The 110,866-nt window shown below is 42.4% G+C and overlaps 10 protein-coding genes and 1 gene segment (V, D, J or C); 7 read left to right on the top strand and 4 right to left on the bottom strand.

Annotated features, from left to right (window-relative positions):
- The first annotated feature begins 13,307 nt into the window (after window positions 1-13,307).
- Window positions 13,308-16,076, top strand: LOC139343551 (immunoglobulin lambda-1 light chain-like). Its single transcript, XM_070981273.1, has 4 exons — window positions 13,308-13,347; window positions 13,440-13,761; window positions 14,818-14,855; window positions 15,673-16,076. The coding sequence occupies exons 1-4, from the start codon at window positions 13,308-13,310 to the stop codon at window positions 15,996-15,998; spliced, it is 726 nt and encodes a 241-aa protein (XP_070837374.1). The 3' UTR covers window positions 15,999-16,076.
- A 2,274-nt stretch (window positions 16,077-18,350) lies between these two features.
- Window positions 18,351-19,634, top strand: LOC139343224 (immunoglobulin lambda variable 3-21-like). The segment is given in 2 exon segments: window positions 18,351-18,363; window positions 19,297-19,634. Coding segments are annotated over 2 exon segments (351 nt in total).
- Window positions 19,635-21,725: 2,091 nt separating this feature from the next.
- Window positions 21,726-31,164, top strand: LOC139343537 (immunoglobulin lambda-1 light chain-like). Its single transcript, XM_070981252.1, has 4 exons — window positions 21,726-21,765; window positions 21,858-22,180; window positions 29,894-29,930; window positions 30,761-31,164. The coding sequence occupies exons 1-4, from the start codon at window positions 21,726-21,728 to the stop codon at window positions 31,084-31,086; spliced, it is 726 nt and encodes a 241-aa protein (XP_070837353.1). The 3' UTR covers window positions 31,087-31,164.
- Window positions 31,165-40,498: 9,334 nt separating this feature from the next.
- Window positions 40,499-43,282, bottom strand: LOC139343984 (uncharacterized). Its single transcript, XM_070981851.1, has 4 exons — window positions 43,204-43,282; window positions 42,815-42,954; window positions 42,549-42,678; window positions 40,499-41,774 (listed from the first exon to the last, which is right to left on the bottom strand). Exons 2-4 carry the CDS (start codon window positions 42,906-42,908, stop codon window positions 41,495-41,497), a joined length of 504 nt encoding a protein of 167 aa, XP_070837952.1. The 5' UTR covers window positions 42,909-42,954; window positions 43,204-43,282; the 3' UTR covers window positions 40,499-41,494.
- Window positions 43,283-47,447: 4,165 nt separating this feature from the next.
- tspan10 (tetraspanin 10) lies at window positions 47,448-49,106 on the top strand. The gene is made up of 3 exons (XM_070981773.1): window positions 47,448-47,628; window positions 47,765-48,342; window positions 48,469-49,106. The coding sequence occupies exons 1-3, from the start codon at window positions 47,539-47,541 to the stop codon at window positions 48,779-48,781; spliced, it is 981 nt and encodes a 326-aa protein (XP_070837874.1). The 5' UTR covers window positions 47,448-47,538; the 3' UTR covers window positions 48,782-49,106.
- A 3,286-nt stretch (window positions 49,107-52,392) lies between these two features.
- ccdc137 (coiled-coil domain containing 137) lies at window positions 52,393-56,724 on the top strand. The gene is made up of 6 exons (XM_070981746.1): window positions 52,393-52,594; window positions 52,809-52,951; window positions 53,048-53,273; window positions 53,402-53,484; window positions 54,424-54,503; window positions 54,600-56,724. The coding sequence occupies exons 1-6, from the start codon at window positions 52,500-52,502 to the stop codon at window positions 54,798-54,800; spliced, it is 828 nt and encodes a 275-aa protein (XP_070837847.1). The 5' UTR covers window positions 52,393-52,499; the 3' UTR covers window positions 54,801-56,724.
- btbd17b (BTB (POZ) domain containing 17b) lies at window positions 54,892-71,004 on the top strand. Of its 2 annotated transcripts, none has more exons than XM_070981744.1 (3): window positions 54,892-54,979; window positions 68,562-68,847; window positions 69,167-71,004. In XM_070981744.1, the coding sequence occupies exons 2-3, from the start codon at window positions 68,567-68,569 to the stop codon at window positions 70,239-70,241; spliced, it is 1,356 nt and encodes a 451-aa protein (XP_070837845.1). In that variant the 5' UTR covers window positions 54,892-54,979; window positions 68,562-68,566; the 3' UTR covers window positions 70,242-71,004. The 2 variants fall into 2 exon arrangements, with proteins under 2 accessions (XP_070837845.1, XP_070837844.1); XM_070981743.1 differs by lacking the exon at window positions 54,892-54,979 and adding an exon at window positions 66,832-67,095.
- LOC139343473 (G-protein coupled receptor family C group 5 member C-like) lies at window positions 57,546-61,675 on the bottom strand. Its single transcript, XM_070981152.1, has 3 exons — window positions 60,661-61,675; window positions 58,456-58,559; window positions 57,546-58,373 (listed from the first exon to the last, which is right to left on the bottom strand). Exons 1-3 carry the CDS (start codon window positions 61,646-61,648, stop codon window positions 58,275-58,277), a joined length of 1,191 nt encoding a protein of 396 aa, XP_070837253.1. The 5' UTR covers window positions 61,649-61,675; the 3' UTR covers window positions 57,546-58,274.
- Window positions 71,005-71,152: 148 nt separating the features above from the next.
- LOC139343867 (dual specificity mitogen-activated protein kinase kinase 6) lies at window positions 71,153-79,295 on the top strand. Its single transcript, XM_070981700.1, has 12 exons — window positions 71,153-71,456; window positions 75,392-75,461; window positions 75,719-75,767; window positions 75,861-75,974; window positions 76,192-76,311; window positions 76,389-76,505; window positions 77,137-77,188; window positions 77,295-77,422; window positions 77,746-77,823; window positions 78,388-78,527; window positions 78,777-78,822; window positions 79,086-79,295. Exons 1-12 carry the CDS (start codon window positions 71,438-71,440, stop codon window positions 79,161-79,163), a joined length of 1,011 nt encoding a protein of 336 aa, XP_070837801.1. The 5' UTR covers window positions 71,153-71,437; the 3' UTR covers window positions 79,164-79,295.
- A 19,087-nt stretch (window positions 79,296-98,382) lies between these two features.
- On the bottom strand, window positions 98,383-104,399 carry LOC139344054 (inward rectifier potassium channel 2-like). Of its 2 annotated transcripts, XM_070981973.1 has the most exons (3): window positions 104,293-104,399; window positions 100,686-102,135; window positions 98,383-99,496 (listed from the first exon to the last, which is right to left on the bottom strand). In XM_070981973.1, exons 2-3 carry the CDS (start codon window positions 101,892-101,894, stop codon window positions 99,473-99,475), a joined length of 1,233 nt encoding a protein of 410 aa, XP_070838074.1. In that variant the 5' UTR covers window positions 101,895-102,135; window positions 104,293-104,399; the 3' UTR covers window positions 98,383-99,472. The 2 variants fall into 2 exon arrangements, with proteins under 2 accessions (XP_070838074.1, XP_070838072.1); XM_070981971.1 differs by lacking the exon at window positions 98,383-99,496 and having other exon boundaries at window positions 100,380-102,135.
- A 748-nt stretch (window positions 104,400-105,147) lies between these two features.
- On the bottom strand, window positions 105,148-106,296 carry LOC139343976 (inward rectifier potassium channel 16-like). The gene has a single exon (XM_070981842.1). It carries the CDS (start codon window positions 106,294-106,296, stop codon window positions 105,148-105,150), a length of 1,149 nt encoding a protein of 382 aa, XP_070837943.1.
- Window positions 106,297-110,866: the final 4,570 nt, after the last annotated feature.

The following is a 110,866-nucleotide window of genomic DNA, read 5'->3' as shown; positions in this document are numbered from 1 at the left end:
TGTCATCTTGTTGTTTCCAGGTGTGAGTGGTGTGACGGTGGTGACACAGAAGCCTCCTGTTGTGACGCTGAGGACAGGAGAGACAGCCACCATGGACTGTAACCTGGGCACTGTGACTAACAATGCTGCTAGTTGGTACAAACAGATTCCAGGAGGAGTTCCTCAGCATGTACTGAGGTTTCATCACAGCTGGAGCTCTCCCAGCTATGGCTCTGGTTTCTCGTCTCCAAAGTTCACATCTACTCATCAGTCACAATCAGATTATCGTTTGATCATCAGCAATGTGGAGGAGGGAGACTCAGCAGTCTATCACTGTGCTACATGGGACAACTCTGCTAAAGAGTGGGTATCACAGTGATTTAGACTGTGACAAAAACCTCCTCACTAAATACTTCTGCTTTCTGACTCTCTGACACATGTCCACTGATAATTGAGCCACCAAACAAGCTCAGTGTAACATCCAATCATGTACAATTTGTTATGTTTAGTAAATCAAAGTTATTTTAATTTGGACCCAAGAGGCAGAAACAAAACAGCACGAGAAACAAGGGAGCTGTTCAAAAACACAAACGGTTTATTACAACCAAACAATAACCACCAAATACAACTAAAAAGACCCTAAATCCAAGAAAAACATAAATTCAACCTTAAACATAATTTCTACGACTCCGTGGCGAGCGGGTAGGACAGCAGACGACTCTGCAGATGAACTAACTAATGAAACCACAATGTGGGAACACAACAGAGAAAACCAAAGCGAGATACGCACACAGGCGACTATGAACAAACTAAATCCAAGGTTACTATGAGCACAAAGACGAAATGGCTGGAAAGTCAAGGCGAGACACGAGATAATCTGGCAGCGGGATGATGCCGCTATGCTGCTTAAATACAGTGGAAATTAGTGGAGTCAGCCTCAGGTGCGTCGTCTGCCCACAGCACTGCCAGGCCACACCTCCACTGCAGACACAGAGGGAGAAAAAACACACACAGACAACTAAGAAAAGAAAAATCATAATCACACACCATAACACAATCATTTGTTTTAGAAAATTAGAATAATTTTATTGTTTTTTCCCCCAGAATTGACAAAGGTATATATTCAAGTATGTTGCATTTATTATTTTACAGTAATAATATTATTATTAATAAACTAATTGGAGAAGTGAACCAGTAAAAACACTCCACTTTCATGCAGAATAAATTAGTTTTTGTTTTGTTTTGTTTTGTTTTGTTTTGTTTTGTTTTGTTTTGTTTTGTTTTGTTTTGTTTTGTTTTGTTTTGTTTTGTTTTTCTTTACAGGTCAGGATTCACACCTGGTGCTCTGTTTAAATGTTCTTTATTCAACAAATGATCTGGAGGTCTGGTGGACTGCCAACATTGTGATTTGAAAAGATTGTTTTGTTTGTTCTATTTACACATAGTTAAATGTTTATGTTGACCGTTGTTCAGCTTTGTTCTGAGCTGTATGTCTATTTCTGTACGTACATTGAGGGCAACAGAAAACCAAATTCTTTGTGTGTCGAAACATACTTGGCCATTGAAGCCGATTCTGATTGTTACTCAACACTGTTTACTGCTCATACTGTAATAAAAAACTGTGAGAAACCCTCAATCTGAAATCCAGCAACACCATATTTATTATGTGATCATATTTTGATTCAAACAGCACCTTAAAAAGAACATTTGTACCACCCCTGAGAATATCAACACTGATGTAAACTCCTCCTCCTCCTCCTCCTCCTCCTCCTCCTCCTCCTCCTCCTCCTCTCCTCAGTGTCTTTATAAGCTTCAGTCTCTCTTCTCCTCACACTCCAACCCTGCTCACCTCTCAGCTGGACAGTAAGGGACGTTTACAGCACACACTGACAACATGCTGGGGACCCTCTGCACTCTCATCACTGCTCTAACATGTAAGATATTCTTCTCATTGCTTTTATAGCTCATATTTTCACACACAAACCTTTCACTCATGGATTTTTCTCTCTTTGTTGACAGATGTTGATGCAGTGATCGTGCTGACCCAGACGCCTGCTGTTCACACAGTTTCTCCAGGACAAGAGGTTGTTCTCAACTGCAACATTCAGAGAGATGATGGAAATTATGTCAGTTGGTATAAACAGGTTCCTGGTGAAGCTCCTCAGTATGTTCTGAAATTTTACCACAGTCACAGTTCACCCTACTTTGGAACAGGATTCTCCTCAGACAGATTCAACTCTAAAGCCTCATCAAACACAGATTACCAGTTCATCATTAAGAGGGCAGAGGCAGGAGACTCTGCTGTCTATTACTGTGAAACATGGGACGGCTCTGCTTCTGCAGCTGTATCACAGTGATTTACACTGTGACAAAAACCTCCTCACTAACTACTTCTGCTTTCTGACTCTCTGACACTTCAACTGATAATAGAGCCAGTAAGGAACTGAGTGAAACATCTCATCTGAAGTATATATTTCCATCCATCCATTTTCTATGCCACTTATCCCTTTCGGGGTCGCCGGGGGCCGGAGCCTATCTCGGCTGTCAACGGGCAGGAGGCGGGGTAAACCCTGGACCAGTCGCCAGCCAATCGCAGGGCAAAGTATATATTTGTTTTTTGTTTTTTTGTGTGTGTGTTTTATTGGTGCTGGTCACAGATTCTTCCATCCCTGTGCAGCACACATGTAGGACACCAGGGATTTGTCAGCTCTGAACCTAAAGGAATTGACAGCTTAGCTGAGGAGGGAGCACTGGCTTGTTTTTTTGTGTTCTTGCCATCGTCAGCTTCCTCTTGACGAGCTCCTGCTCCAGTTTGTGAGAAACAAAAATGTTATCACATGTGATTCTGTGACCACGGAGTCTCTTGCATCATTTCCAAGACAGCCCACATGAGCCCATTCCACTGCTGCTGACTTCTCACCTGATGAAGTCTCTGGAGAGGCTGGTCCTCATCACTGGACCATCACTGGACCCCCTTCAGTTTGCCCACCAGCCAAAGTACAGGTTGGGCTGCACAGTGAGAGCCATGTTCTTTGATTTCTCCAGTGTGTTCAACACTGTCCGGCCGGCCCTGCTGGTATGCAAGCAGACAGTGATGCAAGTACACACTCACCTGCAGATGTTTCGGGTTTGTGAATCTGCAGCTGTAACTAGCAGGCAGGTAACAGTGAGATGGTGAGGTGATGAGACTAATAAAGATTGCTGGCTAGCTCGCCTGCCCACGGGCCGTCAGTGAGTTTATTTGTGTTTATTTTTCTTCCCGTCTATTGACACAAATGCCACGTTCATGTTTAAAGTCATATTTTATGCCATTAGAAAGCAGAGATTCTGGTGAATCTATTGGTGCAAACCCTTTCAAGGTACAGTCACAACAGAAGGCACAATTAACGGCAACAGCAGACTGTCGTCATTCAGTGATCCACAGATCAATAACACTCCAACAAAAAACATCTGTTAACATCGACAAAGATCCACATGATCCACTGCTGTGAACATATTTAGTCAAAAACTTGAAAATAATCCACAGAAAGATGTTTTCTCCTTTCAAATTAGTGGGCCATGGGCTTGTCTTCCACTTGTCTTCTGTTTTCCCCCTTTACAACTTTTGGAAAGTCTCAGGTTTCAAATGACACCTCACTTGACCAATCACGATTCACTACATGGAGCCCAGCAACCAGAGAAGCCAATCACAGTCTGAGTTGAACAGGAAGGCCTCCTCTTCTTCTGTGTGAACACTGAGCCAGTCAGAGCCGATGTTGCAGATGACTGACGCACCCAATAGCCAATGAAATTCTGAATATGCTGAAATGCCACTTCAGTGAGTTATTTCCAACCCCAGTCACCTGAAATCAAGGATTTCAGTGCTAATAGTGAGATTACATACAATTTGGAGTGATACGTATAGAATAAATGGCACTCAATTCATCCAACTCAAATCCTTCACTTCCCAGCCCTCCCCCGTCTCTTCTGGTGTGCCCCAGGGCTCTGTCCTGGGGCCCCTTCTCTTCATCATTTATCTTCTACCTCTTGGTAATATCTTCCGTAAATTTCATATCCATTTCCACTGCTTCGTGGATGACACCGAGCTCTATCTTTCCAGTAAAACGACCTCCACTCTCCCACCCTCTTCCCTCACCCTCTGTCTCTCTGAGATCAAATCCTGGTTCACCTCCAACTTCCTTAAACTCAACAGTAACAAGACCGAACTTGTTCTCATTGGTACTAAATCAACCATATCCAAAACCAACAGTTTCTCCCTCAACATTGACAGCTCCACAGTGTCCCCCTCCCCTCAGGTTAAGAGTCTGGGTGTCATCCTCGACAGCTCACTATCTTTCCACTCTCACATCAATAGCATTACCCGGTCTGCCTATTTCCATCTACGTAACATTAATCGTCTCCGCCCCTCTCTCAACCCTCACACCACTGCCATCCTGGTTCACAGCCTTGTCACCTCCCGCCTTGAGTACTGTAATTCACTCCTTTTCAGTGTCCCTCACAAGTCCCTCCATAAACTTCAACTGGTTCAAAACTCTTCAGCCGGCATTATTACCAGAACTCTCTCCTCGCACCATATTACCCCCATCCTGCAGCAGCTTCACCGGCTCCCGGTCAAATTTTGAATCACTTTCAAAATCCTGCTGTATACATTTAAGGCCATCCACAACCTCTGCACCCATGGGGAGCAGAGCTTTCAGTCGCTCCGCTCCCCAACTTTGGAATTCACTGCCACCTGACATCAGAAACATCGATTCTCTCCCCATCTTCAAATCCAGACTCAAAACTCATCTGTTCCAGACTGCCTTCTCTCTTTAATTTCAGTTCTCCTTTTAGCCTGTTTTTAACTTGATGTGTTTTTAATCATTGTGCTCTTATTTATTCTGTGTATTTCGCTTGTGTTTTTGTGTAAAGTGTCCTTGAGTATTTTGAAAGGCGCTTCTAAATTCAATTCAATCTCAATTCAATTCAATTTTATTTGTATAGCGCCAAATCACAACAGAAGTTGTCTCAGGACACTTTCCATATAGAGCTGGTACAGACCAAGCTCTTTTATCTACAAAGAAACCAACAATTCCCCCATGAGCAAGCACTTGGCGACAGTGGCAAGGAAAAACTTCCTTTTAACAGGCAGAAACCTCGAGCAGAACCAGACTCTGGGTGGGCGGCCATCTGCCTCGACCGGTTGGGTGAGAGAGGAAGAGCAAGAGAGGGAGAGTGAGACAGACAGACAGACAGACACAGACAGACAGACAGACAGACAGACAGACAGACAGACAGACAGACAGACAGACAGACAGACAGACAGACAGACAGACAGACAGACAAAAAAGCAGTCAGAGAGAGAGAGAGAGAGAGAGAGAGAGAGACAGAGACAGAGAGACAGACATGCAGTCACAGTAACAGTGACAGTGGATGTAATAACAGCAGTAGCAGTTGCAGTGGATGTCAGGCAGGGCCAAGGAGCCTCCATGGGAACCTGCAAGACGACAAAGCACAGTCACTAAATAAAATGTATTATTATTATTATTCAATATAAAGATCTTCAAATATGAATATAAATGGCCAACATTTAGATTTCTTGAATATAAATCTGAACATTGATGTCCAGATTTTTATTGTCTCAAATGGCTAGAAAAATAGTTCATAGAGGAACCATAAATGAGAAAAAAAATCTCTGTGGGGGAGTATGGCTCTGGACCCCCCTCAGATGAGGCTGAGCTTTGAATGTTGACGACATCTGGGTCCACCTCTGACTTAGACAACAGGGCTGCGTGTCTGATACTGTGGTGAATGACATTCGGGCCCCACAGGGGACATGACTGTCACCATCTCTGTTCACCCTCTACACTTGAGACCTTTGTCATCGTGGACTCCTTTGTTGAGTGGTGAAGGCTGAACCACCTACAGCTGAACTCTAGTCAGACAAAGGACTGAGATCAGAGGTGAACACATATTCTGATTAAAAAAAAAAAGAATGTTCACTGATAACGATAAAGGATAAACATGAAGTGATGCACTGATGATGATCTGACTGGAGTTAAAAATACTCGTGCAAAGGACATCAACACACCTCCAAACACCATCTGTTCATAAACATTAAGGTTATGAAATATGAGATTGTGTGATTGAACCATTTCATGCCAACAATGTGAAACCACAAACACAATTTATTTTATCTGTGAATGAAACCAGTGTTGAGTGTTGAAGCTCCTCCTCCTCCTCCTCCTCCTCCTCCTCCTCCTCCTCCTCCTCCTCCTCCTCCTCTCCTCAGTGTCTTTATAAGCTTCAGTCTCTCTTCTCCTCACACTCCAACCCTGCTCACCTCTCAGCTGGACAGTAAGGGACGTTTACAGCACACACTGACAACATGCTGGGGACCCTCTGCACTCTCATCACTGCTCTAACATGTAAGATATTCTTCTCATTGCTTTTATAGCTCATATTTTCACACACAAACCTTTCACTCATGGATTTTTCTCTCTTTGTTGACAGATGTTGATGCAGCGAAAGTGCTGACCCAGACGCCTGCTGTTCACACAGTTTCTCCAGAACAAGAGGTTGTTCTCAACTGCAACATTCAGAGATATGATGAAAACAAATATGTCTTTTGGTACAAACAGGTTCCTGGTGAAGCTCCTCAGTTTGTTCTGTATTTTTACTACGGGGACAGTTCACTCAGCTTTGGAACAGGATTCTCCTCAGACAGATTCAACTCTAAAGCCTCATCAAACACAGATTACCAGTTCATCATTAAGAGGGCAGAGGCAGGAGACTCTGCTGTCTATTACTGTGCTACATGGGATGACTCTGCTAAAGAGTGGGTATCACAGTGATTTACACTGTGACAAAAACCTCCTCACTAACTACTTCTGCTTTCTGACTCTCTGATACATGAACTAATGTTCTCTGTAACTACCCCACAGAAAAAATAAGATAATTGTGTTGTCACTGAAAAGTAGTTCAAAAGTTTACTTATACTGTAAATAAGAAATGGAATGTAACAAGGTTATAAAATTTTAATTTAGAACACAATATTTTTAATTAACAATTTAAATCTAACACAGAATGTAATCAAACAGGAAAAAACAAACAAAAAAAAACATCAGCACCTGTCAATCATTTTTTGTCAATCCCATTTTCTGCAGGATTGTCCTAAACATGAGTGAAACATGACAAAAGGTAAACACACAAAATATTAAACATTCCGACTCAACGTGCTGTTTCCCCGCTGCTTCTCTGACGTCAGCCAGCTCTCTCGCTCCTCTCAACCATTCGGTGAATTGAAAATTTATTTCAACCAATCCAGAGTTAGTAATTGTTGCCGAAACATTAAAAAGGTGATCCAAGAAGGTTTTTGTCGAGTTTTATTTTGTTTTTGATGCATTTGAAGAAGTTTTTTTAAAAATGCTAAAATGACTGTTTTTTTTAATGGAGTCTGGTGGCGCAGAAACAGCGCTACAACAGCTGTTTCTGCTTAAGCAAAACAGATCTTACTCATCAACAAAGAAGTATCTCTGTATGGATTCTTTCCATAATAATGTCTGACACTTATTTGTAGGGTAGCACGGTTGCACAAGTGGTCACACTTGTCACCTCACAGCTAGAAGGCCCCCGGAATCCCGCTGTGGGCGCTGGTGGCGTGTCCTCCACCACGCCTTCGGTGCCTGCTGCTCGAGGAAAAAAGGGGGCCTTTCTGTGTGGAGTTTGCATGAACCTAAGGTTTCCTCCTTAAATAACTCCCACTAAAATCATACAAGAAGATCACCAAAGGAAGGAGAACCGAAGCACCGAAGGAGAACTGGTCCCCGGGCGCCGGCGCCGGCTGGCAGCTGGCAGCCCACCGCTCCTGGTCTGCCGCGGAGGATCGACAGACCGAGGATGGGATAAATGCGGAGAAAATAATTTCACGGGAAGCATGCACTGTAAAAAAAAAAAAAAAAAGCTTAGGTGACCCGACTTAACTATGTCAAGTCATCTTGTTGCTTTGACTGAGTTAATTTGAGTCAACTTATAGTGTCAAGTTTTTTACACTTCAAAACATGAGTTCATGCAACATACAGTCTGTTGACTCAACTTCCTGCATCAAGTAAGTTGAACTTAAAAATATTATTTGAGATAACTTTGAGATCTTGGTTGAATTTATTTGATCAAGTTCCTACAACTGTGAATCAAGTTGGCTCAACATGGAATACATAATTGCTATAACTTGCCATTTGTTGACTCAACTTTCTGTATCAAGTAATGTGGACTGGAAAACATTACTTAAGAGAACTAAAAAAGATGTTGGTTGAACTTATTTTATCAAGTTAGGGCAACATTATTATTTTTTCTCATGCTTTATTGCCAAGTTACTTGAGTTTACAGAAATTACTAGATTTCAAAATTTTAAGCAAAATAATATCTACAAAGAATCTCCATGAGAATTAGACAAACTAAATATTAACCCAAGAAAAAATAGCTGAACAGACAATTCAATAAGGACCTTTATTTAACCCCCAACAAGTCCAACTTCAAGCAGCCTTGCTTCAAAATAAGTGTCAATGGATGTCAAGACATCAAAAAAGACCTTCTTTGGGACATATTAAAAAAATAGCACTTACACCCTCTAACACACTTTTGCTCACAAACTGAAACTACACTGTCCCACACATACATAATAATAATAATAATAAAACACATAAAAAGAAGCGCACCCATCCTTTGGGGAAAAACAATAACTCTCCGAGTTCAACAGAGTCCTTTCTGAGTGAATGTTCAGAGTTGCTGCAGTAAATTCAGTTCAATTCAATTCAATATACCTTTATTTGTCCCGCAAGGGGAAATTCCAATGTACAGCAGCACCAGTAAAAGATAGAATTAGGTAAAAAACAGCAAGTATATACAAAGGGGTGTAATAAAAATAAGCATTATATAAAAATAAGCATTATCAAATTATAAATTGTATTTGCGGACTGTTAGGTACAGGATGAATTGTAGATTATTGCACCAGCTATCGCCCAGATTATTGTACAGATCATTTACAAATGATTTACAGATAAATGCACAGATTATTGCACCAGTTTTTGCCCAGATTATTGCACAGGTAATTTACAGATGATTTACAGATAAAATATCAAAAAATTACTTTCAGCAGTTCTTGTTGTGTAGTCTGACAGCTGCAGGAAGGAATGACCTGCGATACCGCTCCTTCACACACTTTGGATGTAGCATCCTATCACTGATGGAGCTCCTCAGTGCAGTGAGTGTGTGTTGGAGTGGGTGGGAGTCATTGTCTGTCATGGAGGACAGCTTGGCTGTCATCCTCCTCTCCCCCCCAAATTGCAAAGAGTCATAAAAACAAACAAAAAAACGTATCTGAGAAACTTGCTCAAAATGTTGAAAATGAAAACATTCAAACATTACTGAAATGTCCACTCTCTTGACAATTTCTCTATAACATCACATGGATTAGTGTTCCTCCAAACAGAGCAATAGAAATAAGTCAGAAAATGAAAACAAGGTGGACATATAATGGGCAATTAGTGTGCGTTGGTTCGGCGAGGAGAAACACTTGCAGGACCACCTCATTGAGGGGCAGTTGCCCCAAACAGCACATCCTACACTGAAGTGAAGTAACCCTGTACAGAAGAAAGAAAGAAAGAAAGAAAGAAAGAAAGAAAGAAAGAAAGAAAGAAAGAAAGAAAGAAAGAAAGAAAGAAAGAAATACAACCATTATCAGCACAAAACACACTAAGTTCAGTTTCCTTATTGTGTATGTGTATTTTTAGATGTGCAAAATACTGTGTATCGCCACAAATCTCTGAAAAATTGCACAGTTCACAATTTAAAGCTTCCAGATTTTAATGTATCCTAAGATGAAATAAACACGACTTTATTATAAAGTGGACACACTTGGCCATGTCACTCATCTGAATGGTAAGTGATTACATTGTAAAAACAGAAGCCACATGGCACAGCACTGACAAGACAGCGAGAAAAGAGCTTCTCATGAGTGATGTGTGTACCCTTACATTTTGTATCCATGGCAACACACAGCAGTGGCAGCCATAGACATAATATACGTAGACACCTCATTACGTGCTGGAGCGTAATCCAGCATCACCGACATATTGGGTGGGTCTCCGCTAGCACCAGAGCCAACCAAAGTCAACGTAAAGACAGCAACTATGCCCCTATTTTATTTATTTATTTTATTTTATTTAGCTTCCCAGCCCCAGTTGCAAGCTTAACAGGGTAGTGTAAGACGCTGGAATGACCTGGAATTTTAAAGCTTACTTTTCCAGGCCTTAAAAAAAAAATTAAAGAAGGAAAAAATTTACTGAGCAGGTATATATGGGAGCTTTGTATGTATGTATGTATGTATATGTGTTAAAATCAGTGTATATCACAAACATCAGCAGTTTCAGTTCAGGCTACTGTGGAATCTTTGTCATCCTAAAGCTGTGAACAGTTGTTTAAATTTAGACATGTCAGGCCAGAAGGTGTGTGTGTTTGTGTACATGTGTGTTTGAAAGCAGCAGTGGACTGTGGGCCGACACATGATGTGTTGGCTAAAAAGAAAAAACCTTCCTTGTTTTGACAGTTTGTTTTGGTGAAGTTTTATTCCAACACAACTGAGTAAAAAAACTTACTCAAAGTTTAATACGCATGTCAACATGTTATGTGAGATGTCTGGTTTTTGTGTGTGTGTGTGTGTTGTTTGTGCGCGTGCACGCGTGCATGTGCCTAACTTTACATTAAATATACTCAGCGCACAAAAACAAAGATAAAGAAATTCTTGTGTCATTGGTGTGTACAGAATGGTCATGATTTTGTGTGTGTGTGAGTGAGTGAGAGAGAGAAATAAATTCAAATGAACAAACTGTTTCTTTATTAAAATATAAAAATAATTAATTTATACATTTATTTATATGCCATACCATATGTCTGTATTATGCTCTTTAACAAAGTATTTCAGCATCAAGCACGTGTTTTTAATGTGTGACAGCGTCCTGTGTCATAACTACATCTCTGCCATTTGTAACAAACCAAACCGTGTGAAAATCAGGTAAAAAGTTATGATAATTGTAGTTGGACATACACCTTCCTCCGCAGAAATAAATGCACTGGGGGCGCATGGGAGACCCATCCAAGATGGCGGCCGCGCTGAACGTCAGTTCCAATAGGAAGCGTCAGTCAATGAGGCGTCGACGTATATTATGTCTTTGGTGGCAGCTTCCAGCTGAAGATCAGACCCGGGTTTTTTTGGTCACTAGGAAAGGAACTAAATTTAAACTCGGTCGACCCGCTTTCAAACGGCATAGGGCTCCTTTCCCACTGGCCAAAAAACGTTTACCGTTCACCCCCACTGCTGCGCGTTGCCATGGATACAGAGCGTACACCTGAAAACAATCACCTATCACTACGTGTTTATACAGCACCTAACTCTACATAAAAAAATATCCATACACTACGGCGGTGGTCAGTGTTTTTCAACTCCTCTTCCTCGTGGAACATAAGTTGCTCTGTTATTTCGCTGCCTTGTCAATCCTGTGCCAGGTTGTTTGAGTGCGAGCAAAGCCTCTTGTACAAGTCGCAACGTCACTATATTAGCGGGTTGATCCAGGTATAATCTCGCACTGTTTCACTCCTATAAGAGTACACTGTCGGTGCCGAATACTTGTTACAGTCGAATATGAGGCTCAACCCTACATTAACTTGCTGTTTCACTCTGGCGGCGCTAGCTAGCTAGCGCTACATGCTAAAGTATTTCCGAAAAAGAACGAACATGAAATATTCATCACAGGTTTAATATCTTGACGGATCATTTGAGGTGGAGAGACATTAGACGACCAATGCACATTACCAACAGATGAACTAACTAAGCTAAAATAATTTTAAATGTACTTACTGGACGGCTCGGCTCCGAGGTAAAAAGATGGCGGTCGGCTCGGATTTAAAGAGCAACACTGCGCATGACGTCACATTGCGGGCGCATGCGTGTTGGTTGAGAGGCCCACCTAATATAAATACCGATGTATTTGCTGAAGTTAACTGAATGGATTATCATGGGTTTTTAATGAGTTTCCGCGCTTTTTTCAAGTTGAAGTTGTTTGAACTCTTCTTACTTTGTTGTAATGCGTAGAGTTATCTCAGCTTGACAGCAATAGTCCTTCTGACTAAAAGCCCAAATCCCTTTTAACAGTGTAGTTCCACTGTGTCCCGCTCTAAGCTCACGCAGAAACCTGAAATTTGACCGAAAAGTGTTCCTCGATACCGGTCGATGAATCTTCTTTCACACATGCACACGGACAGTCAATCTGGTTGTATGTGAACGTGCAGGATAGCAGACCTCCACCTGCCCAGCAAGATCACGGGACTCTGCCGTTCACCTCAGGCGCACGAGGACATCGTTTGCATGAAACTGTGGCCAGGTAAGATTCATTATGGAAAAAGTACACATTTGAATAACATGCCTAAAACTCAGTGATAGTTTATGATCTATTTGTAAAATCTACGGAGAAATATAACTGTTTTTGACAGTGTGGCACTCGCTTTCGTCCCGAAGTGAGGACTCTAACGGGACGCTGCGGGGCTCGCCAAACCGCAGTCAAAAATCTACACATTTAAAGTTATCTCGCTTTTTCTCCAAAATCTGTGTCGGTCCGCGTGTTTTCGATCTGAGAAAGTAATCAGTATGCTCTGCTGAGTAATTCGGCTTAAAGAATTGACCATGAGAAGGTTTTTAAAGTGTTTTTTCAGTGCTTCATCAATTGCTTATTAGATCAGGCGAATTGAACTGCGTTCGTCTGTGGCTCATCGAAGCTATGGCTTGTTGGGTGCTTCCTGACATTAACGGATCATCAATGTCGCGTCTTAGCTGACATATTTCTGTTCTATATTTGTTTTATTTTGTATGGGGCAGCAATCTCTCCACATAATTGGCTGTTCAAGGTCAATTATAGGTAGGGTTGCCACCCGTCCCGTAAAATACGGAGTCGTCCTTTAATTGACAATTAAATGTTGGGACGCGATTTGTTCCGTATTTTCATAAATGTCCAATACACATGTCTGTCACACACACACACACACACACACACACACACACACACACACACACACACACACACACACACACACACACACACGCACGCACACACACACACACACACACACACACACACACACACACACACACACACACAGGAAATACTAAGGCCTCCTCCTCCTCCTCCTCCTCCTCCTCTCCTCAGTGTCTTTATAAGCTTCAGTCTCTCTTCTCCTCACACTCCAACCCTGCTCACCTCTCAACTGGACAGTAAGGGACGTTTACAGCACACACTGACAACATGCTGGGGACCCTCTGCACTCTCATCACTGCTCTAACATGTAAGGAGGCTGACTTACTGCAGCTTTCAGCTCATGTTGGATTCATCAGTCTGTGTGTTTCTCTTGACTTCATGTCATCTTGTTGTTTCCAGGTGTGAGTGGTGTGACGGTGGTGACACAGAAGCCTCCTGTTGTGACGCTGAGGACAGGAGAGACAGCCACCATGGACTGTAACCTGGGCACTGTGACTAATAATTATGCTTGGTGGTACAAACAGATTCCAGGAGGAGCTCCTCAGTTTGTTCTGAGGTTTTATCACAGCGAGAGCTCTCCCAGCTATGGCTCTGGTTTCTCGTCTCCAAAGTTCACATCTACTCATCAGTCACAATCAGATTATCGTTTGATCATCAACAATGTGGAGGAGGGAGACTCAGCAGTCTATCACTGTAACACATGGGACAACTCTGCTAAAGAGTACGTATCACAGTGATTTTCACTGTGACAAAAACCTCCTCACTAACTACTTCTGCTTTCTGACTCTCTGACACATGAACTAATGCTCTCTATAACTACCCTACATGAGACTGTCAAAAACTCAAACCAGCATCATCAATCTGATCTTGAAAAATCAGTGTAGAAAAGTTTCATCCAAATCTCTCTCAACACTGAAATTGATGAAATAATTAGATTTAGCATTTGTTGTTTTCTACTTTTCATTTAATTCTTTTCATTTGCACGACACAGTAAAAACACCAATGACTGATAAACAAAGATAAACAGAGAATTTCATTCTTACTGTTGGGGATAAATATATGTGGTCAATATCTGTATTGATCAGTCAGTGGAAATGATGAATCACTTCTGTTTGTGGTCTCAGAGACTCCGTCTGTGAAACCAGATTAAATACAATGGATTTGAATCAGCTCCATCTGTGTGATTGGTGCTGTCGGCACTTTTTATGCAGCATTTCACCTCCCAAACATCAAATCAGTCTCCAGAAGTTCATGTTATTGCAGTTTTATAACAGTCTGTTCATAAGAGGTCTAACAGGGAGTTTGACCTCTCTGACGTTTAATTGACCTCAAACATCAGAAATGTCGCCATGTGTCAAAACATCTTTCACTTTTCTACATATTGAGTTTTAACGAGGTCATAAGAAGGACATCCATCCATCCATTATCTATACCGCCTATCCCTTTTGGGGTTGCAGGGGGCTGGAGCCTATCCCAGCTACAATGGGCGAGAAGAAGAAGAACATATTGAGTATATTTGCATTTTCCTCATTAACATTGGACTGAATTGACTGATGATGTCTGGACTTTGAACATGTCCAGCATGAAAACAAAAGGATGCAGCAGAAGACTGAGAATCAGTCCTCAAGTCCAGCAGTGTCTGTGAGCAGAAGCAGACTGATGAAGTGAATGAGATGTTGACAGTGAAAGTTGGTCTCAACAGGATGTTTCAGTTCCACTCCCCTCATCAGTGAGAGTCAGGAGGTTTTTGTACGGCCATGTGTACAAACTGAATCACTGTGGTATTCGGACAAGGCACCAAGCTGATTGTGACAAGTAAGTACTTTTTAACTGATCACAAAACAAGACAGATTCTCTGTTTCTGAGTCAAATTCAGTCAAAATCATCAATTCATATCAGGCTGACTGTTTAGAAAGTCAAACATGTTGTTGAGTGAATTTCACTTTGACTTCTTTTCATCTGCTTTGATGCCAGACTGTGTCTTTGAGGACAAAGTAAAGATCTGCTAATGATCAAAATATGTTCAATGATATCTACAAATACTCTGAAGTGTTTTGATGGCTGAGCAATTTTAACATTTCGGCAAAATGTACAAAATTATTTTATATTTTCAAGACTGATGACACTTTTGTATCATTGTAAAACCAAATGCTAAATAATCTGTCAAATGTAATTTATTCTGTCATATCAACACTAAATTATTGAGTTTAATTCATTAATGTTTAGCGACTAGTCGTCTAAAGTTTAGAGTTTTTTCATATAAATGAATATTGTTTTTTCTCTCGATGATTAGACAAACAACAGCAAAACAGCTAAATGACCACTGATTTACTGTCGTGCCATTTGTGAGACACAGAAAGTGACTTCATGAAGTTTTTCAACATAAAAATGATCCTGAATGAATCCAAATATTTCTCAGTTTGTAACTGATAGACTTTGTTTGAAACAGGAAGAGTGCTCATATTTTCGGTGATGATTTCAAAATGTTTTCACTCATTTAAAACGCTTCTTCACTTCTTCACTGTGTTTGTTGTATTGTTGAAGAAAACAGGTCAATAATCTGCTGCTGTCATGCTTTGTATCAGTGATTCGATTTGGAGTTATTTGATGAATGTCCTTCATGTATTTTCAGGCTCCAGCCTCCCTCCTCCTGTCCTCACAGTCTTCCCTCCGTCCCGTGCTGAGCTCCAGTCCAACAAAGCCACTCTGGTCTGTCTGTCCAGTCAGTCTGTGCCTTTTGCAGATGTGAGCTGGTTGTCTGGTGGGAGTCCAGTGAGCAGCGGGATCTCCACCAGCACCGCTGTTCAGCAAGCAGACCAGACTTTCCGAATCAGCAGCTCTCTGGCCATCCAGACGTCAGACTGGGACATGGATAAGGTTTACACATGTAAAGTGTCTTTGGGCTCCCAGACTTCACAGAAAGACATCAACAAGTCCCACTGTCCCACTCAAGAATAGCAGAGGAGCAGAATGAGCATTTCAAAGCTGCTTCTTTACTCTTTGTGCTCTTTGCTCATGACAAGGTTGACATGTTAGAAAAGATGTGTCTGCATGCTTGTAATAAATGTTGTGACAGTGAGGTGGAGGTGTTGTATCAGCTTTGCGACTGCTGCGTTTGTCCAGACTCATTCAATAAAAAGTAAACAGACCAAAAACTGTGGACAAGAAAAGTGTTTGTATTTATTTGTTTTGATGAAAACATCATTTAAAACAATAACGTTCAAAAAAATGTTGTAACTGTCAGGAGATTTTATTTTACTCCTCGTGTTCATCTCACATCTCATGAATCCAGGACACAGAGATAACAGACATATTTGTGTCTGATTATTACTTCAGTGTGTTTTCTTCAGAAAGCTACATTGTTATTAGGTGTTAATTTGCAATAAAAGCTCAACAGAGAGATTAATATCACCTTTTTTTGGTTTAAGTTACTTGCAATTGTTAAGACGTTAGGCAAATTAGATGAATTGAGCAAATGAAACTGAACGTTTATCCTCCATCAGTGAAGCGTCACCTCTCTGCTCCTCCCTCTCTTCCCTCCCAGGATGCACCTGCAGGCCTCCTCTGCTTATTTATAGCTGCATGTAAATGAAGAGGTCAAGTGTCAGCTCTCTGTGAAATCAGAGGGAACTCAATTCAATCCCTTTTCTTAAGAAGTGAGCAAAGAAACAAATCTATGACAATAAAAGTGCAGGAAGTCTTTTTCAAATCATCATGTTGTCATATTTTGGGGTCGGGGGGAGACATTGTCCACAGAGACAATAATGGAGACAGACAAGACTTTTCCCTTCACAGAAGATAAGAGAGCAAGAAATGTGGCAAAGCATGCAGATTGAAGCAAAGCTCCTCCTCCTGTCAGTCACTCTCAGTTTCAGTGTTGTCTTAAATTGCTCCTCCAGCACCTCCTCTCCTCATCCTCCAAACCCTCGAATCTGTCAGCAGGAAGCTCACTTTCCAAGTTCCAAGGCCATTCTCAGCACACACTGACAACATGCTGGGGACCCTCTGCACTCTCATCACTGCTCTAACATGTAAGATATTCTTCTCGTTGCTTTTATAGCTCATATTTTCACACACAAACCTTTCACTCATGGATTTTTCTCTGTTTGTTGACAGATGTTGATGCAGCCAAAGTGCTGATCCAGACGCCTGCTGTCCACACAGTTTCTCCAGGACAAGAGGTTGTTCTCAGCTGCAACATTCAGAGAGATGACAGCAGTGCTGTCAATTGGTATAAACAGGTTCCTGGTGAAGCTCCTCAGTATGTTCTGAGTTTTCTCTATTCAGACAGTTCACTCTACTTTGGAACAGGATTCTCCTCAGACAGATTCAACTCTAAAGCCTCATCAAACACAGATTACCAGTTCATCATTAAGAGGGCAGAGGCAGGAGACTCTGCTGTCTATTACTGTCAAACATATGACGGCTCTGCTGATGAGTACGTATCACAGTGATTTACACTGTGACAAAAACCTCCTCACTAACTACTTCTGCTTTTTGACTCTCTGACATTAGTCCACTGACAATTGAGCCACCAAATCAGCTCTGTGAATAATTATAAGAATTTTGCATTTCTTCTTTTACAATGTGAAAATGATAAACAGAACTAACACAAAAATGTGAGAAATGCACCAGTTAAAACATCTCACTTTCATCCATTGTCAGTTGGATTTTTTTTTTTTTTTTTTTTTTTTTTTTTCACAAGTCATTAATTAAACCTTCTGTCTTTTATCTCTGGTACAACAAAGGAGTTTGTGGGGAAGTTTAGCAGGTGAAAAACACCACCTACAACTATTTAAATCCACAAGAAGGACATGAAAAATGTGAAGGGTTCGAAGTACGCAGGAGGACACTTGGACACCAAGCTGGACTGGACTGAGAACACAGAGGCTGTGCACAAGAAGGTCCAGAGCTGACGCTTCTGTGGAGGCTCTGGTCATTCAGTGTCTGCAGTCCTGTGCTGAGGATGTTCTAGCACAGTGTTTCCCAACCACTGTCCCAACCACTGTGCTGAGGTACATAAGTGTGCCAAGAGAAATCATCAGGTGTGCTGTGGAAAATTATCCAATTTCACCTGATTGGTGCTCTAAGGCTCAGAGCACCAATCAGGTGAAATCATCCTGTGTGTTTTTCTTCAATTCCTGCAAGAATATCAGCTTTGTGTTCAAATAAACAGGCCTGTTTCATGCTGAGTAAGTAAATTGAGTAAATTGAGACTGGATTTGCATTATATTTCAATAAATGTACTTTCTGTGACATTTTGTTTGGTGGTGGTGTACCTTGTGATTTTTCTAATGTAAAATATGCGCCATGGCTCAAAAAGGTTGGAAAACACTGTTCTAGCAGGCTGTGGTCACCAGAGCTGTTTCCTTCACTGTTGTTTGCTGGGGCAGCAGGGTGAGGGCAGTCGACACCAACAGAATCAACCTCATGTTGAAAGATGGATTTCAGCTCTGATCTACTCTGCTGGTTTAATTAAATTATCACCTGGTATAGTGAAGTAGTGATGATTGTTACACTTCCAGCTGCAGTAACTATAACAGAAATCTGAATACATGAACCCTGTTTCATGAGACAAACCCCAACATCAAGTGATGAACAGTTTGAATAAAATACTTCTGTTCATCTGTTTGGATTATTAGGAAACATGTTTGTGTGGTGGAAAGAAAATTTCAACAAGTGAAGATACTGAGATTAGAGGTGAACACTTTACCTCCACATGTTTTTATTATGAAGAACGTTTACATCACACAGAACGATGAAAGATCAACATGAACTGATACACTGATGATGATCTGACTGGAGTTAAAAATACTCATACAAAGGCCTTCAACACACCTCCAAACACCATCAGTTCATAAACATTAAGGTTATGAAATATGAGATTATTGGCATGAAATGATTCAATGACACAAACACAATTAATTTGATCTGTGAATGAAACCAGTGTTGAGTGTTGAAACTCCTCCTCCTCCTCTTCTCCTCATCCTCCTCCTCCTTCTCCTCCTCCTCCTCCTCCTCTCCTCAGTGTCTTTATAAGCTTCAGTCTCTCTTCTCCTCACACTCCAACCCTGCTCACCTCTCAGCTGGACAGTAAGGGACGTTTACAGCACACACTGACAACATGCTGGGGACCCTCTGCACTCTCATCACTGCTCTAACATGTAAGGAGGCTGACTTACTGCAGCTTTCAGCTCATGTTGGATTCATCAGTCTGTGTGTTTCTCGCGACTTCATGTCATCTTGTTGTTTCCAGGTGTGAGTGGTGTGACGGTGGTGACACAGAAGCCTCCTGTTGTGGCGCTGAGGACAGGAGAGACAGCCACCATGGACTGTAACCTGGGCACTGTGACTGATCAGTCAGCTCGATGGTACAAACAGATTCCAGGAGGAGTTCCTCAGTTTGTACTGAGGTTTCATCACAGCCACAGCTCTCCCAGCTATGGCTCTGGTTTCTCATCTCCAAAGTTCACATCTACTCATCAGTCACAATCAGATTATCGTTTGATCATCAGCAATGTGGAGGAGGGAGTCTCAGCAGTCTATTACTGTAAAACATGGGACAACTCTGCTAAGGAGTGGGTATCACAGTGATTTACACTGTGACAAAAACCTCCTCACTAACTACTTCTGCTTTCTGACTCTCTGACACATGTCCACTGATAATAGAGCCACCAAACAAGCTCACTGTAACATCCCACCATGTCCAATCATTTGTTTTCAAAAAGAATGTGGTTTTCATTGCCCAAAAATTCACGAAAATACATATTGACAAGTATGTTGCATTAATTCTTTTATAATGATATTATTATTCAGAAAAAAACTTATTGAAGAAGTGAACCAGCAAAACATTCCACCTTCATCCAGAATAAATTAGTTTTTTTTTTTTTGTTTTTGTTTTTTTAAATTCAGGTCTTGTGTGGGTCAGGGGTCAGGTGGACATTGTGTTTTTAAAGAAATAAAGCCATAATACTGAATGTAAAATAAAAGCGTTGACTTAATTTCGATTAGAAGCAATAGAGGCAACATGTGGCTCATATTTGCCATTTGCCACTGCTACATCAGACCTATCAATAAAAAGGTAATCCTTTTGTTATGTCCAGTTAACTCTGTACTCAAAAGCAACACTCAGACAAAGGCTGATGATGATTGAACACAGTTTACGTCTTAATTGGTCAAGGCGAGATGGATTGATGGTGAGCTAAACTGGAGTTCTCATGAGCTGCAGGTGAGCTGCTTGGAGCAGGTGTGTCTGCTGAACAGCAATCAGGAAGTGAGGAGCAGAGGAGAGCTACGACCACAACACATCCACAGACAAACACACAGAGAAACAAAGAGGGGAGCACAGGAGACACGAGGTCAGGGAGAAAACACAGGAAACACCAGGAATAACTGAACGTGACGACGGCTGCAGAGGCTGGGGTCCTTCATGTTGTTTCTGTTGGATTTAGTTCCATCAGTCTCAGTATTAATGAGTGCACACAGAAGGATTCACAAATGTAAATCAGGATTTATAAATAATCTGAAATCCAGCAACATCATATTTGTCATGGTTTTTTTTTTTTTTTTTTTTTTTAAGTTTATTTAAAGAGGACAGCGCACATCAATCATACATTACTGTAAATGTGCCAGTGTTAGCCAAAGGCTAGTTTCCAACTGTAGTCCTGCGGCATGGTGTTCAGAGCCATTGAGGCATACAAGGGTCATAATACATAATAAAAACAAAACAAAACAGAAAACAAGTACATAGGAGAGATAGAATTTGAGGTCAAAATACAACATATCAAGGTACTGAGAGAGAGACAATCAATACAAAACTACCAGGACAGACACAACAGACAGTTATACATAACAAAAACCATTATGTGCGGTGCCATTAAAAACAAGATGAACTGTCAGGGATGAGTAATTGAGATGAAGGTGCAGCAATGCAAAGACCAGAGCAGGGTTTCTTGTTGGAGTTGTGCTAAGATGGGTTGAGAGACACAACGAAACCATAGACATAAAGTGCTACAGTGCTCATGGAAAGTGCTGCAGTGCTCTGCTTGTAGAAATTGTTGGAGTCAGGGTTAGCTGTCAGATGTGAGAAAATAGAATAGAGGTGCAACAATGCAAAGACCAGAACATGGGTTATTGTTGGGAGTAATGCAAGATGAGTTATGAAGAAGTAGTACATATCTAAAGTGCTGCAGTGCTAAAGTGACTTGAGAAGAGGTAGTACCTTGTAAAGTGTTGCAGTGCTTCTTATGGTTTACCCATGTCACTGCGTATGTCTGTGAGGGAACATGTACAGCGGCATGGGAAGCTAGGTACATACAGTTAACAATGATTACAGGTCTGGTTGGACTTGAGCCAGTCTTTTAAATGCCTTTTAAATATAAGAAAAGAACAGCAGTCTCTTATGGAAGTTGGCAGGCCATTCCAGATTTTGCTGGAATGGCCTGCCAACTGTGATGACTTGATTATGTTTTTTTAAGTCTTTTGACTTGAACAGATCCTTAAAAAGAACATTTGTACCACCCCTGAGAATATTAACACCCCTCCTCCTCCTCCTCCTCCTCCTCCTCCTCCTCCTCCTCGTCTCCTCAGTGTCTTTATAAGCTTCAGTCTCTCTTCTCCTCACACTCCAACCCTGCTCACCTCTCAGCTGGACAGTAAGGGACGTTTACAGCACACACTGACAACATGCTGGGGACCCTCTGCACTCTCATCACTGCTCTAACATGTAAGGAGGCTGACTTACTGCAGCTTTCAGCTCATGTTGGATTCATCAGTCTGTGTGTTTCTCGCGACTTCATGTCATCTTGTTGTTTCCAGGTGTGAGTGGTGTGACGGTGGTGACACAGAAGCCTCCTGTTGTGACGCTGAGGACAGGAGAGACAGCCACCATGGACTGTAACCTGGGCACTGTGACTGACTATGGTGCTCGATGGTACAAACAGATTCCAGGAGGAGTTCCTCAGTTTGTACTGAAGTTTCATCACAGCGATAGCTCTCCCAGCTATGGCTCTGGTTTCTCGTCTCCAAAGTTCACATCTACTCATCAGTCAAAATCAGATTATCGTTTGATCATCAACAATGTGGAGGAGGGAGACTCAGCAGTCTATTACTGTAACACATGGGACAGCTCTGTCAATGAGTGGGTATCACAGTGATTTACACTGTGACAAAAACCTCCTCACTTCTGCTTTTTGAGTTTCTCACAGGTCTTGACTGGCAGTCAGCAAACAGCCAATGCTTTCTGTAACTTCCCCACAAAAACATTTGCTAAATATAAACAATATTCACACATGCAACGACAGGTCATAATTTATTACACTGTTACAAAACTCATTGTTTCCAGAAAATACTATTTTAGATTCACAAATGAATAATGTGCTTCCAAGACATTAATGACAGGACTTATATATTGATATGGATCATGCTAAGCTGATGAGAGGACACTTCTCTAAGTATGATAAGGGATAAACAGTTGTGTTTACTCCAGCTTCTTATTTTCTACCTGTCAGATCACAAAGTTCCTGACTAACAAAATGCAGCAGGTGAGATTGGATAAAATCACATCCAGCACCTGGTCAATCAGCAGTGGCGTCCCTCAGGGATGTGTGCTCTCCCCACTGCTCTTCCCCCTCTACTCCAACGACTGTACCTCAGCACACTCGTCTGTTAAACTTGTTAAGTCTGCAGACGACACAACGACCATCGACCACACGACGGTGATGAGTCTTCATACAGATGGGAGGATGGACAGCTGGTCCTCTGGTGTGGTCCACAATCTCCCAGAAACCAACGTGGACATCCAATATCACCACAATCAGTAAAAAGGCCCAGCAGAGGATGAACGTCCTGTGTAAAGTCAGGAAGTTCAACCTGCCTCAGGAGCTGCTGGTCCAGTTCCACACTGCAGTCATCCAGTCTGGACTCTGTTCATCTATCACTGTCTGGTTTGGATCGACCACCAAACAGGACAGAACAGACTGCAACAGACAGTCAGGACTGAAACATGTCCAGAGTCTTGTATATTAGCACTGATGTAAAGGTCATCATCAGACCTCCAATGACAACAAGAACAACAAAAAAACAAACTGAAACAGACTCATTTTGTGGATATTTATTCATGACTGAAACTAGTGCTGAGTGTTGAAACTCCTCCTCCTCCTCCTCCTCCTCTCCTCCTCCTCTCCTCAGTGTCTTTATAAGCTTCAGTCTCTCTTCTCCTCACACTCCAACCCTGCTCACCTCTCAGCTGGACAGTAAGGGACGTTTACAGCACACACTGACAACATGCTGGGGACCCTCTGCACTCTCATCACTGCTCTAACATGTAAGATATTCTTCTCATTGCTTTTATAGCTCATATTTTCACACACAAACCTTTCACTCATGGATTTTTCTCTGTTTGTTGACAGATGTTGATGCAGTGATCGTGCTGACCCAGACGCCTGCTGTCCACACAGTTTCTCCAGGACAAGAGGTTGTTCTCAACTGCAACATTCAGAGAAATGATGGATACATTGTCAGTTGGTACAAACAGGTTCCTGGTGAAGCTCCTCAGTATGTTCTGAGATTTTACCACAGTCACAGTTCACCCAGCTTTGGAACAGGATTCTCCTCAGACAGATTCAACTCTAAAGCCTCATCAAACACAGATTACCAGTTCATCATTAAGAGGGCAGAGGCAGGAGACTCTGCTGTCTATTACTGTCTAACATGGGACAACTCTGCTAAAGAGTTCGTATCACAGTGATTTACACTGTGACAAAAACCTCCTCACTAAATACTTCTGCTTTCTGAGTCTCTGACACTAGTCCACTGATAATAGAGCCACCAAACAAGCTCAGTGAATAATTATGATAATATTGCATTCATTCTTTTACAATAAAAAATTGATGAACAGAACTAACACAAAAATGTGAGAAATGCACCAGTTAAAACATTTCACTTTCATCCATTGTCCTTTGGATTTTCGACTGGCAGTCAGCAAACAGACAATGCTTTCTGTAACTTCCCCAGAAAAACATGAAAATTATATTTTCAAAGTTCTTCACTCTTTTATTGGAGTCTCACATTAATGCTGAGAACTATCTAGTGTTAGTTTGCCAAACATAAACAATATTAAACGTGCAACAACAGGTCATGATTTATTACACTAAACTAAACTCACAGTTTACAGAAATAAAATGCTATTTTATCTTTATAATGTTCAAAAAAGATTTAAATCATGGAAATTTGCAACATGTTCTGTTTTCCTGATTTAAATTCTCAAAATGGAATAAATCCTATTTTACAGAAATCCTCTGGTGCACATAGCGATGATTATTATAGTTACACTGAGATTCAGTTGAAGACCCCAACACTGTCCTCTGTCACTATAATCAACAACACTGTGTCTGATGTGAAACATTTAAGTTTCTGGGATCCACAATCTCCCAGAACCCAAAGTGGACGTCCAATATCACCACAATCATCAAAGAGGCCCAGCAGAGGATGGACTTCCTGTGTCAGGTCAGGAAGTTCAACCTGCCTCAGGAGCTGCTGGTCCAGTTCCACACTACAGTCATCCAGTCTGGACTCTGTTCATCCATCACTGTCTGGTTTGGATCGACCACCAAACAGGACAGAACAGACTGCAACAGACAGTCAGGACTGAAATATAGAGTCCTGTGTACACGTTAGAGCTGATTGTTACTCAGCACTGTTTATTGAACATATTGTCAAAAACAACTGTGAGAGGAAGAGTTCTGAGATCCAATGAAGTCGCATTTAGTTTCTGTGTTATGGTTTTCACCAAGGTTTTGAACAGGAGCCAGTGATGCAGACCAGAGAGAAGGCAGGTAAAATAACAGAAATGTATTAATAACAAAAAGCGCACTCTAACAGAGTGGAAATAACTAAGGGAGCTCCGTACGACGGGTCTGAGGCAAGGCACATGTTGAAGTGGCAGACAGGCAACTGAAACACAAGAAACACACCTTTAGTGGTGGAACAAAGAAAACACATTCGCACACTCACAGTAGCGAGAGAGAAAGTACTCACAATAATGGATCACAAACAGGCCTGGAAGGAATCTCGGGAGGAAAGAGACTGGAACAATCCAGCGACAGCTCGGAGAGAGCTCTCTCCTTAAATATTGAGCCTGATGAGCAACCAGTGTGCACAGGTAGGCGGAGCTGGCCAGGTGTAGGACACGCCCAGCTGCACAGGCAGGGGGAAAGACAGACAGACAAAAACACACAGGGACAAGGGAAAAGGAAACACAAGGGAGAGACACACTGCCAGATCCTAACAATCTGATCATCTTTACTTCATGTCTTTGAAATGAAACAGCACTTTAAAGAGAACATTTGTGTCAACCCTGAGAATATTAGCAATGATGAAAGGTCATCATCAGGCCTGCAGAGACAACAAGAACAACAACAAAACAAACTGGAACAAACTGATTTTGTGGATTTGTATTCATGACTGAAACCAGTGTTGAGTGTTGAAACTCCTCCTCCTCTTCTCCTCTCCTCAGTGTCTTTATAAGCTTCAGTCTCTCTTGTGAAGAAGTCTTTTTCAAATCATCCATCCATTTTCTATGCCGCTTATCCCTTTCGGGGTCGCGGGGGGGCCGGAGCCTAACTTGGCTGTCAACGGGCGGGAGGCGGGGAACACCCTGGATGGGTCGCCAGCCAATCACAGGGCACAAACACACAACTATTCACACTCACACCTAGGGGCAATTTAGAGTCACCAATCAACCTAATGAGAATGTTTTTTTTGGTCTGTGGGAGGAACCCACACATGAACAGGAAGAACATGCAAACTTCACACAGAAAAGCTCGACCGGGGAATCGAACTGGCAACCTTCTTGCTGTGAGGCACGCGCACTACCTGCTGTGCCACCGTGCAGCCCTTTTCAAATCATCATGTTGTCATATTTTGGGGTCGGGGGGAGACATTGTCCACAGAGACAATAATGGAGACAGAAAAGACTTTTTCCTTCACAGAAGATAAGAGAGCAAGAAATGTGGCAAAGCATGCAGATTGAAGCAAAGCTCCTCCTCCTGTCAGTCACTCTCAGTTTCAGTGTTGTCTTAAATTGCTCCTCCAGCACCTCCTCTCCTCATCCTCCAAACCCTCGAATCTGTCAGCAGGAAGCTCACTTTCCAAGTTCCAAGGCCATTCTCAGCACACACTGACAACATGCTGGGGACCCTCTGCACTCTCATCACTGCTCTAACATGTAAGGAGGCTGACTTACTGCAGCTTTCAGCTCATGTTGGATTCATCAGTCTGTGTGTTTCTCTTGACTTCATGTCATCTTGTTGTTTCCAGGTGTGAGTGGTGTGACGGTGGTGACGCAGAAGCCTCCTGTTGTGGCGCTGAGGACAGGAGAGACAGCCACCATGGACTGTAACCTGGGCACTGTGACTAACCGTGTTGCTAGTTGGTACAAACAGATTCCAGGAGGAGTTCCTCAGTTTGTACTGAGGTTTCATCACAGCCACAGCTCTCCCAGCTATGGCTCTGGTTTCTCGTCTCCAAAGTTCACATCTACTCATCAGTCAAAATCAGATTATCGTTTGATCATCAGCGATGTGGAGGAGGGAGACTCAGCAGTCTATTACTGTCAAACACATGACAGCTCTGCTAAAGAGGACGTATCACAGTGATTTACACTGTGACAAAAACCTCCTCACTAACTACTTCTGCTTTCTGACTCTCTGACACTCGTCCACTGATAATAGAGCCACCAAACAAGCTCAGTGTAACATCCCAACATGTCCAATCATTTGTTTTCGAAAATTTAATTATGTTTTCTTTGCTCAAGAATTGACGAACATACATATTGATAAGCATTCATTCTTTTATAATGATATTATTATTCATAAAAAACTTATTGAAGAAGTGAACCAGTAAAACTTTTCACCTTCATCCAGAATAAATTAATCAGGCCTCACACCTGGTGCTGGGTTCATATTTTCTTTATTCACCAAATGTTCTGGGGGTCTAGTGGACCAGCAACATTGCACTTTTAAGAGATTGTTTTGTTTGTTCTATTTACATATAGCTAAATGTTTATGTTGACCTTTGCTCAGCTTTGTTCTGAGCTTTATGTCTATGTCTGTGAACGTACATTGAGAGCAACAGAAAACCAAATTACGTGTGTTTGTAAAAATACTTAAAGCTGATTCTGATTGTTACTGAACACTGTTTCAGATTTAAGATTTAAGATTTACTTGATTGATCACACACAACACAACACAACACACATACATATGCCATGCTTTGGTGAAATTGTTTCCTCCACATTTAATCCATCCTGGAAGTCCTTCCTCTGTATCAGACCAGGAGTGGTGGGCTGCCAGCCAACAGCGGCGTCTGGGGACCCAGTTCCTTCTTGTCACCGTTGGTCAGGTGGTGGTGATCTTCTTGCATGTTTTTAGTGGGTTTTTTATGGAGGATACCCCAGATGAACATGGGGACAACATACAAACTCCACACAGAAAGGCCCCTTTCCTCGAGATAAAGGGCAGCAGGCACCGAAAGCATGATGGAGGACACACCCCCAGCATCCAGAGCGCCCCAGACGGAAATCGAACCCGGGACCTTCTAGCTGTGAGGCTACAGTGTTACCACTGTTCCACCATGCAACCAATACTGCTCATACTGTCATAAACAACTGTGAGAAACCCATCCATCCATCCATTATCTATACCGCCTATCCCTTTCGGGGTTGCGGGGGGCTGGAGCCTATCCCAGCTACAATGGGCGAGAGGCGGGGTACACCCTGAACCGGTCGCCAGCCGATTGCAGGGCCACTGTGAGAAACCATCAATCTGAAATCCAGTAACATCATATTTGTCATGTGATCATATTTTATTTGTCTTTTGACTCAAACAGCACCTTAAAAAGAACATTTGTACCACTCCTGAGAATATTAACACTGATGTAAACTCCTCCTCCTCCTCCTCCTCCTCCTCCTCCTCCTCCTCCTCCTCCTCCTCCTCCTCCTCTCCTCAGTGTCTTTATAAGCTTCAGTCTCTCTTCTCCTCACACTCCAACCCTGCTCACCTCTCAGCTGGACAGTAAGGGACGTTTACAGCACACACTGACAACATGCTGGGGACCCTCTGCACTCTCATCACTGCTCTAACATGTAAGATATTCTTCTCATTGCTTTTATAGCTCATATTTTCACACACAAACCTTTCACTCATGGATTTTTCTCTCTTTGTTGACAGATGTTGATGCAGTGATCGTGCTGACCCAGACGCCTGCTGTCCACACAGTTTCTCCAGGACAAGAGGTTGTTCTCAACTGCAACATTCAGAGATATGATAGTGCTTATGTCAGTTGGTATAAACAGGTTCCTGGTGAAGCTCCTCAGTTTGTTCTGAGATTTTACTACGGGAGCAGTTCACTCAGCTTTGGAACAGGATTCTCCTCAGACAGATTCAACTCTAAAGCTTCATCAAACACAGATTACCAGTTCATCATTAAGAGGGCAGAGGCAGGAGACTCTGCTGTCTATTACTGTCAAACATGGGACAACTCTGCTAAAGAGTACGTATCACAGTGATTTACACTGTGACAAAAACCTCCTCACTAACTACTTCTGCTTTCTGACTCTCTGACACATGAACTAATGCTCTCTATAACTACCCTGCATGAGACATTAAGACACTATAAACCAGTTTCATCACACTGATCATGAATGAACATTTTCATATAAAAGTTTCTTCCAAATCTCTCTCAACACTGAAATTGATGAAAAAATTCAGCATTTGTTGTTTTCTGGTTTTCATTTAATTCTTTTCATTAATTTCATTTCAAAATTTCATTTCATCAGCACCAACGACTGATAAACAAAGATCCATCCATCCATTTTCTATGCCGCTTATCCCTTTCGGGGTCACAGGGGGGCCGGAGCCTATCTTGGCTGTCAACGGGCGGGAGGCGGGGTACACCCTGGACCGGTCCCCAGCCGATCGCAGGGCACAAACACACAACCATTCACACTCACACCGAGGGGCAATTTAGAGACAGTCTGTGGGAGGAAGCCGGAGTACCCACCCACACATGCACGGGAAGAACATGCAAATTTCACATAGAAAGACCCGACCCGGGACCCGAACCGGCGACCTTCTTGCTGTGAGGCACGTGCACTACCTGCTGCGCCACCGTGCAGCCCATAAACAAGGATAAACAGAGAATTTCATTCTTACTGTTGGGGATAAATATATGTGGTCAATATCTGTATTGATCAGTCAGTGGAAATGATGAATCACTTCTGTTTGTGCTCTCAGAGACTCCGTCTGTGAAACCAGATTAAATACAATGGATTTGAATCAGCTCCATCTGTGTGATTGGTGCTGTCAGCACTTTTTATGCAGCATTTCACCTCCCAAACATCAAATCAGTCTCCAGAAGTTCATGTTATTGCAGTTTTATAACAGTCTGTTCATAAGAGGTCTAACAGGGAGTTTGACCTCTCTGACGTTTAATTGACCTCAAACATCAGAAATGTCACCATGTGTCAAAACATCTTTCACTTTTCTACATATTGAGTTTTAATGAGGTCAGAAGAAGAACATATTGAGTATATCTGCATTTTCTTCATTAATATTGGACTGAATTGACTGATGATATCTGGACTTTGAACATGTCCAGCATGAAAACAAAAGGATGCAGCAGAAGACTGAGAATCAGTCCTCAAGTCCAGCAGTGTCTGTGAGCAGAAGCAGACTGATGAAGTGAATGAGATGTTGACAGTGAAAGTTGGTCTCAACAGGATGTTTCAGTTCCACTCCCCTCATCAGTGAGAGTCAGGAGGTTTTTGTACGGCCATGTGTACAAACTGAATCACTGTGGTATTCGGACAAGGCACCAAGCTGATTGTGACAAGTAAGTACTTTTTAACTGATCACAAAACAAGACAGATTCTCTGTTTCTGAGTCCAATTCAGTCAAAATCATCAATTCATATCAGGCTGACTGTTTAGAAAGTCAAACATGTTGTTGAGTGAATTTCACTTTGACTTCTTTTCATCTGCTTTGATGCCAGACTGTGTCTTTGAGGACAAAGTAAAGATCTGCTAATGATCAAAATATGTTCAATGATATCTACAAATACTCTGAAGTGTTTTGATGGCTGAGCAATTTTAACATTTCGGCAAAATCTGTACAAAATTATTTTATATTTTCAAGACTGATGACACTTTTGTATCATTGTAAAACCAAATGCTAAATAATCTGTCAAATGTAATTTATTCTGTTATATCAAGACTAGATTACTGAGTTTAATTTATTAATGTTTACTTACTAATCTTTTAAAGTTTAGGAAATTGTTTGAAGTTTTTTATATACATGAATATTGTTTTTTCTCTCGATGATTAGACAGACAACAGCAAAACAGCTAAATGACCACTGATTTACTGTCGTGCCATTTGTGAGACACAGAAAGTGACTTCATGAATTTGTTCAACATAAAAATGATCCTGAATGAATCCAAGTATTTCTCAGTTTGTAACTGATAGACTTTGTTTGAAACAGGAAGAGTGCTCATATTTTAGGTGATGATTTCAAAATGTTTTCACTCATTTAAAACGCTTCTTCACTTCTTCACTGTGTTTGTTGTATTGTTGAAGAAAACAGGTTAATAATCTGCTGCTGTCATGCTTTGTATCAGTGATTCGATTTGGAGTTATTTGATGAATGTCCTTCATGTATTTTCAGGCTCCAGCCTCCCTCCTCCTGTCCTCACAGTCTTCCCTCCGTCCCATGCTGAGCTCCAGTCCAACAAAGCCACTCTGGTCTGTCTGTCCAGTCAGTCTGTGCCTTTTGCAGATGTGAGCTGGTTGTCTGGTGGGAGACCAGTGAGCAGCGGGATCTCCACCAGCACCGCTGTTCAGCAAGCAGACCAGACTTTCCGAATCAGCAGCTCTCTGGCCATCCAGACGTCAGACTGGGACATGGATAAGGTTTACACATGTAAAGTGTCTTTGGGCTCCCAGACTTCACAGAAAGACATCAACAAGTCCCACTGTCCCACTCAAGAATAGCAGAGGAGCAGAATGAGCATTTCAAAGCTGCTTCTTTACTCTTTGTGCTCTTTGCTCATGACAAGGTTGACATGTTAGAAAAGATGTGTCTGCATGCTTGTAATAAATGTTGTGACAGTGAGGTGGAGGTGTTGTATCAGCTTTGCGACTGCTGCGTTTGTCCAGACTCATTCAATAAAAAGTAAACAGACCAAAAACTGTGGACAACAAAAGTGTTTGCATTTATTTGCTTTGTTGAAAACATCATTTAAAACAATAATGTTCACCAAAATGTTGTAACTGTCAGGAGATTTTATTTTACTCCTCGTGTTCATCTCACATCTCATGAATCCCGGACACAGAGATAACAGACATATTTGTGTCTGATTATTACTTCAGTGTGTTTTCTTCAGAAAGCTACATTGTTATTAGGTGTTAATTTGCAATAAAAGCTCAACAGAGAGATTAACATCACCTTTTTTTGGTTTAGGTTACTTGCAATTGTTAAGACGTTAGGCAAATTAGATGAATTGAGCAAATGAAACTGAACATTTATCCTCCGTCAGTGAAGCGTCACCTCTCTGCTCCTCCCTCTCTTCCTTCCCAGGATGCACCTGCAGGCCTCCTCTGCTTATTTATAACTGCATGTAAATGAAGAGGTCAAGTGTCAGCTCTCTGTGAAATCAACTCAATTCAATCCCTTTTATTAAGAAGTGAGCAAAGAAACAAATCTGTGACAATAAAAGTGCAGGAAGTCTTTTTCAAATCATCATGTTGTCATATTTCGGGGTCGGGGGGAGACATTGTCCACAGAGACAATAATGGAGACAGAAAAGACTTTTCCCTTCACAGAAGATAAGAGAGCAAGAAATGTGGCAAAGCATGCAGATTGAAGCAAAGCTCCTCCTCCTGTCAGTCACTCTCAGTTTCAGTCTTGTCTTAAATTGCTCCTCCAGCACCTCCTCTCCTCATCCTCCAAACCCTCCAATCTGTCAGCAGGAAGCTCACTTTCCAAGTTCCAAGGCCATTCTCAGCACACACTGACAACATGCTGGGGACCCTCTGCACTCTCATCACTGCTCTAACATGTAAGGAGGCTGACTTACTGCAGCTTTCAGCTCATGTTGGATTCATCAGTCTGTGTGTTTCTCTTGACTTCATGTCATCTTGTTGTTTCCAGGTGTGAGTGGTGTGACGGTGGTGACACAGAAGCCTCCTGTTGTGACGCTGAGGACAGGAGAGACAGCCACCATGGACTGTAACCTGGGCACTGTGACTGACTATGGTGCTTGGTGGTATAAACAGATTCCAGGAGGAGTTCCTCAGTTTGTCTTATATTTTCATCACAGCTATAGCTCTCCAGGCTATGGCTCTGGTTTCTCGTCTCCAAAGTTCACATCTACTCATCAGTCACAATCAGATTATCGTTTGATCATCAACAATGTGGAGGAGGGAGACTCAGCAGTCTATTACTGTAAAACATGGGACAGCTCTGTCAATGAGTACGTATCACAGTGATTTACACTGTGACAAAAACCTCCTCACTAACTACTTCTGCTTTCTGAATCTCTACATGTTCACTGTTAATAGAGCAACAAACAAGCTCAGTGTAACATCCCACTAGAGTTGGGCGGTATCCTAATTTTGTTACCGTCAAACTTTTCCCACATTTTCCCGGGATATACGGTATTAACGTGACTAATTAAAAATCACTTTGCAGGGCAGCCTGACATGCGCGCAGTTCAGACGGTCAATGCTCACGCGAAGAAGCACCAATTCTAACTTGTAGCATACCAGAATGACGCGGAAAACCCAGTTAAAAGCCTCTACCAAACACTGCCACCCACACGAAACATAAATCATACCCCACGAAACTATATGCGCATGTAAGGAAAACACGAAAATAATGCAACGAGAAAAAGAGAAAGCAGAGAGTCTGATGATCACGAAGATGTCTGCCTCCTCACTGTGCGACGAAAACTCGACGAGCTAGCAGCCGAGGAGTAGCAGAAAGAAAAAAAATCACTAAATCATAAATCAATTTTTAAAAGTGAAAATTGTTAAAAGTTATATTCCTCGTTTCGACAGTTTGTTTAATACGCATGTCAACAGGTTATGCGAGATGTCTGGTTTTTGTGCGTGTGTTGTGTGTGCGCGCACGCGTGCATGTGCCTGTGCTTAACTTTACATTAAATAAACTCAGCGCACAAAAACAGAAATGAAGAAATTCTTGTGTTATTGGTGTATACAGAAGGGTCATGATTTTGTGTGTGTGTGTGTGTGTGTGTGTGTGTGTGTGTGTGTGTGTGTGTGTGTGTGTGTGTGTGAGAGAGAGAGAGAGAGAGAGAGAGAGAGAGAGAGAGAGAGAGAGAGAGAGAGAGAGAGAAATCAAATTAACAATCAAACTGTTTTTTATTAAAATCTAAAATAATTCATTAATACATTTATTAATATGCCATACCATATGTCTGTATTATGCTCTTTAACAAAAACAAAGTATTTCAGAATGAAAGCATTTGTTTTTAATGTGTGACAGCGTCCTGTATCATAACTACATCTCTGACGTTTGTAACAAACCAAACCGTGTGAAAATCGGGTAAAAACTAGAGGAGTTGTGATGATTATAAAAGCGTGTACGGGACGCAACATTTAATTGTCAATTAAAGGACGACTCCGTATTTTACGGGACGGGTGGCAACCCTACCTATAATTGACCTTGAACAGCCAATTATGTGGAGAGATTGCTGCCCCATACAAAATAAAACAAATATAGAACAGAAATATGTCAGCTAAGACGCGACATTAATGATCCGTTAATGTCAGGAAGCACCCAACAAGCCATAGCTTCGATGAGCCATGGACGAACGCAGTTCAATTCGCCTGATCTAATAAGCAATTGATGAAGCACTGAAAAAACACTTTAAAAGCCTTTTCATGGTCATTTTTTAAGCCGAATTACTCAGCAGAGCATACTGATTACTTTCCCAGATCGAAAACACGCGGACCGACACAGATTTTGGAGAAAAAGCGAGGTAACTTTAAATTTGTAGATTTTTGACTGGGGTTCGGCGAGCCCCGCAGCGTCCCGTTAGAGTCCTCACTTCGGGACGAAAGCGACTGCCATACTTTCAAAAACAGTTATATTTCTCCGTAGATTTTACAAATAGATCATAAACTATCACTGAGTTTTAGGCATGTTATTCAAATGTGTACTTTTTGCATAGTGAGTCTTGCCTGGCCACAGTTTCATGCAAACGATGTCCTCGTGCGCCTGAGGTGAACGGCAGAGTCCCGTGATCTTGCTGGGCAGGTGGAGGTCTGCTATCCTGCACGTTCACATACAACCAGATTGACTGTCTGTGTGCATGTGTGAAAGAAGATTCATCGACCGGTATCGAGGAACACTTCTAGGTCAAATTTCAGGTTTCTGCGTGAGCTCAGAGTGGGACACAGTGAAACTACACTGTTAAAAGGGATTTGAGCTTTTAGTCAGAAGGACTATTGCTGTCAAACTGAGAGAACTCTACCCATTACAACAAAGTAAGAAGAGTTCAATTAACTTCAACTTGAAAAAAGCGCGGAAACTCATTAAAAACCCATGATAATCCATTCAGTTAACTTCAGCAAATACGTCGGTATTTCAACCAACACGCATGCGCCCGCAATGTGACGTCACGCGCAGTGTTGAACTTTAAATCCGAGCCGACTGCCATCTTTTTACCTCGGAGCCGAGCTGTCCAGTAAGTACATTTAAAATTATTTTAGCTTAGTTAGTTCATCTGTTGGTAATGTGCATTGGTCGTCTAATGTCTCTCCATCTCAAATGATCCGTCAAGATATTAAACCTGTGATGAATATTTCATGTTCGTTCTTTTTCGGAAATACTTTAGCATGTATCGCTAGCTAGCTAGCGCCGCCAGAGTGAAACAGCAAGTTAATGTAGGGTTGAGCCTCATATTCGACTGTAACAAGTATTCGGCACCGACAGTGTACTCTTATAGGAGTGAAACAGTGCGCGACTTGTCTTTATTATTACGAAAAAATGTGTCAACTGTGGGAATATTATACCTGGATCAACCCGCTAATATACGTGACGTTGCGACTTGTACAAGAGGCTTTGCTCGCACTCAAACAACCTGGCACAGGATTGACAAGGCAGCGAAATAACAGAGCAACTTATGTTCCACGAGGAAGAGGAGTTGAAAAACACTGACCACTGCCGTAGTGTATGGATATTTTTTATGTAGAGTTAGATGCTGTATAAACACGTAGTGATAGGTGATTGTTTTCAGGTGTGCCGTTACACTCTGTATCCATGGCAACGCGCAGCAGTGGGGGTGAACGGTAAACGTTTTTTGGCCAGTGGGAAAGGAGCCCTATGCCGTTTGAAAGCGGGTCGACCGAGTTCAAATTTAAAAACAAAAAAACAAAAAAAAAAACGTGTCAGCCCGGTAACTATGAGCTGCTTCTCCAATGAAATAAGCTGGGTCGATGCGGGTTTTTTAATGCTAGTCGACCCGCTAGAGATCGGCATATAGCTCCTTTCCTATTGACCAAAAAAACCCGGGTCTGATCTCCATCTGGCAGCTGCCACCATAGACATAATATACGTAGACGCCTCATTCACTGACGCTTCCTATTCGCTCCGTGCACAATATGGCGACCACTGACCTTCGAACTTGAGTGTGCGGGGCAGTACTTCCGGGCAATACTTCCGGTGCGCGTCCGACAGCAAGAGACAACAGCAACCGAGAACCAGAGATAAGCAGAGAGAAGGTTTTTCACAATGAGTATTTTTAGGATTAAGGAGAGGCGATGTGCATTTCAGAGGGTGAGAACTCGGCACTTCATTGGCCTGGAAAAGTAAGCTTTAAAATTCCAGATCATTCCAGCGTCTTACACTACCCTGTTAAGCTTGCAACTGGGGCTGGGAAGCTAAATAAAATAAAATAAATAAATAAAATAGGGGCATAGTTGCTCTCTTTACGTTGACTTTGGTTGGCTCTGGTGCTAGCGGAGACCCACCCAATATGTCGGTGATGCTGGATTACGCTCCAGCACGTAATGAGCCGTCTACGTATATTATGTCTATGGCTGCCACCGCTGTGCGTTGCCATGGATACAAAATGTAAGGGTACACACATCACTCATGAGAAGCTCTCTTTTCTCGCTGTCTTGTCAGTGCTGTGCCATGTGGCTTCTGTTTTTACAATGTAATCACTTACCATTCAGATGAGTGGCATGGCCAAGTGTGTCCACTTTATAATAAAGTCGTGTTTATTTCATGTTAGGATACATTAAAATCTGGAAGCTTTAAATTGTGAACTGTGCAATTTTTCAGAGATTTGTGGCGATACACAGTATTTTGCACATCTAAAAATACACATACACAATAAGGAAACTGAACTTATTGTGTTTTGTGCTGATAATGGTTGTATATCTTTCTTTCTTTCTTTCTTTCTTTCTTTCTTTCTTTCTTTCTTTCTTTTTTCTGTACAGGGTTACTTCACTTCAGTGTAGGATGTGCTGTTTGGGGCAACTGCCCCTCAATGAGGTGGTCCTGCAAGTGTTTCTCCTCGCCGAACCAACGCACACTAATTGTCCATTATATGTCCACCTTGTTTTCATTTTCTGACTTATTTCTGTTGCTCTGTTTGGAGGAACACTAATCCATGTGATGTTATAGAGAAATTGTCAAGAGAGTGGACATTTCAGTAATGTTTGAATGTTTTCATTTTCAACATTTTGAGCAAGTTTCTCAGATACGTTTTTTTGTTTGTTTTTATGACTCTTTGCAATTTGGGGGGGAGAGGAGGATGACAGCCAAGCTGTCCTCCATGACAGACAATGACTCCCACCCACTCCAACACACACTCACTGCACTGAGGAGCTCCATCAGTGATAGGATGCTACATCCAAAGTGTGTGAAGGAGCGGTATCGCAGGTCATTCCTTCCTGCAGCTGTCAGACTACACAACAAGAAATGCTGAAAGTAATTTTTTGATATTTTATCTGTAAATCATCTGTAAATTACCTGTGCAATAATCTGGGCAATAGCTGGTGCAATAATCTGTGCAATTCATCCAACAGTCCGCAAATACAATTTATAATTTGATAATGCTCATTTTTATATAATGCTTATTTTTATTACACCCTTTTGTATATACTTGGTGTTTTTTACCTAATTCTATCTTTTACTGGTGCTGCTGTACATTGGAATTTCCCCTTGCAGGACAAATAAAGGTATATTGAATTGAATTGAATTGAATTGAATTTACTGCAGCAACTCTGAACATTCACTCAGAAAGGACTCTGTTGAACTCGGAGAGTTATTGTTTTTCCCCAAAGGAAGGCTCTTCTTTTTATGTATTATATTATTATTATTATTTATGTGTGGGACAATGTAATTTCAGTCTGTGAGCAGTCCCAAGCAAAAGTGTGTTAGAGGGTGTAAGGGCTATTTTTTTAATATGTCCCAAAGAAGGTCTTTTTTGATGTCTCGACATCCATGGACACTTATTTTGAAGCAAGGCTGCTTGAAGTTGGACTTGTTGGGGGTTAAATAAAGGTCCTTATTGAATTGTCTGTTCAGCTATTTTTTCTTGGGTTAATATTTAGTTTGTCTGATTCTCATGGAGATTCTTTGTAGATATTATTTTGCTTAAAATTTTGAAATCTAGCAATTTCTCTAAACTCAAGTAACTTGGCAATAAAGCATGAGAAAAAATAATAATGTTGCCCTAACTTGATAAAATAAGTTCAACCAACATCTTTTTTAGTTCTCTTAAGTAATGTTTTCCAGTCCACATTACTTGATACAGAAAGTTGAGTCAACAAATCGCAAGTTGTATCAATTATGTATTCCATGTTGAGCCAACTTGATTCACAGTTGTTGGAACTTGATAAAATAAATCCAACCAACATCTCTTAAAGTTATCACAAATAATATTTTTAAGTTCAACTTACTTGATACAGGAAGTTGAGTCAACAGACTGTATGTTGCATGAACTCATGTTTTGAAGTGTAAAAAACTTGACACTATAAGTTGACTCAAATTAACTCCGTCAAAGCAACAAGATGACTTGACATAGTTAAGTCGGGTCACCTAATCTTTTTTTTTTTTTTTTTTTTTTTTTTTTTACAGTGCATGCTTCCCGTGAAATTATTTTCTCCGCATTTATCCCATCCTCGGTCTGTCGATCCTCCGCGGCAGACCAGGAGCGGTGGGCTGCCAGCTGCCAGCTGCCAGCTGCCAGCCGACGTCAGCGCCCGAGGACCAGTTCTCCTTTGGTGCTTCGGTTCTCCTTCCTTTGGTGATCTTCTTGCATGTTTTTAGTGGGAGTTATTTAAGGAAGAAACCTTAGGTTCATGCAAACTCCACACAGAAAGGCCCCCTTTTTTCCTCGAGCAGCAGGCACCGAAGGCGTGGTGGAGGACACGCCACCAGCGCCCACAGCGGGATTCCGGGGGCCTTCTAGCTGTGAGGCGACAAGTGTGACCACTTGTGCAACCGTGCTACCCTACAAATAAGTGTCTGACATTATTATGGAAATAATCCATACAGAGATACTTCTTTGTTGATGAGTAAGATCGGTTTTGCTTAAGCAGAAACAGCTGTTGTAGCGCTGTTTCTGCGCCACCAGACTCCATTCAAAAAAACAGTCATTTTAGCATTTTTAAAAAAAACTTCTTCAAATGCATCCAAAACAAAATAAAACTCGACAAAAACCTTCTTGGATCACCTTTTTAATGTTTCGGCAACAATTACTAACTCTGGATTGGTTGAAATAAACTTTCAATTCACGGAATGGGGAGAGGAGCGAGAGCTGGCTGACGTCAGAGAAGCAGCGGGGAAACAGCACGTTGAGTCGGAATGTTTAATATTTTTACACTTAGACTGAAACTACTACGTAGACATAAACATGTCGGACTTGGTCCTTGGTAAAAATAAATAAATAAATAATAGTAACATACAGCACTATGGAAACTCTGATTGTGTGGCTCCTGTCCATCATGAAGTTCTTTCAGCAGGCACCAAAACAATGCTGCTTTTTTCCCCCACAATCCAGTATTCATTTACATATTCGAATGTATGGATTTTTCAACATTTTGAATATAAATTAGAATTTAGGATATTAATTGACAGCCCTACTCCTGATTTTGATGATCCCCTAGTTTTTTGTCTGGTGCCATAAGATGATTTGTAATAACTTTTATTAGCCCTTTTTATTTAGTGCCATCATCTGGTCAAAAACTTGATATATGGTGCATGTCCATATATCTCAGAAAAATATCCCCATCAGCTTTGACTTATGTTAAATGCTAAGTAGCAAGTGTTGGCACACTAACATGTTGACCATTATGCATACTATTAACAGTAAGAATGAAATTCTCTGTTTATCTTTGTTTATCAGTCGTTGGTGTTTTTCTGTCTCGTGCAAATGAAAATAATTAAATGAAAAGCAGAAAACAACAAATGCTGAATTATCTCATCAATTTCAGTGTTGAGAGAGATTTGGACGAAATGTGTGTATGACACTGGTTTTTCAAGATCAGATTGATGACGCTGGTTTGAGTTTTTGACAGTCTCATGTAGGGTAGTTATAGAGAGCATTAGTTCATGTGTCAGAGAGTCAGAAAGCAGAAGTAGTTAGTGAGGAGGTTTTTGTCACAGTGTAAATCACTGTGATACGTTCTCCTGAGCAGAGTTGTCCCATGTTTGACAGTAATAGACTGCTGAGTCTCCCTCCTCCACATTGCTGATGATCAAACGATAATCTGATTGTGACTGATGAGTAGATGTGAACTTTGGAGACGAGAAACCAGAGCCATAGCTGGGAGAGCTCGAGCTGTGATAAAAATATAAAACAAACTGAGGAACTCCTCCTGGAATCTGTTTATACCACCAAGCAGCATTGTTAGTCACAGTGCCCAGGTTACAGTCCATGGTGGCTGTCTCTCCTGTCCTCAGCGCCACAACAGGAGGCTTCTGTGTCACCACCGTCACACCACTCACACCTGGAAACAACAAGATGACATGAAGTCAAGAGAAACACACAGACTGATGAATCCAACATGAGCTGAAAGCTGCAGTAAGTCAGCCTCCTTACATGTTAGAGCAGTGATGAGAGTGCAGAGGGTCCCCAGCATGTTGTCAGTGTGTGCTGAGAATGGCCTTGGAACTTGGAAAGTGAGCTTCCTGCTGACAGATTGGAGGGTTTGGAGGATGAGGAGAGGAGGTGCTGGAGGAGCAATTTAAGACAACACTGAAACTGAGAGTGACTGACAGGAGGAGGAGCTTTGCTTCAATCTGCATGCTTTGCCACATTTCTTGCTCTCTTATCTTCTGTGAAGGGAAAAGTCTTCAATTATTATTGTCAGTATAAATGAAATCTTGCATTTGTACAATAACAACATCCAATTTATTATCATACATTTTTTTATTACTTTATTGATAACTTTAATTTTATCAACCCATCATGCTTGTTATTTATGTCTTTTTAAATTCCTAAAATTAATCATGCAGCTTTCCTAAACATAGAAATGAAAATGTTGCATTACATGGAGTACAGTGCTGTTTCTCTATTCAAAACAGCTTATTTATTGTTTATTATGGCTGAACACAGAAACCACAGATCACAGAAACACATGAATGGTTTTTTGTTCAGAAACCAGGTGCTACAGCTATACTTTTGTCGATGAGTTTTATTATAGATGTATATCAAAATATGTAAAAACATGTATAATGAGACAGATATTGAGAGATAGTTTTTAAACACTTTTTCAGTTCATGTTTTTTATGCTTACATATATATACTACATATATATACATACATGTCAAAGTGTCCTTTGCACTTTCTTTCCAATGGTTGGACGAGTGTCTTGCATGGCTCCATCATCATTGGTGTGTGTGTGTGTGTGTGTGTGTGTGTGTGTGTGTGTGTGTGTGTGTGTGTGTGTGTGTGTGTGTGTGTGTGTGTGTGTGTGTGTGTGAATAAGTAGCACAATATAAAGTGCTTTGTCCTATATAAGCCCGTATAGTCTATCTACAATGTACAATGTAAATTGCAAATAACTTTCTTTTTTAATTATTATTTGGCTAAAAAACAATGTTCATACATTGTTAATTTTTGTGAAAATATATGTATACATACACTGTGTAATGTCACAATTCTGGACAACACCTTCATCCATTTTGGTACATGCTGCCACCTTGTGGTTGGAAGTGGCTTTGTACAGAAAGGCGAAAATAAATCCGTCATCTTTTCTCCACCGTGCATCACTCAGCCAGGCTCATGTTATGTGACCTATTCTCACATCACACTCATCAGTAGAATTATACAAACTAATCATCTTGTAAAAGATATATAATAAACTGTAATTTGATCCATCAGCATTGATCCAAGACAAAAGCTTGTCAGCAACAGGTCTAAACTCTCTGTTGCCCTCTCCTCCTCGCCCTGATCAGTGCTGGCCCCTTGATGATCCCCCTGACAGGAGCTCTCATCTGTGCTCGCAGTGGAGACCTCAGACCAATGCTGGGGGGGACCCTCTGTACGGGCCGCTGAGGCACAGTGAATTTGCCTTCCTTGAGCTCATCCACAAAACCCTCCAAACGGTCAAACTTTGAGGTGAGCCCCACCAGCTCATCTTTTAGGCTGTTAAACTGCCTGTAGAGGTCTCCCAGAGCATCTGACAGGGGCTGGATCCTGGACACACACAGAGAGATTTGGGAAAGAACAAATCAGTAAACTTTTTCAGCATTCGAATGACCAGTTAAAGAGCTTTGGCTCTGTAATGTTCCACAAGCTCATACGAAACAGGAACCCTGATTATTGGCAAAACCAAGAGGAGAGCCCAGTCAAATTGGCAACATGAACATGAACATGAAAGTCACGACATGCTGTTAAGCAAGAACAGCCCCATCATCTGCAGGAAACATCAGGATAACAGACAGAACGGAAGTCCATGTAACAAAAAAAAAAAAAGATGAAAATATTAAAATAGCAGATTTTTGGCCCAAATTTAAGAAAGGACACTGAGCCTGCAGTCCAAATGAAATGGTTACTCTGGAATGTTGACATGAAACATGCTCTTAGCTGTTGGTATCATGGTCTGTTACCTAATCTGCAAAGGAAAGGGTCTACCAGAAACATTCAGTTTATCAGCACACAAGGCTGAAGCATTTCCCGTATTCCTTTGGCAAGTCTCCCTGTTGAGGTCATTTACAAAACAGTGTGGACCGAAGTTACTTGGATCGCATTGCTGGCTCTGACAGGTCAGTGGTCATGTGCAGAACAACGGAAATTACATAATTCCTAACTTTGTACGACTGCGAGTGAGCAATAAAATGCTCACAGACGTCACTGACTTCTTCTCCTCGCACATTTCCCCTCTCTCTTGCTCAACTTTCTGTTTTCTCTTCTTGTTCTTGCTTGTCCACAGTCACTGCAATTCACAGTCATTCCAGTCAGATGACCCACCTGCTGTACTCAGGTAGGACAGAGGCGTGGTCATTGACCAGCAGGTCTTTCACTTGGGTTATAATGGCAAATTTCCAGTTGTCCAGCACCTGGGTCAGGTTGGAACAAGTCTTGCTGTTGGTGTGTTCTGCTGTAGACACAGATGTATGTTAGGAGTATGTAGCCCAGTATTTACCCTGAACAGCACAAAAAAAATCTTGATGCTTTTGGCATTCAACCTTTTTCATAAACATTTACAGATTGCAGAACATCGTATCATCCCTGACCTTTTGGGTCCCATCGTGAGGTTTCGTCTTTCCATTTCTGAGCCCCACATGTTAAGGTCATGCAGAATAGGGCCAGAACCCCCTTCATCCTCATCTTCCTCACCAAATAAAAGCAGAAAAACAACAAGACGTGGGTGCTGCTGAGAAACAAGCGTGCAGGAGAGTGATGTCAGGAAAGCTTTGAAGTTTCGTAACTAAGCAGACTTTCACTTGATGAAAGTAAAATTTCACTTAATATAACTGATAATCTGCATATGATTCATCTTTATTGATTTTCTTTTCAGATTCATGCATATATTTGAGGAAAAGTAGTCTACTCTTTTTCCACCTTCACTTAGTTGTGCTTTTCTGCAGGTGAAGCACAACGCAAAGAATCAGTTTCACTCTACCTTTCTGTGAAGTAGCGGCGGGCGTCTTTCCAGGTCTCAGCAGCAAAACACACTCTGCAGTACGATCCTTCAACAGTCACACACTGAGAAAACATGACCTGGGCAGCACTCTCTTATAACTGCCTCCCTAATCTCCCACAGCCATTCCTCCCACCTGCTCCCACCCACTTCAGCGATGACACACTCCACTGTAGCATGCATGCACAGATGCATAACATGGCACAAAAGGCAAAGCTCACCAAACACATGCACTCACACATGCTTTCCACCTCACTCTCCGATTTATGTCTTGCAGCGTGTGCATCTACTACAATGATTAATAACTCACTGAGCCTGAATGGGAGGTCCTGATAATCCCCTATCTATGCTCCATCTATCCTCCACATGTCTTTTAGCTGCTGTGAGTGGTGGAGGGCAACTGCACTCCCTTATGGGCTCAGATCCAGAGGAGGTGTTTGATGTAGCCATGTGGCTCCAGCATAGCATTCTTACTGCCTACTGTAATACAATCTGCTCAACATCTGGGCTACATCAGACGCAGCCAGCGATAGTCCCTTTAACTGTCAGGGGCGATAAAGCTGGAAAAAGGGGAATGAAAACATGAGTTGTTTAGTGTTAATCATTTTAATAAAATAGGCCGTTTTAGGTATTAGCCAGTTTTCTTCAGTCAGGGCCTGCAGCAGATCCACGGTAAGCTGACAGACAATCCTAAAACAGCTGTTATACAGCAACAAGAAAAAACTGACAGCCCTCAAGAGATTCCTTCACACCCACATCTTTAAGTCAAATAAGCTGCTGCCTGATGTACTCCATAAGGTGACTTAACTGTATTGCATCTGTGCAATGTCTTGGTGTGTGTGTTCTGGTGTTTATCTGGATGTGATGCTGCATGTTAACTGTGGTTTGTTTGCGCTTGTGTGCTGCTATACCGACTGCGTTCTCCTCAGGGAGACAGTGATGGCAAATTTAATGTCATCTAATGTAAAGTTAACGTGAATCCACCCTTCGTGAGTCTGAATAATATATATTGAAATAATCTCACTGCTGATGAATGATGCAACACATTTTCGTTCGTTTCATTTCTAAGGCAGATTTCTTCAACCTTTAATCTGGACAGTTTTGGGCAGGCAAATGCAGCTGGACCCAGAAGAATTACAGCACATTTTCCTTCTTTATTGAAATACCGGGCAAAGCAGTGTTTTTTCCTTGTCAGCTCTGAAATTAAATACCTTTTGTCGCAAGAAATTCCAGCCCTGATCTATTCCAGATCAGAGCTCCTTATTCCATCTGAAAGACTAGTAATGCTGCTGCATCCTGTGCTGATGTCTGCAGACAGTCCTGGTGTATGACAGGAGGTTTTCATCACAGCTGAAAAGGGATCTGCCTGGGCAACGGTCCCTGCCATCTGCACCAGCTTTAAATCCATAGAGACAACATACTGTACTGCATGCTGTAAGGAGGATGAACAGCATGCCATCTGCACCATACATCTTCAGTGCTGACAATGCTACTGAATGAGCTGGACTTCACTGAAACAGCAGGAACTAAATGCTCTTTAAATCCAATCTCCCTAAAAGATTTATAAACAAGGAAACAGTGAGATTTGTTAAAGAAAAACTATCTGACACCCAACTGATGTCAACAGTCAGTCACAGTAAATTAGCTGGTTTGTAAATCTGGAATCTGGATTCAGAATTGACATTTAAATGTTTGAAAGTGTTATCTTTCGATCACAGGCTGAAGTTCATTGTTCACTTATTTTCCACCGCATCAGTGGAAATGTGCAGCAGCAGCAGAGCTGTGAGAGGAGGTATGTGTCTCATGTGCAATGGAAGAAATATTGAGCAACACCTCCAGGTAGAAATACTCCACTGTAAGCCATGCATCCAAACACGCATCAGCAGGAAAAAGTAGAAAAGTAAGTAAAGTACTCATTATGCAGTAGAATGGCCCCTGTTGCTGTTGGATTACTGTTACTGATTAATTTTGCAGCATATTATAGTCAAAGTAAGGCTAATTTTTTACATGCTGGGTTTATTTATGAATGTGAATCTTTAATCTTCACATTTAAACTACAAAAATTTCCACCACTGCTTACTGTGTATCTTTGTAGAGCAGTGAATACAGGACCCTGCCTGCTCAGTGTGTATCCACCTGCAGGCACACCACCACACATGTTATTCTGCAATGCCACGGAGGCAAAACTCATGAAACTACTTGTGTTTAAACCATTACTAAGTATGCATGTCAGTGATGAGTGTCACAAATTACAATTTGTTTTTCGGTTAATACACATACATAAATAAACTTATGCCAGGACTAATGCCCAGCCTTATAGGCCTTGCAACCCCATCTGGAGTCCACCAGCAGTCAGTAGACTGATGTCCTTCCAGCTCCCTGCAGCACAGTCCAGCAGAGCCAGAGGAAAGAATGACAGCAGCGGCCCTGCAGAGCCAGAGAGTGAGATAACCAGGCCTCTCTCTGTCTGCTTTTCAACTCACCGTCACATTTGTTCCCTCTAGTGCTGCTTGTTATTGACTCACAGCAGCACATCCCTCTTTAACGACTTTATCAGAGAGGATGGTTAAACGGAAATTTATCAGCTCTCATATATCAAAGTCTGAAGCCAAACAGAAGGTGCACCATGAGGATTCTTATGTTCCAGACTGAGTCGCATGACTGTCAGTGTTTATAGGAGACACATGCTCAAGAGGTTGCTTAGTTTTTACTCTAGACAAAACCAAAGCTGTACTTGAATGTATTGATGGCAAACTTCTGGCTCATACAATGAAAACACAGGAAAAATAAGACCATTTTGGAGCTGGTGGAAGGTGTTTTTTCTCTCATGTTGCTGACTTGCTGCTTCCTCTGCCTCCAATGTTCGAGCTAAGCTATGCAAAACACGTCCTAGAGCAATACCTGCTATACTGCAAGAGAAATCCACATCGAAATGCCATCATATTTATTCTCTTTGGGTATAATCTAACACATGTTCTTCAGAGGGAATAATCCTCATATGCATAATATATTTATATTATTTAGCGTTGTCAGTAAGGTTATTGATTGCATGTTAGTACTATTGTTAACTGTATCTGAATTAACGACATACATTTTGTTATTATTAAACAATATGAGCTCCTGCAGTCCAATAAACAACTCTGCAATAAAATCTACCTTTTGGGAATATTTGGTCCACTCTCATTTCCTTGAGAGATTATGAGAAACCCTTTTATTTTGAAAGGTTTTACGTGATGTTTATGTATCGGCCATGAGGCCTCTGTAAATGGTAAAGAAATACAGGCGAGCAGCAAAGTAACAACACAATGTGGGAGAGTGTTGCATGGTGATTTTTGTTTCTGCTAAAACAGAGTGAAAGCCAAGCAGGAGCCTGTAATATGCAACATTAACAAGCTTGGATCAGCTTCTTTCACTGCCATGAATCAAAGCTGCAGCCGTGAGATGGATCGACCAAGCAGATTAGCTCATCATGCAGAGACGTGTTAAATCCCTTTAGGTTTCTGTGCATGCACCGACGCTCATTACGGGATATCTGTTTTATGTGCATCATCATACGTGCACCAGAACAGTCTGGGCTTTCTTAGCTCTGTTGAGATGGTTGGTGGAAACTTTGATTGGTTGTCTTATAGTCCAACTGGCCAAATAAAGTCCGCTTCATAAAACCGGGACCAGCTGGTCTGTCCTTCTCAGCACCTTAACAATTTGAGCATTGAAACGAAGAAAAAAACACATTTTAACAGTTTGGGACACATTTTTCTGATGTTGCATTGAATCTGCATTGAAGAACTTTTAAGGAGGTAAAGGCAGTGTCTGTAAATACTATGATATATATGGGTAGTTAGGGTAGAAAATATTACTAATCTAACCTATTTGCACCAAATTGGTGTTTATGGTTGCAAAATTGGTTAAAATGTGCAGCTGGTCAAAGCAAAGGCAGTAAAACTATGATTTATCTCTGTGTGTGTCTGTTTATGCGTAGTTGTTAGACAGTTAGTTAAACTGTTACTCTAATTAAGCTGCAAAAGTGTAGAAGTTGTGGCATTTTGGGCAGTTACCAAACAGTTGCAGGAGCATTACCACCGAGAGTCCTACTCTTGTGTGTGAGAGTCTGTCGTACGCGCTCTGATAGCTGTAATCCCCTCACTGTGACTCTCACATGATGAAGAAAGCAGCCAGAGGCTAAACGCTGCATGGTTACTCAGCTCACATGCTCCTCTGTTCATACTGTAGCAAACACTCACCCTATGTTCCACTTCAGCTTTGGTCGTTCTGACCAGATAAAAGCACAGGGGCAACCGTCTCCCGGAGTCGGACAACATGAGGAGATATTTGGCGATGAAAAGGATTTCACTGCCATGGTCGAGGACGGTCACCACGCAGAATGAGACCAGTCCACTCATACCAAAGGTAAGGGGTCACTCTTGAACCTCTTTTTTGTTCCTGAATTTTGAGTGCCTCTCTGTGTTGAGTGAATTGTGCTTTAACATTTGATGCAGCATTGGTTCTAAAAACTCTATTTAGTTGCATTCCTGTGTGTCCAAAGGTAGGCTCTGCAAAAAAGGACGGTGAGGAGCTCAGCCATGTCAGTGGACATAACAGTGGACAGGACAACAACAGCCCTGTATTCACACGGGTCAGACCCCACTACAGATATTCTATGATGGACTATTTCCTAAAATACTTCCTGTTCCTGTGCAATCTGATGTTCACAGTTCTGGCCCTGGTGATTCTGGGTCTGGGGATGTGGGGTCTCATCAGTAAAGAGTCTTTTGCTCAGGAGAAGATCGGCAGCATCGGCACTGATCCAATGCTGATACTTGTGGCCATGGGCTCTGTGCTGACTATGCTCTGCCTGTCGGGCTGTGTGGGCGCCTTAAGAGAGAACTGCTTCTTACTGAAGCTGTTCTCTGCTGTGGTGCTGGTGCTCATTACAGCCCAGGTACTGGCCGCCATCTTGGCCTACAGTGAACAAGATCAGATTGGAAGCTACCTGCGGTCAGGGATGTTAGCTGCCATGGTGCGCTACCAGGATGACCTGGATCTGAGGTTCATCACGGACGAGATTCAGTCAAATCTGCAGTGCTGTGGGGCAGATGACTACCGTGACTGGGAGATCAACATGTGAGTCGAGGGTGACTAACATGCATGTATTTATGAAAAAGTACATCATGACCTGTTATATAGGAATGCCTCAGAAAAGTAAATGTGCTGATAAGAGTGTCACTGGATATTTTTTTCTCTCCTCAGATATTACAACTGCTCAGCTCCAGGAGTGCTGGCCTGCGGGGTCCCTGCCACATGCTGTGTGGACCCTTTGGAGAACGGCACAGTGTGGAACTCTCAGTGTGGTTTAGGAGCCCAGCTGCTGGATGAGTTCACTGCTCAGAGCGTGATCTTCCTGGGCGGCTGTCTTGGGGGAATCTCTCGCTGGATCGAGCAGCACGAAAGCGTGATAGTGACTGTTGCAATTGTTGTACTGGGGGTCCAGATTCTGACTCTGCTCATCACTACACGACTGTTGGAAAGCATCCAGTGGCATAAGGTTTACATACAACACTGATTGATGAACACTGTATATTGTATGCTGATATTTAAAGAGTGCTAAATGCTATTGGATTTCCACCTTCTTTGTCACCTGCAGTAAACTGACTGTACCTCCAAAAGTCTTCACTCAGCTTCATTGAAAAGACTAAGATGACTGTGCCTGTTTGGCCAGTGGAAATGGAAAATTGCTAATTCTAAGGACACAAATTCCAACATAAAATGTGAAGGTGACAGAGCAAAGTGCACTATTCACATGGCAAAACTCAATGTTTTGATTCTATTTAACATTTAAGTACGAGGCCGGTGATGCCTTGCTTAACTCTGAAGTCACAATATGTGCCTTATACACCTGAAATTGTTCCTCAAATAGCAGAACCCCCATAAAACCAAATAATTTGCAGGGGTTTTTTTAATTACAATTTTGTTATCTTTGGAAAGATCCAGGCTAGCTGTTTAACCCCGTTTTTTTCTTTGGGCTAAGCTAAGCTAACTGGTTGCTAGCAGTAGCTTCATATTTATCATGTATGCATGAGTGGTATCATTCCTTTACTCTAACTTAGCAAGATGTCAAACTGTTTAAGGTTCAGCACAGGACATAGCATGCTAAATTCATGGAAATTCATTGAGCATGCTAAATTCCTGAATTATTTCACTCTTCTGATTATTTTATGGTTCACGTATGCGACTCTTTGCTGGAAAGGGACAAATAAAGCATTATAATGGGAATTTTGTAATGTGTACACTCAGGAACATGGTTTAGTAACACACAAGTTTGGCTAAAACAAGAAATGTTTGAAACCGATTTAAAAATCCAAACTTTATTCAGAGTTTGAGCAAATATGCAGTTTCCAGTTGTGTAGAAGCTCTTTGAGGCCAGAAACCAAGCTTTCAGTTCCAGCCCGCACTGCAGCCAATGGCAATGACACGAGGACACATTCAGCAATGGTGTGTGGTGGACATTAAAATGGAAGCTTGAAAGTCTTATGAAAATAGATTAAATGTACAAGAACTTCGGCAAAAAAACAGTTTCCATAATATGCCGACATTTTTTCAGGTCTCCATATTAGTTCTTTAGTTTGTGGTTGAAGGTGTGGTGAGTCATCCGGAGGAAGATATTGAACAAATATCTCCCCAGAGTTTGCCAGCGGTCTGCTCTCTGTGTGTGCTGAAAAAAATCCAGCTTTCATACACAGCCCCGGCTCTGTCACTTTACACCATTAGCCACACAACACTATTCGAGCCAAACAGGAACATATGGCGTTCATGCTCATGCAAAGGACAAGGGAACGGGGGGAGGCGATGGAGGGAGCGAGAGGGACGGTCAATCTGGTATGCTAACATCGCTAATCACATTGTGACGAAGGAGAAACGGCAATATTGGCAATCTTTCTCCAGAATGATTCATCCCACCTTCACTCCCACATCCCATCGGCTATCATCTGAAATGATTTAGCCTCTGGGAGCCAGGCCAATGTTTTGGTGCTTCAGATATCCGAAAAAAGACTTCCTCTTCCGTGTGCTGGTCGTTGTTTACAGTCTGATTAGCAACTTGAGACTTGAACGCCATTTCGGCTAATCAACATAAACAGATATCTGCATATGAATGAAGGCAAATATAAAACAGCTAACTAAAAGCTAAATCATTGTCAGACGACAGATAGATGGGTTCTAAGATTGCATTTCACTGTGTGTTCTGCCTCTTTTGCTTTCCACACAGAATGTTTACCTGCACACAACCAAAGCCTGCTCAAACATGATTGGTCAGTGCAACACTTCGTATACCAAAAATCTTGGCCCTTGTCTGCAGATTCCACATTCATAAGCAGGTGTCTGTTTAAAGAGATAATCCCACCTTTAACCATTTAAAAAAGCCATGATCGAACATCCAGATTTTTGTGGTTTAAATTCCAGTTGCTGAACCACATCAGTTCCCTTTAGTAGACACTGCATAGAAATAATTTCTCAGCAAAAAGACTCAGATGATGCCATACTGAGTCAGTTCGTGCAGGTGGCTATACGCCTCCCATGGACAGATTACAGTGATGTCTGAAAGAGAAAGAACAAAGAGTGAGTTACAAAAAAGAAAAGTTGTGTAGTTTGTGTGTTCTTGTTTTGTGGTGCAGTGGCCCAACTGGTACTTCTGCTTATCAGTGCCTAACCCTTCCAATCCTGGGATCTCCTCTCCAAAGCTAAAGAAGACAGAACGCTTTACTGCAGGTAAAAACAAACTTTTTAGATGACACTTGTGACGATTTACTGAAGAAATGCCTCCCCAGTCATGCTCCTCTTGGGAGGCTTGCTCCTGAACTGGCGGCTGCTCTGCTGTTTGAACCTGGGTGGGCCGGATTCAGGGCCGATGGCTCTGAGGGGAGCTTTATTGCCGATCTTGGCTTCAGGTTTGGCCACATCCAAAGTCATGTTGTTACAACTGTAATGGGACAGTGAGAACGTCATAAAAAGTGATGTAATGCGTGAGGGGAGTTGTGGTAATTTCTCAGAATACGCCATGATCTTCAGTATCACCACCTACGATATGCAAAGTCTGCAGCCAAGAACATACATGCATGAACAGCTACAGCATTCTCCTTTCATCAGCAGCCTCTCAGATTGAGTTGCATTATGACCCCCTGAAAATCCCCCCAGCACACACATAAGCACACACCTGGTCCATTCGCCTGATGGTTTACAGCAGCTCTTCTCTGAAAATCTGTTCCACATACTCTCACTTCCTGTGCTGATATCATTTAATCCTCCACACACCCTGAAAACCATGTAGTGTGTATGCTGCATGAAACATGAACGGCACACTGCACGCCACATGTCTGAAACGCCGAGACAAAATGCTGAATGAGCTACAACTAGCTGTAGATTTATTGTGGATGAACCCATTAATCATTTATTCTCTTGGAACAGAGTATTTTTATGCTGTGGTATTACTACATTGACTGACTTACTCCATGTTACTCCTATAATAATAAATAATAATAATAAAAAATAAATAAATAAATAACAACACCCAAATTTTCATATCTGGCTTTATTAACACAATAATTTACTGGAGAGATTAACTGAACTATAGGACTTTTACTTGTTTATTTGTTTGTAGATAATATTTTGTTTATTTGTTTATTATTTTATGTGTGGCGCATGATGTGACAATCTTAAGCAGTCAATATCAGTTAGAGCTGCTTTGGATAATTGATTATAAAGTCCAGTCAAATGAACTGTACTTCATCTGTACTATAAATTCAATATCGTCATTGCAGCAGTAGATATTAGCAAAATAAAATAACAGCACCATCTGGTGGTGGTAGATGAAAGTACCAGCGGTTCGTTTAGCCAATAAGCATGACATTTCCAGCAAAGATCGTCTGTTAAAGTGCTGTATCACTCTGAATAGATGAACTGATTCCATCCGGCGTTTCTGTCTTATCTGTTAAATTGGTGTGGACAAAGGCGTATATTTTAGATATTATGGACATAGTAATTAATTTAATTTCTATTCAATAAAATCCGCTGTATATAGATCTCTTAAAAACCCAGCTAAACTCAACCAACTGAGGAGAGTGACGTGTTCCTGAAAGCTCCAAGAGAAGTGGAAACGGTACCCGAAAGAAGCCAAAGAGTGAGACCTCCTCACTTCCTCCCTACCTGTCGCTTGAGGTTGAAGTTCGTAGGTTAAAGGCTACACACGCTGTTTCACATGTGCCATTGTTTTTTTAGGAAATTTTCCCATGTATGAAGTAAACTGCAGCAACATGGGGAAAAATAAGAAGAGCAAAACTAACGAGACAGGGAAACAAGCGGGAAAGACCGGAAAACATCAAAGGTAACGCAAGGAAGCTAACAGAAAAACTGCTAGCAAGCTAGCTAGCTTACAGCAGCTAGCTGCTATTAGCTCTCTACACTTGTTGCGATCTATCAAAATGAGATACAATTTGTAAACTGTAAGCTTGTATCTAAGTGAGAACACGTTTCAGAAGCTAATCTTTACTCCGCTTCTTCCTTCATGCTGTGTGGACTCTGCTGTGTCTAAACTTCAGTGATAAGAAGCTCAAACGAGATGGAAAACAGAAGAAAGTCAAACCAGACCACCTCAAAGACATCCCGTTTAGGCTCCGAGAGATAATGAAGAGCAAGGAAAGAATGAAAACGGGACCCTTGAAGTCTAAAAAGCTAAAAGAAGGTGAGTAGAAAGCTTTGTCATACTTTGTTTATGCACATTTGTTAAACAGTCATCGTTTTGTTTATAGTCTGTGATGATTTGTTTCCGTCTCTTTAGTCATTTTCCATAAAAGCAAACCAGAGGATTCCTCCAGCGGAGACATACCTGTGCCACATTTCAGGAGGAGAAAGGCAGAGAGCGAGAAAGCATACCTGCGGCGCATGGACAACGAGACAAGACACGTCCTCTTTCTCACCAATAACCAAGTGGACAGAAAGCCTGAGCTGGACGCAGACAAACAAGAGAGGCCCGCAGACCAGAGCAAGTCTGAGAAGAAGAAAGAGTGAGTACACAGATCCTGTCTTCTGTGTGATATGGGACGCCCATCAAAGGTGGGCCAGTGGAGTCAGTCACTCTCATTCCCAGGTGATATATGTCCTAATTTATTTGATCTTTGCTGTCTTGCTACAGGCATGATAAAATGAGATTACAGAGACTTCAGCAGAAGAAGCTGGACAGACAGGAGGCCAAGATGGAGAAAGAAATGTTTGTAGGTCAGTGACAAAACACTGCAGCTTTGACCTTTAAATATTGCTAATGATTGTGTATGACCCTGAAATCACACCAACTTAGTTTTCAGCAAAAAAAAAAAAAAAAAAGCTCCCAGAAACCCACAGTTTGCTACCTGCACATTGCCAAAGAGTTGAAATTCACAGCTAGCTCGTGAACATAGTTGAAAATTTAGGCTTTGTTCACACTGCAGGCAAATCAGATTTGTTTCTCAAATCAAATTTAAGACAGGCTGTCCACACTGCTGTTTGCAAGTGATAACCTCAGATTTGTATGTCTAGACATTCCCAGCCTACCTGCATGGGTTGCTGTGGTACCAAAGCAGGCGTCAGTAACAACGGGTGCTGGTCACACGGCTTTCCACCATCTCGCCCTTCAAACAATCACGATATTAAGTCGTGGTGCAGAACTGGCACATATTGCTGTGTTGGATTCTGCTCAGCCGCTCTGAGTTACTTTCATGAGAACCGGCCAGAGCATCCGGACTGAGACACATCTGTAAACATCTGATTGGAATCACATTTGCAAAAATCACATTACTTGTGGGGTTTTTTTCTGTCTGAACTTCATCTCAACGGATTTGGGCTGGCAGTCTGAACGTCCTTAGCAGCTACGGTGCCAGTTATTTACCATGAAACTTGGTGGAGACCAGAACAAACACAACTCCAAATGAATGCTAATGTTTCTTTGTGTCTTTTGGATGTGCACATCACACTGTTGGCTAACACATGTTTAATAACAACTAAATAGCAGGATATATGTGTTGTGTTTATCACTTCTTCTGCTGCTCCCGAAATAGCCAAAGCACATTAATGCTGCCTTGATAACTTGAGAATTACTATGTGTAGATGCGGATAAAATTGTCAAAGCAGAGTGAGATTTAAAACTTTGTGAACTGATACAATGGGTTTTTGTTTTTCTAGATAATGTTCCCTTTGGTGAAGTTGCAATGGCCCCACCGTCTTTGAGTGCCAAACCCAAGAAAGCTCAGGTCAAGTCTCAGGTAACCTGCTGTGCAGTTAATCATACGTTCTGTTGGTGATCTTAATGAGTGAGTGAGAAGTTAACAGTGTTTTCCTCCTCTCCCTCCATCATATAGAAAGGATCCAAGGAGCTGCTTCTCAACTCCCTCCTGGGCCACACCGTGAGCTCCACAACCAAGCCGTCCATGGCCCGACAGAGAATGATGGAGGAGGAGAGGCAGCGAGCGGTGGAGGCCTACCGTCGTCTTAAGAAACAGAAACAGCAGCAGCACGAGGCCAGGACTGCCGATCTGGAAAAACTCAAGAACATTCAGTGATGTTTTACTTTAAAGAATTACAAATCCCCGGCTGCAGCGTTCAGACTTTCAGAGGCCAAGACAGATCGTAAGATAACCATCAGCAGACTGTGCGTGTTATGTAACTCTGGATCTGATACGCCACCACAGGAGCTTAGCACGATGTAGCGGAGTGTCAGGGAAACTGGCCACAGTGTGAGGTAAGTAGTCACCTGCCACTTTCAGTATCACATGTTTAACTCACAAGAGAACAGGACATTCAAACAAAAAAGCCTGTTTTAAATGTCTCATGACAAAGACAAACTGATCACCCCTGACAGCACATCCAGACAGCTGCCTTCTGTTGATTTCTCACCTTTGTGACTGTGTTCACCTGTGTTTACACTGGTGCAATTATTTGCATCTTCAGGTTACCACTATGATGTCATTTATGATATGGTAGACATTAACATCATTGAGGTTGTGCTCTATCTCAAGGCAGTGATACACCTTTGATTGTGTGCTGTGGGTCCACTAGATGGCAGTCCTCAAGTAGAAAGCTGGTTTCATAATGTTTGTATGTGGAGCTGACAGAACACATGGACCGGCTCGTTTTGTACTTTTGGAAATGAGCCCAATTTATATATTTATTATAAAATGTAACAGAATTAAGCCAATCAAACAGTCTCACCATGAGGCCTGTTTAGTAGCTGCTCTGGAGCTTTGATCGTATCACATGATGAAGTTTGCCCAGTTGTTGCAGATTTGTTCAAATTCCCACTTTCTGTCTTAAGTTCTTTAAGGACCTCTCATCCGCATTGGTTTAAAAAGATGAGGGTTCAGTGTTCATTCCTCAGCGCCGAAGCTGTTGTGGAGCTTTCATCGGATGATTTTCTTTGGAGATCACAAGAATACATTTACAAATATATTGTGAAATTAAATATATAAACTTCTGTGTACCTTGTTTCATTTTGTTCCTCTCTGAGAGCCTGAATCCTGCGACAAATAAATCACATCAGCCTTTTTAAATGCCGAGCACTTATTAGAGCCTGGCACGGCTATTTACTTTTGTAATCCTTAAAAGGTTTACCCTCATGAACAAGGCCTTTGTTTAAATATTGACCTCTGGGACAAACTGTACAAATTCAGAGATGTTTTGCTTGACAGCTTCATCTTTCAAAGCATCCAAGATCTTAAAGCAAACATTGATATTTCCAATAGTTTTTGTAAGAGGGATCTTCTGAGTAATATCACCACATGCTGAGACCTATTAATACTGAATCCCTGTTGTCTGTCTGTGGGTTCACAGTCATTCCTGCTCGATCAGCTTTTTATTTGTTTTTTCCGTCTGTGTTTGTCCACTAAGGGTTGTCACAGTGACAAGGAAATGCATTAAGTGGGGACAGCTGCTTGTGATTGGTAGGACTGACTCCCTTGAGTGTGGAGCTCAACCATCACTGGTCATGTAACCAACCGTGTCCATGTGCACAAGACAGCTATTCATGCTGTCAGGGGGTTTGCAGTTGCTGCCTGTCAGAGAAAGATGCTGTTTTTGATATTAGCTGAAGTCACTGTCGATGATACAATTTAAATAAAGGCCTTATTTATACTGTAGGAGCTCACTCCAGTTTCCCTTTTATGAGATGCATGAGTTAAGTACAGCTAAGGCTCCTCTGGGAAAGCCTGCAGCGATGCTCATTAATCGAGCTCTGACCGCTTCAGTGAGATTAGACACTACTGCTTCAACTACTAAGTAAAGAGGTGGATGTTGGAAATGCAAAGAAAACATTGTATCAAATGTCTGAATGATCTGTTTTGTTTTTGAATTTGGATGCATCCTGTTGCGGTCACCATGAGGCTGTCTGAAAAGACTGCACTGCCTATCTGCACGTCGAATCCACACACAGGCAATCAAAGGGTGCAATCACGAGGCATTGCAGAATAAAATCTCAACATTTGCACACATGTTCTCCTTTCTGATCTGTCTGATTTCCAGTTGGTGAGCAATTTCCTCTCTGAGCAAGTACTCGTGGCTGCTGACAGTACAGGATGGTGGGAGTAATTGAGAGAGAGCCTACTCAGCCTGCTGCTAGGCAGCCACAGCTCACTCTGAAGCCCTTAAAGTGTGTGTGTGTGTGTGTGTGTGTGTGTGTGTGTGTGTGTGTGTGTGTGTGTGTGTGTGTGTGTGTGTGTGTGTGTGTGTGTGTGTGTGTGTGTGTGAAAAATTATATTGGAATAATTGTTCCTCTCCCTGTAGAGAAATGGAAGAGCGCGAAGTCACAGCAGTTACCCATGCTAATTTGTCCCTTCATGATAATGTTTTGAATGTGTAATGTTTATTTCAAAAGCCTGTACCGTCAGTACTTTAATCACATTAGTCCCCATATTTGCTTTTTTTAAATCAAATCTCATTGTAATGCCTAAACTCAAAATGTAAATGCATCCACTCAGTGGCTCTAAGACTTATATTCAATCTAGGAATGAGAATTAAATGGACTTATTGTCAGATTTTACTCCAGGGAGGTGTAACATTCCCACATTATCTCTCTCAGCGCCACCTTAAAATAGATTAAAGCCTGGTTCAGCGTTGTAAGCCCATACGCAGTGTGAGAGCCAATCCCTGCGCGGAGCCCCAGGTGAAAACTGTTAAACGTTATCAAGCCACCATATGCAAATAAGTGCTCTGTGCCGTGTACATGGTGATCTTTGTGACACTTCCTCTTGCATTATGCCTCATCAGCCTCCTCTTCCTGTCCCGATCCAAACATCCAACAGCCACACAGCATCCAACCTTTATAGGTTTAATAAGTTAGAATTTGTACCTTCACATAACATTACATTTGTTTAGACACTACAGAATCATATGGCTTTCAGAGGAAGTCTGAATACTATGTTTTACGACAGATTACAGTCAGCAGATTTGTGATAAGCAAAACATAATGGTGAGAGCACAATAACGTTCATTGTTTGTGAATAGAAACTAACATGCAACAGTTAAATTATAGACTGTTGACCTTTCTGTAGCTAATCAATAGTCACCTGGAAATTTCATACTTTGTTCCATTTAGATTTTATAGTAATATAAAAAGCAGAGGCAGAAGAGTTTTTGGTCTTTCTCTCAGCTAGAAGGTGAAGTGAATTCTTCCGATAGACTTGCACTGATGCCACTCTTTCTCTACTGACTTTTTGAGCAGTCCAACGTGTGAAGCTACAAATGAGCAAAGCTGGTTTGTCACTGAAAGAAAAAAGGTTGAGGAAGCCAGACGTCATAAAGTAAGAATGGAAATGTAATAGAGGAGATGAGGCACAACTTTCCATATGAAAATAATTTTGGCTATGTATACGTTAGCGTTCATAAAATGCACATTTCCAATATTGTCTTTCTAATCTTAGATTTATGACACTCAGCTCTTGTGTGTACAGAACAAGCTAGGAACTGTGTGGGTACAACAAACCCCTGCCGGAGATTTATTTCAGCGTGCAGGTGACTTGACTCGCACTGCCGTGTGACTGTCCTTAGTCGGATAAGGACTCGGGTGAACGAGGCAGGGAGCTGCAGCTTCCTGGATTCAAAGATGGGGCTCTGGCTCTTGGGATCATCGAGTCTTGTTCCATCTGTGGGAAAAAAAAGTGATTAATTCAGATGTAACTGATGAGGAGATGCTCTGTGCGTGTCGGATGTTGTGTACACGCTCACCTTTGTCAGATTTTTGGCAATCAGCGCTATTTCAGTGGGCTGGTACACGCAGCTTCGTAGCTGACCATTGTAAGCAGCATATGGAGACGTGGGCTTTGTTGGTACTGGCAAAGAAAAGGCAGAGAGGAAATTAAGAATAGCTTTTTGTGATGGTCGTTGGCCTTTCCATTACTTTGTATTTTTGGTACAAGTTCCACATTAAAGCGACTATGAAAAACAGAAACAACACACATTGAAGACATCTGCCATTGTTTAAAGAGGACGTGGACAACAGTCTCTGTAGCAACAGACATTTACTCAAACTGACCATTTCAGTGACTCAATATTTGCTTCATCAGTCCTGATCTAAGTAAGTAAAGCTTTATTTATATAGCACTTTGTAAAACACAGCTACAAAGTGCTTCACACATATGGAAAATAGAAATGAATAAACAAATAAGATAAAAATACAATGAAAAAGCTCAATGAAAGACAGAGCAGATGAAAATTAACCAAAACAGACGGGTGGAGATCTATAAAAAGGCTTTCCTTTAAAGGCAAGTTTTCAGAAGCTCTTTAAAAGATTCAGCAGCAAATCTGATAGATAGGGAGTTTGGATTAAAATGGCAAAGATCACCTGCAAGCAGAGTCTTATAAGTCGTCAACAGGATCTTGTAGTTTATTGTGAATTTCACAGGAAGCTAATGGAGGGAAGTCAGAACGGAGGCAATGAGGGACTGAGGACTAGTTTTAGTTCATCGTCTGGCAGCTGCATTCTGAATTAACTATAGACTGTTCAGAGCAGCTTCTCTGAGACACGTGTAGAGGGAATTTCAGTAAACTAGATGGGACAAAATAAAAGTGTGAATCAAAAGTCAAAGATCTGTAGAACACAAGATACCTACATTGATATTTGAGTGACATGGACCAATAAACTGATCAACTGCAGAGGAAAAATTATCAGGACCTATTAAAAGATTTTGTCAGTATTTAAGTGGAGGAAATTAAGAGACATCCATTCTCAGTTGATCAGAGAAATAAATCTGAGTGTCATTGGCATAGTAGTGATATGACACGCCTTGAAAGCAGCTGAACAAATGACCTAGAGAAAGCATGAACAATGAAAAAAGGATTGGTCCAAGGATCGATCTCTGAGGGACACCGCACAGCAGAAGAGCTGAGGACGGCACATGATTGTTGATACAAACATTAAAAGATGTGTCAAAAAGGCACAGTTCCTGCATGGCACATATTTGGTTTTATCCTATAAGTAGATTCCCGTGGGCGCTACTAGACGCCATTCTCTGTCCGTCGACCTGATGTGTTGGGCGGGTAAGCACTGAAGCATGTCTGTGTTACAATGCAACTATCACTTTGTCTGATTATCATTTTCCAGAAAAGAAAGGGCATTCCACTGAATTTATTTGTTTTTTGCATGTCAGGCGCCACCCGGTACGGCACAATAGACACACAGAGCTACACACAACAATCCCCTCCCCCTGCCCTGGATGCTGTTTAGATTCATTCATAGTTCATATTACTGTCATCATTTGTGTTTTTGGCTCATTCTTTGTGAATATTTGTTTTTCAGGTGTGTGATATTTTTCTTTCTGTTGATTGGAGATTGGAGTGGCAGATTCCTTGGTGACTTTTTGTCAATGCACATGGACTAATCACACAGGAAGCCTAAACTAAGCCCAAGGCTCTGCAGCTAAAGAAAACACATGCAAAGAGACAAAACATAACCAAATATAGAAAGGTGTTGCCTGTAGCACATTTAACGACAGAAACTGGGGACATTCAAAATGTGTCGTTTTTTTCTGTTTATGTCTGAGGTGATATGAACACTGATGGTTATACTGTAAAATAATCACAGTGAACATTTTGTTATCCTCCTCTTTCATGATTATACCTGCTTCATAGAGACTAATAAATGTCAAATAGCAGTGAAAGGGTTGCTGCTTTTTCAAAAATCAGAAATATGTATACTGTATTTCACAATATTTCCTTTGGCACAAGAGGCAGCAACAGATTAAAGGTTCTTCCTATTAGCTACATTGTTCGTTCTATCGTGTAGCTCACCTGTGCTTAGTGCATGACTAAATCATTTAAGTGGAGAGCCGTTTGCTGATTCATTTTTGATTCTGATGATTCAGCGGCCATCTACACATAATGAGACATTGTTCATACAAGATTAATGTCAGACTGTGACGTGTCATGCCGTACCTGCTGGAGGCTCGTCCATACAGAAGGCTTTATTCTCCATGTACACGTGTTGTGTTGGGGTGATGTGTTGGGGTGGCTCCGGCTCCTTGAGGATGTTGTCGTAAACCATGCTCCTGGCGGGATAAACGTGATCTCCGTCATGGGGCTGCTCCTGGTCTGGGTCCTCCTTGGTCAGCAAGCAGATTTCTGGGATGGTGTAGAAGCAAAGGAACACCCAGGCATTTGACACCACAGCTACAGCCAAAGTGGGATCATCCCAGCTGTGATTTCCAGCCACTCTGTTCCCATGGAGGTACATGATGATCCAAACTACCCAGATAACCAAGGTGAAGAGCCCAGTGAACAGGATGATAGCTCCATCTCGCCGCCACTGCTTGTGCTTGTGTGTCAGCGTGGGAACAGGCACTAGCAGCACAGCCAGCAGCAGGACCATCACATAGATCAGAGACATCACAAAGTCCTGGTTCGCAATGCTGCAGGACACGTCGGGGACATTGACGCCTCCGGGTGGGCTCCTGACCACAGTGATGATAAGCCACTCAGCATTGATGATCACCTCGACCAACCACAGACCCAGAGCTCCCACGCATAACATCCAGCTCCTGGGCCCCCGGCCTCGCCGCTGAAGCAGGGCGAGCCACAACCCATGCATCACCAGGCAGGCTAGACAGCCTGAGAACAATACTCCAAAGAGGAACCTCCGTGCAGCACAGCTGGTGGAGTAGCGACCCACGATGAAGGCAAAAGTGAGTCCAAACAATCCCAGAGTAAAGATTAGAATGCCAGCCTGCAGGGCCACCATAGCCTTCCTCTTCTTGTCTGTCACAAAGGGTAATGAGGCCATGAGGATGATGAACAGAACGAAGGAAGCTGCCACACCAGCAGCAGCAATGGCCTCCACCACGACCCCCCACACTGTAGTCAGGTCGCACAGGTTGTAATATATGGAGTTGATACTAGGACCGCATCCTTTTGGAGCACTGGCCATGGCTTCACTGCAGGTTCAAAAAAAATGCTGCAACACAAAAACAACCTGGTTATTTCAACATGCATGCAAATACCATAGCTACAAAGTATAATATTTGCATCCCTGTTTACTAAACAGGAATGCAAAGACCAACTACTGACTTTGCATGTATGGCAACAAAAGATGTTTCCAAAGACTATTACTGTGTCGCAGCACAGCAAATGAACAGGACCGTCCACATGTTATACTGAAATTGCTGCCCATTGAAATAAATTCATTTGAGCCTCTAAAGGATCCAACATATTGTGTTTCCCATCTTTAATTATAACACAGTCATGTTTTAATCACAACTCAGTCAGGCCTTGTTATGCTATCTGCACACAGAGGCATCATTTTACCATTTTAACAGGAGACGTAATGAGCATTTCCCAGTATTCCCACCAGTTATACTGGTGTCATCAGTGGTCAATTACACTTTGATTTGTTTTGTATTCAACTTTAATTGTAATTATTTCCCACTTGTCACATTTACATTTTCCTCGTGCAACAAACAATATAAAACAATGGAAGGATGTTATCACCATCCAGTGGAAACCACGTATCTCCAAAATTAGCAGAGATTGAAGTTTTTTGCATTAAATTGAAATATCAAGTGTTTCTGTATAGGTTGAGATGAAAAATCATGAAAAATGTACAATTTGGCTAATGTTAACTAATAATTTTTACAATGGCGCATTTACGGATCCTGGGAAATAATCATGATGATAATGTTCATTTAAGCACAGCTCTAAGTATACGGCAACACAATGCTTTGAATTAGGGGAATATTAGACTAATTTTGAGTCTTGACTTCTTACCTGGACTGACGACGCCGCTCCAACAGGTGACTCCGGTAGATTCACTCAGGTGAGGATAACCCACCTCAGAAACGCTAAAACGTTGCCTTGCTCGAAATATATCTTACTGCTATAATTTCCTCGACTATTCTCAGGCTCCTTGCAGATGATGGACAGATTTGTGAGCGCTGAAAAAGTTGACCTAAAGGATCCGCGGACTCACGGACGGTCCTCCATCTGTCCACTCCTGCTCTGCTGCTGTTAAAGCATGTTCTAATGGAGTCACCGGCAGTCGCATCAAAGCAGCGCACTTCTTCTTGTGACACTTTTTCTGAGCGCTCTGTCTCGTTAGACGACCTCTTTGGTGTGCTCGCAGCTTTGCATATTCTTTGAGATTAGGTACCCAGCCTGCTTATTTGTTTCAGGCGGCTTAGATCCAAACAAAGGGACCACTCATCGACACACTTCCACTTGTATACACCGGCTACGCAGCATGGTCTGAGCTGTGACCTGTTTGACACTTCGGTTTCAAACGCGCTGATTATTGATGATTAGTGGCTTTCACAGGTTTAGTGATTAGATCAGTTTTGGGCACCGGTGGAAGAAGTTTTCAAGTAAAAGTTGAACCCCTGTAGTCTAAATCAAAGTTTTAGGATATCACCTAAAGTTACTTCAGCATGAAACGTACTTATCATACAGAATAGATAGATAGATAGATAGATAGATAGATAGATAGATAGATAGATAGATAGATAGATAGATAGATAGATAGATAGATAGATAGATAGATAGATAGATAGATAGATAGATAGATAGATAGATAGATAGATAGATACTTTATTCATCCCCAAGGGAAATTCACAAGAAAAGTTGTCTCTTTCAGTATTTTACTATTATTTATGATGTTTCTGGATTCATATTTCTGCTGCATTCATGTGTAGGTTGCATTTTACTGCTTTGGAGATTAAACTACTTTATATGCTGTTGGGTTGTTTAATCTACGGCCATGCATCATATTCTGTGAGATCCTCATCCCACGTCCTTTGTGTCAGTGCATTTTCCAGCAAATCCAAGAGGGGTTTTTACAATGTTTATCTTAAGAAGTGGAAGAATTTTCTCAAACCCATTAACGAATATTAAGACTTCAGTTTATCAGAAACATTCGCAGTCAGAATCACCAAATTTGGAGATACGTGGTTTCCACCAGACAGGAAGGGTATGAAAAATTGGAATCTGAAAACTTAAGTAAAGCTGTCAGACAAACATACATATAGAGGAAATACAATAAAGTACAAGTGCCTCTAATTTCTACTTAAGTCTGTACTTGAATAAATATATGTACTTACAGTTCACCACAGTTTTTAAAGGTGATTTCTTATTAAGTAATCAGCTGCTGCACATACAGCAGTTTATTCTGGTGGCTTACGTTCAGTTTAATAGAGAAAAAGGCCCAGAAACAGTTTAATTAGGAAATAATTAAACTCCAATACATACAATACAATACATGCCAATTAGCACACACTCAATGATTAAATGAATACTTCACACAGTAAATAGGCACAAACAGGCAGCTGAGAAAGCTAATGAGTGTACTTTCTGTCTGCAAGGAGCCTTCAGAACAGTCAACATCAGATGGGAGACGGCTCCCAGTTTGAAGAGCCACCTGGTGGAAAATATTGTTACAAGAGAGATGAGCTCCTGTGTTACATCACATCGGATTGCACAACAAAATAGAGATTTGTATTGATCTGTTGTAGGCCAGGCCACTTAACGGCCATTTGATTAATAGGAACATTGATCTGTGCCATTGATTGTATGCTTTTACATTGTCTCCATTGAGTAAAATTGAGAACTATTCCTTTTTTTTTTTTTTCTTTCAGTAATGGCTCACCTGAAACTTGCTGAAATAACAGTCCATCAGATATGCTTTTCGTTATTGTGCCTGGGTTGTTTTTTTGTTTTTGTCTTTTTGCACTGTTGACTGCTTGTCATGGTGACAAATTATCACATACAGAGATACAGAGACTATAAGAATACAACAGCAGTATTTAGTCCCCGGAGGAGTATTTTGGAGATATTTATTTACACTGATTTCTTTGACTGTGTGAATATTTAAAATCACAGCTCTTCCCCCATCATCTCTTGCCCTTGTTTGGTTGTAAATCTTGCAGTTAAGAAAAAGACAAAGAAGTCAAATGGGCCTAATAATGTGATTGCTAAACTGAATTTACTGCCTAAGTAGCTCAGTTCAGCAGATGCCTGAAAATATTGGTGTAAGACAACAGAGCACAGTTTTTGCCATATTTGTACTTTGTTTTCTATGTGTTTTATTTGTCTTTTGTTCTTTTTGTTCAATGGACACATGAAGCATTCAACATGCAAAATGCTTCTTTACATCAAAAGCCATTTGTGTCATCTTTCGGAGACCTGATTAGCCAGCGCACCCCCTCCCTTCAGCAGAAGAGTAAGGTCATCCAGGACACCTTGCTGAAGCTAACTCTGGCATTCAGCCTGTACTAAACATACTGTTTATACTGCGTGATGGAGCCCCCTGCAGTGCATCGATCCCTCAATGGATCTCGTCCCGAGGGGTGCTCTTACGAGCCCAGCAGCTTGTCGATGTGCCCCTTTGCATTGTGGTCATGTGAGGAGATTCTTAATAGGAGCTGATCTCAAAGGAGAAAGCAATGTCACCATAATGAAGGGCACGCTCTTTTCAGATGCATAAAGAGGGCTTTTGGTTTATTCTGTTTGCAAGGTGTAGCTCAAAAACAGTTGTCCGTATTGTGTTTTAGTATGCAGCTATACTTTAAGCTGTAAGCCACATATATATAGAAAACAGTGTTATAACACCAAGTAAACCAATGTGTTGACACACATCTCACTGTTTGCATTTGTACAGGTTCCCTGCTTAAGGAATCTTATTTGTGTGCATCTGTATCAGCCCACAGACAGGCAAATAAATAGAAGATGCTACCACATACGTCTTTGTTGTCTCGCCCAGTTTGTTGCAGTAGGCTTCATTAGGGCACCTCATCAGCACCGCTGTCCTCTGAGAACCTGTCAGGTTATTCATAGCAGTGGCTCAGGTTGGGGTCTCGCAGGACATCTCTTCTCCTGCATTTTTACTGCAGCCTGGCAGCCCTCGGGGCTTCGCCACAACCCAATTCCCTCTGAAATGATGTCTCTCCTTGTCTGTCTCTGTGCTGGGTACCGTGGATTTGGAGCTATTTTAAAGGCATTTGTCACCTTGCAGCATGTCAGTATAAATATTGCGATTGGACTAATGGCCTAGTCGGTTGCAATGATTTTTTAATACCGAGCTTATCCTTTTGGGAAGATTTTAAGAGGGATCTCAGTATTGACTGACCCATCTCTGACTGTCAGATCAATGCTAACTGAGGGATAAATAAAGATAAATGGCACTGTAAACATATCTGTGAGCCCGGAGGTCATGATCAGAACCACGTGTTGTCATTGCTGCCATTTCACCTTGTATATTATAATAGGATGTGTGGTTCTCTCGTGTCATAAGCTCACATTGAGTTGTTGTAACATTTTGTATTGATTATCACAGTATGTTCCTCACAAGCTGCAGACCATTAACTCCATGTCCAGCTAAAACTTGAATCACGCACATGCATCAAATCCTCTTCCCTGCATAAGGTTTGTGATGCAACAGCTGCACCTGAAAATAGTTGAAGATGATCTTGCATGGTGACATTAATAAGAGCTTATTTTATATGGATAAAATACATTTATTGTAATAGCAGTAATGTGCCTGCATGAAGTCCTGATTGGCAGTTGAATCTGATAAACAGAGTTTGCCTTAGATTGATGAGCAGACCCAGTACTAATAAAATTATCCCCCCATTAGTGAGATTAACATGCCACGAGAGAAATAATTGCTCTCAGCTGCAAAACCGTCCAACAAAATGGATTATGAAATTTGATTGACTGCAGTTGGACACACATATTAGTACCTCATTTACTTTTGGCGGATAGTCTCAGTGGCAACCTACTGTAATTAATTCACTAATTATATGGCACCGATTATACTTTATTTAGATATCATAAACAATTTATTTGCAGTCCAGAGATTTGCTGCGTTCTGAGTGCCATTAGAACATGAAACTGTGTTAATATTGATTGTTAATAGTGCCAAACTCCCCTGACTTTCAAACTAAAAAAAAAACAAAAAACAAAACCATTAAGCTGAGTCCTTGGCTGGCCCGGTGCCGCTGATCAATGCCATGTAACATCCAAAAGGGAGAAATTCAAAATCAAAGCTGTCGCTATAGCAACGCCCCTGCCAGATTCCACCAATCAATGGAGCCCGTGGGGTTGCGAGATGCGCTGGGAAAGGCCAGCGTCCTACATAAAGAGTGTGGGACAGGGAGCCGGGCGGCACACACGGGGCAACACACCTTTCTGCGCGCACGCGACAAAGGCACAGCAGCAAGAAGAAGAGTCAGGAGAAGGCACAGAGTGAGGAAGAGAGGGGGAAAGGACAAAGGAAAGAGAGGCAGGGAGAAGAAATGGTACGCTCATGTGAACAAGGGATCCCTGCCCGGGTCTATGTGGGCACCCTGCTTCTATTAATCCACTTCCACTCTGTCACAGTTAGAGGAGGTAAGATAACAAATGGCATCAGTTTGGATTGTTTGCTTTTAAAGGGTCATATCACTTTAGCATCTTTTTTTTCTTTTTTCTTTTTTTTTTTTAATATCCAACATTGCAAGAGAAGCCGTATTGTTCTATTTCAACCCAGCTTCCCCCGTGCTGTCAGAGGATAGTAGGGCACAGCATGAATGTGTGGTTCATGCTCAGCCTCAGGGCAGAGGATGGGTATTTATCTATTCTACTCATCCTGTCCTCATCTATCTGTCTGCTGGGTGCAGAGGAAGACAGGCAAGTCCATTTGCTGCCTGGCTTTTTGCCGGCTCAGTAATATAGTACACTACAAGCACTGAGGCAAGGCTTTTCGTACTCCTTAAAAGACGATGTGACTTTGGCTGATTTTGACCGAAGCTATTGAAGGCCACATTCTGGCGCTGTCAGATTAGATTTTGTTTGAAATTCCTCGTGCGCACCTAATCCTATATTTAGGGACTGTGTTTATAATGTTTTATTCAATGTTTTCAACCCTTCTCAGCATGAGCAGAAGAGACGCTGAAACATTCTTTATTCATAACTTTTTTTGGTCTACTTTGAATTGAATTTCTCGAATGTTTTTTTCTCCCAGAATCAGAGCAAAAAAGTGAATTATGTAACAGATCGAATGCACTGTTTCCCCATATATAAAGAATTTGGTGATTTTTGAATTGGCTACGCTTCATTTCTCATAACGCGCTCCACTGCATTCAGCTGGCTCTGGGTGCTGGGTGGCTAATTAGAAAAAGGTTACTTTGAAGTGGGGGGAGCTTGATTGTGGTAAAGATATGAAGACTGTGAGGCATTCCAGGGAGCCAAGTGTGCTCCCCCTGTGTCTCATTAAACCCCCAGTAATAGGGGGTGATGGCTGTGGCAGAGCAGAATGGAAACAGTAGCTTGTCATGCTGAGTCTTTCATGTGTGATTCCCCAGTATGTGGCACTTGTACTTACGCACAAGAGGGTCCATAGAAGCAGCCATCTGCAATGGTGCCGCAAACTCTTTTCTGAGCACCTGGTGCTGGAGGTTTTCTGAGTCAGCCACCTGGCTTGTTGCTCTCTTTCTCTATTCACTGAAACCAATAGAACAGAAGGATGTGCAAGTTCGCTTTCTCCCTGACACAGTTGTGGTTTAGTTGAAGAGTTTGGGAGCGCTTTTCCAGTTTCTGCAGAGTCAAATCTGATTTAAGTTGTAGAACAAATTGACATGAATTCTGCTGAGAAGTAGAGTCAGGTTGGTGCAAATTACAGTGATGAAAATAGAACATAAAAAACCATGTGAGAGACTATCTGAATTCAGAGAATGAATGACAACAATCTCACAAAAAGCTGATACAGTGGTGAAGTTATTGCTACTCCATGGCAATTTCTCCTGCATTTTAGTGATGATTTTGCTTTTTTTTGTTAAGTGCCGCTAATCCACCTCCTCGCACTATTTTTCCCACAGCTCCCATGAAGCAGGAGGTAGCATTAGACAACGGGGCCACGGTGCTGAATCACTCCATGAGCTTGGTGCAGCGTATGGAGGCCCTGCTGGCCATGGGGAACAGCAGTGATGTCACCCTCCGGGTGCAGACCATCAACACGGACGAGGTGAAGGTGATCCAGGCCCACAGCCTGGTTCTCACAATGCAGAGTGACGTGTTTGAGGAACTGCTGCTCAGCCGCAATAACAGCGCTGTGGTTTTGAGGGAGACGCCCGAGTGTGCAGCTGTCTTTGACAAGTTTGTCAGGTGAGGGTGACTCCGGCTGTAATCATTTGTCAGAATCAATCAGATTCAATCAGCTGTAACCATTCATGAAACTGTGGAGCTAAATGTAGATGCTGTTGTATTTTCCACAAGCGTGAAGTTATAGGTCTTCACACACCATTTTGCCTCTCTCCTTTGGAGGAGTGAGATGCTCCATCTTGTGAAATATTCTAAAATTACACCTACTGCTTTGGGCTCACAGAAAATCGGACAGTGTGGGTTTACTGAGTGACTCAGATGTGAGGAGAGAAAACAAGCTTTGAAATATAGCATGCTTTACTGTCTTTATTTACTGTTGCAGGTATCTGTACTGCGGTGACATCTCAGTGCGGCTAGATCAGGCCATTTCCCTGCACAAGCTGGCCAGCAAGTACCATGTGTGGGGCTTGCAACAGGGTCTGACCCAATATATGACCCAACATCTGTCTAGTGATTCGCCCACAGGCCATGTGGTTGGCTGGTACAATTATGCGCTACAAATTGGGGACATGGCCCTGAGGGACAGCTGCCTGCAGTACCTGTCCTGGAACCTATCCTCTGTGCTGCAGAGCGGAGAATGGGGCTCCATCAGTGAAGACCTGCTCCTCTCCTTGCTCCAGCGCTCTGACCTCATTCTGCAAACTGAGCTAGAGCTCTACGAGGCCCTGGAGGCCTGGATTAGCCAGAACCAGCCCGTCAGTACAACAGTGGAAAGTGCCCTAAAGGCTGTTCGATATGGAATGATCCCCCCTCAGCACCTCTTCCGTCTTCAGAAGCAATCCCCCCTCATGCTGAAGTATTACGAGTCCATCCGCGATCTACTCTATCTAGCTTTCCAATTTCACTCTGCCTCACCAATCCAACTGGCCAAGTACTTTGATGTCAACTGCAGTATTTTCACTCCCCGTAACTACCTGTCCTCCTCCTGGGGTTCCCCTTGGGTCATCAATAACCCCACCCGTGATGACCGCAGTTTCAGCTTCCAGACCCAGCTGGGGCCAAGCGGCCACGACTCCAGTAAGAGAGTAACCTGGAACGCCCTGTTCTCCCCTCGCTGGCTCCCGCTCAGCGCCAGGTCAACCTATACTGAGCTGGGCGCCATGCAGCCTACACGCACAGATGGAGGTCGACCTCGCATCATTGTGACACCAGCCACTTCTAGCCCAGACTTCGCCGGTGTGAGTTTCCAGAAGACGGTGATAGTGATGGCAAGACAGCAAGGAAAAGTGGTGGTTCGCCATGTCTACAACTTCCACCAAAGTACAGAGGAGGCTGGGGATTTCCTGCTGGATGCTGACCTGCAGCGCCGTGCATCAGAGTATCTAATTGACAGCTCCCTCTATCTGCACATTGTAATAAAACCTCTCTATCATACCCTCCTTGTTGCCAGGAAGTAAAAACAGGAACTTGGCATAGTCCCCATCATCGACCTTCCACCCTCCACCCACACAGTCACATGCACATATTCCAGAGTAAACTCATATCACGGCACACGTGTATGCATCAGGTCTGAGACATCTCCATTGTCGAGTAGTTCGTGCATTTTGTTGTCTTCCAACTATTTAGGAAGGAGGTGCTTGATAAAATGAAAGACTCACAATTTAACAGCTCAGCAGTGATTATCACAATAACGATGGTGGGTTTTTTAGTATTTCATTCAATCATGCTAAGAAAAAGAAAACACTTCATTGTACTGTATTTGTTCAGGTATTTTATAGTCTGGCCGTTTGTTCCTTGAATTTATTAAATCTATGTGATGGTTAATGTTGTTTGCATAAGTACAGTAGAAGTTTTGCTTTAAAATGAGATGTTCTTGCTATTAATTTTATGCATTTCTCTGGTCACATATAGATTTTTAGTTCATGTCATTTATATCCTGTGACATACACTTATGTACTTGTTTGTTGTTTACATACTAAAATGCATAAAGTGCAATCCCATTATCAGTGTTCCTTTGTATAATGTAGGTTAATTGCAGGATTTGCAAGTTTTTTTTTTTCTTATTTATTGTTACACATGCATTTTATCTAGCCTTTTAAAAACACAACACCAGTATGTGGTTTTCATCCTGATACATTAATAAAAGACAAAAACATTAAAAAAAAATCATCTGTCTGTGGCGGTCTTGTTTAGAAAAAATAAACTTAAACTTAACAAAGCGAAATTTAATGTGGTGTAATATTTATGATTCGTTACAGTAGTTGGAAAACCAATGCGCACGCAATACGAACTCCGCATCCCATGATGCTTAGCACGCGGCAGGAAAGACGTCATCACGTCGCTGGAACCTTCAGCTGTCAGACTTTGGCCACCCTAAAAGTGCAGGTTTTGTTAGCAAACTAACTCGAAGTGTACAACCCGCGCAGACTTTATTTAAAGTTGTGCATTGATCCGCGAATCGATCTTTGAACGCGTGAGCCGCTGATTGAAGCACTGAGATTGCACGAAGACGAAACGTTTAGCTTTAATCGCTGCTAGTTTTTGCAGAAGCCAGCGATCCTGAGCGGGTGTACGGCTCGATGCAGGGAGGGAGGGAGTAAAAAAAGGCAAAAGTCTTTGTGCTTCCCTTCCCCCTCATCAAAGCAAAGGGGAAATGTCTCTGTCTAAAGGAGGTAAGTGTTTTTTCACACTCTTTTGGAAAAAAAAAGAAAACACCAACAACGACCGTGCACGTATTTTAAACATCGAGATGCAGTTTGCGTGGAAGTAATTTAGCTAGCTGTGTTTGAGTAACGTAACCTTGCCAGGTGGAAAGCTGCATGTATGAGAGGAGGGAAAAGAAGCTAGCCAGCATGTCTCTCCTGCTTTCTATCATTAAGCGGAGTCTCTAGACACCCCGGTGTCTGAAGGTATTCATCACAGTCTCGCTGCTAGCTATTTGCGGGCTAAATGATGATATTTTAGCTAAGCGGCACACGCGCACCGCTTCGTTTGAAGTTCCCGTGTTATGGTTAGCTAACTTACACCATTTTTCACGACAATAAAGGACTTTTTCCTAGCTGGAATTACCCACCAACTTCAGCTGGGTTTAGTTTCTCCTTTTCGGTCAAAGTAAAGCACATCCGTACCACAGGTGTTTGTATTTTTAGGCCTCCTGACTCATGACTGATCGATTGTGTGTTGGCTCCTTTTAGCCAGCGTGTTAGCGCTAAAACATCTTCAGCGCCGCTTCCATGAAACTGATTTTTTTTTTTTTTTTTTTTTTTTTTTTTCCATGGTGGAAATTCCTTTATTTTTAAAACAGGCGGCGATGCCAAAAAGGAACCAGGTCGCTATCACACACTTGGCTTCCGCCTGTCACTCAGCGAGTGTGTGCTGTGTAATTACTGCACGCTGAAGAAAATACACACCTTGGAAAAATCAGGGTCTTTCCTCTGCGTCACACACATTCGCACAGAGCGTGATGATGATGATGATGTCAATTTACATTTCAAGTTCACCGCTTGTGCTGTTACACAATCATACTAGCGTTACCATGGTCGGGAGTACACACTGTGTAGATTGGCTCAGGCAATAACAGCCTTTGGCCTACCATGGCATGTTTTGACTTGCAGCACCAATACCTGCTGCAGCCTCTCTTTGTTGACAGTTCACTGGCTGCAAGCACATACTCTATAGCAGCTACACAGGTTCCCCGCTGTAATTATTGTGTGCACCAAAACAGGCCCGAGGTGTCTTTTGTGAAAGTGTTTTTCTCCGCTGGACACTCGAAGGAGTCGTGCATTCGGTGGTCAAGGGTGGAGCGGCCCTGAGTGCATTGCAGTCAGTGCTGTTCATGCATATTGCTGAGGCATGTTTGGAGATTGGGTTCTCCCTAGCAGCGCTGATGGGGTGGTGTGGAAGATTATCTGTGCATGACTCATCCTTTTCTGTATATGGTCCCGCTCCGAGCGCTGGAGCTTCCTGATGGTGACTCGCCACACAGCTATTGACACTTTGATCCCATGCACAATCCAGAAATTCTTGTCTGCATTACGTATGTATTACTGCACTCTGGATAGTTTCCACTGAACATCTTTGGGTTTCTTTAGAATTGCTGCATTTCCTGCCAAAGTGCACCAGTTCACTGCCACCGTTTGTAGTAGCTGATGCAGAGCCTGATATATCTAACACAGCATCTGCAAAAATGGGTGAGTGTGTACCACGTTACCAATGCTGAATCCTTACTGCAGCGCCCCGCGTTCGGTTCCAGCACGGCCCCGTGCTGCAAGCCGTCACCTCTCTGTCTTTCTGCCTTTCCTGCCTCTCTCCACCTGTCACTGTCATAATGAAGCAGAAATGTGGGAAAAATAATCCTCCCATATGAGGGAACACTTTAATTTTGTTTACGTCAAAATGCAGAGTGCAAGTTTGTGCCATATTTGTGTAGGAAACAAGGTGTCTTGTTTGAATCTTTACTTTCATGATATACCATTGACAATGCCATTGATTACAAGTAAGCACTGGGATTGGCGCTCTGCATCACCAGCTCCCTCGAAATTCTTCCTACTTTCTGAGAAAATGGTACCTGCTTACATGTATTTTTTTCCCGCCTTGCCTCGTATACTACTTGCAGCTGAAGCTGTCATCATGGCACTGCTGTGCCCTGTCGCGCTCAGTTTGAGGGCCAGGCAGGTCTTGCGGCAGAAAGTTGCTGTGAACTGGCCTCAGTTGGCCCTAACGGGGACAGCGAGCAGCAAGCAGGCCAAGTGGAGTGACATCATATTTCCCAAAGGGTCCCTGACAGTTGTTGTGTTTTAAGCGGATGTGTCCAGACTGACTGGTTGTGAGTCATATCCCACCCCACAGTCCCGGCGACAGGGTCGCTGCACACACTGCTACCTGAGACGGGCTTGTCCTTTAATACTTCACTGTATATATGTATAGAAGTTACTTTAAGCTGTAATGTACAGTTTTATAAGCTGCATGCGTGTAGTAAAATTTAGGTGGAACAGCTGTGGCATGTCAGATGTTTTTGTGCGGCACCGCTGTGTTCGTGTGCTCCCCTAATTTTGTTGCATGAATAAAAGGCCTTGTAGACTTATTTGTCAGGTCATCGGAAGGCTTCAGTGCTCATACTTTATCCCACGCAGAGGAAATGCAAGGTCTATTTTTGACTGAGCATGTGTGAGTAAATCACACTTCAATCTCTCCCTACCACATGAGACTGCCGTAGTCTGTCCAGACACTGTGGGCCTATTTTAGGGCTGCAGCAGAAAATGGACCTGTCTGACGTTTCAGTGGAAGGCCATAGAATCTAAAATCTTAGTAAAACCTCACTTCCCTTCCAGCGTGATCTAGCGAGGAGGGGTTTACCCAATACCCAGTACTTCCTCTACGCTGGGGTGGTGTGACTCACGCAATGGCAAATACAACCCTGCAGTAATAATGACAGTTGAAATCATACCAATAAACTGACCCGTTGCCGACTTGTGCGAGCTTTCTAAAGAGCTGCTGCATTTGTTCCAAAGCGAAGGTGTCCTGTTTGAGCATTAAACCAGTTTCTCCGAGCTGGGGTAGAATAATCACACAGCCTGGCCTGAGCCTGTGTGCAGCAGGACAAGAACAGGAAATAACCAGCCAGGTTTGAACTGTTTCTCATCATATCCCAGTGGGGCAAAACTGCGGCCAAGTCCGAGCACACACACACACGCATAAAGGTCAAGAGAAGTGCTCTGTTTTTCCCTTCGACCTTGCAACAAGAGCGAACACGCTGAACACGAGTGTCCATGTCAAGAAAAGTGGAGTTGTTTTTCCTGTGTTGTTGCTCGTAGGCCCGGTAGCTGTGTCATTCTGGCATGGACTCGCAGCCCCTTGTGGGAAGTCCCAGAGGCTGCTGGTAAACTGTGTTTATGAATGGACTGCTGTCAGTGATTTAACACAGAAAGGTCCCCGAGCTGCACAGTTTACGGCACCACACTCCACATAGTACAAAACATGTCAAAGACGTTGAACTTTCACAGAAGAACACAGATAATTAGTTTCATTGCAGGGATTGTATCAGTAAAAACGAAATATTAAAAAAAAAAAAAATCATGACAGGAAGGAAAGCTTGATTCCCTTTAACCCCCCTCCTTCCCTCTCCATTTGAGTCATCATACCAATGTCGATTAGTCATTTAGTCCACCTTCTCTCGATTGCAGGGCCTCAGCTTTGAGTACACCTAATCTCCACTTAGATAACAGATCATTTACTATACTTTTGACAGAAGCAACTGCGAATTGATTGTAACTTTGAAAACACTCCTTGCTACCAGAATAGAACAAAACCCCCTTTCAGCAGGCCAGCGTGGATAAATGAAAACAAGCAAAGTCCACTTAGTTTGCACTTAATGATCTGAATTCGAGCCGTGGACTTCTGCTGTGGCAAACCTCTGCTCTAAACTCAGAGCAGTGTGGTGAATGGGCTCGGAGGAGCCTGTATATGTCGAGTCCATTTGCCTCAGCCCTCCCACAAAGCACAGCTAATCACACTAGCTTGTGGTTGCTGCTAAATACAGCTTTATTGATCACTGTGTGTCCACCATGGAGCTGAGGTGGTGATGGTTTTCTAATTTCTTGCCTCTTAGGGAAGAAGAAGAACCCTGGGCTGAAGCTGGCCAAAGAAGTGTTTGCACAGCCCCCACCAGCCGCAGCAGCGTGAGCCTCTTTATGTATTTATTTTTAACAATGCTGTCATGAAATTAGTGCCAGAGCACTAAAATGGCAGGCCTAGTATTTGCAGACATTTGTATTTAGAAGATATATATTTTGAGGGGAGGGGATACACAGTCTGCAGTCTACCTAGAGCACCACTGCCTGGTGCAGTTGCTAATTACAAGCGTCAGAGTGACGAGTGAGCCCTTGCATGGATCTCTTTATAATTGGTTTTAGCCAACGTTGCTCTCTCCCTGCAGGCCCCCTCGAGATCTTGACTCGAAAGCTTGTGTCACAATTGGAGATCAGGTAAAGTCCCTGTGTTCCTCTGAAACGTGCCTGTTCTGTGTCCTCGCCGAGCTGAGTAAGTATATGAATGTCGCGTCTGCCTCCCCTGTCCAGAACTTCGTGGTGAAGGCCGATGACTTGGAGCAGATTGCAGAGCTGGGGAGGGGAGCGTACGGGGTGGTGGACAAGATGAAACATGTGCCCAGTGGTGTTATCATGGCTGTCAAGGTAGGCTGGGAAGCTGCTGCTCAGGTTACCTGATTTGGCGTTTCTGCACCACACTTTTAAAATAGTACCATGACACATAGATGGATTCGACCCATGAGCTCAACTTGTAAACATGTGGCTGAGATCTATTAGATCTACGGCATGGTATACTGAGGGACACTGGACGCCATTTGATTAAAGCCAGATCTGCCCCGCTCTGTGACTTTTGTGTCCGCAGAGGATTCGTGCCACAGTCAACACTCTGGAGCAGAAGAGGCTCCTGATGGACCTGGACATTTCCATGAGGACAGTGGACTGCTTCTTCACTGTCACCTTCTATGGCGCCCTCTTCAGAGAGGTGAATAAACGATGGCGTGAACTCCCGCCTGTGTTGCGCTGAGTGTGTGATCACCGTCTGATTTGATCTTCTTTCAGGGGGATGTTTGGATCTGTATGGAGCTGATGGACACGTCTCTGGATAAGTTCTATAAGAAGGTTATTGAGAAAGGCAAAACCATCCCCGAGGACATCTTGGGCAAGATCACAGTAGCAGTACGTCCTGTCATGAACTTTACACTACAAGCGTCAGTATAAAGGAATAGTTGAACATTTTATGATGAAAATACACTCTTTACAGGGCATTAGCGTGCTGCAGCTCAAATATCGGAGCACATAACTCCCCCTAAAACACAAACATCTGGTGTTCACTAGCTACTCGGGGCCCTTTCACACCTTCCTTGTCTGATCCAGATTTTCAGACTTTACACCAAAATTACGGTTGTGAAACCTCCCCACTTATTTTTGATGAGGGTAAGAGAGAGGAACTAAACTGAACCAACAACATGCCGAAATCAGAGGCACGCCTGTCAGTCAGCTGCATGCATAGGGAGACGCAGTGACAGTACATCGGTATGTTCATGCAAACCTCTTTGGTGCACTCACATGAGTGCAATGTGAAAGCAAAACTATCAAATGTGTACCATGCAACAAAAACAGGAACCTTGGTTCAGACTTTCAGGTGTGAAAACGCGCTGAGACTCCAAAGAAGTTTCACCACCAAACAGATTACATCACAAAGTGCATCTCCTGCACATTGTTTTGTTAATGTGCATGTAAAACGCAACACATTCGAATCACTGAGACGTCATCTATGTGAATTTTCTTCCCTCATTCTCTTTTTCAGATTGTGAAGGCATTAGAGCACCTGCACAGTAACCTGTCAGTGATACACAGAGGTAATCACAAGAGCACATCTTCATCATATACAGCTTTCAGCTTCCTGTCTGTGTTTCTCACTGTTGGTTTGCTACGCTCTGTCTCTCTGATCGCGGCCCTCTTCAGATGTGAAGCCCTCCAATGTTCTGATCAACACTCAGGGCCAAGTGAAAATGTGCGACTTTGGCATCAGTGGCCATCTGGTGGACTCTGTGGCCAAAACAATGGATGCAGGCTGTAAGCCCTACATGGCGGTAAGCGGGACTCCTGTTACCACGAGCAGAGGTTTACTGAAGGTCTTCCAGCACCTCATTAGTTGGTGAAAAACCAGAAATCTAGGAGCTCCATAACCGCTCTGAAAGCTGCAGTCGTAACCTAAAGCTTTCACACATATAGCCTTGAATGTAGGCTCACAAATCATCATTTAAATCCTCTCCAAAAACACGTTTTAGCGGACATATTTATTCTTCACAGAGTCACACTTATGCTCATCATTATATACCTCTGTGATCCTGAAATATCAGTTTGTATAATTATATTTCCTCTTCGTCTATCTTTCTGATAATTTCCATTTCAGCCGGAGCGGATCAACCCTGACCTCAACCAGAAAGGCTACAGCGTTAAGTCAGACATATGGAGTCTCGGTATCACGATGGTGAGTTGGTTGTGATGCGCTTTGAAGGGAAATTTGGTTTAAAGGGGAATAAAAACCTTGTACCTCTGAGCTACCATGAGCTGATTCAGATATGCGCATGTTAGCTTAGTCTTATGTGATCAGTTCACTCCATGTGATTATAGCAGTTATTCTATGATAATTATAAACTCTTATTTTGATGTTAACCTTCTTGTAAAAGTGGGTCACGAGGGCTAAAAACAGAAATATTTCCCACCTGGGAAAGTTGAGCTTCTTCCTTTCTGCTTTCCTTGTTTTGTTTGACATCAAATACACTGTCAGTAATACACAACTCCATTTCAGCCTGCCCTCCCAACAAAAGTTTACTTTGTCAGACGGTTCACTTTGTTTGATATGAAAATTTTCTGAACAATGTAAGAAGAGATCCCGTTACAGGTAACTCCAAGCACAAACAGCCAAATGCTGAGTCATGGTGCCGCGTTGCTGTCAGATCTTTAGCTGTCCATGCTGTCTTCAGTTCCTGAATAACATGGCTTACAGATTTGTGTGATCCTTGTTGAATCGGCCTTTCCGCTGTCTTCCCAGATCGAGCTGGCCATTTTGAAATTCCCCTACGACTCATGGGGGACCCCGTTCCAGCAGCTCAAACAGGTGGTGGACGAGCCGTCTCCACAGCTGCCCGCCGACCGATTCTCCCCAGAGTTTGTAGACTTCATCTCCCAGTGGTGAGCGTCGCACTCGGTGGCTTTTCCTCAGCGTTACGCTCCTCACTCACCTTTCTGTAACAATGAAGTGGCTCAGAGGCCCAGCAGGGGTCAGTGTTTGCTCTGTGTTGACTGAGAGAGGGAGCGCGAGTACAGCGTCTGTGGAGCTCCAACTTCAAATTCAATGTTTATGTCACTTTGCTGCTTTTTTATGAAGTTATTTGAATATGGGTTGTTTTTTCTCACTTTTGCTTTTATCTCTTTTTGCAGCTTAAGAAAGAAACCAAATGAAAGACCAGCTTACACAGAATTAATGGTTAGTAGCTCCTATTTTTATTCTTCTTACCCCCAAAACACCAGTGAATATCAGGCATTATCCCACTTTGTTCACCATCAGCGCCTCAGCTGTAATATTCACTGTGCTCTGGTTCTTGTATTTGTCCACAAGAGGCCAGGCTTACCCAATTAACCCACCAATGATGTGTGTGTTTCACAAGTAAATAACAACACAGCCATCGTCTGAATAATTTGTCGTTCAAGAACGTATTCCTGACGGTGCGTTTCCTTCTTCTGATGCAGCAACATCCGTTTTTCACTCTGCATGACTCCAAAGAGACAGACGTGGCCAGTTTTGTCAAGGTCATCCTGGATGACTGACGGGCTCCCTGCGGGCTCCACCCCATCAGGGTAGGCGGGGACCTCTCAGTGACAAGAACCAATGGCCTACCTTTTTCCCTTTTTTTTTTTTTTTTTTAAACTCACTGGAATGACAGACTCATGCACCCACACACAACAGGGGGGAGGGGTGGGCGGGCATGCGGGCCCGGGGTGGGGGTGGGGGGGGAGGGGGTGACCCAAAGACTGACAGCAGCCCAGCAGCACTGGAGTGGGAGAGTGGTGGTAATATGAACTTGTACGGTCAAACACCCAACTGGAGAGGTTTAATTCACTCCTCCAAGCTTCCTGTGTGTGCAGTTTTTCAATATGACAAATATGAACTGAACCCCATTCGTTTTGTTCTTTTTTTTGTCTTGTTTTGCCCCACTGCCCCTCTTCTCCCTCTCTTCAGAACGAACAGAGCCAGCCATTGTTTCTTTGTGACACATATTGTATGAATACTTTCATCTGCAAAACCAACAGTTAATGTGTATGTTGTTGTGTATTGAAAGCTATATTTGCATATGCGTTTGTATGTTGTCTCATTATGCAGAGTTTTGATACTGTATATCGTCGACAAGTGTGAATTTTACCGGACTAGGGCCTTATTTGTAGGATCACATCAGGTGAACAGCTCGACCTGGTTCCGCCCTGAGGTGATTGGTCGGCGCGGGGGGCTGCAGTTGTCGCGGGGGCCGGGCCGTGGGAGACTCCAGAGCCGAGACAAAACATGTAAGAAATGTCAAAGGTCACATTCTGGACGGGAGGAGTTGCAAGTCATTCCTAGATCTCTCTGCGGCGTGCGAGGCAGGAATGCAAAGCGTCCAGTATCATCTGAACCGATGTCGGTCCGAGCTGAGGCCCTTCATGCAGCGACCCCTCCGCGCTCTTCTTCTTCTTCTTCTTTCTCGGGTATTAACGAGTCGGCGTCAGTGCTGCCATTGTTACTACCTAGAAGTATTCAGGGGTTGCCTAATCAAGCTCACAGCTTTACCTGTTTCTGTGTGCCATTTTGCAAAACGTTTTCTCATGAATTACTGCATTAATTGTGATTTTTTTTTTTTTCCCCCTCTTTCTGGACATGTTCTGGCCTGCGCTTTATTTCAGCAGCGTTTCAACTTTTTTCTCTACCTTTCTCAATTCTGGAGTCAGCATAGTCTTTTCATATGAGGCACTTATGTTTTGTTTTTTTTCCCCCAGAGTCCTTATTATGCATTACACAGACAGTATGTTAGGGAAATAATTTATGTGTTGAAGATGTAAATACTATCTCCTTTTTTAATGTAACATGGCACTGTCCCAGCATGGCAGTGCTGCCGAGTGGTAGAGTGGTTGGTATTAGTTAGTTTTAATGCAGTGTGACACACATACACAAACACTTGTACTCACAGGGCCAGCCGACTATCGTACACCTGTTTTGGACTGATGTGCTGTCAGGCTCCACCGCTCAGGTTTCTGTGCTCTCCTTCATGCGGAGACGACCCCATTTATTTTTCCCTTGGTCGTACCCTCCTTGAGTGCTTGGACCGAGAGCCTCTTTTCAGTCCGTGGTGGGCAGCCATTATCTCTTCTGTCTGACCATACTATGCAGAGCCCCTTTGCCTTGGACACACAGCAAGAGGCCCTCGCCATGTGGCAGTTTCCCCACTCCCAAGTGTTCAGAGACTGTGATGATGATGATGATGATGATGGTGGTGGTGGTGGTGGTGGTGGTGGTGATGGTGACGATAGTGATGATGAGCCATGCCTCAGCTCGTGGCTAGCGCTCATCGCCTCTCTGGTTTACACTGTAGTGCAACCTTTATCAAAAGTCAGTGAGTTAGGAGTATTTATGATTGTGAATAATAAGGGAAAGCTAGCAACACCACAAAGAAGCTGCTGTTATTTTTCTGTTTGTTTTAATTTTTTTTCCCCTTTTTTTTTTTTTTTTTACTCGGCCTTCTTTGGATGGCCATTCCCTTGGTGTGTAAAAGTGAGTTTTTACGCTGATCACAATGAGAATGGAACACTTGCTCTACCTCTTACTCCTTCACTCTATTTGCCACCTTTTCATTGGGTGGGACTGACAAACTTGAACTATGGAAAGACAAAAAAATAAAGGCTTTATTGTTCAGTATGTCCGCTTACAGCTTTCCTTTCCTCGTTGCTGCAGGTGTAGCAATTGAAGAGTAGCTCCTGTTCAGTTCATAGGCAATGCAGAGATTACAACACTGCCCAAGTTTAAAGCACGAAGCTGAAAGTATTTTCAGTCTATAGTCTTATTGCCATGAACATACCAAAATCAACAATTACTCCATTCTACCATCAAGTATTGCATGTGTAGCTATAGAGCTTTGATTGTTCTCCAAAAACTTAAAAACACATCAAAGAGTCACACGTTTTTGCAGCGAAAGGCCAGCCATGGTCCTCTTTGCATTTCAGGGCTCTTCTCAACCCACTTAAATCCTACTTCCATGTCACTAACAGTTCTACTTAAGACTCTTATTCCTGCAACCGCACACTCCAGTTGAGACGAGAGATACTGGAGCTGACTGATCCAGCTGATAAAATCAAGCCAAGTCTTTGGGTTTCTACCGGCAGCGGTATCCAACTTTCTCACTTCTCTCTAAAGTGTGATACTGTAAAGAAAGTACAATGCAAAGAAAGTGTGACTGAAGCGAGAGATGGAAACGACACACCTGGCCTCAGCACGTGAGCATGGTAACGTAACTCCACTTGCTGGTTGGATCCATAGCCTTTACCCTCTGCAGCCTGATGATTTTCTGCAAATAATCATCATTAATGAGGATTGGAGGTCTGATGTTCGAGTGCAGTCCAGTTTTATTACAATTAATTGGCTTTTTATATCCCAGTATGCCTTTTGCCAGTAATATTACAGTTTCTGTTTGTGTAAACATCCTTACGTAAGTGCACATAAGTGAACACACGCTTCTTAGCAAGTCGTGATTCTTCAGGATGTGTGATGAATAGAAAGAAGAGTCGCATTTTGATGGCTCTTTCTGAGTGCTTTTTTTTTTTGCTGTGAATTTTAACAACGGCGCTTAACAAAAGCTCACTCTAAGCAGACTACTCTGCTCAGAGTGTGTCTGTCAAAGGCCAATGACTTCATGCCGGGCTGAGAAAACTCAATGCCGGTAGACTGCAGGCAGTCATCCAGCGTTGTGCAAAGAGAGTGGTTTGTCAGCCAAACCAAAGACACTCTTTTTAGGAAAGAAAGCCTTTGATGGGAACTTATATAACGCCGCTCAAAAGATCGGCGTGTGAGGAGAAAAATAGGCAACATCCAGTTCAATTACTGTCCCAACTCAATTCAATGTGGACTGTGATGCAGAAGTGAATCACAACCCCTCTGCACTGCAAATAGGCATTTTAGGAACTCAGCAGCATTGAGGGAGTAATTGTGCCTTGTTTTGTACATAACAAATGCAAACATTAGGAAAGTTGTGGAGTGTAACCAAGTACAATTACTCAGATAGTGTACTTGGTGGTGTGAGGCTTAATATCAAGATATCTGTTTTCATGAGAACTAGTTTTCTTTAAACCTTGGCTGTAATTATTCCTGAAACTTGACAATTTTATGGTAGATCTAGACATTTTTGAGGAAAGGTGTAATTTTATTGATTGATCTGATACAGGACTGTCTCAGAAAATTAGAATATTGTGATAAAGTCCTTTATTTTCTGTAATGCAACTAAAAACATGAAAATGTCATTACACATCAACTGAAATATGCACAGCCTTTTATTGTTTTAATATTGCTGATTATGGCATACAGCTTAAGAAAACTCAAAAATCCTATCTCAAATTATTAGACTATCTAGGCTAACTAGGCTAACCAGTAGGCTAACCAATCACTTGAATCGTCTAATTAACTCGAAACACCTGCAAGGGTTTCCTGAGCCTTTAAAAACACTCAGCTTGGTTCAGTAAACTAAATCACAAGTATGGGGAAGACTGCTGACCTGACTGCTGTCCAGAGGACCATCATTGACACCCTCCATCAGGAGGGTAAGACACAAAAAGAAATTTCTAAAAGAGCAGGCTGTTCACAGAGTGCAGTTTCAAAGCACATTAACAAAAAGTCTGTTGGAAGGAGGAAATGTGGCAGGAAACGCTGCACAACCAAGCGAGATGACCGCAGCCTTAACAGCATTGTGAAGAAGAGCGGCTTCCAGAATTTGGGGGAGCTTCAAAAACAGTGGACTGAAGCTGGAGTCCAGGTATCAAAAGCCACTGTTCACAGACGTGTCCGGGAAATGGGCTACAATAGCCGTATTCCCATGGTCAAGCCACTCCTGAACTCAAGACAACGGAAGAAGTGTCTGACTTGGGCTATGGAAAAGAAGCACTGGACAGTTGCAGATTGGTCCAAAGTCCTCTTTTCAGACGAAAGCAAGTTTTGTATTTCATTTGGAAGTCAAGGCGCCAGAGTCTGGAGGAAGGCTGGAGAGAAGCAAAATGCAAGTTGCTTGAAATCCAGTGTGAAGTTCCCACAGTCAGTGATGGTTTGGGGAGCCATGTCAGCTGCTGGTGTTGGTCCACTGTGTTTCATCAAGTCCAGAGTCAATGCAACTCTATACCAAGAGATTTTAGAGCACTACATGCTTCCGTCTGCTGAGCAGCTCTATGGAGATGATGATTTCATCTTCCAGCATGATCTGGCACCTGCCCACAGTGCCAAAACCACCTGTAACTGGTGTGCTGACCATGGCATTACTATCCTTGATTGGCCTGCCAACTCCCCTGACCTGAACCCCATAGAGAATTTGTGGGGTATTGTGAAGAAGAAGATGAAAGACACCAGACCCACCAATGCAAATGAGCTAAAGGCCGCTATTGAAGCATCCTGGGCATCCGTAACACCGCAGCAATGCCACAGGCTGATTGCCTCCATGCCACACCGCACTGATGCAGTAATCCGTGCAAAAGGATTCCCAACCAAGTACTGAGTGCATTAATTGACATTTTTAAATGTTTAATTTTGTTTTGCTGTTATAAATTTTTTTTTTTACTTGGTCTGAGGAAATATTCTAATTTTTCGAGATAGGATTTTTGAGTTTTCTTAAGCTGTATGCCATAATCAGCAATATTAAAACAATAAAAGGCTGTCCATATTTCAGTTGATGTGTAATGAATCCAGAATGTGTGACATTTTCATGTTTTTAGTTGCATGACAGAAAATAAAGGACTTCATCACGATATTCTAATTTTCTGAGACACTCCTGTAGATAAGTATTCCTTCTTTGCTCAACAGTCAAGCAAGTCCAGCAAACAATCATTTATCCCATGATTGCAGTGCAATACCAGCATTGTTTTTGGTCTTTTTTCAGTCTGAAACAGGTGCGTAAGAGACAGAGAACCACACACTTCTGACTTTTAGTAGCCCCATGACTGTACTATTCAAAGTTTCCTCCTTGCTGCTCAGGTCTGATCTAACGAACTAGTACAAGCTATTAAATTAGTGCCTACTTTTTGCTTGGTGAAGTTAAGTTTGGGAACACTGTTTGCTGTTGTCCCAGGGGACATACAGATGGACAGAGGAGTGCCAGACAAGACATGGTATGTAAGAGCACTCCATTTTGGAATGATTTCCTTAATCTTCTGCCAGATCTCACGATCTCCTGACCTGCCTGTGTCCTGGATATGGAAATCCAACTGCAGCGTTTGCACATCACCCAGCAACTCATTAAAATGCTACACACACACAAACACAATGTTCCATACAGTCATCCCGCTCATGCTGCGATGTGCCAATTATGATGATTATGCATTGTGATTTTTAGATGGGCAAATGGGAGTTGTGGGGGGAACTTGGGACATCATCCTTCATCAACCCGCCATGAATCTGTATCCCCTGCCCCCCATCTCTGTTTCTTGCCAAGGAAAACATGGCCATCATTGTGCCCTTAGATGGCAGACCTACGGGCAGCAGATGACGTTGTATAAGTTTTTCTTCTACAGGCATGACACAGGGTGGCCTGTGGTGGAAAGTTAAAATTGGGTCCCTTTTTTGAGGAGGGTGAAAGAGCCGTTATGGAACCAGATCTCCTCAGGCCCTGGGCTGACACTGCACAACCTTATGCAACATGCTGGGCTCCCATTGCACCGTGAGTCTCGGACAGACATGACAGGTTGACTAGCGACTAGCCTTGAGTATTCTCATTACAGTCAAAATTAGAGGGTGTCTGATCTCTACACGCAAACGTATTGTATAACCTGCACAAGAGAAAATGTTATGTCAGAGCCCCATTCAGAGCATACTGTCATTTACCCGCCATCCTTTCATTTCTGCAAGTGGGAAAAGGCTGAAATATTTCAAGCGGGTTGACATAAGATAGGGCCTGCTTTGTCAAATATATACTGCACCCCAAAAATTAGTTTGAAAAATGAAGCTTTGATTGTAGTTCTGCCACTGGAAAGAGAATCATGAAAATGTTTATTTGAAATTTGATTCAGAGAGCCAGACGTTACATCACCTTGCAACTGGCAAAATGTTAGGAAAGTTCTGGTTCTGCTGCAGGACGTTTACACTTAAAGTTAAAAAATTGGTGTTATTTTCTATTACTGTTGGGTTACTGGATTAAAACAACCCTTCCACCCTTCTGGGTGGTTTTCTGCAAATGGGTACTATGAAAATTAACAGCAAAATACTGACATTGGGTCAAAACACCCATTGTTACTTGATAAAATTAACCCAGCATTACGTCAGTCTTATAATGACCCAAACTGGTTCCATTTTTAATGCAGTGATTTTTAGTGTGAAGCTCATTATTTGGTAAAGCTTTGATTGCTGCAAGTGGATGAGATTCTCCAGATTCAATGTCAAAAATTTGACACAAAAGTTTCTCAGTCCCCGCAGTAAATTAGGTGATTACTTAAAGGATGAGGCTCACGTAAGCGCTGTAACTGGTTAGGTTGTTTTATTGTAACGCGAGTGCTATAATGCTAACGCTAAGCCGAAAGTGGTCTTCTGCAATGCTGGATGTAAACTTCCATGTATCAAAAGCCTCCAGGCAAGTGCTGTGCTCTCTGGATTCAAAGGATTGGACGACAAAGCAGACGCTAGACCATTAATAAATCTCCTACAGAAAGAAAATGTCTCAGAGGGGACTTGTACAGGATGAGGCAATTACATAATTACATTTTGGTGACATCTTTGGGAATAAGAAAGAGCCAGTGTCTTGGGAATGTTTACTGCTTCTCAGACTTCCTAACCCAATTGGTAGTGAGGATTACAGTTATGATACAGCCCTTACATGGCGTCACATTCAAGGTCACAGCGCTGCATATCAAATATACGGCCAAAGCTGGATTAAGCATCAAACAGAAGCGGTAAAGGGCATCTTGGATCATGAGTAGCACACCGCTCAATAGATATCTCGTAACCTTGGTAAGTTGAGATGATGATGTGCTTCAAACTGATATCCCCAAACTCCAGCTGCCTTTTGTAAACAGAGTTCATAGTAGTCTGAACTCACTGAAAATACAGCACTCTAGTATTACACGCACACAATCCAATACAGTGGCTTAGCCTTGCCGGCTTGTGGCTGAAACAATCCCTCTGCAGACGTTGAAGGCGTGTGTGTGAATAAGCAAACATCACCATATTAAAGCAATTATTTGTGATCAGAGCTCCTCATAAAAAGCAGATGACAGCATATTTATTGAATCTAGCAAATGTGAGACGTTCTACGTGCGCTTTCCTGCCACAGCTTTCTACAATGTTTGATTTATTGTGCCAGTTTGTGGCCTCAGTAAATTACCCAGCTCCCAGGATCAAAAGGTGAATGTCTGGCACAATTTACTTTTTAAAACCCTTAATAGATATCAGTAATAACCAGCATGATTGTTGCTGTGAAGGCTTGCTGTTGCAACATTCAGAAGGTACTGCAGTGCTGAACAAGGAGGGTGTGTGTTGTTTACTGCATGATTCGGAACATTTGGACTATTTTAAAATATGGGACAGCCAAAGAAGGCGAAATGTAATATCTCCACATACATTGCTGGAGAAGAAGTGCTGTGGGCTGATGTCAACAAACGGAACAGCTGCAGCGAGGCAAGGCACCCTCTCCTGTCAAACCACAGCTGAAGGCAGAGCCCTCGCCACCCAGAGCTACCCAGATATTGTCATGGGTGAGTATTTGCTCAAGACAAGTCAGTTGCTCACACACTGCAGCTTGATTCACACCTATTTTATGCCGCAGGGTTTAGTTTTCAGCCAGATTTATTTATTTTTTGACCTCACGTCTCCCCTGATTACATAAATGTGTTTCCATTGATGACCTCCAGCATTACTGACAAGCATCTATTGATCTACCAGTTTTGTTGTGGTAGCCAGCTCGGCAAATGAGCAGAGAGACGGCTAACACCACACAGACTACTACTCCAACTGCTGCAATGTCGAACCTCACAAATGAATGTGCAAGAGTTTCTGGAGCCTGCGGCAAGGCTGGTCTGCACGTACACTAGTTTCTACTTTTTAGCCATGCTAGTGAATTGTAGCTCCAGGGGAATGTCTGTCAGTAATATCTGTCAAATATCTCAACAACAACTAGGTGAACTGACATGAAAGTTGGTACCAACATGTCCATCTCAGGATGAATTTTAATGACTGTGATCTCCTGAATATTAATCTGTCCAGTGCTTTGGTTTAAGACCAAATACCTGCTTGTACATACCTGAAATTTCCCATCAGCAGTAGTTAGTGTTTAGAACTAATCAGCAAATGGTACCATGCAAACATGCTAAACTAAGATGGTGACTGTGGTAAACAATACATGCCAGCATTGTCAACTGTCTCAGCTGTCTTTTTTATAGGCATGTTAGCATGGCTAAAACGTAGCAACAGTATAGCAAATGTTAGCATGCTAACATGCCAAACTAAGATGGTGACCAGTGTAAACACATGTGCAAGACATCAACATGCTAGCATTGTCAGCGGTCTCTGCTGACTTTTTTATAGGTATGTTAGCATGTGTTGGATTTAGCATGCGTAGCAAATGTTAGCATGCTTATATTTTAACCATGACAAACATGTTAGTATTGTTATTGTAAGCAGCATTTAGCTCAAGCCACCACTGTGCTTAAGGAGCCACACAGTCTTGTGCCAAAATTTCCACATCTGTTAGTGTGCAAGGGTCCGCTCCACCTAAATTTCACGATTAGAGGATGTACATGTAGGCTGTATGCGGGCATCTGTGTACTCCAGACTCCAGAAAGTAGTATAAACTGAACTGCTACATGTCTGGCAGCTATCCATTCACTTATCTGTTTGGGAGTACGTTCAGGCTTTTACAAGTCACCTTTTGTAACAAGGAGTACTTTGTAGTCAGTAACAAAGAAGTCATCAACTGAGACACTTCGAACCTCAAGCTGAGTTTCTGAATTTCTACACCACACAAAAAAAACAACAACAACAACAACAACAACAAAAAAAACAGCCTAATGTTCAAATCAAAGCGATTTTGCCACCTCTGCAGAGGCCAAAACATACAGGTGCTCAGATTTATGGAAATGGATTTCAGCCAAAAATATAGTGTAATGGATCTGGCCTAATTGCCTGCAGATGGCTAACGTGATATTCACATCTTTCCTACATTAAGTACAAACAATATTTCTTCAGCCTCTTTACACCTGTTACTGTCGCCACTTGAGTGAGGTCAGCAAAAGGTTTGTTTCTTTGTTGCCATCACATGGCTCCTGGTTTCTCATGGTGGGGAGTGAAGCCGGCAGCAAGGGACAAGACAAGCAACGTGTGCTGCCCCCCTAACCCAGGCTGTTTTCCTGAAGGAGAGGTGATGTGTTTAGAGGCCAGCTGGTCTAATGGAAACATCCTTGTCCCCAGTGAGAGTGAGTGTAGAGAGATGCTTCTCATCAAGGCTGTCTCTGTGCAAGTCTGTGCCTGTTAATGCAAAACAACCAGGACTAAAAAAGAAGCACACCACTGAGAATTCATTTTATATATAAACCTCTTCCCCTCTTCTAAATGTCATGAAGCCTGATCTGATGGTGAAGCTGAGGATTATGTCTTTTTATATCGCCACTCTTACTAACATTTGCATCATACTGTAGCAATAGATGCTCAAAGAGTGCGTCCAGGGCAGATGGTCAACTACATTGCATTGATGGTCTGTTTTAACACTTCTGGACACTTTAAAATTGACCGGATGAGATACAGACATCTGCAACTAGAGTGGGGAGCAACAAGAAAATAAAAAGGATACGCAAGTGTGTGGACTATAGAGTGTCGCTGTGACCGGGGCAGGTGTATAGTATATTGAGGATTAAGTTCCACGCTGGAAAGTGGAAGGTCCTTCTTTCCAATCATATGATTCACTTGCAGGAACAAAGCCAGCCAGCTGGTCCTGCTCCCGGGTCTTACAAAATCCGCTATGAAGTAATTAGTGTCCATAACCCCCAACATGCCCTATTCACGTTCTTTTTTTATTATTAGTGATGGAGAGTAATCGTCCCTCATGAATGGGATGATGTATTGTTCCTGAAATAGACTTGGCGAAGCATTTGACTTTTGTCCAGATTATTTCCAAGGCTGCCAATATTTAAATGACATAAATAATCCTGTCTTCTGGGAAAGGGATGATGTTGTATGTGCTGTGTCTCCTTTTCAAAGTAATCTTTCAAGTTGGCAAAACAGAGCATCACATGCACATGCACACAGAGCCACAGTATGGTGAGAAAAATGATTTAAACTAAAATTCAGACTTGACCCCTCCTTTATTCCACTGGCAGTCCTTCCCATCCTTGAAATAAGCAGCTTGACTTTTAATTGGCAGGTCCTCGTGCTGCTCATCTGATGTTGTAAGTGATAAGGAAAGTCAAGAGATCAGAACACGACATTGATTACCTGAGCCCACGGGTGTAATGCTGAGCCCTCTCTCTGGTGCAAAGACGTCCTTAAGTGGTATGCCACTCCTCTCCTGTTACCTGTTCCTCTTGATGGACATGGAAAACTCGGCGTGTATTCAGTGCTCTACTAGAGTGGAGGTGGCTTCCATTACACTTGTCGTTCTTGTACATTGCATTAATTAGACCACACTGGAGCATCGGACCTGTCTTTGGCACCATGCCAGTTGAGATACTGTGTGTGTTTGCTGTTCCAGAAGAGCACAAACACGTCAGTGTTGTATATTACGCTTGTTTTACAGTAGCTGCTATTTTAGGCACAGATTTAGTTGTATGTTGCAGAGCCGTCAGATTGCTTTTAAGATGATAAGGCTGCTAATAGTAATGTTGTGTCTGTCTGATTGTGATCACTGCCCACAGAGCAAAATTGCCCATGGTGTCAACCTTTGCCCACTCTCTCTCGCTCTCGCTCTCTCTCTTTCCCCTGAGGAGTTTCTAATCAGAAGTCACGTCATCTCCTGCAGAGCTACTGCAGCATTGTTTCCCTTATGACAGACCTGCTTAAACCAAACATAAGCCACCTCCATAATCTCAGGACAGGCAGGACAGGAAAGAAAATTGTGCTGTGACGTAAGGAATAATCTTCTTGTTGGGAGCAATTGCATTCTGAGCAGAATGAAGAAATCACTTGTTATTTTTAGAATAGAGTAGCTGTTTGCTTATTAACAATTAAAATTGAATAAGATAATGCAGTCACATTTATGTGTTTTCTCAACACAAGAAAAAAATGTATGGGGATTTGAAGGTCATATACAGGATGTGAATTTTACTGCACCACACCGGGGCAATCAAGGACCCCATCCCAGCTGGTATGTTTTGGGTCTCAAGTAGCTTGACACCATGGGAAACTCACCCTCAGCATCCCGCAGCCGGATGGCAGAAAGGCCACAGTCACAGTAAACATCCACCCATGAGGTCTGAAGCCGAAGAGATAATCTCACCTAGGGAGAAGATGATATCGACCATCTGCTTCGTCTGGAGGGGATTTGATTGGCTTGCCGCAGCAGAGCGGAGCAGTGGGGATGATTAGGCCTCCCTGGTGTCCCATTCCACTGGATGCCGGCTCAATGTCACCACTGATTGGATCCTCTAATCTTGTTCTGTGTGAATTAAATCTAAAGTGGGGAGGAGGATGATCCTATTCGCTTTGCCTTGTGCTCCGATTCTGTGTGCGTGCGCTGCTGTAACTAACTTCCTCTCTCCCATGATTAACAGATACAGTATGAGACAGCTATCTTAGCTCTGGACAGGGACCTGTATCATTGACACCATTTCTAGCTGACGTTAACAGGCATCCATGCTAAATTGTGAATTGCAAATGCAGCTCGCAAGCTGTATCAAAGATCCAAGCACACAAACCAAATAATGAGGGGAACATTTTGTCTGTGGTAACAATATATGTGGGGAAACTTGGTGATCAGTAAGTAATTAGCATTGTGATAATGAAAGGTTAAAAAGATTAATGCATTAAAAATATGTGCACATATATTGACCCTGAAGACCTTGAATAACGATCAAGTTGGATAGGAGTTGTAATTTAATTTAGAAATACATAAATCTAAGGTTTAAGTTGAAAATGAATGTTAATGGATAGTGATGTGCAGGCAATTCTCCAGCACTGCTCTTCCAGAAAGTTGGTGGACTTGTGAGAGAAAGATGAACAACTCGACAGCCATGCAGCCATCTCTGTGAGGCTATATGAAGGCACAGCAGTGCTTTGAACTAAATGCTCACACCAGCATGCTAACATGCTCACTGTGACAATGCTAGCGTGTTGGTGATGTGTTAACAGACCTAGAGCCATGCTGCCAGCATCGCTACAAGTGGTCAAAATCAAAGCAGAAGAGGTTGACATATCTTGATTCTTGATGTCCTGCAGATGAAAATCAGGTCACTACTGATTATGGCACAATAAATCAAACAACTTTTCTATATTAAATTATGCATGATTCATTACAAATAAATGCTGTCACTGTCACAGTTAGGTAACAGATAAATTTTAAGGTGTGAAGATACAGTCATGATGGCTGTGCATTTCAATCTGAGCCCTAAAAATAATCAAAGACGTCATACAATCATCAAACTCATCTATCTTTGGACACTGAACAAACAGCAGGAGTTTGATTCCAAGTTTCTTTCCCCCCATCTCTGTCTATCCTCCAGAGGGATCCACACTGAAGCTGATGTTGCTGGTTGCCCAGATATCGTTATAGTAACCCTGGCTGTCGGCCTTTCTTGGCTCTTTTATGTGCGGAAGCTGCTTTGCCCTGAGGGGGCTAATATGCAATGCATTCAGTAGAAAGATGTTAGCTCCATTCACAAAAAATAGCCTTACAACTTCAAGTGATCAGAGGGTTCTTTGAACATGGAGCCAGCAGCAGAGCAGGTTACAGAAACAGGCTTGTAGACCAAGTGAATCTTCAGGGATGGTCGGGAATATGTGCGAAGGAAAAGTGAATGAGTATCTCTCCTCTGGCCTGATAACTATCAAACTAGTGCCCAAACTACCAGGTGTGAATGTGTTGAACTGTGTGAATGTGAAGCATGGTATTCCTGACCTTGACTGAATGTTGGAAGTTTAAAAGGATTGTTGTAGTGAATAAGGAAGTAGTCTTTGATTATGTTGCAGCCAATATTGCTATTTGGCAGACATCAACAGTCATAAATAAGCAATGTCCTGTCTGCAACCTGCAGCGGTAGTTGGTGGTCCTCTGTGTATCAACATAGTAGCTGGCTGACAAGACCAGTTTGGTAATAACCTTTATCAGTCAAGGGCTGGACCCAGTTCAGAGGTATCCATCTCTCCTCAGCTGTCCTTGTAAACAAACCCCTCTCAAGTATCCCCTGTCCTTTAAATTCTCCATCCTTGAAATCATGCATGCTTTTTTATATTCGTGTTTGATTTCAGTGTTACTCTCTAGGCCTCATTCGTAGAACTTAAGAGTTTTTTATTTTTGCGGTAAGACTTGCCAAAGACCCCGGCAGGAAAACCACCGCCATATCAAGAATAAAGGAACAAGTCTCCAAAAGCAATGGAAAAGAGAGATAGATCACTTTCAACTCCATAAGAGCTTCAGCTGTCTTCTGCAGACCGATCCACATTGGGCAGAAAAAAAAGAGAGGGCACCCTCAAGGGTCATGTTTATCAAGTTTTCTTCCGTAGAAGGGCACCCTTGAAAGCACGTCATCATGTTGTCTACACTAGAGGGGCACCCTAGAGGCCACTTCATCACATTTTCTCCAGTAGAAGGGCACCCTAGAGGGCATTTTATCATGTTGTTACCTACCTCAGGGGCATCCAAGAGGACACTTTTACAGCAATTGCCCCCTCTTGACACCTACCCGGCATCCAACACTGGCACCATGCATCATAAATGGAGGTGAGGCTTTGTGTTTACTGCTGTGGCTCATTCGCTGATCAGCCTCCATTATAGACAGCAAAGAGCCATATCACACTGAGCCAAGTCCCCTCAGTACAAGGTGCCACTGGTCAAGAGCCAACAATGGCCATAAAGTAGGTATTACTTTTGTTTCCTGGCTCTAGATGTATTTGTCAAGGTCAGAGGAGCCCGAGCCAATAGGATAAAGGGCAGCGGCATGAATAGATGAGAGACATGACTGCAAGTCTGTAAATGTATTCTGCCCCAACGATAATGTGCAGACAACATAATCCCAGACAATGACATAAGCGTAGATATATTTGCGTGAAAAAGGAAAGCAAAGCGTGAGCAGGAAAGTAAAGCAATAACCTAACACAAACACAGACGGCTGCATTGTAAGCTTCTGTGTGCCCAATGCCTTTTTGTTTCTGCTTGTGTGACCAGACACACCCACTGTGAATAAATATACATATTGTCTTTCAGCAAGCTCGGGGAATGGAAAAAGCCTGAATCTCGTCCAACATATTGTACCTGCTGGATTCTCCTATTCCTCCCCTGAGTGTCATGAGACACTCAGCTGTTAAAGTTAGAGCCAAAATGAGTGTCAGCAGTTGTGTGTGTGTGTGTGTGTGTGTGTGTGTGTGTGTGTGTGTGTGTGTGTGTGTGTGTGTGTGTGTGTGTGTGTGTGTGTGTGTGTGTGTGTGTGCGTGCGTGCGCGTGTGTGTGTGTGTGTGAGAGAGAGAGAGAGAGAGAGAGAGAGAGAGAGAGAGAGTCTGTGTTTGTGTGCATGTGGAAGGTTATTATAGTTCAAAAATTCTTGAGATTATAATTAAATGTAAGCAGGGGAAAACAAGTAAGCAAAACTATGCGAGATAGAGATCATGACCTGTTCAAAGAGGGGTGATATCCATGTCACTTTTCACCGTCAGACATTTTGTGGTCAAATGTGAAAATATTGAAAGATAAATGATGTACAAAATGAATCTAAACTGCAAAATAAAAACTCCATATGACACTAAAAGGAGTTGGAATATCCCAGCACAAGGAAGGGAGACAGATCACTACAGGGGTTTCACTGTCACTGGCCAGGAATCCCCTTCACACACACACACTCACTCACACTGACACACACACATACACACGGCAGCAGAAGGTTCTGGCAAGTGTGTCAGCTGTTGGCTGTTTGGTGAAACACATTTATCTGTGATCTGACACTCCAGTGCTGTGCAGACTTAACTGTAAACCTTTATGGGTCTAGTGTATTAGTGTATTCTAATGTCTCTGACGCTCAAATCAGCTCCCCTCTGCTCGTTTGAGTTAGCCGAATGTGTCAATTGCACAGAATTTTGTAGGTTTACAGCAAAAGGTAGTTGGATGTATTTCTCCGTTGAAAGGTTTTACATGCCATAAAATATTTGCAAACACCACATTAAGTCCTGTAAAACTCCAGTTGAACTTTGAGGGTGAGTGTCAGTGGTTGCGACCCTGTGCCGCAAGTCCTCACAGGTCAACTCTCTGCCAGCATTGACTGACTAGCTGGCTGCATGAGGCAGCAGGCCTCTGCTGCACTGTCAGACCTACCAGAAGCCTTATGCAATTGCAGTGTCATCAGAATTATGTAATTACCTAATTAAATCCAATTGCACTCTGGGAAGGTGTGTCATGGTGTTAGTTTTTTTTCTTTGCCAGTTTCGGGGCATGGCGTCCTACAAGGCTGCAGATGAGAAAGCTGAAAATCAACAAACTTATAATGGCATTTTAAGTTTAAGCCATTCCCAGTTTAAGAGACCTGACGGTAGATCTCAGGCTTCAGCAGGCTGTTAATTAAGGCTTTGCTATGGAGAGAACATGAGAGCATGAGTTATATGCTTGTCAAAACTGAGGTCAAAGCCCCTCAAGCACATCCCTCAAACTTGTATTGGCTTTCATTCGCTGAGAAAAGTTTGCCGTCTGCAGGTTCTGTCCCACTTCCAGGCTTACTGAGGCAATAACTCATTTTGACTGAATGGTTACAATGTGTGAACATCACTGCTATGCTACAGCTTCACTTTACGGTCAACATTATCGCACCTTCTCGGAAGTAACACAAAATGGAGTGTAACAGAGACGTCACGACTGTCAGATGGCTGGAAACAAAGTCTGATGACGAGATAAACCTGTGTGTGCTTCAGCTCAGTCGCGCACTGAAGATCGATTACCCTTTTTCATTTTTGGCACTGCAGACAGAGCATCGTCGTCACTGAACACTTCCCTCTTCTTTTCCCAAAAGGTGACGGGCTCTGCAATATTTTTAACTGGATGGGCATGTTTCTTTCTGTTGTCACACTCTTTGTTCCAAATTAAAGCAGCTACAAGGATTTCTTAACTGATTATGAAACAGTCTCAATTGAATACTGATGCCTCCATATGACATACAGAAGCAGACGAGACCATCAGCGTGAAGAACTGTCACTTAGTCTGATTCCCCTGTGATATAAGACTTCCACGAGGTGCATAACATCCACGTTCTGCCATGTATGATGGAGTTGATTGCTGCCATTCTAATCAATGAGTGCAATTCCACCAGCCAAGTAGCACGTCCGTTTCAGAAGTGACCCAGAAGCATATCTACCCTCTTGTTTGAGGAGATTACACATCTAGTCCAGACAGGAAGCACAGGAACGGCATAGAGAATCCAGACAATTTTCAAAATAAAACACCCTGTGCAGACTCCTGGCCATACAACAACACTAAACGCCTTTAAAACGGACAAAAAAAGAGAGCAGGAAGCTTACTTACTCATGGAAGAAATGCAAAAATCAAGGGAAAATAAACAAATAAACACAATCTGAGCAAATCAATCACTTCTGAAACGCAACCAGTGGGGATTAGAGCCATGTGGACGATGGAGCAAATATGCATTGCATACACAAAGTCACGGATACGTGCCCTGTGGAAATCTCAGCTCGCTTATTGGTTTACATGTAACCTAGGTGTGAGCGGTGCTAAAAAGTAGTAACATTTACTTTGTTTCACTATCGTCACATTACAGTTAAAAATCTTACACAGTCACAAGTAGATACATTACCTCTTCGCTTTGTATCCTGCAAACAAACATGTTATAGCAAAACAATACACACGCTATCCAGATCTAGAGCTTTACAACACAAGGTGGTCGTGCCCAGGAGAAAGCTTCATTCTAGGAAACACCTTTTCTTCTTTATTAGTCTGACTGACAGTATTAATGCTGCTGACGCCTGATTTAGGCTAATACATTCAGTTCTAGCGATTTATCAAGTTGCAGGCTGTGGATGTGGCCTACATAAGATGAGGGCCAGGTATTTTTTCTGACATAACACCATTTCTAAATATGTTCAGGAAAGACTTTGTCCAGACTACACATACTTCCTCCTGAGCGATAAATATGCCTGTGATTTTAACATTCTCTAAAATTATGTGTGTATAAACCGTCTCTAAGTGACAGCCACTGAGATAAAGCAGGGGTGATTCTAGGGGGTAACAAGAGTGCAAATGCTACATTTCCCCTGGTTATATCTTTGTTTCATCAGTTCATGCTGAGGTCTGGAGCATGGAATATGTCAAAAGCTATTACCTTATTCAACGTTAAACAGACAAATCAAGGATTACGTGTCATGCTTCGGTGTGCTGATGAGTTGTTTATGTTTAATTCACTCATCTCATCTGAAGGTCACGCTGATCAGCCTGTTGTTAATGAGCCAGTTCAGGGGAATCCGCCAAAGAGACGTCATCAGCATCATCGACAGTAGCTCTCTGGCCAACGCTGGCCGTCGATTTCTTTCAAACAGTGCACCCGGCACAGACTGTACAGCCACCATGTCATTCAGTTAAATGTCATCGAAGAGGTTTCAAGAGTTTAGGTGTGACTGACGTTTTGAAAGGAAGCTAAAAGGAAAAGGGAGAGTCCAGATTTTCACTCCAAACCGGAGCTTTGTGGCAGTTTCATTGGCTAAAATGGAAAAAGCCCCGAGGCAGCACCCACTTCCTATATGCAGAACCAAATCACATCGGCTCACTGCCTTCCTGCGGACGTGTCTGATCAATAGAACCCCGACTACGTCTCATGCAGGCAGGATACAGCTGTGGATGGAAACTAACTAAATTTGCCGACAGATGTGTCATGCTGCAGACCCATGTTCACCTCTGATACAACCATATTGATCAGTTCTATTGCTTAATAGTGTTTTATGCATGTTTATGCCGGATTAGAGGAGCCGCTGGGTGGTGGGATCCTCTCCGGAGTATTGGTGTGTTATGTAATCTGCGTGTTCATGTGGTTTTATAGGCAAATCACCTTAAATATATGTAATATTTCTATCATGTTGTTCATGATCAAGAAACCTTTGAGAAATATGAATTCTACAGTATGTCCTCCTGCTAATTTTACACATTAGCACCATCGCTTAAGACACTCAAAGGTGCAGAATTCACTTACTTTCTACAGTTTTCTGAAATAGATCGGAAAACACAAATGAGGTGTTCTTTCCATCACTGTCATTGAAAATGACTTCCAGTGGAGCTGACTGATATAGCATGGGATCTCTGCGGGTTTTCGCGGAACTGGAGTGAGTCAGTTTGGTGAAATATAGTAAATGACGGTGTGAGCTCTGACAGCTCGCAGCCTGGAATTTGGGCCACAGCTCCAAATTAGAGGAGCAGCATGTGTATCCACGGCTAAAAGAGTCAAGCAGACCTCAGCTCACCAGCTCCAGATGTCACACATTTTGGGTCAAAATGCAAATCCTTTGAAAATTATTGCACAGTGGGCTGCAGATGCAAACATAGAAGGATAGCTAACAAGTGCATACGAGTCCATGTCATCCACTGAAATTGTTGCTTCCAATCAATGCATCAACTTCATTGTGATTTTTTTGCACTTTTATTGAAAAAAGGACATAAACAGTTTTCAACAACTGCAATATCAATATACAGTATTTGCCTTATAATTTACAAAAGATTAAAAAAATCTGTACAGTCTCTGGTTTGAGCAGGAAGATGGGAAGACCCTGGTAGAAAAATAAACACCTAAGACAGGAGTGTCGATGTGAGAGCAGACCAAATGTTTTAATAGATATCCTCACCAGAGAAGTGGTACAGTATTCTGGCTTCCACTATCCAAGCATTAATTAAACACCTAGAGTCGTAGTTAAAAAACATTAAAGCTCAATCTTGTGTAAGACTGGAGTCGAGCGCGCTACATCCGTTCAGGATTTGCAATCGTAACTGAAATGTTAATCAGCAGACCTGACCTTTCTAAAGACAAAGCGAGGGCCCATTCAGAAATGACAAATAACTTCACAAGACCCACGGTGGTGAGGTGTGAGGGTTCACTAAGGATGTGTCCAAATTCTGCACGTCTGCCACGCCAAGAACACTGATTAATATAAAGCAGACTACGCCAAGAGCAACTCAGATAACTCAATGTTTCGACAGCCAACCGCTGTTAGATGAGGAAAAGCTCAGGTTTAAAAATCAACATCAACTAACAGATAAGTTACGGTTGTCTCTTATATATGTACACATTTGGCTTTGGGTAATAAAACAGTTTCTGCTGTTATTGGGGGGATGGGGGGATGGGGGGGTGCACTAACGCTTTGGAAAACACACTGACAGAATCATGCTTGTTTACATCTAGAAATAACATCATAGGCTGCATCTGCAATCTTCAAAACGGATACTTAAGTGACAAATAATACATTTTGGCTCCTAGATTTCTCTCTCAGCGTACAATATGTAACTTAGCAGCACTTATCGTCAACATTCATCACCTCGGCTCAGGGTTGAGTTTCCTGTCACTTTCTACCACTGATCTGTATTGCACATTAGAACATGAAGACCTGCAAGGAGTGGCAGTATACTGCACAGTGAATCACCTCTGAATGCTTCTTCTTCTTCTTCTTCTTCTTCTTCTTCCTGTGACATCTATTGCAGTACGTGCTCAGTTGAAGCCAAACCTTCTGAGTGCCTCCAGCAGGACTGAGACTTTCACTAAGGCACCCATTGCAAAAGATGCTATACTGAGACAAGATGATAGGTTGAGGAACATAGTGTACTTGTGCTCATAATCTGTGCAAGAAATCTTTTTTCTGCCTCACGCTATAAGAGCAACACTAAGCCTATCTGAGGGAAGAAGAGTGTAAATATACTTTGCTATGAGACCAGCTCATTAACAAACAGTAGCCTTTGTGCAGGTGGTTTAACTGGTTTAAAATGGTTTTAAAGTAGCATTTAAAACAAAACTGTTGAAATGATTATAAATATATAAATTCAGGTTGGCATTTGAAAATAAATCTCAAATCTTATTTTTAATCTTTTTAATTGTAATTAATAAATATATTTAATTATTTCAGTCACAACCTTATGTGACATTTAGGCCACAAAAAGACATATTACAACCCTGATTCCAAAGAGTCATGTAAAACATGGATGTGATAACTTGCTTATTCTTTTTGACATATACTCAACTGAAAATAGTTCATCAGCTTCATTGATTTTTATATATGCTTAGTCTGAATTTGATACCAGCAGCACAGTTCAAACAGGAGACAGGAGCAACAAAAGACTGGGAGAGTTGTGGAATGCTCAAAAAACACCTGTTTGGAACATTCCACAGGTAAACAGGTTGACTGGTAACAGGTGAGTATCATGATTGGGTATAAACTGTGTCAGTAAACACAGTTAATTTGCAAATGATTGTATTCTGTTTTCTGCATCCAACTTTTTTGGAATCAGGGTTGAAAAATGCAAAATGTGCATACTGGGAATATGCACCTGAATAAATTAAAAACTTCTGGACCAAATTGGCTAGTCTACTGAAACATATTAAGAAGGACAGTCTGCACAGTCTTTAGGTGAAGGTGTCATTTATCCCTCTAGCCCCACGCAACCGTTTATTTTCACTTCCACCATAAACAACGAAACATGTCCGGATGTCCATGGTGTTCTTGTGCTTGAGCTTCTGCATAGAGAACTTCATACTCAAATCACAGTCTTTACAAACTGTCATGCATTACAAACAACAGCAATCAGGACCAAATCCAAGCTACTTTTAACGTACCCTGTGGTAGTATTTCACCCTTTTTTCTCTCTGCAGTCATATTTCTGATTCTGCTGTCAAAGGCCTTGATTCTAAAGGCAATGAGTCCAGATTGCATTCAGAGTCTGACACAACATCTGCGTTTACGTCTTCAAGTGCACAAACCTCAACACCCCTCATCTCCCTGTTTTCCTCTTCCTCAAACTCCTCCTCCATCTCAACTTTTTCGAGGGCCACCTCGTTCTCGTAACAAAAGGAGTTCCTCGAGCTGGAAGCGTTGGACTTCTTCTCTGCTAGTTCTCTGGCACTACAGTCGGGCGTGCTGGGCACCTCGTAAGTGTTTTCAAAGCGAGAGTAGTCCACTTTGTAGTAGTTCTTTTCCTCAAAGAGCACCGGCTCAAAGCGGTGGCCCCATAGGATCTCGCTGGCCACATAGGAGCTCCGACACTGCGTGGTCATGGCTGTAGCCTCGACCATGCCCTCCAGGATCACTACGATCTCAAATTCTGACGTCTCTAACTCCTGCTTGCTCATCTCATAGAACGGGCTGTCCTCATCGATCTCATGCACAATGGTGATTGGAGACACCAGGAAGATTCTGTCGATGCCACTGTCGAAGCCTACGTCAATGTCTACCTGATCCAGAGGGATGAACTCGCCCTCAGCGGTGGTGCGGGACTTGAGTAGCTGGGCCCTGACATGAGCCTCCACCAGGTGACTCTTCCTCAGGTTCCCCACACGCCACATCAGGCAAAGTTTACCGTCTCTCATGGCCACTGTAGCATAGTGGCTGAACACCAGGGTCTCATTCCTCTTTTTGGGCTTGGCCATCTTGGCCATGACAGCACCGATGATGAAAGCATCGATGATGCAGCCCACAATGCTTTGGAAGACGACCATAAAGACGGCAATAGGGCACTCCTCTGTCACATAGCGATAACCATACCCAATAGTGGTTTGGGTCTCCACTGAGAACAAGAAGGCAGCGGTGAAGCTGTCCACATTGGAAACACACATTTGAGTCTCATTCTCTAAGTCCCCATAAGAGAGGGCAACTACCCAAAAGACTAAGCCAAAAAACAACCATGACAGCAGGAAAGAAAGGCAGAATATGAGCAGCATCCAGCGCCAGCGGATGTCCACACAGGTGGTGAAGATATCTGCCAGGTACCGCTGGCCCTTCTCACTCATATTGATAAACTGCACATTGCAGTGGCCGTCCTTCCTGACGAAGCGGCTCTGATGTTGGTGCTCTGTGTGCACCTTGTTCACATTGCCGTTTCCGTAGCCATTCGGGACGGCAATAGCAGCCAGCTTCATGCCGTCTTCCTCAGAGGACACAATGCTGTAACGGTGGCTTCGCACACTCCCCATTACTTCCGCCTGGGAGGGCTGGGCCGATTCTGCTTTGGAAAACAGTCTAAGTTTCTGGTAGAAGCGTTGGAGAAACAGTTTTGAATGATCCCGGGGACAAACTCAGGCAGAAAATGTGGACAACAGGACGAGATCCTGCAGGGAACAGGGGGCCTGTGCTTCTGCAGGCGTGCTGTGAACCGTTGGTGAGGGAAGGTCACTCCTCTCTGACAGCTGCTTTGAACCTCATCAGTGAAGTGGGCTGTGGAAATTACAGACAGAGAGAATAACAGTTTTAAAGTAATTAGCAGGAAGCAAAGCAAAGATCAGTGTGTGGGGGTATGTGGTTACCTGCTGTCTAAATAATGCATTGTACACTCAAAGTTAGTGGCATCATTCTTGCATACTCAGACAACATGAAAGCACAGTGCTGTCAGAAAGCATTATCAGTTTCAATTACAATTATCAGATTAAAAATATGATTGAAGCATTAGATGGCTCACACAGTAGGAAAGGTTCTTTATCCCGCTTAATGTAAGTTTTCATTATGCAGGCCAGTCCATGGGAGCTGAGTCAAATTACAGATCAAGTTCATAGAAGCCACTGGAACAAAGAAACAAGTGTCTCTGCGCAGATGTGCCTCTAAACTCTGCACAGACATAAGTGAGCATTTAATAATACTAATTATTACACTTAATGCTATTTAATGTCAGTTGCTGAGTGCACAGTTTCAGTGACACATTTGCATATGCACTGCCCAGACTAATTCACAACTGCAGTTCATCATGTACCAAAGGTTAATGAACCTTGCAGCTTTTCAAAGAGGATGAGTCTCTTTCTCTGAAAGCAACAGTAACCTTGCGTCATATGTAATAGAACAACAAGGACAGCTAAATTAGAAAAGCTATTGACTTGGTGTGTGTGGCCTGAAAGGTCCATTAAAATGCAACACCACCACAGGCTACAAAAGGCCATGGTCAGCCAGACATTCTCTGCTTGTGCCAAAATAACCCTCCACCTCCACTTCTGACTGGATCTCATGTGACGGTCAAGTGAAAAGATCCAAAAAGACGTTGACAAAGTTTGAAATAAAATCCAGCACAGCGCAGATGTTAAAAAGGAACCTTTTGGCCAGCGAATGTCATTTTTATTCCGTCTTCTCGCCACGCGTGTGTGTGTGTGTGTTTGTGTGTGTGTGTGTGTGTGTGTGTGTGTGTGTGTGTGTGTGTGTGTGTGTGTGTGTGTGTGTGTGTGTGCGCGCGTGCACGCTACACTGTTCTGAAAGTGATCAACGGTCATGTGGGATGAGATGTGGAGGACGTGGTCCTAAATCCCCATGCATCATCTTTGTTTTTCTCAACTAATGATGTCACTGCTGGGTCAACTAGAAATAGCAACCTGTCACGCACACGATTGGGAATATGGGCCGCCATTCATTCACAGCTCAGAGCCTGCCAAAAGACTTATGCTTATCAACATTGCGTGATTTTATATATGATAATGAAATAGTCGCATCTCTTAAGTGCTGCGTTTTTTTATTATTTACACATTCTTCATGAGAACGACCTGCCACAGGTGTCAACCTTCTTATTACAAGCACAATATGCAGTTTAGCTCATGCGTATGCTGACCGTTCAGTCAGATATTTGTTTAACTGTGTATTTTGCCTGCACAGAGGCCTAGTTCAGGCTACATGGCTGGAGAGAAGTAAAGAGGACGTGTGATGGGACATCTGTGTGATATCTAAAGCAGCCTACATTTAACACAGCATACATTTTTGAAACTTTTGTGACGCTGATGCACTGACACAAACTGAGCACCCTCTCCCTCCTCTGCCACTGTTCACTGGGCTCTTTCTCGCTGAGCTTTCATCTGCCCACTGTATCGCATCACTTGTTACTGCAGGTTGGTACAGTACATGGTGACAAACCAAGGCTCCCAGAGGCAGCACAACCTGTGATTGTTTGTTTTGCATGTGGTCTCAATTAGAGCCAACTGCTGAGGCAGATGGAAACTGGTTACATAAAGCTGCTCTATTTATCATTACACAAATCAATAACTATGGCTAATCCTTCAGCAGATGGCATCTTTTGTTACAAGCTCTTACAACATTTGTTATTTCAAAATAGAAGCTTGTATGTATGTTTGCAGCAGTTACATACTTCAATCCCCAATGGCAGGTGCATGAAAAAGCAGCATGTAATAATAACAACAACAATAATAATATAGTACTAAGAATTGTGATATACTCAGATATAACTCATGAAACAGCTTTTCTCAGATTTGAAATTAATTCTTCATCTTATAGGGCATCAATTTTAGCATTTGTATACATCAGTTGGTCCAGGAAGTAGCTGTATTTCCCACTCCACATCACCCTCATAATTAAAGATAAATCTTCCCCGCTTATTGCGCCTACCTGTTGGTATTTGCAGCGCAAATCTGCCGTGCTCTTGTTGCAATAAGTCCCACATGCGCCAGGTATGCGCACTGCGTCCCCTTTTATTCTTGCTGCTCTTTTATTGCGCTCACTTAGTTTCCCATCCTGCGCGGCAAATTCGGCCATAACCCTCTCCAGCGGCACTGAAGAAGATGTTTGCCGTTGCAATGACAGACTTTAAAAACACGTGTGCCCATCCCCGCCCCCGTCAAACTGGCGACCAATAGAAAGCTGCAGCGCCCGTTTGAGGTTCTGAGCCCCCGCTGGGGGTTTATATCATCTGTCCGAGAGGAGTCAAACCCAATTTTCTTAATGGGACGCTGGAAACTTCACGTCAAAACTGGAATTGGGCTTCAGTTTGAATGCAAAACATTTCCCTGCACAGCATGTGATCTGTGCAAGTAGTAAAACAACTATAATTAATTCTCTGTAATTGGAGTTTGTATTGAGTTAATATGGCACAAAGCAAGCTGGATAGTGTGGTGGAGTAGACCTACTTTGATTGAGAAATTTGAGACTTTACAAAACAATCACCACTGCTTGAGTGATGGTGAGTGTGCTCAGTGAACACAAGGTGGCGCTGTAGAGCTGCAACTCGCACAAGTGTTACTGCTGTAATGCATGTTTCACAAAGACAATGCGATTTTTACTTGATTCACATTTGTGATGCTGGATTTTATTCACAAGCATAAAAAGGCATCAACACTGCACATATAAAGTCACATATAAATATATTTACAGGAGCACATCTTATTTCACTCTTTCATCCCATTAATCTAGCATTATGGGATTATGAGTCCACTCTGTATTATAATGTATATTTTTCTGTCTAAGCTACAAGTAGGTTTGCTGCATCACCTCTCCTGTGATGTTAGGGTTCATCCGGCAGGTGTGTCCATTTCTCTGGGCTGATGGGACGCGTGGACAGCGGGACTGACTGCCCTGTACAGGACGTCTCCCCCTATCAATCTCCTCCGCACTGAGCAGGGGCAGCGGCACCCACGTGGTCTCGTTGAACAGAGCGTAGTCCACCTTGTAGCGCTTCTTGCACACTTTCAGCATGTCCTGGAAACGCTGACCCCAGCGGATGTCTGCCGGCGTGTAGGAGGTTCGTGTCTGGTGGAGCATACCTGTGGAGTCTCCAGTGTACGTGAAAGACACCACCAGCTCAAAAGTGTCCTCCAGGAGGTCTTCAGGGCCCAGACTGTAGAGGGGACTGCCAGGCTCCAGCTTGTGAACGATGGTGGCCGGCGTGGCAAGGACAATGTCTCGATCCTGGATGTCCAGGTCCTGGTATGACATCAGTATAGATCCCACTGGCTGCTTCGTGTAGTGGACTAACTGGGCCTGGGCGACACCTTCCAGGATGTGATTGCCTCTCAAGTCCCCGAGTCGCCATGACAGACACAGAACCCCGTCTCGCTGGTTGATCACTGCACAACTGCTAAAGCCAACCGTCTGAGCTCTCTTGCGAGCAGATGCCATTTTAGCAACAACAATACCAATGATGATAGTGTCAAGGAGGCAGCTGAATATATTTTGAATTGTCACCAGTATAATAGCCACCATACAGTTCTCAGTCATCACTCTGAAGCCATAGCCAATAGTTGCTTGGGTCTCCATCGAGAACATGAAGGCTCCAGTAAAGCCACGCACGTTTGCCACACAGGGTTCGCTTTCCACATTGTCAACGTCTCCGTTTACGTATGCAATGAGCCAATAACAGAGGCCGAAAAGGAGCCAAGAGATAATGTAAGAGAGGGAAAAGATGAGGAACATCACCCTCCAGCGGATCTCCACAAGAGTGGTGAAGATGTCCATCAGGTACGGGCTCCATTCTCCAGGGGCCTTCTGGAAAACCACAGGGAACTTGCCATCTTTCTGCATGTAGCGTAGCCGCCTGCCCTCATTTTGCCTGCCCAGCGTGTGGACTGTAGTGTGGTGGGTATCAATGATGACCTGCTCGCTCCTTTCTGTACTCATGGTGACCAAGGCTGCCTTTCAGTGTCCTGTAGAAAGACAGAAATGAGATGGACGTTTGGACATTTTCAAGTTAAAGTGCAGGAAGCACAGCATTTTACTCATTACATGTAAATGAAATGTAAAAGGCTTCAGACTTGTTTGTTAAGCTGAACCCTTCATGTTTGAGCAAGCAGCCGAGGTCAGACGGAGCCTCGGGCTGTCAGCAGCTAATGCCCGGCTCCGGGTGCGAGTTTCTTACCAGTTGATCATTTACCAGGAGTTCCATGACAGCCTGGACACTGTCCAAAACGCTCACGCTGAAAGTTCTTTTTAATCACTTTAAGGTCTACAATACAACTGAATGTTATCATGCAGAGGAGCATCCAATAAGAGCTTTTAAACTGTGTGTATGCCACATGATGCTGCACTGCATTTTAGTGAGCTTCTTGTCAAAGTGAATCATTTTAATATTTATTTTAGTCACTGGACCCATTTCAATAAATAAAAAAAAAAGCCTTTCTACCCTTCACCGCGCATGCTCTTGGGGTTTAAATAAAGGATTTTAGTGTCCTCAACCCTCAATAACAAATAATTGAGGGTTTGTAAGTATTTGTAGACTTTTACATAACATGCAAAAGAAAAATATGTGCAGACTTTATTGGCATATTTCTGTCTTTCATACAGTAAATGCTCCAAGACAAAAGTCCTTCAATCTTGGCCTTGATCAGGTAGAGAGATTTGACCATCTGACAAGATTAACTAAGGCTTCGGGTCGGAGAAATCAATCTATTTCCTACCGTTTAATCAGTTTGGCTTATCTCTTCTAGTTTTTTCTGTTGCTTTCCAGATGTGACCTGATGAAATCAAAACCATGAATGTATGGTACATTATGTGTTCATATCATCCAGTATCCATAAAATATCTCAATTTTTTTGGCCCAATTTTGCAGCCAAAAATATAAATGTAAAAGAAAAACTAGTGTTTCTATAATCTGTGTCTATACTCCACAAGTCCTATGAAAGGGTGTCTCGCTTAATTAAGCAAAACCTTGACCTCAGTGTGGTGCATTTATTAATCTCCTTTTGTCCTCATGAGAGTAAATTATTAGCCCCTAACCACCTGTAACAGCTTTCACCTTCTCAAATGTCAAACTTTAACCACACCACCATGTTTTCAGTAACGCATAAAATACAACAGTCATGACATTTTTATCACTTTCTTACGCTGTGCTTCAGTAATCTGACAGCTTCTTCAGTCGTCACTGATGAAAGGGACGCTATCGAGTTTATGCCAGCGTGCATAACGCTGACTAAACCCACTCATTGATCAATAAGTGTTTTTCAGCCGTGTACTTTCTTAGAAGAAGTCTGCTACAGTTTTATCTGTAAGGTTTTTATTGCTTAATTGAGTCTCCTGAGAGCACGTAGCTGATATCTATCTGAGTTTATGATGAATGACTTCTAATTTTACACCTCCAGTGTCTTAAATGTGTTGCCAAATAATCTGTAACTGTTAGCTGTTTATAGTGTTTGTGCAGTAGTGACAGCACAATGTCCCTCTCAGTCAGAAGAATCCTCATTTCACTCATTTGAATGGGTGTTGGTGGGTAAACAGTAACTGAACACATAAGTAAGGAAAAATTCTGAAATGGTCAAAGATTGTGGAAATATGCACCATCACGCGTGAGACCCAAACTAACTTCTAGTTACAGCAGTTTTGTGTTTCAATCAAGGTTTCTTTTGCCATGACAGAGCAATTTTGCAGGAAGTGGTGAGAAGCAGAGAAACAAAGCAAGTTACTAAGACAGAATTCATTTATAAGAAGGTGAACCCTTGGCTCATAAACAGCAGATTTCAGACAGTTGCAGCATGATTTACACGCAGCAATCACCGAGGCCATTGGACAAGGACAAGAACGGGACAATCAGGAAGGAAAGAGGTCAGTGGGGCCGACCAGATGACCCTCCAGCACTTGTGTGAAACAGGGTCACGAAATAACCCTGAATTGTTAAGGTATGGTGCCTTAAATTTCGTTCTGGTTATGTATCTCAACTTGACCTTCATGTGTGATTGCTAGTCTGTACTTTCTCATCCTTTTTACATACATGCCTGTACTTATCTTAGCCATACTTATCTTTTTGTGAATCCTTCTGTCAGACTCTGCTGCAGTCTGTGCCGTACATGACCACACATTGATCCAATGAGCTGGAATCTGAATTTAACATTGTGATATCTACACTACCATGTTTGTTTGTTTGTTTGTTGTTTGCATGTTTCTCCCTGAACTTCCCGGCTCCAGGAATTAGTTTATGTGTTTTAGTATGGGGGTTTAAGCTTGAATGCCCTTAATCATGATTTTTGCATTCCAAATAATGCAGTTTATGAACCAAAACATGCTGATATTCCTCCATATTTAACACTGCGAAACACTAAAAACATACAAAACGGAATATAGGAAAAGGAAAACCACTTGTTCTCATTAAATTACATCTTTCATGGTGTTTTGCTTAATAATCAATATTGCATTTGTTTGTCAATGACTTAATTTACCACCACCAAGTTTTGTAGGAGCATAAAGCCAATTTTCATTTTTATCCTCAGTACAGAAAATTAAAAACTTTGTTTATGTCAGAATTGTTTGTGATGACATTGAGTAAGTCTTCAGTAAACCTACAGATCTCATAAGAAGCACACATAGTATATTTCAATATTCAGCTTACCTACTGAGTTGAAATTAGAGTTTCTCAGTTCTCACAAAAGCCCATCAGTTCACGAAACGATGTGTTGCCACAGTGGAGGCAACCTCTGAGTTTAGGTGGTTGCGGACTGTTGTGGGCCGTCCTGGTCCTGAAGCAAAGTCCCATTTTTTCCTGATATCACAGCAATCACTTCCCTCTGAAACCTTATTGGACAATGTGGAAGAATTTATGACCTATGGAATACTTAACGCTTCCTCCGGCCAAAAACACCAAATGTCCTCTTCACTGTTTCCAGATGATGAAATAGAAATTGTGCAATAGTTGTCCATAACATGATAAAGGCAGATAAATACTGATAATTTATGGCAGGTCATTTTTCAGCTATGTATATTTCAGTCATTTCCCTTCAGATTTCCGTGATTCATTAGACAGAAAGTTAACCTTTGCCCCATCAGACGGGCACAGGGATTTTCTTTGTCCTCAATTTGTTTCTGATAAGAGATCACAGCTGAACTGCAGAGACTTTTAAACCACATTTATTGCAGTCATTAAGAGCATCCAAAGCTGTTACAAAGAGTTCGAAAACATCAGAACAACCTTGTTGTCTTTTTGAAAATAGAACACCAGCCCCGACCATCTCAGCCGACCTGATTCATTGTGTATTGGTTTTTATAGATGATGTGTGACAACAGAGATAAGACACATTCCTCTCAGAGATAACCCAGGAAGAAGAGTTCATGAGTCTGTCATTTAGAGGCAGAAACCTCATAATGAATGAGTGAAAACACAATAACAGTATTACTTCCTTTACATCATAATACCAATAAATGTACAGAACAAATGGAATGATTCATTTATTGACTTAAGTACCCTGCACCGCGTGAAGCTACAATAATGTCCAGCATGATCACATGGCAAATTGCAATGTACAATTTCAGATGAAAACATTTCAAGAAATCCAATTTATATGGCAGAACAGGATCAGTGAGCCAAATAGGTCGATGATGTAGGTCATGAGTCAAAATTGAAAATGTAAAGTATTTAGCACAAAATATTGACCACATGACTAGCTGTCAGCACAAGGAAATATTTCTCATGCATGCTTTAAAGATAAACAGTTAATTATTAGCTCTATAAACAATACAAGTGCGTCAACATTTGTCAAGAAAATGAAAGCCAAAAACATGCATGCTGTCAGCAGAAAAACACTATAAAACAGCAACAACATGCTGGAAGTCTGTGTGCGTATAGATATAGGTTTACACAGTATACAAGCCTGGATTACAGGGTCATGCAGGTGGAGGGGCGGGGGATCAGGGAAGCAAAGATGTGTTTTGTAGTATTTTTGATAACACTTCAGAAAACAGTACAGTGCCTGCAGTTTACATTGTTACTGTGCTGTAAGCTGTGCAATCAGACAATAAGACACTTACTGGTTTTTACAGCTACTTAAACATAGGGACAGAAGAAGAAAACAGTGTGGGGAAACAAGGGAGTAACAACCTGTTAGGAAATGAGAAATTATATTATATAATATTTATTATTTAGTTTTGGGTACTTGTAATTGTTCCCCATAGTCTTGTTAGCACATAATATTATCACTTTATTGGTTTTGATTGTTACAATGAGATTACACTAAACCACAGACTGTGTTCCCAAACCATCTTCATAAAACTTGAGACAGATAGGAAAACAACGACACACCTGTTTTCCCAGCATGCACAGCTTGCCAGTGGTGAGTCAGAGACAACAGAGGCAGCCTGGGCAGCGTGGGGAGCTGTACAGACGATGGAGGGAGTTACATATCTGACATATTTGAGACCAGAAAGTGATAACCTCAGCGCTGACTGATGAATATCAGGTCGATCAGATATAAGACAAATGCGACATATT

This window comes from Chaetodon trifascialis, chromosome 15 (assembly GCF_039877785.1).
Source record: "Chaetodon trifascialis isolate fChaTrf1 chromosome 15, fChaTrf1.hap1, whole genome shotgun sequence".
NCBI classification, from domain to species: domain Eukaryota; kingdom Metazoa; phylum Chordata; class Actinopteri; order Chaetodontiformes; family Chaetodontidae; genus Chaetodon; species Chaetodon trifascialis.
The sequence above is the reverse complement of the archived record's forward strand: the minus strand, read 5'-3'. Positions and strand labels throughout refer to the sequence as shown.

Excerpts from the sequence above, each read along its gene's own strand:
- LOC139343537 (XM_070981252.1), top strand. The coding sequence starts at position 21,726 with ATGCTGGGGACCCTCTGCACTCTCATCACTGCTCTAACAT. Across the intron at positions 22,181-29,893 it reads GGGACAGCTCTGTCAATGAG|GTGGTATTCGGACAAGGCAC; the intron begins TGGGTATCACAG and ends AACTGAATCACT. Across the intron at positions 29,931-30,760 it reads CACCAAGCTGATTGTGACAA|GCTCCAGCCTCCCTCCTCCT; the intron begins GTAAGTACTTTT and ends ATGTATTTTCAG.
- LOC139343867 (XM_070981700.1), top strand. Across the intron at positions 77,189-77,294 it reads CCTGTCAGTGATACACAGAG|ATGTGAAGCCCTCCAATGTT; the intron begins GTAATCACAAGA and ends GGCCCTCTTCAG. Across the intron at positions 78,823-79,085 it reads CAGCTTACACAGAATTAATG|CAACATCCGTTTTTCACTCT; the intron begins GTTAGTAGCTCC and ends CTTCTGATGCAG.
- LOC139343473 (XM_070981152.1), bottom strand. The coding sequence starts at position 61,648 with ATGGCCAGTGCTCCAAAAGGATGCGGTCCTAGTATCAACTCCATATAT. Across the intron at positions 58,560-60,660 it reads TATGGACGAGCCTCCAGCAG|TACCAACAAAGCCCACGTCT; the intron begins GTACGGCATGAC and ends TTTCTTTGCCAG. Across the intron at positions 58,374-58,455 it reads TTGCCAAAAATCTGACAAAG|ATGGAACAAGACTCGATGAT; the intron begins GTGAGCGTGTAC and ends TTTTTCCCACAG.
- LOC139343551 (XM_070981273.1), top strand. The coding sequence starts at position 13,308 with ATGCTGGGGACCCTCTGCACTCTCATCACTGCTCTAACAT. Across the intron at positions 13,762-14,817 it reads TGGGACAACTCTGCTAAAGA|TGTGGTATTCGGACAAGGCA; the intron begins GTACGTATCACA and ends AAACTGAATCAC. Across the intron at positions 14,856-15,672 it reads CACCAAGCTGATTGTGACAA|GCTCCAGCCTCCCTCCTCCT; the intron begins GTAAGTACTTTT and ends ATGTATTTTCAG.
- LOC139343976 (XM_070981842.1), bottom strand. The coding sequence starts at position 106,296 with ATGAGTACAGAAAGGAGCGAGCAGGTCATCATTGATACCCACCACACT.
- btbd17b (XM_070981743.1), top strand. The coding sequence starts at position 67,002 with ATGGTACGCTCATGTGAACAAGGGATCCCTGCCCGGGTCTATGTGGGC. Across the intron at positions 67,096-68,561 it reads CTCTGTCACAGTTAGAGGAG|CTCCCATGAAGCAGGAGGTA; the intron begins GTAAGATAACAA and ends TTTTTCCCACAG. Across the intron at positions 68,848-69,166 it reads GTCTTTGACAAGTTTGTCAG|GTATCTGTACTGCGGTGACA; the intron begins GTGAGGGTGACT and ends TTACTGTTGCAG.
- tspan10 (XM_070981773.1), top strand. The coding sequence starts at position 47,539 with ATGAGGAGATATTTGGCGATGAAAAGGATTTCACTGCCATGGTCGAGG. Across the intron at positions 47,629-47,764 it reads CCAGTCCACTCATACCAAAG|GTAGGCTCTGCAAAAAAGGA; the intron begins GTAAGGGGTCAC and ends GTGTGTCCAAAG. Across the intron at positions 48,343-48,468 it reads CGTGACTGGGAGATCAACAT|ATATTACAACTGCTCAGCTC; the intron begins GTGAGTCGAGGG and ends TTCTCTCCTCAG.
- LOC139343984 (XM_070981851.1), bottom strand. The coding sequence starts at position 42,908 with ATGAGGATGAAGGGGGTTCTGGCCCTATTCTGCATGACCTTAACATGT. Across the intron at positions 42,679-42,814 it reads CTCACGATGGGACCCAAAAG|CAGAACACACCAACAGCAAG; the intron begins GTCAGGGATGAT and ends CTGTGTCTACAG. Across the intron at positions 41,775-42,548 it reads GTCCTACCTGAGTACAGCAG|GATCCAGCCCCTGTCAGATG; the intron begins GTGGGTCATCTG and ends GTGTGTGTCCAG.
- LOC139344054 (XM_070981971.1), bottom strand. The coding sequence starts at position 101,894 with ATGGGGAGTGTGCGAAGCCACCGTTACAGCATTGTGTCCTCTGAGGAA.
- ccdc137 (XM_070981746.1), top strand. The coding sequence starts at position 52,500 with ATGTATGAAGTAAACTGCAGCAACATGGGGAAAAATAAGAAGAGCAAA. Across the intron at positions 52,595-52,808 it reads AAGACCGGAAAACATCAAAG|TGATAAGAAGCTCAAACGAG; the intron begins GTAACGCAAGGA and ends TCTAAACTTCAG. Across the intron at positions 52,952-53,047 it reads GTCTAAAAAGCTAAAAGAAG|TCATTTTCCATAAAAGCAAA; the intron begins GTGAGTAGAAAG and ends CCGTCTCTTTAG.